This window comes from Ammospiza nelsoni, chromosome 32 (genome assembly GCF_027579445.1).
Source record: "Ammospiza nelsoni isolate bAmmNel1 chromosome 32, bAmmNel1.pri, whole genome shotgun sequence".
Classification (NCBI taxonomy): Eukaryota; Metazoa; Chordata; class Aves; order Passeriformes; family Passerellidae; genus Ammospiza; species Ammospiza nelsoni.
In genome coordinates, this window is record NC_080664.1 from 2072924 (window position 1) to 2206512 (window position 133589).

The 133589-nt window shown below is 51.9% G+C and overlaps 7 protein-coding genes and 1 pseudogene across 7 annotated transcripts; 1 reads left to right on the plus strand and 7 right to left on the minus strand.

The window, feature by feature from the left end:
• Window positions 1–6063: 6063 nt before the first annotated feature.
• Window positions 6064–76721, minus strand: LOC132085877 (keratin, type II cytoskeletal 80-like). The gene is made up of 10 exons (XM_059491356.1): window positions 76532–76721; window positions 22862–23500; window positions 19716–19930; window positions 13731–13791; window positions 12414–12509; window positions 9796–9960; window positions 9237–9362; window positions 7902–8122; window positions 7426–7481; window positions 6064–7351 (listed from the first exon to the last, which is right to left on the minus strand). Exons 2-10 carry the CDS (start codon window positions 23195–23197, stop codon window positions 7197–7199), a joined length of 1431 nt encoding a protein of 476 aa, XP_059347339.1. The 5' UTR covers window positions 23198–23500; window positions 76532–76721; the 3' UTR covers window positions 6064–7196.
• KRT7 (keratin 7) lies at window positions 43374–53899 on the plus strand. The gene is made up of 9 exons (XM_059491179.1): window positions 43374–43977; window positions 44692–44900; window positions 47524–47584; window positions 48209–48304; window positions 48958–49122; window positions 49583–49708; window positions 51086–51306; window positions 51827–51861; window positions 52728–53899. Exons 1-9 carry the CDS (start codon window positions 43594–43596, stop codon window positions 52910–52912), a joined length of 1482 nt encoding a protein of 493 aa, XP_059347162.1. The 5' UTR covers window positions 43374–43593; the 3' UTR covers window positions 52913–53899.
• LOC132085726 (keratin, type II cytoskeletal cochleal-like) lies at window positions 66386–74664 on the minus strand (annotated as a pseudogene).
• Window positions 76522–80392, minus strand: LOC132085876 (keratin, type II cytoskeletal 75-like). Its single transcript, XM_059491355.1, has 9 exons — window positions 79828–80392; window positions 79248–79462; window positions 78922–78982; window positions 78717–78812; window positions 78311–78475; window positions 77934–78059; window positions 77327–77547; window positions 77048–77082; window positions 76522–76928 (listed from the first exon to the last, which is right to left on the minus strand). The coding sequence occupies exons 1-9, from the start codon at window positions 80341–80343 to the stop codon at window positions 76720–76722; spliced, it is 1644 nt and encodes a 547-aa protein (XP_059347338.1). The 5' UTR covers window positions 80344–80392; the 3' UTR covers window positions 76522–76719.
• A 4430-nt stretch (window positions 80393–84822) lies between these two features.
• LOC132085744 (keratin, type II cytoskeletal 75-like) lies at window positions 84823–89470 on the minus strand. The gene is made up of 9 exons (XM_059491173.1): window positions 88884–89470; window positions 87731–87945; window positions 87161–87221; window positions 86872–86967; window positions 86496–86660; window positions 86190–86315; window positions 85728–85948; window positions 85459–85490; window positions 84823–85352 (listed from the first exon to the last, which is right to left on the minus strand). The coding sequence occupies exons 1-9, from the start codon at window positions 89376–89378 to the stop codon at window positions 85156–85158; spliced, it is 1608 nt and encodes a 535-aa protein (XP_059347156.1). The 5' UTR covers window positions 89379–89470; the 3' UTR covers window positions 84823–85155.
• A 6886-nt stretch (window positions 89471–96356) lies between these two features.
• On the minus strand, window positions 96357–102854 carry LOC132085875 (keratin, type II cytoskeletal 6A-like). Its single transcript, XM_059491354.1, has 9 exons — window positions 102205–102854; window positions 101439–101653; window positions 99766–99826; window positions 99059–99154; window positions 98661–98825; window positions 98160–98285; window positions 97738–97958; window positions 97408–97442; window positions 96357–97237 (listed from the first exon to the last, which is right to left on the minus strand). The coding sequence occupies exons 1-9, from the start codon at window positions 102766–102768 to the stop codon at window positions 96951–96953; spliced, it is 1770 nt and encodes a 589-aa protein (XP_059347337.1). The 5' UTR covers window positions 102769–102854; the 3' UTR covers window positions 96357–96950.
• Window positions 102855–108627: 5773 nt separating this feature from the next.
• LOC132085694 (keratin, type II cytoskeletal 5-like) lies at window positions 108628–114032 on the minus strand. Its single transcript, XM_059491131.1, is given in 9 exon segments — window positions 108628–109112; window positions 109523–109557; window positions 109670–109890; window positions 110191–110316; window positions 110438–110602; window positions 110709–110804; window positions 111341–111401; window positions 112168–112388; window positions 113211–114032. Coding segments are annotated over 9 exon segments (2232 nt in total).
• A 3994-nt stretch (window positions 114033–118026) lies between these two features.
• On the minus strand, window positions 118027–125214 carry LOC132085695 (keratin, type II cytoskeletal 4-like). The gene is made up of 9 exons (XM_059491132.1): window positions 124669–125214; window positions 123354–123568; window positions 122241–122301; window positions 121873–121968; window positions 120959–121123; window positions 120355–120480; window positions 119583–119803; window positions 119206–119234; window positions 118027–119091 (listed from the first exon to the last, which is right to left on the minus strand). The coding sequence occupies exons 1-9, from the start codon at window positions 125212–125214 to the stop codon at window positions 118679–118681; spliced, it is 1872 nt and encodes a 623-aa protein (XP_059347115.1). The 3' UTR covers window positions 118027–118678.
• Window positions 125215–133589: the final 8375 nt, after the last annotated feature.

Consider the following 133589-nt stretch of genomic DNA (forward strand, 5'->3'; position numbering starts at 1 on the left):
TCTTGCTTCTTGAACCCTCATTCTAAAACCTTAAAATTCGGGTTGTGGCACAGCCACTGCCCTTAGGGTGGTGTTACCTTTTTATACTAAAAACTACGTGTACTTTATTTACAATAATTCTCTACAGCTATCACCTATGTTAGACAGTTTGTGTCTAAACTAATTAAAAAGTGTCACCATCACAGCAGGAGATGGAGGACAAGAAGAAGGACAGGACACACTTAGATTCTTCTATCTTGCTTCTTGAACCATCATTCTAAAACCTTAAAATTCTACTTTTTCACTTCGTGACAAAATCACTATCATTCCACTCAAACTTTTGTGCCTTGTAAATTTTCACACAGAGTTGGTCATTGTTTCTATGGACTAAAATGGAAGGCCCAGCTGTTTTTGACTCTGTGCTAAGCTCTCTGAGCTCTTTGCTGGGGTCTCGAATCACTCACAGCAGCCAGAGGAATGTCTTGGGTCTCGACAGCAACTCTGCTTTTCCCAAATTCTGGGGCTGGCAAGGACAGGAACAGGGACAGGACAGACACAGGGACAGTGCCCAGCTGTGCCAGCACCCTGGGGTCCCTCCCGTGTCCCCCCAACCTGGTGGCACCTCAGGGCTGGGATCCAGCTGATGTCCCCGGATCCCAGAACCCCTGGGGCTGCGAGGGTCCTGTGGAGGTCACCTGGGCCAATCCCCCTGCCCAGACAGGGCCCCCAGACCCCGGTGTCATGGCTGGAGCCCCAGGGCTGGTGCTGGCACTTCCTGGGGCTGGCACATCCCGGGGCTGGCACATCCATCCCAGGGCTGCTGCAATTCCTGGTCCCGGAGCCCCCAGATCCTGCTGGGGTCAGAGAGTGGGGCTGGGGACACCAGGGAGGGGAATCCTGGTCCTGGATGGGCTCAGGGGGTGAATCCCAGTCCTGGCCGGGTACTGGGGATGAATCCTGGTCCCAGGCAGGTTTAGGGGGATGAACACCAAACCCTGGTGGGCACAGAGAGGGTGAATCACAATCCCAGCCAGGCTCAGGGGGTGAATCCCAATCCCAGGTGGGTTTAGTGGGATGAATCCCAATCCCAGGTGGGTTTATGGGGACAAATCCCTATCCCAGGTGGGTTTAGAGGGACGAGTCCCAATCCCAGATGGGTTTAGAGGGGTGAATCCCAATCCCAGGCGGGTTTAGGGGAATGAATCCCGATCCTAGCCGGGCACAGAGAGGGTGAATTGCAATCCCTGACACAGGGGGTGCATCTCGGTCCCAGCCGGGTTTAGGGGGCTGAATTGCGATCCCAGCCGGGCTCAGGGAGCACACAGGGAGAACTGTTCCACCTCCCGTGTGGGGAATGGCTGGCAATGGGGGAAGGAACCGTGCCACCCTGTCTTAAAACTGAGCCGGTGCGGCCACCCTGGGGCCTCGGGGCCGTCGTTGCCATTGTTCCCAGTGCGGAATTCCCAGCGGACCCAGCTGGGCAGGCAGGGAGGGGCTGCAGCTCGGCTCACCTGGGCAGGCTCGGCTCCCCGGGGTGGGGCCGGGCTCAGGTGTTCCCCATTCCTGCCCGGATTGGGCCGGGAGAGCCCAACCTGGCCTTATACGGGCACAGAGCAGCGCCAGCCGCTCCCCGGGATGGGCTGATGGGGCCGGGCTCCCTCCTCCTCCTCCTCCCCCCCTCCTGCACACAATGCAGGGATTTGTTTGCTGCCAGCCCGGGAATTTGGGGCTCCCGGAGGGGTTTGGGCACCCGGGGTGGGGCTGGTGATCCCCTCGAGCCTCGGGACAGGGACAAATCCCTGCTGAGCCCTTCCCCGCTTGCTGAATTCCCCGCTCTGTCCTGGAGCATTTCATCAGGAAAACAAAATTATCCCCCACCAAATCCTCCCCGATTTTTCACCAGGCTGCTGGTGAAAAAAGCCAGGGGAAACTGAGGCACGGTTTGGGCCAGGATGGTGCAGGAAAGAGAAATCCACCCCTGTCTTTTCCCCAAAGTGAGGGAGCTCCTTTTCCCAATGGCCGATTTCCTGGGGAGAGCCACTTCCATCCCTGCAAACAGCTGTGCCTGGCCAGGAGAGAGCCTGGAGCATCCATCTCCCTCCTCCTGTGCCACTGGAGTCACGCCAGGGGTTGGCTGGAACTGGGGGAGCAGCTGTGGGAGAACTGGGATGGGTGGATTAAACCAGGTTTGGAGCTGCAGTGGGAGCCCCAGGCCATCAGTTCCCTGTGCCAGGACATTTCCAGCTCCCTTCCCACACATTTAACCCCATGGCACATGTCGGGGAGGGGGGGGGTTGGCTCCCCTCTGGGGCTGAGCAGGACTCAGCTGGTGCTGGATTTCTCCACGCTCTGGGAAGGACTGGGACAAGGCCTGGCTGCTCCCAGACTGAGGGTGCCTCCCTAAACCCACTGGGGAAGGGAGGAGAGGTGGAAGAAAACCAGGAATGCTCCCCCCTGGAGCTGTTTCCTGGGGAGCAGAGGGGCTGTGAGCTGAGAGTCCAGATGGGAAAAGGGGTTTTTCCCTCATAAAGATGTTTTGGGTGTGTTCCTGGAGGATTTGGCCCTTAGAGGATAAAAAAGTGGAGTCAGAAAGGATCTGGGGATGTTTCAGCACAGCCAGAGACTGGAGCTACCCCAGCCCAGGGAGGGAAGGTGACAGATCCAGGTGGGATCAGATGCAGGGATGAGTTCCTCACCTTGGGAGCTGTTTCACCTTCCCAGAGTGATTCCAGGAGTGTGGGAGCAATGGAACAGCCAGGCTGGATCCCAGGAGTCATTCCCAGCTGGATGGGAGCTCCTGGTGGATCAGAAACACCCTTTTGGATCACAGAACCAGGGAATGGTTCAGGGGGAAGACACCCTAAAGCAGTGGGCAGGGACAGGTCCCACCATCCCAGGGTGCTCCAAGCCCCGTCCAGCCTGGCCAGGGATGGGGCAGCCACAGCTGCTCTGGGCAGTGGGGTCCCCTGTAGGATTCCCTGTAGGGTCCCCTTTAGGATCCCGTGTGGATTCCCCTGTAGGATTCCCTGTAGGATTCCTTGTAGGGTCCCCTGTAGCATCTCAGGTAGGGCCCCTGTAGGGTTCCATGTAGGATCCCCTGTAGGATCCTGTGTAGATTCTCTGTAGGATTGCCTGTAGGGCCTCCTTTGGATTCCGTGTAGGATTCCCTGTAGGAGGATCCCCTGTAGGATTCCCTGTAGGATTCCTTGTATGATTCCTGTAGGGTCTGCTTTAGGATCCCCTGTAGGATCCCCTGTTCCTCGCTCCTCAGGAGCCGTTTCCCTTTCTCTGCAGGCCGGGCCTGTGGAAGGAGGCCGGGGAGTTTTGGGGATTTGGGGAGGCGCTGCAGCGGCGTCACCTGCCCGGCAGAGGGAGCCCGGAGCTCGCTGCAGGTGTGCAGATCCCGGGATGCTCTCCCGGAGCCCGGAGCTCGCTCCTGACCCGCTCCAGGTGCGCCCATCCCGGGATGCTCTCCCGGAGCCCGGAGCTCGCTCCTGACCCGCTCCAGGTGCGCCCATCCCGGGATGCGCTCCCGGAGCCGCTTCCTCCCCGTGCTCCGGCCTCCGGGGCTCATTCCCTGCTACTCATCCCGACATCCCCGCAGCCCAGGATTCGCCCCTGGGATGTCTCACGTCCGAGACCTCCAGGACATCTGACGTGTCCGGTCCTGGAGAGGCTCCAGGCAGGGATGGGATCACCCTCGGGAGCGGCTGGAGCTGATACGGCACGGCCTGGAGGGGGCTGGGCCGTGGATTCCTGAGGGGCCTGGCAGATAAGAGGGAGAATTATCCCCTGATCCCGCAGATGCCCTCAGCAGCTCCCAAATCCCTGTGGGGAATGTGCCCTGGCACCGCAGGGGTGAGCGATTAAAGGGGATCACTGGAACTGGCCATAAAACAACATTATTGAGCCATAAAGGGGGGAATGCTGTTAATTATCCCATTTATTAGTTAATTACAATCCCTAACTCTGTTTTACCAGCAATCCTCAGGCCCTGATCCATTTTTTACATGGATCTGAGAAGATGAGCAATGCCTCCACCCCCCCAAGCACCCTCTAACCCTCACACAAGCATCCCTTTTTCCATAAAACCTGAGCTTTTCCATCAACTTCCCCCACCACCCCCCAACCAAATTCAGGATTCTTTCAGTCCTTAGGAATTTTTAGGAAGCAGCCAGGTGGGATTTTGTGGCATTTTGAGCCAAAAACAGGGACATGACAATGCTGGGGCTGCCCTTCGTCACTGCATCCTTCTGTGTTCCCCTTTTTTTCACATTCTATCCCTGAATAAAGGTAAATCCAGTGTGTATTATTCTGGATTGACAGCACTGATCTGGATAACACAGGGGTGCAGCCAGGACCTTTTTTGAAGGCTGGGTTGGGGATTTTTTGGGGAGTCCTGAGCTGATGGTGCTGCCTGGAGCCTGCAGCAATTCCCTGGGGAATTTACAGCTGGAATTGGGGCTGGTTGTGACTCTGGGATGAGAACAGCCACGGGAATTTGCCCTGAGGAAGAGGCTGGGTCCCAGTGAGGGGGGGGGGGGCAGGATGGGCCTCCCAAAGCCAAGGATCATCCCAGGCAGAGCTCAGCTCAGCTCCCCTTGATGGAGGGCAGGGATTCTGCTGCATGGAGCCATTCCCTGGTGCCCTCTGAGGGAGCTGGGGCTGGGAGCAGTGGGACAGGGCAATGCTGGGTTGGGTCTGTCCCAGAACGGGGACCTGAGCCCAGGAGTGCGGCCAAAATCCCAAATCTCCAGCCAACCCTTTAACCCCTGCTGTGGCCTCGGGGATCTCTCCCAATCCCGTGGGTGGAGAAGGCTCAGAAACAGCAAAAAGATCCCCAAAAATCCAAGGTCAGGGAGGAAAAGCAGCATTAAAGTCTCAGCTGAGCCCCAGCCCTCCCTGAGTTCCCCCAGCTGGGGTGTCCCAGGCTCCCATTCCAGCTTCATCCCAGATAGCCCCAGCCCTGTTCCTGCTCCTGTCCTGGCAATGGGGTTGCTCTGAACCCCATTTTTGTTCCTCTGCCTGGGAAGGGCTTTTCCCCAAGGGCTTTTCCCAAGGGCTCTGCAGGTTCCTGGCTCCAGAGGCAGCCCTGCACCAACCCTGCCCAACTGGGAGCTACTACAAACTGCTCAGAGCCCCCCATTCCCCATCCTGCCAGGCTGGGAAACTGCATTGAACTCTTTCCTGTGCTCTGGAAGTGTCCTTCCCATCCTCTGCCTCCCATCCCCTGCCCTGGACCTGGAGAGCAGCTCCCAAATTTGGGTTCTCTGGCACCTTGGGGGCCCTTTGGATCTCCCAGGGAAGTCCCCCAGGGGAACAGGGAGCACCTGTGATCCAAAAGGGCACCTCTGGAATGAAGGGCTGCAGGAAAATGTGGGTGCCCAGGATGGACCTGCCCAGGTGTGCAGGAATCCCCCTTTGGAGAGGGGCAGGAGGAGTTGGGAAGGGGAAGCTGACCCTGGAAGGGCAGAGGGTGCCCCAGGGGAGCAGCAAACAGCAAAGCTGCTCCCAGATTTGGGTCCTCCAGCACCCCAGGGAACCTGCTCTGGTTTGGATCTCCCTGGGAAATCCCTGTGGGGATAAAGGAGCGCCAAAAGGAATGAGGGGCTGCAGGGAAATGGGTGCCCAGGTGTGCAGGAATTTGGGAATTTGGGAATGCCCCTTTGGAGAGGGGCAGGAGGAATTTGAGAAGGGGAAGCCGAGCAGCGCTGAGTGTGTTCCCCTCATTCCCAAATTTGATCCCAAGGCCTCGGATCCCACCCCGTGTCTGCCCCTCTGGCCCCCTGCCCTTGAATGATGATTCACCACTTTCTAACTTTGTCTAGAGAGTCTTTGTCCATGATTTTGGGTTTTAAGGATTCACCCTCCTCCTGGAGCTGTGCCATTCACCATTCCAATCCCCGGGAGGCGATTCCAGCCTCACCTGGCTGCCAGGACCCAGCCAGGTGAGTCCTGCTGGGAAGGAGCTGCTGCTCCAGGTGCCTGTGGTGGGAGGCTGAGAGAAAACCAAGGACAGGACGGATTCTGAGTGACAGAACTTTATTGTGACAGCCAAACCCTGCGAGCCAGAGCTGTGCTTCCTATCCTACGGGAATGTGGGAATGGGGACCCAGAATCTGGGAATTTGGGGGGGCTGAGTGGCAGTGGCTGGGGCCAGGAAGGAAAATACTGCAGGATTGTGGGTGAGGTTGGGAAGAGGCCACAGCATCCCCCACCTGTGGCCACCTGGCCCTTCCAGGGCTGGCTCTGGGAGCTCTGGAGCATCAGGATTGGGATTGGCCCATGGGGGCAGCGGGGTCAGGTACAAGCTGAGGTCAATAAATACGAAGGCAAGGGAGTTTTCCAGCTCCGGGCTGAAAGAGGGAAGATTTGGATTTCATTTTAGGAAAGAAATTCTTCCCTGTGAGGGTGGTGAGATCCTGGAATGGATTTTCCAGAGCAGCTGTGGCTGCCTCTGGATCCCTGGAAGTGCCCACGGCCAGGATGGATGGAGCTTGGAGCAACCTGGGACAGTGGAAAGTGTCACTGCCCATGGCAGGGGTGGGATGGGATGAGCTTTGAGGTTCCTCCCAACCCCAACCAGGCTGTTCCCAGTGCAGTTTAATAGGAACCAACTTAAATACCCCAACTTTAGGAGCTGGAACTGCTGTGTGGAGCCTGGAGAGAGGGAGGGATTATGGGAATCAAGACTTTTGAGGCATTTTAGCTTTGGTGAAGGAATGAGGGGCCCCCTGAAGGCAGGGAATGCCTTGAGGTGGCCAAGGGTGCCCCAGGGTGCCACCAGATCTGTCAATCCTGGTGACAAATCCATCCCTGGGGTTGTTTTCCTCCCTCTGCCCCAGTGTGGAATTTGGATGGTGCTTTCCTTAGAATCCCTGTCAGAGCAAGGAAAGGGTTTGGCAACAGCAGTAAAGGGACCAATGGCAGCTGCTAAAGCTGGGGTAGGGACACTTCCCTCCTGCTGGGCACATTCCAAGGGGTGACTGCAAATCCCCTGGGAAGGGAGCCCTGGAGAGGAAGGAGAAGAGAATGGGAGAGTCCCTAAAGTGCTGGGGTGGTTCTTGCTGTAACTGGGAATGGAGCTGTGAACTGGGATGGTGGAAAGCCAAGGGACAGCCTGGACAGGACCCCCATCCTTCATCCCTTGCACGTGGGCTGGAGTTGAGGAGGAGGAGGAGCTTCCCAGGTGCTTGGGCTCCGTGTCCATCCATCTCCTAGGAGCACTCCCCGGGGGCCCCGGCACTGAGCTTGGGCCGGGTCCCGGTGTCCGCAGCCCCCGCAGTGTCCGGGTCCCTCCCGGGGCCGCCCCCGCTGGGCTCCCCCGAGCCCCGCGCAAAGAGCCGCGAGTTCCGCAGGGTGCTGGCAGAAACTGACACAGGGCAGAGGTTAAAACCCTCCCATGCATCCCCCCGTTCCCTGGAGCAGAGGGATCAGAGCACTTACGAGGCCTGGGCCGGGAGTGGACGGCGCTGATGATGGTGGGGATGGGCTGCTCCATGCTGGGAAGGGAAGGACACAGAGTGAGGACAGGGCTGGAGCTCTCCCAGAGGGGTGGGAAGGGCTGGGGTTTGGCCTGGGGGAGTTGGGATGGTGGTAGGACCAGGATGGGCTTCAAGAGCCCCTGGGAAAAGCACCTGGAGAGGGTCTGGACCCTCAGCCTGGGGAGTCTGAGGAAGACTTGGGAGCAAGAAATGGGATTGAACTGCTGGGAACCACCAGGATTTGCCCCTTCTTTGACCAAACCTTCAGTACCTGCCTCAGAACTTGGTATTTGGGCAAGCTGGGCTTTGGGAGGAGTCCCTGCCCATGGCAGGGGTAGGACTGGCTTCCAAAGCATTCCATGATTTCATGATGTCTCCATCCCCCCAGGTGTCCTGGTGCATCCCTTCCCCACCTGAGGCAGAGGAATCCTGGCTCACCTGTTCTCCTCCCCTTCCACGAGCTTCCTGTAGGTGAGGATCTCCACGTCCAGGGCCAGTTTGATGTTCATGAGCTCCTGGTACTCGCGGACCAGGTGAGCCATGTGCTCCCTGCTGCGCTGCAGGGCCTCCTCCAGCCCGGCCACCTTGGCCTTGGCGTCCCTCAGGGTCCCCTCCCCCTGCTCGCCAGCCTCGCGGATGTGCTCCTCCAGGTACAGGCACTGGGGAGTGGGAGAGGGAGTGAGGGGCCTTGGGAGAGGGAATTCCACCCTGTCCTGTTATCCCACCCAGCACGCACTTGTCCTGTTATCCCACCCAGCACACACCTGTCCCATTATTCCCACCCTAGGATACACCTGTCCCTTTATCCCACCCCAGCACACACCTGTCCCGTTATCCCAGCACACCCCTCTCCTGTTATCCCACCCTAGGACACACCTGTCCCTTTATCCACCCAGCAGACACCTGTCCCTTTATCCCACCTTAGGACACCCCTGTCCCGTTATCCCACCCAGGTCACACCTGTCCCATTATTCCCACCCCAGCACACACCTGTCCTGTTATCCCCCCCTGGACACGCCTGTCCCGTTATTCCATCCCAGAAGACACACCTGTCCCATTATCCCAGCACAAACCTGTCCCCTTATTCCCCCTCCAGGTCACACCTGTCCCATTATTCCCACCCCAGCACACACCTGTGCCATTATCCCATGACACGCCTGTTCCGTTATCCCCCCAGCACACACCTGTCCTGTTATCCCACCCAGGACACACCTGTCCCATTATCCCCCCCAGGACACACCTGTCCCATTATGCCCCCCAGGACTCACCTGTCCCATTATCCCAGGTCACACCTGTCCTGTTATACCACCCCACAACTGTCCCATTATCCCCCCCCAGCACACACCTGTGCCGTTATCCCCCCCAGCACACACCTGTCTGGTTGTTTCCCCCAGCACACACCTGTGCCGTTATCCCCCCCAGGTCACACCTGTCCCATTATCCCAGCACACACCTGTCCTGTTATCCCACCCCACACCTGTTCCATTATCCCACCCAGCACACACCTGTCCCATTATTTCCACCCCAGCATACACCTGTCCTGTTATCCCAGGTCACACCTGTCCTTTTATCCCACCCAGGTCACACCTGTCCCATTATCCCCCCCCAGCACACACCTGTCCCGTTTTCCCTCCCAGCACACACTTGTCCCATTATTTCCATCCCACACCTGTCCCATTATCCCACCCCACACATGTCCCATTATCCCCCCCAGGACTCACCTGTCCCATTATCCCAGGTCACACCTGTCTTTTTATCCCCCCCAGCACTCACCTGGCTCTTCTGGGACACGATGCAGGAGCGCAGTTTCTGGATGCGGATGTTCAGATCTGCGATTTCCCTCCGGCTGTCCAGGAGGTGCCCCCCGAAGGAGCCGGGCTGGGAGCTGCTGTCGGTGAGCTGTGGAGAGAGGGACAGGTGCCCTGGCATCACCTGGGTTACCTGGGCAATGCTCTGAGGCTCGTTCCCATCCCCTCTGGCTGTGCTCTGCATCTGGTGCCCTGGCATCACCTGGATTATCTGGGCAAAGGTCTGGGGCTCATTCCCATCCTCTCTGGCTGTGCCAGGCTCACCTGGCTCTGGGACCAGTCACATTCCTGCTCCTTGGAGAGCTGGAAGGACATTTCCATCTCCACTGGGAGATGTGCTAGGTTCCTCCAGTGTGGAAAGCCCAGAGTTAACAAAACTCCAGATTTACTGTCTGGACAGTGATCATGGATAGTGCCTTGTCCCTCCCTCCATTCCCAGCCCATCCCTGCCATCCCAGCTGTCTCCAGGCCAATCTCTCCTGTCCTCTCCCTGCCTCTCCTGGCACGGAGCAGGGATCTGGTACCTTCCTCCGGGTGAGTGCCTCGGCCTCCTCCCAGCTGCGCAGGGCCAGAGCCTCGTACTGGGCCCTGACGTCCTCCACGATCCTGCCCAGGTCCGGCCGGGAGCAGCTGTCGATCCCCAGCACCACGGAGATGTCCTTGATTTCCGTCAGCAGCTCCTCCAGCTCCTGCAGAGCCACGGGACAACAGGGGAGAGAACACAGAGCTGGAGATTCATGGAATGGTTTGGGTGGGAGGAACAGCAAAGCCCATCCCAGCCCTGCCATGGCAGGGACACCTCCCACTGTCCCAGGCTGCTCCAAACCCTGTTCAGCCTGGCCTGGGACACTGCCAGGGATGGGACAGCCACAGCTTCCCTGGGAAATCCATTCCAAGGCCTCCCCACCCTCACAGGGAAGGACTTCTTCCCAGGATCTGGTCATATCCAAGATTCCCAGCAGTCAGAGAGAGCTCCAGGTGGGCTGTGCTTGGCAGAACAGCTTCCATGTGGAGAGGGGGACAATTCCCAAGTTTTCACTCTCTGGAGTTGGGAACCTGGTATTATTTCGAAACTCCATAAGATCCAGACTCAGGGTAAGTTGGGGTTTGGGATCTTTGGATACAAACTGGCAAAATCTGACAAAACAGTGCCTTTGGACTAGTCCAGGAGCAGGGAGAATCCTGGGAACCTTAAGGCTGGAAAAGACCTGTAGGATCACTGGATTCCACCTGCTCCTCAGCAGTGCCAAGGCCACCCCTGACCGTGTCCCCAAGTGCCACATCCACACATTCCTTGGGCACTTCCAGGGACGGGCACTTCACCCCAGCTATGCCAGGGCTGGACAGCCCTTTCCAGGAAGGAATTTTCCCCAATATCCAACCTAAACCTCCCCTGGCATTTCCTCTTGTCCAGTCGGTCGTTCCCCGGGAGCAGGGCTGGAGCTGATGATCATGGATCAATACCCACTGATATCCAGGCTGAATGGGAGAGTTTTGGGAAAACAAAGGCAGTGTGGATCATTCCACAGCCTGGGGAGGCTGGAAAATGCCCTCTCCAAGCTCTGCTGTGGGATCCAGCAGGGCTGGGGCTGCTCCTTGTGATGCCAGAGCCTGATTTAGGGCTCCTCAGGGAACCAGGAGCCTTCCCTGTGCACAGCCAGGCTGGCAGAGCTGCCCCACTCCTCTGTCCTGGGAATGGCAGTGTGGAGGGAGGCAGGAGCACCCCTGGGATTACAGCCCACCAGGATATCTGCTCTGGGTAAAATACAGCTGCAAATTCCCCTCCCTGAGCCTGGAAGGGCCCCTGGATCCAGGTTTGGACCCAGGCTTGGATCCAGGTTTGGACCCAGATTTGGACCCTGGCTTGCTGCTCCCTTATCTCAGGCCCAGCTCCTGCTTTGCACCAGGAATTCCTTCTCCTCCTCCCTCTCCTTTGTTCTTCCCTTTGTGCTCAGGTCCCTTTGGAGCAGGAATTGTGTTCCTTGATCCCTTCCCTTCCCTGGCTGGGCTCACAAAGGGCTCTGTGGCTGAGGGATAACACAGACACACCCCAAAAACCAGGATGATTGGGAGATTTTATCCCACTGCTGTTTAATCCCTGAGTTTCTTTGTTAATCTTGGAGCAGGTCAGAAAATTTGTGTTTATTTGGAATATCGGATCATTTGGTGAATAAAACCCCCAAACTAGTCATTTATTAATGAGGATTAATAAATTATTTTCTCTTGATCCATCCCAACAAGCAAAGTTTACTTCATTTTCTCTCCCCCTGGGAATGTGCCTGTACCTGATGTCATCGAATCCACAGAGAAGGTGAGACAGAAGAGGTTGGGGATGAGATTTTTACATTAATTAAGGGTTAAAAAAATGCAGCTTTTTATGGGACCCATGGGAAATCAGGTGGAGACCCTGGAGCAGGGCCTGATTTCCAAAAAACTGGGCTAAAATTGCCTTGCATGAGGAATAATCTTGCATGAGGAATAATTTTAGAGCAGATCAGGCTCCCTGGGCAGTTTTGCTGGGAGGCAGCTCCAGCCTCTCCGTGCCTCAGTTTCCCACATGGAATGTTCATACTCCTCCACCAGGCACTGTAATTGTTTGGATTGCTGGAATTTAGATAAATCCTGAGTGTTCCCACACTGCTGATCCTGCTGGGTGACATTTTCCAGGCCTGAGTCAGTGTTCTGAAGGAGGCCCTTCCCCCTGGCTGCAGTCATTCCTGGCTGGGGACCCCTGGTTTTCCTGGGAAAGGAGGAGGCTGGAATGTGTTTCAGAGCACCCAGGTTCTCCAGGTGTCCTGGGGTTTGGGTTCTTCCTGGAGTCTGAACATTTGGCTCACCTGGGCCAAGGGTTCCAACCTCATCCTCATCTGGGGCAAACCCCATTGGAATTCCAACCTCATCCTAAACAGCCAGTTTGGGATGAGGCTGGAATTACAGGCCCCTGCAGAGGCTCTGGGGCAGAAGGAATGTTCTGGTCCCATTCCAATGTTGTTTTTAGGGGAGGGATCAACTCCTCAGGTCCTGCCTGAGCACTGGGATGGCTGTGACACCCTGGCCAGCCCCTGTGTGGGTGGAAATCCAGGATCTGTCCCCAAAATGCCATTTCCCATATTGTCCCAGCCCTCTCCAGGTGTGCTCCCACCTGCTCATAGATGGTTTTCTTCAGCTCCAGCAGCTCCTGGAGCCCTTTGAGCTTCACCTCCAGCTCCGTGCGGTGCAAGGTGCTCACATCCAAATCCTGCAGGGGTGGAAAGGGATTCCCCAGGGATGGAAAGGGATTCACCAGTCCACACCTGGATTTACATCCAGTCATTCCCACTGCTCCCCATCCCAGGGAGTTCCAGACACGCTGGACAGGGCTTAGAGCACCCTGGACAGGGAAGGAGTCTCTGCCCATGGGATGAGCTCCTTCCCACCCAACCCATTCCCAGATTTATTAACAGGGATGTCTGGAGCTGCTCTCCAGCTGGGGAGGCTCCTTTGAGAACCTCTTGCCTTTGTTTTGTGGGACTTGTTGGTGGAAGGCGGGGCTGGGCCATCCCCTCCCAACTTTTGTTCCCCACAAAAGGCTCCATTTATTGCAAACTTGGGAGCCACCCGTAGAAGTGTCTGGGAATGCCCTTCCTGGTGAGTGTGCAAAGGAAAACATGGAATAAGCCAGGAGGGATATTTGTGGGGAACATTCCCTCCCTCTAACACCCTTGTCCTGCCCCCAAATTGGGGGTTTTGATACAAAATCCCAATTCCAGCTGATTCCCACTGGCTCCTGCTGGAGTGGGAGCTTTGCCCGGGGTTTGCCCAGGGCGTGGCCCCTCCTCAGGGAACAAAGGAAATCCTTTAAATCCTTTATCAATTCCAGCCTTTCCCAACTCTAATGGTACCCGGAGGGAACACAGGGAGGAGGGGGCAGCCGGGCAAGGGCTTGGAACCCTCAGGCCAGGGAAATCCCAGGGTGCAGGGATGGGGACAGTGACCAGGAATTCCCAGGACAGGGGATGGGGACAGTGACCTGGAAATCCGAGGACAGGGGATGGGGATGCTCTGACCAGGAATTCCCAGGATAGGGGATGGGGACAGTGACCTGGAAATCCGAGGACAGGGGATGGGGATGCTCTGACCAGGAATTCCCAGGATAGGGGATGGGGACAGTGACCTGGAAATCCCAGGTGCAGGGATGAGGACAGTGACCAGGAAATCCCGGGATAGGGGATGGGGACAGTGACCAGGAAACCCCAGGTGAAGGGATGGGGATGCTCTGATCTCCAGGTGTGCCAGGGGATTTTCAGGAGCCCCTCCAGACTCACCCTCCTGCGGAATTGGGACTCATCCCCTCCCTGTCCTCCTCCAGACCTTGTTATCCCAAACCAGCTGAACCTGGATCACCTCCAGGCCCTCCCCTGGCTGTGCAGGGCTGGGTAGAGCCAATCCAGGGGGAAATTCCCCTTCCCCTCCTGCTGACCTTTTTGAGCTCCATGAAGGTGAATTCCATCCCGCTGCAGAGGCGAATTTCATCCTCGTACCTGCAGAGCACCCACAGCATGGCATCAACCACAGGGACACTCAGGGAGGGACACTCAGAGTTGTCTTCAGACCCCCAAAGTATCCCAACTTTCTGCTTTTCCTGCTTGTCCCCCCTCCCTGAGGCATTGAGTGAGAAGCTGCCCCATTCCAGCTGCCCTGGAACACCAGGAGCACTCTGGGGATGAAGAATCCCAGAGCAGAGAGGAGGGAGCTTTAACTGGGATTTCACCTGGGGGCTGGGCAGCCTCAGGTTCTTCACAAAGGGATGAGGGACAGGGGTGGGGATTGGGCTCTGCCCAAACTCCTCAGTTTCACCCCAAACCTTTTCCATGAGCAGAACAGAAAATATTTGGGGTGAAATTGAGGACTTCCTGTGTCGGAGTCTTCCCAAGGGAGAAAACTTTGGCTTGTGGCAATTCTGAGAATTCTAGACTGGTGTCATAACTCAGCCCAGGCACACAGGCAAAGGAATTAATGGAAAACTGCCCATGGAGTGGAAGGAAATCAAACCAGGATGGGGTGGAGTCCTGGGTGTCCCTGTGTTTGAATCCAGGTGGGACAGGGCAGGGCCAGAGCAAAGCCTCAGTCCAGGGGCAAATGGATGTGAGTGGGAATTGGGGAATGCTCCAACCCTTGCTGGCTCCTGGGACAGGGGCGTGGTGGTCCCAAACCCCAGGAGAGGCACAGGGTCCATTTTGGGCCCAGCAGAGCTGGGTCAGAGCAGAACCATGGGAGGGGGTGGGTGTCTCCCCCAGCAGCTGGACAGGGGTGGGAGCACTGGGAGTGATGGATCAGAGCAGGCTGAGCTCTCAGGGAGCTTCAGGCTCCCCTGCTCTTTCCTCAGGCTCCTCAGCCTAAGGGGCACATGACATTCCATGGAATCACTAAGATTGGAAAAGCCCTTGGAGAGCATCGAGTCCAACTGATCCCCCAGCACCACTAGGGCCAACCCTGACCATGTCCCCAAGTGCCACACAGCTCTGGTGGCTCCACCCCTGCCCTGAGCAGCTGTGCCAGTGCCTGGACACCTTTCCAGTGAGGACTTTCCCCCAATATCCAACTAAACCTCCCCCGGCACAGCCTGAGGCCACTTCCCTTGTCCTGTTGTTCCCTGGAAGCAGAGCCCGACCCCCCTGTCAGGAGTTGTGCAGAGCCACCAGGTCCCCCCTGAGCCTCCTTTGCTCCAGGCTGAGCCCCCCAGGGCCCTCAGGAGCTCTTCAGACCCTTCCCCAGCTCCATCCCCAGCTCGGGTCACACTCCAGCCCCTCGGGCTCCCTCTTGGTGGAAGGGGCCCCAAAGCGCCCCCCATTTCCAGCTGTGAGCTCAGACTTTCAGTGCTGCTGGGACACCAGCAAATGAACCTAATGCAAGTCACTAAATGGGCCTAAGGGGACCTGAGATCTTTGGGAACGAGATAAAATGGGAAAATGGGATCTCCCAAGAGACTGAGGAGAGGAACATCAGGAATGCAGCCCTGTGCTGCTGTTTGGGGTCTGGAGCATCGAGTCAGAGGTTCTCAGCAGCCCAGAAGGGTTTTGGGAGCCTTCTCTGCAGTGTACAGAGTGTGGGAATGGGGAGCAGATGTTGGGAAAGGGGGAAAGCTGTGCTCAGGAGCTGAGCTGGGATTACCCAGAGCAGATAATCTGTGTGTGACAGTCACGGCTTTGGGCACTCCTGGGGCTCCTCCTGAGTCCTCCTTGGTGCTGAACTTGCCCTCTCCTTCCCTGCCTTTCCAAAGCTGGGCAGCAGGGGCTGATGGGATTTATCTGTCTGGGCTGCGCTCCTCACCTGGGATGTCAGCCTGGAATGCTGGAATGGCCATGCTCAGTGTCTTTCTGCAGCCCCCCTTCCTCCTCCTCACACTCAGCTCAGGCCCAGTGCACCCCACGCTGTCCCAGTCTGCCTCAGGCTGTCCCAGTGTGTCCCAGTCTCTCCCAGTGTATCCCAATCTCTCCCAGTCTGTTCCAGTCTCTCCCACTCTGCCCCAGTGTGCTCCAGTCTGTCCCAGTGCATCCCAGTGTGCCCTGCTCTGTCCCAGGCTGTGCCAGTGTATCCCAGTGAGCCCCAGTCTCTCCTACTCTGTCCCAGTGTGCCCCAGCGTGCCCCAGTCTCTCCCAATGTATCCCACTCTGTCCCAGTCTGTCCCAGCGTGCCCCAGTCTCTCCCAGTCTATCCAAGTCTCTCCCAGTGTGTCCCAGTCTCTCCCAGGCTGTCCCACTCTGTCCCAGTCTCTCCCCACCCCAGGCCCTGGCAGAACCCCGCTCCCAGCAGAGCAGAGCTGCCCCAGAGCCGCCCCAGCCGGCCCAACGCGCTCCTGCCACGCTCCAGGCCCGTGACTCACCCCAGGCTGGGGCTGGAGCATTCCACAGGCACATCCCAGCCTTTATTTGTGGGAGATGATCCCGGGGCACTGTGGGAGGGCAAACCCAGCCCTTGCTGCACTTGGCACACTTGAGACGGTGTCTGCTTGCCCCAGGCTCCTTCCATGGAGCAAAATCCAGGGAAGCAGCTCTCAGGCAGGCTGTGCTCCCTCCTGGATGTGCCTGTCCCCTCTCCATCCATCCATCCATCCATCCATCCATCCATCCATCCATCCATCCATCCATCCATCCATCCATCGCAGACATCTTTTATGAAAAATCCTTTCCTTAGGATTTTTCCTCCTGAGAAGCTGAGAGGCCTCAGGAACAATATGTAAACATTGATTATCTGTGGAATGCAACAGGTGGATCTGTGATTGGTCTCATGTGGTTGTTTCTAATTAATGGCCAATCACAGCCCAGCTGGCTTGGACTCTGTCCGAGACAGAGCCTTTGTTATCATTCTTTGCTTTTCTATTCTTAGCTTGCCTTCTGATGAAATCCTTTCTTCTATTCTTTCAGTACAGTTTTAATATAATATATATAATAAAATAATAAATCAAGCCTTCTGAAACATGGAGTCAAATCCTCATCTCTTCCCTCATCCTTAGACTCCTGTGAACACGGTCACAATCCATCCATCCGTCCATCCCTCTGGAATTGCTGCTCCATGGCAGACTCCTTTGACGAGAAGGTGGGAGTGTTCCAGGGGGTCCCATCCAGGTGGGTTTGGAAAGCAGCCCCTGACTCAGGGTGAATTCAGAGCCTCATGGGGGGACTCCCCCAGGCACATTTCCCATCCTGGAGGATTTGGGGTATTCCATCCAGAATGCCACAGCCTGGCTGAGGGCACCACTCCGGGGGAAATCCAACTCATTCTGTGTTTTTCCTCCCCCAGAATTCCCTGGGGAAAAGAAACCTCCTGGATTTGTCTGGTTTGTGCAGAGATTTGCTCCAGAAATGCCCCTGGGCTGGGCCAGGGCTGGATGGGGCCTGGGAATTCTCTCCCTGTGAATCAGTTCCGAGGGATGAAGCACCCCAATTGTGTCCTATCCCATTGTCCAAGTAACTGGGAAAGTCACAAGAAATCCGACAGGGAGAACCCTTGGGCAGCACCTTCATCCCTAAGAAATCAGGTTGGAAAACCCTGGAGTGTCAGGAGCTGGGAATTCTGCAATTCCTGAGTGCAGATCTGAGCACAGACTGGGGCTGCCCCATCCCTGAAGTGTCCTAGGGCTGGGGACACCCCGGGAGAGTGGAAGTGTCCCTGTTTGTGCCAGGGTCCCTTCCCACCCAAAATCCCATCCCAGGGATTCTGCCTCCTCAGGGAAGGGCCAGGTGCTCCCTGCAGGGATGGCAGCCCCTGACCTTTGCATTCCCTAAATGAACAGCAGGCAGGCACCTCCCATGAGGAATTTAGGACTTTTTAGGCAATTCAGGGTGTCATTTGAAGAACTCCTGGGAGGATGATTTCAGTGTAAGGTGAAGAATCAAACTCCTGTCAAATTCCTCACAACACTCCCTGTCCTTGGCACTGCTGAGGCCCGTGGAATCCTGGGCTTTGGGTACCTCACAAGAAAGACCCTGAGGGTCTGGAGAGAGTCCAGGGATGGGAATGGAGCTGGGGAAGGGCTGGAGCAGCAGGGAAGGGTCTGGAGAACTCCTGAGGGACCTGGGAGGGCTGAGCCTGGAGAACAGGAGGCTCAGGGGGACCTTCTGGCTCTGCACAAGTCCCTGACAGGAGGGGACAGCCAGGTGGGATTCAGGATCCACTCCCAGGGAACAAGGGAAAAACAGCTTCAAATTCCATCAGAGGAGTTTTAAGTTGGATATTTGGAAAAAATTTCCATGGAAAGGGTTGTCCAGCCCTGGCACAGCTGCCCAGGGAGTCCCCACCCCTGGAAGTGCCCAAAACCCTGTGGATGTGACACCTGGGGACATGGGGTCAGTAGTGACCACAGCGGTAGGGGGTTGATGGATGGACCTGGTGATCTCCAAGGGCTTTTCCAAGCTGAGTGATCCCACGATTCTGACCTGCTCTGAGCTGATTAAGGCATTTCACTGCTGGGTCTCTGTTAGAAGGAGCCGACAGCCCTTCCCTAATTTGCAGCCACCTGGAGCAGGGTTTAAGGAGCTGGAGAATCCTTGGACTGAACATCTTGGGGAGTTTGTGCCTCACCTCAGGAGTGGGTTTGGATCCCAGCAGGGATTTCTGCCCCCCCGAGTCCCTGGGCACCACTTTGGGTTGGACAGTCCCTGCACAGCCCAGATCCCCATGGGAGCCTCCAGAGCTCCAGGAAGGTGCTGGGTGTCAGTGGGAGGGAAAGGAGCTCATTTGGCATTCTCCTGTGGGATGCAAATGAGCCCCATAATGAGGAAGGCATTGTCTGCTCCCCTGTGACCGGGCATGGCCCAGCTGCTCTCTCTTATCTGCTCATATCCAGAGATAAGAGGAGCTCCCCAGAGATAAGAGGCAGCTGCAGCTCCCCAACCTTTGGCTGCCTCCCTATTCCTGGTCAGGACCATTTGGGGCACAATTTTGACCTTTTAGTCAAAGCAGAGTTTGGCAGAAGGGGGAAAGGAGGAGATCCCACAGTCATGGAATAGAATATTCCTTCTTTACGAAAGAATCCCTCCCTGTGAAGATGGGGAATGGAATGGATTTCCTCATGGCTGCCCCATCCCTGGAAGTGTCCAAGGCCAGGCTGGATGGGGCTTGGAGCAGCCTGGGACAGTGGGAGTGGGATGGGTGTGTGTGAGCCTGGAGAGGAAAGAGCTCCAGGAAGAACTTTGAGCCCCTTCCAGTGTCTCAAGGGACACCAGGGCAGCTGGAGAGGAACCTGGGACAAGGGATGGAGGCAGAGGACAAGGGGAAATGGCTTCCCAGAAGGCAGGGATAGGTGGGATACTGGGAAGGAATTTCTCCCTGTGAGGGTGGGGAGGCCCTGGAATGGAATTCCCCGTGGCTGCCCCTGGATCCCTGGAAGTGCCCAAGGCTGGACAGGGCTTTGAGTGGAAGGTGTCCCTGCCCATGGCAAGGGTAGCACTGGGTCATTCTAAAGGTCCCTCCTAACCCATTGAACATGGGTTATGAACATGAATATCCTGAGTTGGAAGACACCACAGGGATCATCAAATCCAACTCCTGGCCCTGCCCAGAACACCCCAAAATTCCCACCATGTAGCCAGGAGCGTTGTTTTTTGTACAGAGCAGCCTGATCCAGAAATCACTTTGGGGACAAAGTTCTGGCTTGTGCTAATTTTGTGGAGAATAAACATTCTCTGTTTTCATGGCTGTCACTCCAGCAATGCCATTCCCCGAGTTGTTCTCTGGCAGAGGCTCCTCTCGGACCCTGCTCTCCTTGGAATTTCACTATTCCAGCTTTCCTTTCACCTCTCATTACCAGCTGTGATCCTAAATTCCCAAATCCATCCTTCTGTGCACACCAAAGCAGGAATATATTCCTGGGCCTCTCAGGCTGGCTGAGTTAACTCAATCCCACAGGGCTGCTCCCAGCTGAATCCCCCCGGCTATGGACAGACAGAGGGACAGGGACACCTACTTGCTCCGGAAGGCGTCCATGGTGCTCAGCACCTTCGCCAGCTCTGACTCCAGGTTCTCCTGCTCGAAGTTGAGCGCCTTCATCTCCTGGTTCATTTTGCTCACATACTGCTCATAGATGGCCTTGATGTCCGAGTCAGAGTGGGAATTGTCCTGGTCCTTCAGGAAGTTCCACCTGGTTGTCAGGATCTTGTTCTGCTGCTCCAAGCTCTGGACCTACGGCAGAGGTTTCAGAGGCGTCAGTGACACTGAGGGCCACAATCAAAGCATGGCAGGGCAGGAGATGTTGGAGACCTTCAGAACCAGCAGATTTCCAGGGAAGAATGAGAAATCCCTTCATACTAGGCCTGAGGATGGAGGGTTATGGAATCATGGAATGGTTTGGGTTTGGAAGGGACTTTAAAGATCATCCAGGTCCATCCCTTGGCATAGGCAGGGACACCTTCCTCTTTTAGGGGGCTTCTAGGGGTTTTACACAGGACCCACTAATTATTTCTCAATAGAACACGGTGACATCAAAATAAACCCATTCACATTGGGCTAAACACAGTGACATCAGAATAAAGGAGTCACTGACAATAGGAACGGTCAGTTCTGTCCCTTTTGTGTGTGACAATGGGCTACTTTAAGCACCTCCAGCATCACCAGATCAGGTGTTGAGTCCAGCTTGGTGAAGCCAAGGCTGCAGATCCACCCCAGGTCATGCAGGGATGTCCAGGGTCAGGGAAGGGCAGATTTCCTACTCCAGAGAGCACAAAGAGAGGGAACCCTCTGAACTGCCAGGGATTACAGCATGGAGAGGTTCAGGGAAATGAATCAGGTTTATTGCAGAGCAGCTCAGACAAAGCTCTGGAGAACATCCCAGGTAATTACAGACTCCAGGTGAGCTCTCTGTGCTGGCTCTGAGAGGACAACGCTGCCCTTCCACCACCCGCCTTTGAGGAACCTGCTCCTCTTTCCCAATATTCCCAATCTCACCAGTAACACTCCAAGTTTAACAGTTCTCATCTTCAAAGCTCTTGGCCAACTCCAATTAATTGGCTAATTGCTACCTCTGGGAGCAGCCCAAGTCACGTTTTGGCTGGAGATGCCAGAGTTGCCTCCAAGTTTCCTGTGTTGCATTCCGGGATGACTCAGGGCCAATGCCATAGTGGGAGCACTGGGAGCAGGAGCCATCAGACCTCCAGCCTTGGCCTGGGGTCCAAAGAACAGGCAGAATTCCAGCTGCTGACCCAGATGTGGCACCATCTTTCTCCAAATGCTTCCTGTCTGAACAGAGAGAGCAGCCAAGCAAAGCAGAACCATTCCAGTGCTTGGGAGCTTCCAGCAGAAGAGATGGGAGTGTGGGGATGTTCCAGGTCTCACTCTTAGAGACTTCATCATTCCCTCCTGGGATGAGAATGGGTTGCTCCAGGTCCATCTTCGACCTTTAATTAATTCCTGACCTCCTTCCTAATCCTCAGCTGTTCCTTTTATCTCTCACATTCCTGTTAGCAAATCATCCCTGCACTCAACTGGTTCCCTCTTGGCTTCCAACATCTGCTTGGAACTGGACGATCCTAAAGGTTCCTCCTGACCCAAACCATTCCATGATTCTGTGACTCCTGCAATGTCCCCCTCAGTGGAAATCCCCCCTTGCTGAGCCTTTGCAGGAGCTTTGCAGAGGGATCACCCAGATTTGGCCTCATTCCCTGGAATTTCATGCCTGAACACACAAGTGGCCAAAGTTTGGTCCCCACAGACCCTCCCCTCTGGGGCTCAAACAGGGGCTCCAGGGCTTGGCTTTTCCATCTGTCTGGAAAATAAAAACCAGCAGATCTGTAACAGCTGGAAAAGCTCCAGCATCAGACTCCTGTAGCTGTGTGGTCAATTATCCCTGGAATCACCTGCTGGGGATCGAGAGCATCTGAATCCCTGATTATAAAGCCAGGTTCTCTTTGACAAGGAAGTGCCATTCCCTTCCTCTGGAATGAGGGCCTGGGGCAGGTGCCTGAAGCTGCCACTTGATGCAGCTCTTGAAGCCTTGATGCAGCTCTTGAAGCCTTCAAAGGAGCTCAGGAGCTACAGTCAGAGACCTGGGCCCAAGGGGTGTTTGTGTCCCTGAGCCCCTGGCCCAGGGGGTGTCCCTATGCCAGGATCCACATGGATCAGGAGGCCGCTGGGTTGGCTTTGTTGGGAAACCTAGAACTCTCAGCTCTTCCCTCCCTGGTGCCAGGGAACAGGCCTGGCTCAGGCACGTAGGGTTTTGTGCCTTTCCCTTCCTCCCATCCCTGCTCTGAGGGCCCAGCAGACCCCAACCTCTCCACCTGGACAGTCCAAGTTCCAGCCTCTACTGTCTGGGTGCTTCCCAATGCTCTCCAAATTCCCAATGCCACAGTCTTGGAAAGGCTCACAGGAGGAGGCTGTGCCCATCCACCAGAGCCAGGCTGGGCCCTGCTGACCCTGCCAGGTGTGACTGGCCACAACTGTCCCTCTGCAGATGTTCCTATGGCCTTCTCCATCCCAGTGTGAATTCAGGTCCTCGCAGAGCTGAAATGAATCAATCCCAGGCTGCTGGAGGCTGGCAGGGAGAGCTGCATGAAGCAATCCCAGAGATTACATCTGTTTACGGAGCAGGGCTCTGCAGGAACCTGCCTGCTCTGGGAGTTGTTTTCCTTGGAGAAACTTCTGCTTCTCCCAGCTCTGCAGAGATGAAAGCAGCTCTTTCTTGGCCTCTCTCCTCAGAAACTCTGAGGCAGTGGCTGGGGGGTCCCCCGGCTCCCCGCACTGCCCAGGTGGAGGTGGGGATGAGTTTGCAGGGATGAGTTCCCAGCTCTCTTCAGCAGCCAGAATTGGAGCTGCTGCCATACTCAGTGTCACTGCCCGTGGCTGTTTGGCCACTCCGGGAGCCAAGGCCTCCCGTCCATGGTGTCTCCTGCCCACGGTGCCCCCAGGACCCTGCCGGGGCTGCTCTGGGGGTCCCCAGGAGCTGTCCGGGGTGACAGCACAGACTCGGCCGTGCCTCCCCCAGGGATGCTCCCTAACCCCCATCAGACAGAGAGCTCGGAAGGAATAACTAATTGGGCTAATAACTAATTGGCCGGATGTGCCAGCCTCGCCGCCGTGGTCCCCGAGCCCCTCCCCACCCCAGCCAACAGCTGTCCCTACCTTCTCAATGAGGGTCACGAACTGGTTGTTGAGCACTTTGATGTCCTCCTTCTCCTGCTGCCGCACGGCTTGGAACTCGGTGTCGATGTCCAGGCGCACGGGGGGCGGCAGCCGGCCCAGGCCGGGGAAGGGCGAGCAGCGCAGGCTGCCCGGGGAGCCGCTGCCCAGGGAGCCGTGCCCGTCGCTGCCCAGCGAGCCGGGCCCGTCGCTGGTGCCGCCGTCGGGGCTGCGGCGCTCCGGGCTCGGGCTCCCGGCGGCCCGGCCCCGGCTCATCCTCGCCGCCGCCTCCCCGGAGCACAGCGAGCCGCTGGAGAAGGCAGAGCTGGGGTTGGTCATGGCCGGGCTGGCTCCGGGGGAGGGAGAGGCGGGGAAGGGCTCAAGGTTTGTGGCTGCTGCTGCCTCCGAGAGAGGAGCGGCGGGGCCGCCGCGGTTCCGTCTGCTGCGCTTGTGGCTGCTAATGAATTCCAAGCACCTGTTCTGCGATGTTCATTAAACGGAGGAGGGTGGAACCCTTGATGGAAATCCAGATCAACCTGTTGGCTTTTTTTTTTTTCTTTCTATGTTGTTGTTGTTGTTGTTTTTTTTTTTTTTTTTTTTTTTTTTTTTTTTTTTTTTTTTTCTTATTCCCTCCTCTGTCAGCTCCCTCTTTTCTTCAGGAGCTTGTTTGTGTGAGGAGGACTCAGGCCCTGACAGCAAAAACAAACCCTCCCAGGTAATGCCAGCCCCCAGCAGCTGCCTCCCTCATCCTTAAAAGGTGAGGAAAGGAATTGGAGGTGCCGGGCTTGGGAAGGACTGCTCCAGGCACAGCTCTGTACAGAGACTTGGCACACGGAGCCGGCATCAGCCCCTGGCTGCTTTCCAGCCCAAATTTTTAGAAAGGAGCAGTGATACTTTCTTTTTCTTTTTCTTTTTCTTTTTCTTTTTCTTTTTCTTTTTCTTTTTCTTTTTCTTTTTCTTTTTCTTTTTCTTTTTCTTTTTCTTTTCTTCCATAAAGAGTCTGAACAGGCTAAAGAAGAACTTGGGAAATGCATCCCAGGCTTGGTGTGGCTGGAGCTGCTCTTGCTCCACATGGGCAGAGCAGGGAAGAGTCTGGTGCTTGGGTGCTTTAGAGAGGATAGGTCTGGTTTTAGGGATGCTAGGTCTAGTTTATGGATAATAGTTCTGGTTTTAGGGATGCTAGGTCTAGTTTATGGATAATAGTTCTGGTTTTAGGGATGTCAGGTCTCGTTTATGGATAATAGGTCTGGGTTCGGGGAGGATAAATCTGTTTTTAGAAATGGTAGGTCTGGCTTTAAGCAAGATAGGTCTGGTTTAGGGAGGATAGGCCTGGTTTTGAGACCCCTGGGAGTGGGCCAAGAATGCTGAGGTTATTCATTCATCTGCTCTGGCAGCACCAGAGACTCTCTAAACCTCTGGACCCGAGGCAGGTCCCCATTCCCATTGCTCAAAAGCCCTATAAAATCTGGAGATACAAAACTCCTCTGAATTTCAATGAGCTCTGGTGTCCCACCCTTAAATCCCTGTTTGGTACAAACCCTGGACGTGGTTTCCTGCTTTGGCTCCGTTTCTCCTGCAAAGCCTGGGAAAGAAGAGCTCCCATCTGTGCCTTGCTTTGTGGCATCCTTGGGAAGGGAGACTGGGATGTTCTTCTCTGGCCATCCCAATTTCCATTCTGTGGGAAAGCTGCTGCTCCATGCTGGAGTTTCCCTTCCAAGGGAGGTGAGGGAAGGAGAGGTTGGATCTGTGCTCTGACAAGAACCTTCTGCTGAGGAGCAGCTCTAGTTTGGGAAGGATTCCCAGGGAAGGGGACCTGCTCCAGTGGGGCTGACCTTTCCTTCAGGTGAAATTGCAATATATTGCCAGGAACGGGGTGTTTTCCCCTGTCCACCTTCCCCAAACATCCTCTCCAGGGAAAACGCATTTGAACACCAGGTCACTCACTCAGTGGGTCCTTGGCAGAACTTCTCACAGTAATCCTGATGGTTTATTTTAATGATTAAGCCCAAATTCCCAGCGGAGAGCAGCCATAGCTCGTGGCTCCTGCTCTGTGGGTGATATGATCCCTTCCTGGTGGGTTTCTGTGGTGGCTCTGTGGCTGCAGGCATGGATGGGATCCCAACGGGCACCAGGTCAGGGTCACCTTGCCCTTGGGGCTGCTGGAGGCGCTGAAGGCACTCAGGGCAGCCCTGGGAAGGCTCAGTCCCTCTAAGGGAAGCAGGGGCAGGTGGAGTGAGGGCACTTTGGTGCAGCAGAGCCTGGGAGCAGTGTCTGCTCTGATCCTGGTGGGATCTCTCATGGTCCCAGCTCATCCCACCTCTCTGAGCACCAATCCCTGCTCCTTTCTCCTCCAAGGATCAATTCTTTCCCTCCTTTTTCTTCCATGAAATGAAGTTTCCAAGCCTAGGTCCAGCCCATGGGAACAACAAGTTTGGCTCCAAGAGCATCTCCCAGTGCACAGTGGCCCAGGAAGCCTCTCCAGGTGATGGGATCCAAATGGATCTGAATGATTCCTGCACAGCATCGTGTCCCGTGTCCCACATCCTCCCCATCCCTGCAAGTGTCCAAGGATAGGGCTTGGAGCACCATGAATAGTGGAAGGGTGTGGAATGGGATGAGCTTTGAGGTCCCTTCCCAGCCAAACCCTTCCATAATTCCATGATTAGATGCCGGAGATGGGCCCAAACTCCCTCTGCCACAGAAAGGTGCAGCAGGATGATGGTTCAGGATGAAAACTGCCTTTCATTCTTGGGACAAGCAGCATGGAACCCTTTTTTCACTGGGATCACTGGAGCCACTCTGCTCTGAGATGGATGAGGGTTTTCCAAGTGCTGTGTCCTTCCAGCAGGATGGGTTTGACTTGCAGGTGACATGGGATGTGTTGGAAGAGGATTCAGCCTCTCCTTTCAAGGCTGAAGCTGCTGTTGGCCCACGGGGTGAGCAGAGGGCCCAGGTGGAAGGGGGATACTCTGGGGGACCCTGGTTTCAGTGCCCGTGTTGCTGCTCCTGGGCATTCTGGTGTTTGTAGGGAAGGATCCTGTGGCTCCCAAAGAAGGGGGGACCTGTCCCCAGCTCAGCATCTGCCCCTCGTTCCTGCCCCTGCCCCGGGAGAGGCTGAGCTGACTCAGGCAGGTCCTGCCCTTCCTGATGTTCTCGATGCTCCTCCTCGGCCAGATATTTGGTTCCGTTTGGGATGGGCTGCTCCCCAAACCAGGAAGCCTTCCTGGCTGCACAGAAATCCTGCTGGAAAGGTGTCGGAACTCAGTTCATCCCTCTGAGTGTCCAGTGTTGCCAGGACCCCTCCACAGGGCTTGGAGACTCTGGCACACAGCCCAGAGCACCTGGGGATTTGATTTTGACTCCTGGAGCAAGTTACCAGCTTTGTATGAGGACCTGAAAGTCACAGAGGGTTGAATAGTATAATAATAAAATGATCACAGGGTGAAAATGTAGATTTTAGGATTTTTGGTGTGGGGGTTATGGGGACAAGATGGAGGAATCCAGGCGTGTCCAGCCTTTCTTCTTCTTCTTCTTGGTCTCCATTTTCTGCTGTGATGGTGGCACTTTGGGATTGGTTTAGAGTAGAAGTGCACTGTCTAACATAGGTGATAGGTATTGGGAATTAAGTGTAAATATTGTACACGTAGCTTTTAGTATAAAAAACTGACACCACCTCAAGGGCTGGAAACAATCACCAGCTTTGTGTGAGGAGTTACAAGCCACGAGAGTTTGAGTAGAATGATAGTGAATTTGTCACAGGGTGAAAATGTAGAATTTTGGGGGTTCAGGAGGCAAGATGGAGGAATGTGGGCATGTCCTGTCCTTCTTCTCCTTCTTCTTCTTGGTCTCCATTTTCTGATGTTGGCACTTTGGGATTGGTTTAGAGTAGAAGTGCACTGTCTAACACAGGTGATAGGTATTGGGCATTAAGTGTAAATATGTTATACGTAGTTTGTAGTATAAAAGGACAACACCATATCAGGGGCGGTCAGAGTTCCTGTGGCTGCCCTGCTGAGCAGATCTCAGCTGGGCAGAAAGAAAATTTTATAGATAAGAATTAATAAACAACCTCAAGACCGAAAAGAGTCCAGACTCGTTGTTCAGTTCCGAAACAGAGACATCCTGCACATCTCGGGGCAGCAATTACCAAAGAGAAAGGGACAGGGACAAGGAAGGTGGGGAGAAGGTGGAGAAGGGGATGAAGGATCCAGTCACATCCAGCTGAGCTGCTGTGTGCCCCCTGTGCCATTGGGAGTGTTCACAGCCTGGTGGGTGAATCCTGAATCCTGCTGTAGCTGGGTGCAGAGTGAGCCCAGGATCTCCCATCCACATGTGTCCAGATGTGTGTGTGGCTTTTTGGGGAGCTGAGGCTCGGGGCTGGGCACAGGGAGATTTAAACCATCACAGGGAGCCCTGAAGGTGCTTCAACCCCCTTGGACAAACCTGGGAAATCTGCAACCCTTCCCTGGACACTGCTGGGGATTATTGCCAGCACCTGGAGCTCCCAGGGTTATTGGCTCAATGTGTTCAGGCAGAGTAGAATAATTTCTTAATCAAGGCTCCCCAAGTAATTTGGTGTTTATTAATGAGGAGTAAACTGGGAATCAGCCCCAAGGGATGTGAGTGAGGAGGGAAAGCAGGACTGAAGCAGCTCTGGAGGGAATGAGAGGGTGAGAGGGAGCCAGGTAAGGGAGCTGCCCCTGGAATGGGAATTGCCCCTGGAGTGGGGCTGGGTCAGGCTGGTCACACAGGGCTGGGAATGGTCAGTGCTGTGGCCATGGGTAGGACAGGGAATGGCCAGTGCTGTGGTCACAACAGCACAGGGAATGGTCAGTGCTGTGGTCACACATGGGACAGGGAATGGTCAGAGCTGTGGCCACAACAGGACAGGGCAGAGCAGCTCCTGGTTCTGCTGCTGGAGCCTCCCCGAGGTCAGCTCAGGTTTAAAGAAACAGAAGGAGGAGAGGATTTATTTTGTGAAATGTGTGGTTTGGTTTGTTTTATTCAGTTTGGCTGGGCAGGGCAGGTGTTTCCTGCTCTGCCAGGGGCTGGGCTTGGAGGTTCCAGTTTGGGACTGGGCACTGCCCAGTTTGGGCTGGGGGCTTTGAGAGCCCCTTCCTCCAGCTCTGCTCTGTTCCCTCTGTGCAGGTCCCTCTGGGGAAGGGCAGGGGCCAGGCTAGGGACATGTCCAGGCCATGCCAGGGTGGGACAGAGGGGCTGAGGGAGCTCCATGGCCCTCGAAGGACAGGGCCCAGCCCCAGGCGGGCACAGAGGGGGAACACTGCAGGGACAGGAGTGGGGGACACTGCAGGGACAGGGGTGGGCACGGAGGGGACATTGCAGGGACAGGAGGTGGGCATGGAGGGGACATTGCAGGGACAGGGGTGGGGGACACTGCGGGGACAGGAGTGGGCACGGAGGGGACACTGCGGGGACAGGAGGTGGGCATGGAGGGGACACTGCAGGGACAGGGGTGGGCATGGAGGGGACACTGCAGGGACAGGAGGTGGGCATGGAGGGGACACTGCAGGGACACTGCAGGGACAGGGGTGGGCACGGACGGACACTGCAGGGACACTGCAGGGACAGGGGTGGGGGACACTGCAGGGACAGGGGTGGGCATGCAGGGGACACTGCAGGGACACTGCAGGGACAGGGGTGGGCACGGAGCGGACACTGCAGCCCTGCCTCCCCTTCTCCCGCACCCCGTGCTGGGATCGGGCTCTGGGGGCTGGGAAGGGGAGAATTCGATGCCAGACTGGGGGTATTTGTGTACCCTGGTTTGGGGGATGCCTGGGGGAGCTCTGCCACCTTCCCAGGCTCCTTTCCATCCCTGCTCCTTCTCTCGCTTCGTTATTCCTTCTCTTACCTTCACTCCTCTCTTCTCCTCTCCCTTCCCGTGTCCCATTCCCACTCCCACCTCCCCTTTTCCTTGCTTTCTGCACCAGCCTAGAGCCGTCCACATCTCTTCCCTGCCTTCTCCTGGAATCCCAAGCCCGGCTCTTTCTGATTTCTGGGTGAAACTGAGCCCCAAGCAGGCGTCAGAGCGCAGGAATGTCCCCGGGGGCCGGGCCGGGCCGGCCGGGACCTGCCCAGGGCAGCAGCAGCAGCAGCAGCGTTTGGTTCCTCTCAGCCGAGCTCCGGCTCACGGGGCTTCCAGGAAATGTCAGGGATTGAAAGAAAAATCACTGAACAGGGCTAAAGGCGGGGTGTGACATCCCCCGTTCCTGCTGGATGCTGGTTTGGGTGGTCCTGGCTGTGCTGTGGGGTGGGGAGTGGATCCAGCTCTGGGTGCTGGGGGTGCCCCAGCAGCGTCTCCTGATGGGATCTAACAGTGGAGTCCTGGGATAGGAAGGGACATTAAAGCCCATCCAGTGCCACCCCTGCCCTGGGAGCAGCTCTGCAGGTGGGGCCTCCCCTGAGCAGCAGGGGCAGAACCCCCCTCCTCTGCTGCTGGGGGTGCCGAGGGGGCTCTGCTTCATCTCCAAACCCTGAAATGACCCCAAAGTCCAGGAATGGTCTTCCCAGAGCACCTGGGGCTGCCCCTGGATCCCTGGCAGTGCACAAGGCCAGGCTGGACAGGGCTTGGGGCAGCCTGGCACAGTAGACGTGTCCCTGCCCATGGCAAGGGTGGCACTGGATGAGTTTTAATGTCCCTTCCCACCCAAACCATTCCATGAATCTCCAGCTTTTTCTGGTGCCTATCCTCTTCACTCTGGGCTGTGCTGGGAGCCTGGAGGTTCCCAGTTCCCCCTGCAACAACCAGTCCTGTTACTTTGGCAAATGGCTTCTCCTTTCCCAAGATCCCGCCAATAAAACAGCAGGAATGAGAGGCACAGGGAGCATTTCCAGCTCGGTGTTTCCCAATCCCTACCGGAGTCAATGACTTCATTCTCTTCAACAGCAGCCAGATCCAGCCCCCGTCTCGATGGGCTCTTGTGTCACCTTAATGAGGCTTTTGTTTGCTCTGGGTGTCACTCCCAGGTGCTGCAGCACAAAGAAGGAGCTGCTGCTGTGGCTTCTGGCTCCTCTGGAGCTGTGGGAGGTCTAGGAGCCAGCTCCCTGTTTTGCAACAGGTTCTGTGCATTAAATACACTGTGATCAGGTGTTTATTTGGGATTTAAAAGGGCCTGTGACATCCCAGTGACAGCTAGAGGAGGATGTTTGCAGCTGGGATTGCAGGAACATCCTTTTGCCCCAGTTTGGGGATTTGTGGTCAGAGAAATCCCAGCCTGCAGTGGCTCATCTCCCAAAATCTGTGTAGCAGCAGGAACTTTAGGGGTGGAATATCTCTGGGTATGTTTTTATTTTTCCCCTGTGAGGATTTGGGCTCACCCACAAGCTGGGATGGTGGGAGTGGGAGAGGGGATGGTGCCACTGTTGGAGACAGGAGCTGTGTGGGGACAAACTGAGGGACAATTTCTGGTGAGCTCATGGTGGCAGCACCTCAGCTGCAGAACCAGGGCCTTGTGCTTGCAGTTTCCAGGGCCACATGCCCAAATAACCAGGAAAAAAGTCTATTTTTTCCAATTTTTTCCTGGCCACTTCTGGGAATTGGATCCATCTCCCACTTTTCTCCTTTCTGGTTGTGTAAACCGGGTGTTTGGCCATGGCCAAAGCTCACCACAGCATCCCTGCCTTGCGCTGCTTCCTAAATCATGGACTCATGGAATTGTTGTGGTTGGAAAGATCAGTCTTGAACCCAGAGCCCACAAACTGTGTCCCCAAGTGCCACATCACCTCTCTCTTTGAATAGTGCCCAGGATGGGGCCTCCCCCACTGCCCTGGGCAGCTGTGCCAGGCCTGGAGAGCTTTTCCATGGAGACATTTCCCCAAATCTCCAGTGCTGTGGTGCTGAGCAGAGAGAGGCTGTGCTGGGGTGATGTTGTACCCCATTCCTGTGTTCTGTTTATGCTGGATAACATGTTCTGTGCCTTCAACACTGGCTCTGAAGAGCGAATGGTTTGTTTTGGTTTTGCTATCAGCCGCTCCCCTGCAGCTGGCAGGACACAGACAGGGCAGTACATGGTGCTGCTCTTGCTCCTGCTTTGCTCTTACTTTTGCTCATTAATTAGTTTAGCTAAGTAGTCCAAATTTTCCCTGGACTGTTTTTCTTTCCCTTTCTTGGAACCACTCGAGCCTGCTCCAGACTGGGACCTGGGAAACACCGAGAGTTTGCGCTTTGTGGCCTAGTGGGGCCTGCTCTGGGCCGCAGCCTTTCCCAGTGCCTGAGGGATTGATAACAGAGTGAGCATCCACAGGAGAGACTTTCTGAATTTGTCATCTTTTTCAGAGTGGTGACAGAGTGGTGTCACCTGGTATTGTTCATTTTGTGTGCTGGGGGGTGTTTTGCCTGTTAAATAAACAGGTTCTTTCCACCTGTGTCCAAGGAATCCTTCCCAAACTGGTTGAGGGGAGTGGCCGTGTGGGTTTGCTTGCTGGAGGGGCCCCTTTTCTCCCAAATTTGCCCTGAACGAGGATGTCACAGACGTCTTTTATGAAAAATCCTTTCTTTAGGATTTTTCTTCTTGAGAAGCTGAGAGGCTTCAAGGAAAAAAAAAAAAAAAGTAAACATTTACTATCTGCTGCTGTAGAATGCAGCAGGTGGATCTTTGATTAGCCCATGTTGGTTGTTTCTAATTAATGGCCAATCACAGTCCAGCTGGCTCAGACAGTCCAAGACAGCTGCCTTTGTTATAATTCTTTCCTATTCTATTCTTAGCTAGCCTTCTGATGAAATCCTTTCTTCTATTCTTTTAGTACAGTTTTAATATAATATATATAATAAAATAATAAATCAAGCCTTCTGAAACATGGAGTCAGATCCTCGTCTCTTCCCTCAGCCTGAGACCACTGTGAACACGGTCACACCAGGACAGGGGCCGAGCCCCAGCTCTGGGATCCCTGCAGAGGGGCACTCGTGGGGTTGGGGCATTCCTGGAGCTGCCACCCATCCCAGAGGGGAATGTGGCACTGATCTGTGCCCTCGGTGGGTCTGGAGCCCGGGATGGGGGCTCAGGGCCTGGCCAGCACCAGCGGCAGAGGCAGGAGCCTCCTCTGCTCCTGGCCCAGAGCTGGGCTGACGTGGCCCCGGGCCTGTGGCTGTCCCCACGTGTGTGACGTGTGCCAAGGCCACCCTGTAATCCCTGTAAAGTCAGAGACCAGCGCTGAGTCACCCTGAGTTTTCACTCCTGGGCTCAGATTCTGAGGAGCTGAGTCACAGCCAGAGCACTCAGGGAGCTCGTCCTGCCTTGGAGGGGATGTTTTGCCCCGGGTTTTGGGTGGCAGGAGATCTTCCCTGCACTGAGGAGCTCTGGAGCCCACGGAGTGCAGGAAGGAAACATGCTCAGTGTGATAAATGCATCCATTTTATGATTGGCTTTTTGTAAATATTAAAATGAGTATTATATGTGTTGTGTAATGCTGGATTAATTCTCTTAAGTACTGTGTTAAATATAGTTTTAGGTTATAAAAATTGTTAAAATAGAAACGATGCCATGTAGGATACTTTTTTTAAAGAAAGGGCTTGCAGCGAGATAGCAGCCACAGGACACCTAAATCTTTCAAAGAAAAATAGTTTATTGCTCTCTTATCAGAAGAAATTAATTTCTTCCCGCCTCGAAGATGCTGTCAGGATTCAGAGGAAGAAGCTGGCACTGCCCAGACAGAATCCTGTGTTTGAATGGAATTTATGCATCATGTATGAGGTGTATGAATATGCAATGGGCTGTTGCTTTTAAGGGTTAATCCTTTGTTAACGTGGGTCCTTTTTCAGGCTCGTGCTGCCCAGAAAAAGGTACCCGGACATCCGTAACTCTTTGAATTTGTTGTCTCATATTGTCTTAATTCAAATTGTCCAAATTGTTATTACTCTAATTGTATTACTATTTTTATAACCATTTTATTACTATTAAACTTTATAAATTTTTTTAAAAAGTGATTGGCGTTTTTCACACCGAGCATGGAATTATGGAGAGGTTCAGGTGGGAAGAACACTAAAGTGTTATAGTAACCTCCATGTATTATAATAACCTCCTCAAGCCAAATTTAATAAACTCTAAAAAGCCTATAACACACCCAAAATAGCTCAACTACCTTTAAAGACATAAAAATCAACAAAATAGCTTCTGTTACAGTGTTAGAAACAAAAAAGTTTAATAAAAAACAAAATAACAAACAAAATACCAAGCTAAGTGCTAAACATTCTTACTCCTAATAAAAACACTTTACAAAAACAATTACTTTTTTTGTTTTCTTCTTTCTCTACTAAATTGCCCAAACAAAACTTTTTAACTTCTGTCCAATTAACTATCCTTAAATTTAAAGTTCTTTAAATCCTATAAAATATCTTTTCACTTAATCAAAAAAAGAAAACCAACTTCTAAACTTCTTTCCTTTTAAAGAGACAAAAAATAATTTTGTCACTCCATCAACAAGAAACACACTCCTACACTAACGTCCACCCAGTGCCACCTGTGCCATGGCAGGGACACCTCCCACTGTCCCAGGCTGCTCCAAGCCCTGTCCAGCCTGGCCTGGGCACTGCCAGGGATCCAGGGGCGTCATGGAGAGCTGTTCTTTTACCTGGCACTTTTTCCCTGTCTCCTTTTCCCTGTTCTTTTTCCCTCTCTCCTTTCCCCTGTTCTTTTTCCCGGTGCCCTTTTCCCTTGTCTCCTTTTTCCTGGCGCCGTTTTTCCCTGTCTCCTTTTCTCTATCTCCTTTCCCAGTTCTTTTTCCTAGCACCATTTTTCCCTGTCTCCTTTTCCCTGTTCTTTTTCCTGCCACTTTTCCCCTGTCTCCTTTTCCCTGTTCTTTTTCCTGGCGCCATTTTTCCCTGTCTCCTTTTCCCTGTTCTCTTTCCTAGCACTGTTTTTCCCTGTCTCCTTTTCCTGGCACCATTTTTCCCTGTCTCCTTTCCCGGTTCTTTTTCCTGGCACCATTTTTCCCTGTCTCCTTTTCCCTGTTCTTTTGCCCTGTTCTCTTTCCTAGCACTCTTTTTCCCCATCTCCTTTCCCAGTTCTTTTTCCTGGCACTTTTCCCCTGTCTCCTTTTCCCTGTCTCCTTTTCCCCGTTCTTTTTCCTGGCACCGTTTTTCCCTGTCTCCTTTTCCTGCTGATCCTCTCTCCTCCCGTGGAGGTGGGAAGTGCCGCAGGTGGAGCTGGAGGCTGGGGCTGGCTTTGGGGTGCAGGTGGCTGTGGGTGTGAGAGGCTGGGGCTGGAGGAGGGTTCCAGGTGTGGCTCCATGGAATGCCGGACCTGCTCATCCCTCCCCTCCCAGGGCGGCATCGATGTCCTCGGCAGTGTGGGCGGCTCCAGGACAATTATCGTTACAATTATAATTGTAATTATTGTTGTCAGCGCTGAGTACATTGATTAGGAGGGGCCTGAGACAGACAGACAGACAGACAGACAGACAGACAGACGGGCCCCACCCTCTGCTCCATCAGCACCAGGGCTGGGCTGCAGCAGCTCCAAGACTGCAATCCTGCCCTTTGCTCCCACTGTCCTTCCTGCTCCCAGGGCTCCACCCCGGAGAACACCAAAGCAGAGGAGGGAATGGCACCTTCCTTCTGGAAGCTTCTGTCATCTCTTCTCGGGTTTTGGTTGTTAATTGCTGCTCCGAGATGTGCAGGATGTCTCTGTTTCGGAACTGAAGAACAAGTCTGGACTCTTCACTTTTCGGTCTTGAGGTTGTTTATTAATTCTTATCTATAAAATTTTCTTTCTGCCCAGCCGAGATCTGCTCAGCAGGGCAGCCAAAGGCACTCTGTGTTGTCCTTTTATATTGCAAACTACGTATAACACATTTACACTTAATTCCCAATATCTATCACCTATGTTAGACAGTGCACTTCTACTCTAAACCAATCCCAAAGTGCCACCATCACAGCAGAAAATGGAGAACAAGAAGAAGAGGGAGAAGAAGGACAGGACAAGCCCAGATTCCTCCATCTTGCCTCCTGAACCCCCATTCTAAAAACCCCAAAATTCTACATTTTCACCCTGTGACTAATTCACTATCATTCTACTCAAACTCTTGTGGCTTTTAACTCCTCACACAAAGCTGGTAATTGTTTCCAGCCCTTGAGGTGGTGTTAGTTTTTTATGCTAAAAGATATGTGGACAATATTTACACTTAATTCCCAGTACTCATCATCTATGTTAGACAGTGCATTTCTGTTCTAAACCAATCCCAAAGTGCTAACATCACTGCAGAAAATGGAGACCAAGAAGAAGAAGAAGAAAGGCTGGACACGCCCAAGTTTCCATCTTGTCCTCATAACCCCCACACCAAAAATCCTAAAATCTACATTTTCACCTTGTGATAATTTTATTATTATACTATTTTAACTTCTGTGACTTTCAGATCCTCATACAAAGCTGGTAACTTGCTCCAGGGGTCAAAATCAAATCCGCAGGTGTTCTGGGCTGTGTGCCAGGGTCTCTGAGCCCCCCAGAATTCTGGACACCCGGAGGGATGTGCTGAGTTCCGACAATCTCTGGGCTCAATCTGGCCCTGGAGCAGCTCCTGCTGCTGAGATTAAAATGCTGAGATAAAATCCCTGACTGCGGTGACAGGTGGGAAGGCCAAAATCCCAGATTTGGGAGCTCGGTTCTCCCTAGCTGGGAGAACGCCCTGGGAGCTGGGTTGGCCCCTCGGAGGCAGGGATAACTCAGGGGTTACAGCAGCTGTAAAACCCTTGTAAAATGTTCTTTGTTTGCTCTGTCCCATCCCTCCAGTGCAGCCAGTGACTCACGGGGTGGAGGCGTCGCTCCTTCCCCCAGCCCCTCTGCCCTCCCGCTCCTTCTCCTGCCCCAAAGTGGGCTCTGGGTTCTCAGCTTGGGGCTGCTTTGGGAAGGTCCTTCAGCCTCCCGTCGTGACCAGTCAAATCTCCTAAATTCCTGAGGTGCTTAAGAAATACATAGAAATACAAGAAAGACATGGAAATCATCTGAGGCGAACAAACCCTTGGTTATCCCTCATCCCTATGGAGATGGGGGTGCCACCTATGGCATTCTGGCTGATCCTGTCCACCCTCTGGAGCAGGAGGACAGTTTGCCATGAAAATGATGGAGTTTTTCCAAGATTCCAAGGAATTTTCAGAGCCACATGTTGGACACATGTCCCTTGGTGTTTGGGGAGTGAGGGAGATGACACCAGTTCTACTCCTGCCTTTCCCATGTCCTTCCTGAAGCACAGTTTACCTCTGAGTTCCTTTTCCACGGGCAACAAGACCTGTTTCATTTTGCCAAAGACCCTGGAATTCCCTCCAGGTGGCAGAGGGGGAGGAGCAGCTCCATCCATGGCACTGGACTCTGTGGGAGATGTTGAGACCCCAGGTCCTTGCCCCCATCCCCTTTGCCAAAGGCTGCACAAAGGGAATTGGGATGGCTGCTGATGGGAACTGAACGATCTGGGGGTAGTGAAACCCTTCCAGGATCCTTCCTGGATTCAGACATGGGATCTGCTGGTGGAAGGTGGCCTTGTGTCATTGACTCTGCCCAAGGAGAGGAAAGAGGGCTTTGATAAGAGCATTTTCTCTTTCTTGGACCATTCCCTCCGACCTGGGCATGACTCAGGCCCCAGACACTGCAATAACCCTGAGCTCTGTCATGCTGGCTTTATTCAAGCTCCCATGAGCTGTGCTCCCTCAGAGTGACCTCACAGTTTCATCTGCTCAGGAAAGGCCCCCTGAACTTGGAGCTGATGGGAGCAGGGACATGGGAGGAGCTGCTGGGGCCATGTGGGATCCCAGGAGGGGCAAATCCAGCCAGGGATCCTCAGTGGGGACGCGGGACCATCAGGGGTGCTCCAGGAGCATCCTCACCTTGGGAAGGTTACCTGGGGAAATGTGGATGGAGAAAGGAGAATTTCCTAATGATTCTGTGGTTTGGGGCAGATCAGCCTGAATTGTGTCACTTCACAAAGACCCTGAGGGGCTGGGGTGAATTCAGAGAGGGGAACAGGTCTGGAGAAGGGGCTGGGGTGAATTCAGAGGGGGAAACAGGGCTGGGGAAGGGCTGGGCAGCAGGGAAGGGTCTGGAGAACCCCCGAGGGACCTGGGGGGCTCAGCCTGGAGCAAAGGAGGCTCAAGGGGGACCTTGTGGCTCTGCACAGCTCCTGCCAGGAGGGGACAGCCGGGGCAGAGTCAGGCTCTGCTCCCAGGAACAGGGACAGGAGCAGAGGGAACGGCCACAGGCTGGGCCAGGGCAGCTCAGGGTGGGCATCAGGAGGGATTTTCCCATGGGAACGGTGGTTGCCCATTGTCAGGGGCTGCCCTGGGAGGTTTGGGGTGCCCATCCCTGCAGGTGCCCAAGGAAGGACTGGATGTGGCACTCAGGGCTCTGGGCTGGGGACAAGGTGGGGATTGGGCACAGCATGGAGTCAATGGTCTGGGAGGGCTTTTGCCACCCCAGGGATTCTGTGCTTGGAGCTCAGGGTGTCTGGAATCTGCTCTGTCCCTGGGAGGATTCACAGTTTCCACCAGATCAGCCCCTGCAACCTGAGCAGACCAAAGTCAGATGGAATTTTGTGGGGAGAGAACAGGAGTTTTCCATCGTTTCCTGAGATGTGTGTTTTCCAGAAAAACCAAGCCCAGCATTCCCAGCGCTGGCAGTTTCACCCAGCACTGAGAATTGAAGTTTTAATTTGTTTGTTTGTTTTTCCTTAAGGTTTTGGCTGTGGGAGGGACTCTCAACTTTCATGTCAAAATTATCCAGGTGATGATGATTATCCATAATTATAACTATATTTATCCGTATTCCTTCAGGTTTTCTTGTAATCACAAGGTCTTATAATTTGGGGGAAAGGGGAAAAAACAGCTTTTGGCTCTTGTCCAGTGAGCTGGAGAGGGGGAAAGTGCATAGCTGGGATATTGGTGTTGCTGGCTGGGGGTCTGTGTACAAATCACAAACAGGATGGGATTGCTGAGTAAAGCATCTCCAGCTGTTTAGTTTTATTTCTTTCATCAGTCTCATTACATGGTGATGGCAATGGGAAGCTGCCAGCAGCTCACATCCCCACCAATGAACTCAATGTTACAACTTCCTTTAAAAGTTTTTTGACCAATCACACAAAGCAAAAGCACACTGACAGCAGTTCTATCCAATCACCATAAGCACACGTACCTTTGGTTAAAACAATGCTTGCTTATTTCCAATACAATACCTGCTTGTGAGCCTTAAAACACAACGCACAGAGCTCCATTATTAAGCTGAGAACTTCCTAATATCTCACTAGATAAACTTTTCTGTAGCTTGAGGAGTTATTCTAGCCAAGGGTTAATACACAGACCATTGTTCTATTTCTCCTCACTTTTCTAATTCTTATATAATTTTTTGTGGACAAATCTCATGGCTACTGCTTTGCTCTAATCACAGTTCCGCTATCTCTGAGCCTGCCTTTTGCAGCTTTCCCAAAATCCCTCTGATTTTAAGGATTCCCACACCTGGGACACTTTCCCCATGTGTCAGGCCAGGTTCCCTGTCCCTGGGAGGGATCCCGGTCTGGGCTGGGTTCCCTGGGGTGTCCAGGAGCTCCTGGCAGTGAGCAGAGCCGTGTGGGTGGAAAAGCTCCTCTGTCACAGACATCTTTCGTGAAAAATCCTTTCTTGGGATTTTTCTCCTTTCTGAGAAGCTGTGGCCTCAGCAACAAAATGTAAACAATGGTTATCTGCTGCTGTGGAATGCAACAGGTGGATCGGTGACTGGTCTCCTGGGGATGTTTGGATTTACTGACCACTCACGGCAGAGCTGGGTCTCGCTCTCTGCTGAGACACAGATCTTTGTTATTCATTCTTTTCTATTCTTAGCTTATCTAGCCTTCTGAGAACTTTTCCTTCTATTTCTTTTTATTATAATCATAATGTAATATATATCACAAAATAATAAATCAAGCCTTCTGAACACGAAGTCAACATTCTCGCCTCTCTCTTCATCCTGCAGCCCTTGTGATCACTGTCATACTCCTCTGCAAAGAGGGCAGGAGGAATGTGGGGCTCCATCCATAGGGGAAGGGCAGCCCCATGGCTGCACTGAGCACCTGGAAGGGGCTGGAGGGAGGAACTCCTTGGGGGGGTCCAAGTTGTTCATGGAATCATGGAAAAAAGGAAAAACCGGAGATAGAAGAGACCCATGAGGATCACAGATTCCAACTCCTGGCTCTGCACAGGGCGCCCCAAAATCACCCCAGTCCCAAAATCCCAATGCTGAGCACGTTGTCCAAAGGCTCCTGGAGCTCTGGCAGCCTCGGGGCCGCGACCATTCCTGGGGAGCCTGGGCAGTGCTCAGCCCCTCTGGGTGAGGAACCTTCCCCAATACCCAACCTGGCCCTCCTTGGCACAGCTCCAGCTGCCCCCTGGGTCCTGTCCCTGGTCCCAGTTCATAGTGGTGCTGGTGACTGGTTTTGTGCTATATCCAAACATTTAAGATTTTGGCTGATAGCCCTTTTGGGTTGCAGCAAACAGGACAAGGGTGGGCAACTCTGAGCTTCAAGAGCTGTTTCCCAGGGATGGATTTCATGTGGCCAGCAGCTTCCAGGAGTGGCCAAGAGCCGAGCCAAGAACTTCCCAGCCTCAGCAGGGTGGGCAGAGCCAGAGGAGAGGCGAAATGCAGCTCCTACAGGGAATTAGGAGCTTGTGGGAAGCCTTGGGAACACAGAGCTGGATCTGTCCCCCTGGGCAAGCTGAGACGTTGCCCTGGGCACCCTGAGGGGCCTTGGGATGCATGGAAATTGATGATTTAGGAAAATTTCCTCCCTATGAGGGTGGAGAGGCCTTGGAATGGATTCCCCAGAGCAGCTGTGACTGTCCCATCCCTAGCAGTGCCCAAGGCCAGGCTGGACAGGGCTTGGAGCAGCCTGGGACAGTGGGAGGTGTCCCTGCCCATGGCAGGGGTGTCACTGGATGAGCTTTAAGGACCCTTCTCACCTGAACCATTCTATGATTCCACGATCCCATGATTCTGTTCCTACTGGTCCCTGTGATAATTCATATTTGGGTTTTGCTGTGTTGCAGCAGGAGGAATGCCTGGATGAGTTCCTGGATGAGGAGTTCCTGGACAAGGAAAGCCTGGATGAGGAGTTCCTGGATGAGGAATGCCTGGATGAGGAGTGCCTGGATGAGGAGTTCCTGGATGAGGAGCTCCTGGAAGCCTTGGAGCTGTTTGGGTGAGCCCAGACCTGGCCACCTCTGGCAAAGCCCTGATTCCTGTCCCGGTGCAGGGCTGGAAAAATGGGGAGGAAAATGCACTCTCTGTGTGAAAATCCATGTGAAGTTGCAGCCTGAACAATCCACTGGCCTCTGCCAAAGGCTCTGGAGCAGGGAGAGGCCATGGCAGGGAATTCGGGTCCTTGGAAAAGCCACTTCATGGAATGTGAGGATTTTGGCCCATTCCATCTGTGTGGGATAAAGCTGGTGGAGGCTGTAACTGGGATGGTGGAAGGTGTCCCTGTCCAGGCCAGGAGATTGCACTGGATAAACCCTGGGGAAATTCCACCCCAAACCATTCCCTGATTCCCATCAATGGGGGAATCCCATTGGGCTCACAGGAATCCCTGCAGTGCTTGGGCAGGGGCAGAAAGCGAAAGCAGGCAGTGCTTAAGGGACATCCAATGGGACACAGGGCCCCAATGCTGCCGGGAGGGAGGCACCAACCTTCGGAACAGACCATCCCTGTGGATCAGCAGCTCTTGCTGGAAAGGGCACTCCCTGTCACCGGGCTCTGCGCTGGAGCTGCGTCATTCCATTGATTTTATGGTCCAGTGACACAGGAAATGAGCCTGGAATCCATAAAATCCTGATAAACCCGATGAACCTCATCCTGATAATCCTCCAGCTGTGGCACATCCTGAGCTGGATCCCCAGGATCATCTAGGCCAAATCCTGCCTGGTGACATCCAACACCTGCCTTTGGGATGCAGGAGAACAAGTTCCCTCTGACCTGCTCACAGGAATTATGATCAGCTGGAAATTTTGGTTAATGAGGCTGCTTTGATCCTGGAAGGGGATCTGGGTTCGCAGTGTGGGGAGATCTTGGAAAAGGTGGTGCTGTGTTCCCATTGATTTTGGGTGGGTTTAGGAGGAATAGGAACTTGGCAGTGCCATTGGACGTCAGGAGAATTTCTTGTGATGTCATGAGGAATTTTTCCAGGGAGACGCTGGTCAGGCACTCCTGTCGTGCAGTCCCCATCCCTCGAGGTATCCAAAGAATGTGGCACTCAGGGCTCTGGTGGGGATTGGTCACAGCTTGGACTCCGTGATCTGGGAGGGCATTTCCAGCCTCAGTGATCCTGGAATTCTGACAGCCCCATCCTGGGATTCTGACAGCCCCATCCTGGAGGTTTCCATCCCCCAGAGCCTCCGGCTCCCTGAGCCTGGAGATTGATCCCAATATCCCAAATCCATCCCCCAGCCACGAGCCCATGCAGGCACTGGGAGGTGTTGGAGCAATAGATTTGGGATCCAGGGCCAGAGCCGAGCCCTTTGGATCAGGAACCACCAGCAGGGCCTGTGCAAACAGAACATATGGATGCTCCTGCTCCCAAAATCTTTCAATCCAAACACAGAAATCCAGACAAGCAGCAGGAGGGATCCCCTGGGATAACACAGGAGGTGAACCCACCAGAATACACTCCCAACATATAATTTCACTCACCTGCAAAGGTTTTCCTCTTCCATTACAATATTTGAGTTTGGTTTTTTGATTTTTTGGGTTTTTTGGGTTTGTTTGTTTTTTGGTTTTTTTTTAGCACTTTTCAGCTGGAATTGCAGCCTGGCTTGTTTTCCCAAGGGTTCATGGATGGGTTGGTTGTTTGTGGGGGTTTTGCTGCTCTAGGAGTGTCAGAGCCAGCCCTAGGTGTGCAGGGCCAGGGTGAATGTGACTCCCAGCATGATAGGCAGGGAAATCATTTCCCCAAAAAGGCAAAAGTGAGCTCGGTGTCGCCAAACCGCAGTCCCTGGGGTCACTCACTGGGGCTGCAGGAATTTACCGGTCGGAGCAGTTGTGGAACAGCCCCGGGTTGCCATGGAACAACAACACAACAAACCCTGGGACACCTCTGGTGGCCACGTGGCTTCAACCTGGCTCAGACGGGGAATATCGACCTGGCAGGGGGGAAGGGAGCAAACCTGGGCACAGCAAGCAGGGGATGAGGCTCCTGCTCCCACCTGGATTGCTCGTGGTGCAGGGAACGAGGGTGGGAGCTGGGCTGAAGATGGGCTCACCCTCACCCAAATCCAGGGTGAAGTCCAGGTCCCCAGTGCCAAACTGGGATTCCTGGAGGCCGCTGGGAGCAGCTTTGCCTTTGTGGCCAAAGGTTGGGATTCACCTGCCTGTGTTGCTCCTCCTGTGCCTCTCGTGTTGTGTAGAAGTCCCTGTGTGGTGATCCAGGCTGGAATCCAGCCTGCTAACAGCCAGAGCTGGGTGGGAATTGCTGCCTGACTGTCAATCCCACACTCAGCTTCCAGCCCTGCCCTCTCAGGACATGCCAGCACTGTTCCAGCCTGGCTGTGTGAGGCTGGCACTGCCCTGCTCCCAGCTGTGCATGGATGGATGCACGGAGGGATCCCTGTCCTGGGCTCCAGCCCCAGCGGAGCTGCAGGGCATGTCTGTCACACTCCACTTCGTTCACACACAATGGATTTTTTTTATAATCCCAGGATCAATTAGGCTGGAAAAGACCTCTGAGATCATCGAGTCCAACCTGTGATGGTGGGAGCCCAGCCAGGTGCAGGGCTGGCAGGAATCCTGCAGGAATCGTGCCCCATCTCTCTCTTCCTGCATCGAATTCCCCCTTTTCTCTCTTTAAAAAGAGACTTTCCCTGCAGCAGCCAGGCTTCTCCTCTGCCCCCAGAGCAGGATGGGTGGATTTTGAGTAGGCTGAGTTTGCAACCAGCCTTATCTCCCTTATCTGTCCTGGGGACAGAAAAGCTGAAGGGTGACGCTTTCAGGCCAGACTTTGAAATCTCCTGGGGAATTTACGACCTGATAGTGAAGGGTTGAGGCCCTCTGGGACTATTTGGAAATGGTGAAAACCCTGAAACCCATTTTTTTTTCTCTGTTTTTTCTTTGTAGAACTCCAAAAACTCAAGCGGGGACCCAGAATGTTCAGCCAGGATTTTAATCCTGTCGCCTTTTGAGTGTGGACTAAATGTTGGGTGGGATGCAACCCTCCTAGCCCACCTCGGTTTTAAGTATTTATTTGAGGGATTAGCAGGAAAGGGAAGGGCAAACACGTCCCCCTGGGCAGCAGGCTCTGGGTGCTGCTGGCAGTGCCCTGGTTTACATTAAACAGCCAGGACCTGGCACAGCGGCCCCTTTATCAGCTTTGCGCCGTGCCCAGGGGAGAACCCGCCTGCAGCACTTCCAAATCCTCCCCAATGCGTATTCCCTGTGTCCCTCCCGGGGCACAGGATCGGGGGATCCTCCCAGCAGGATCGGGGAGCAGGGCTGGGCTCGGCGCACACACAGGTGCCGCAGGAGCGCAGCGGGGACAGCGCCAGGTGTGTCCTGTCCCTTCCCCGGGCCCTTCCCTGCCGCCGGAGGGTGGGAATGCAGCCAGGCACACCCAGCTCCGAGCCGTAAAACGATCCCCGCGGTGCCCTTGGGCCAAGCCCAGCTTTTCTAACGGATAAAAGGGGAAGGCAGCGGTAGCGCTCTCACTCCGCTGGCCTCCAGCGCAGCCTCTCGAGCTTCGCAGGATCAAAGAGGCACCCCCGGAGCGTCGCTCGCAGCAGCATGTCCCGCTCGGTGACCTTCAGCTCCCGCTCGGCCGCCGGGCCCGCGCTCAGCCAGGTGCGGGTCAGCTCCGTGTCCTCCGGCCGCAGCTCCGGGCTCGGCCGCGCCGGCGGCTTCGGCAGCGCCAGCCTCTACAGCCTGGGCTCGGCCGGCAAGAGGGTCAGCCTGGCCGGGGGCAGCTCCTTCAGCGTCCGCTCGGGCTACGGCTATGGGGGAGCCGCCTTGGGCAGCCTCAGCCCCGGCGGCATCCAGGAGGTCACCGTCAACCAGAGCCTCCTGACGCCCCTCAACCTGGAGATCGACCCCACTATCCAGAGGGTCCGCAAGGAGGAGAAGGAGCAGATCAAGACCCTCAACAACAAATTCGCCTCCTTCATTGACAAGGTGAGGGCTTGGGCTGGCTTGGAGCTCTGGGGGTGCTGAACGGTTGGTGGGACCCAGAATTGGTTTGCTCACAAATGGGGTGAGGATCAGTCCTGGAGAACGTGGTGGGATTTGCCCACTGCAATCAAATAATTCTTATTATTCGATGTAAAGTCCTGCTGGCATTGCCAGCAGAACAGGTTGCCTTGCTCGGGCTGCCTTTGCAGCCCTGATTTACCTGGGATTGCTCAAATGGGGGTGCAGGCTGTGCACCCCCACCCCAGCACCAAATCTGGGGAGGGAGAGGCTCCTGGAGGGAGCTGTCCCAGGAGTGCAGATGGAACCAGAGCCTTCCCTGGGTGTTCATGCTGCCCTGCACATCTTGGCTCTCTTGCACTAACTAACCTTGTGTAAATCCCGCTCTGGAATTCCCGAAATGAGAGGAATCCAGCCCTGGAGTTGGAGCAGTTGGAGGGTTTGATGTCTGGAGCAGGTTTCTGTCAAGTGTCAGCCCAGCAGAATCTGCTTTTCTTTCATTCCTCAAAGTCACAAACCAGGTCCCAGAGCAGCCAAGCTCCTCAGCGTGGTCTCCATGACCCTCCTCTGGTGCTTCCATAAACACCCAAATTCCTGGGTGCTACCCAAATTCCCACCTGCAGCCCAGCCCTTCCATGCCCTGCAGTGTCAGCTCCCCTCTCTCCCACCATCCCGAGTGACCCCTGTGCTCCCTCCCAGGTGCGGTTCCTGGAGCAGCAGAACAAGATGCTGGAGACCAAGTGGAGCCTGCTCCAGGAGCAGAAGACGACGCGGAGCAACATCGCTCCCATGTTCGAGACCTACATCAGCAACCTGCGGCGGCAGCTGGACGGGCTCCTGGCCGACAAGGGGCGCCTCGAGGGAGAGCTCAAGAACATGCAGGACCTCGTGGAGGACTTCAAGACCAAGTAAAGTATCAGTGTCCCCCTGATAACGGGGTGGTGGAGCTGCTGGCTGGGCCAGTGGCTGGGCACGGATGTCCCCGGCTCCCCTGCTAGGGAGATGTTTTCTGGCCAGGAATGAGGTGTTTAGTTGGGCACAGATGTCCCCAGCTCTCCTGACAAGGAGAAGATATTTTCTGGCCTAGAATGAGGTGTTCAGTCCAGGTGTTTAGCTGGGCTCAATGTCCCCCAGCTCTCCTGCTAGGGAGGAGATGTTTTCTGGCCTGCAATGAGGTGTTTAGTCCAGGAAAGCTGCCTGGATTCTTCCTGCTCCTTTCTGGCACGTTGTTCCTACATGGGCTGGTGCCTCCATCCTCTTGGCTTTGCTTTGGGGCCTCCTCAGGCTTGGACGTGGCATTCTGGGGCCTCCCTGGGTTGGAGGTGGTGCTTTGGGGCCTCCTCAGGGTCAGAAGTGGCTCTTTGGGGTGGCTGGAGCCCCGAGAGTTCCACAGGAGCTCCAGGCTGATTCCCTGGTCAGGGAATGGAGCAGCTGCCCTGCAGTTCTTCAGTGACTTTTCAGTGTCATCTGGGAGGAGCCCCAGAAGAAAGGTGGCCTTTGTCTCAGCCCGGCCCAGCCCAGCTGGGAAATGCCTCTGAAAAGGGAAGAATAGGACGGAGCTGGCAAACTGGATCAGGCAGGAACTGCAAACAAACAGAGCTGATAATCCCCAGGGTGTGTTTAGGGAGGGTCAATACCCAGAGATTCCTAAAGAGCTGCCTGGGAATGATGCTGCCCCCAGCCCTGCCTGGTTATTCCATCCACAGCTGGCCTTGGAATCTCTGCAAGGAGCTGGTTTGCAGCCAGAGGGATTAAACCCCAAAGTTTAGTTACATTTCCCATGGATTCAGTCCTAATCTCATGGATTTATTCCTTTAGGCTACAGATCCATGGAAAGCCAAACTCTGTGTGCTAATGGAAGGGAAGCAGGAATTAGGAGCTGAGTGATGAGGATGCAGAAACTGGAATGCAGCACCTGCTGCTCCCCGTTTGTATGGAGAAAATCTCAGTTATAGATGGAAAACCTAAACCATTATGTGCTCTGGGGGTGCCTGTGGCCTTTTTTCCATAGATTTGGTTTCCACAGGAATTCCCAGGTGATGTTTAGGGGAGGAAAGGCTCCAGGGATGACACCAGCCCCTAACTCAGGAATTGCAGTGGGAGAGGGTGTGGGGCCAGCTGGGGCCATGCTGCCCACAGGGCTCAGTTCCAAGGAGTGTCCTGGCCTTTCAGAGGGATGTTGGGACAGTATCGGACGATTTAGGGAGAAATTCTTCCCTGTGGGGGTGGGCAGGCCCTGGAATGGATTTCCCAAAGCAGCTGTGGCTGCCCCTGGGTCCCTGGCAGTGCCCAGGGCCAGGCTGGACAGGGCTGGAGCAGCCTGGGATAGCAGAAGGTGTCTCTGTCGTGGCAGGGGTAGGAATGGGATGGGCTTTATGGTCTCTACAAACCCAGATCATTCTAAGATTCCATGCTTTACCAGCTCATTGACCAGCTTGGTGGAGCTGCCCCAAGGAGAGGAGGAATTTGGTGATCCATTCTGGAGGAATTCACTGTTTTTATACCTCTCTCTGCTGATCCCATGTGTGCAGAGGTGGTGCCTCTGCGTCACTTCCCAGGATTTATTCCTCTGGAATTGCGCTGGCAGCTCAGTGACCTCCAGAGGGGCAACGTCCATTGATCCTGGTGTGAATGGGCAGCATTCCAGGTCGGAGCAGGAGGGGGAGGCTGGGCAGGTGAAGCAGCTCCTGCTTTGGAAGGCAAATTCCAGCTCTGGCCATGCAGGGCCCATGTAAATAAAGAGCCTTAACCTGGCAACAGTTCCCAAACAGCCAAAGTGCTTCCTGCTCTGTTCCTTGGATGGCTTTCAGGATTCCCAGATGCCCAGAGCAGGTTGGGGCTGGATGTTTGGGCAGGTTGGGAGTGCACAAACCGGTCCAGGTGGGCTCCAAGATCTGGGTTTGCAAATCAGTGGTGGTCCTGTACAATCTGTGGAGAGGGATTTTTATCTGCTGGAGACCTTTAGGAGAACCCCTGGAGATTTCCAGGTGAGCCCCTCATCTGAGGGTGAACACCTAAAGAACGGCAGTCACCAAGACTGGAATTTAGTGAGGCTTTGGAAGAGAATGAGGGTAATTAATTACCTTTGGCTCTTCCCAGAACAGTGCCACGTGTTCAACACCTGCAAAGTGTTGCCAACAGTCTGGAGTAGGGAAGTGCAGAGTGGAAGCAGCTCCAGCAAGTGCTGGGATCAGCCCAGAGGAGTTTGTGGGATCTGTTTGTGTCTCTCCCTGAAGGGTTGGTGACAAAGTGGGGGCACAGCCTGGGTCCTCCCCAGAGGAGGAGCAGGAATCTTCTGGAGCACGGGGAATTTTAAGGATTCTGGGGGAGCAGGGAGGGGACAGTTTCAGGTGGTGGTGATGGAGCAGCTCATCCAGAGCAGACACCACTGGTGCACCAGCCCTGGGGAGGTGCTGGGCTGGCTCCCAAGAAATGGAGGGATAGAGAAGAGAACTGGGACAACCTTTCACTGAGATGTTTTTCCTTTAATACAGGCTCTAATTTCACAGAAATCCCTTTTTCTTTTGGCAGGTATGAAGATGAGATCAACAAGCGCACGGCGGCCGAGAATGAGTTTGTGGTGCTCAAGAAGGTGAATATCCTCGTAGGTCAGAGAATCCACATGGGTTGGGTGGGAAGGGACCTTACAGTCCATCCCATTCCCACCCCTGCCATGGGCAGGGACACCTTCCATGGGCCCAGGGTGCTCCGAGCCCCATCCAGCTCTGCACACTTCCAGGCATGGGGCAGGCACGGCTCTTGCCTGGGACTGATCAGCAGTGTGGGCAGCCCTTCCCTGTGTTTGCCCCTACTCACAGTTTACTCTCTGCCCCACTCACAGTGTACTCCAGCTCTGATGAAGCTCTGAGGGGCAGAATTCCAGCCAAAGGCAGCTCAGAGGAGGCCTTGAGGTCTCCACACATGCAGGGGAGAGCTGCTGGGTTCCAGGGGCATTGGAGATGATGCCGGATCTTTCCTGAGCTCTCTGTGTCCAGCCTGACACTGAACTTCCAAACAGGGATCCAAGGGATCCCCAGGACTCTCAGGATCTGCACTCCAGCAGCGTTCAGTGCCCTGGGAGATGATTTGCAGGCCCTGGGGTGCCACTGGGACACCTGGAGCTGGTTTGGGGAACTCTTTTGGAAGCCACCAGAGGCTGGTTGGGCTCAGACATCAAAGCTCCACAATCTCCATGGTTTATTCCACGTTTTTCCAGGATGTGGATGCTGCCTACATGAACAAAGTGGAGCTGGAGGCCAAGGTGGATGCTCTGACAGATGAGATCAACTTCTTGAGGGCTTTCCATGAGGCGGTGAGGATCCTTCTGTCCTTCAGAGGGGGAGAACAAGGAATGCTGGCTGGGAAATGAATGTGGGGAAGGTGATGGATTCATGGAGTCATTCCTTCCATAAGCAAAACTGTGCCTGCAAGTGAAGTGATTCCTCTGAATTCTGTGGGATGTCACACAGATTTCTCCCTGTGTGGGATGTGGGATGGATGGATTGCAGGCATTGTATTTGGGATGCTGTTTGTATGAAAACAAGGAAAATGAGTGGCTGGGGGAGGTGGTGCTGTGTGACAGAAATGAAGGAAAGCTGCTTGTTCCAGGCTCCTTCCTCCTCCCCATTGTTTGCAAGAGGAGGGATTACCTGAGCTGGACACAAATCCTTGAGAGAGGTGCTGGAATTTGGCCCCTGCAGGTTCTGCAGCTAGCTGGGTTGTTGTCTAAGGAATGGGATAACAGTGAAACAAGCGGCCCTGCTGCCAAAGTAGGGATAAACAGTTCCAGCTCTGCTGTTGGTTGTTGCTCTGTGCTTTGCAAGGTTGTTTCCCTCCTCATTAATAATTATTTTAATGGAATCCTTACCCACCTCCCTCTCCCTTCTCTCCTTGGATTCTCTTCAATTGGCTTCCAAAAGAGGGACCCTGAAACCTCACTAATGAACGGGCTTGGTTTTCCTGCAGGAGCTGAACGAGCTGCAGGCCCAGATCTCGGACACCTCGGTGATTCTGTCCATGGACAACAGCCGGAACCTGGACCTGGACAGCATCATCGCCGAGGTGAAGGCGCAGTACGAGGAGATCGCCAACCGCAGCCGCGCCGAGGCCGAGTCCTGGTACCAGAGCAAGGTGAGCTCTGCCAGGGGAGGAGGACCCAGGGACACCTTGGAGCCCTTCCAGTGCCCAAAGGGGCTCCAGGAGAGCTGGAGAGGGCCTGAAGTGATGGGACACAGGGAATGGCTTCCCTGTGCACAAAGGGCAGGGATGGGTGGGATATTGGGAAGGAATTCCTCCCTGTGAGGGTGGGGGGGCCCTGGAATGGATTTCCCAGGGAAGCTGTGGCTGCCCCATCCCTGGAAGGGTCCAAGGCCAGGTGGGATGGGGCTTGGAGTGCCCTGGCACAGTGGAAGGTGTCCCTGCCCATGGCACTGAATGGGCTCTAATGTCCCTTCCAAGCCAAATCATTCCATGATTCCATGATCTCCAGCTCTGTCAGCACCTGTATCCCCTGTGCCATGAGCGGGGGGCTCTATCCTGCTCATTCCCTGCCATCCTCACCCCATCACTCTGTCCCACTGCTCTGTCCCAGTATGAGGCGCTGCAGGTGACAGCTGGGAAACACGGGGATGACCTGAGGAACACCAAGAATGAGATCACGGAGATCAACAGGGTCATCCAGAGGATCCAGGGCGAGATCGAGAATGCCAAGGCCCAGGTGAGGAGCTGCCCCTCTCCTGTCCTTCTCTGGCCTCGGAGCTGGGATGTGGCTCTGAGCCCTCTGGGGAAAGCATTGAGGGAGTGGCTGGAGCTGGGTCTGGGGAGGGTCACTTTGGACATTGGGAAAAGCTTCTTCCCCCAGAGGATGTCTGGCACGGAACAGGGGCTCCCCAGGGAATGGTCACAGCCCCAAGGCTGCCAGAGCTCCAGGAATCTTTGGACCACACTCTCGAGTGTTGAATTTCAGGGTTAGTGGGAGTTTTAGGGTTGTCATGTGCTGAGCCATGATGGTCCTTGTGGGTCCCTTCCAGCTCTGGCCAAGAGGGAATGTTCGCTCTCCCCTAACATTCTGTGATGGTAGGGATGTTTCAGGGGTCTGGGTGTCACACAACCCCTTGAACTTGGTGATTTTGGAGATCTTTTCCAACCTTCACAACTCCGTGGTCTGTAAGAACCATTCTGGGGGGCCTACACTGCTCATCCTGAAGGATTTTAGTTCTGCAGGCAGAGGGAGAGCACTGGGAGCAGGGTGATCCTGCCAGAAAGGTTGGCTTTGGGAGAAGACGAGTGAAAATCACTCCTGGGACACAGAGGGGCCCCCACACAACCCTCGTGGCCTCCTGTTCCTGGGATCATTGCCCACTCCCTTTCACAGCAGGGAACACCATGTTTGGGCACACACACAGATTTGGGGAGCTCTGTTTGCTTTCACTGAGGTCTTATCGCTTTATCAGGGCCGTGGCTTAGGCCTGGCCTGGAGCTCCCAAGGCTCCAGATAAAACCTAGTGATTCATCCCGGATTATTTGGTTTCAGGGCAGGGAGGCTCTGGCACCAGCCAAGAGCTGTTCTGGTGGGGTTCCCTTGGACAAAGGATGGGAGCACAAAGCCTCTAGGGAGCCCGTCATGCCAAACATGGGGTTTTGGGAGGTGTGGGGGCACAGCTGAGGGTTCCTGGGGCCCCACAGGACTGGTCTTGGGGTGGGTGTGGGTGTTTGGAGCACCAGGTGTGCTCCAGTCCTGCCCACATCTCAGCCAGAGCCTGCCCAGCTCTGAAATAACTGGGGAAATTAGCAGAGAAAACCTGAGCTTTCCTGAACCCCAAGGGATCTGTGGGATGTGGGGGACTGGGAAGCTGAGGATCACCTGAAAAAAGTGTAGCCAGAGAGAAACTTGGTCTTCTTCTGGGAGACCTTGGAAGGAGATGAGTTTCCATCTCCATCCAGTGCCCAAGAAACCACGTAGGGATGAAGTCACAGGGATCCAGTTGAGCTCCAGATCCACAAAAGGGTCTGGGCAGCAGAGCCTGAGGTTTGGAGCCCAGGATCCTCCCCTGGGGATCAGGAGCCCCCTGATGTGGCCGCTCTGTCCTTGCAGCGAGCGAAGCTGGAGGCGGCCGTGGCCGAGGCTGAGGAGCGCGGGGAGATGGCCCTCAAGGACGCCAGGGCCAAGCTGGCCGAGCTGGAGGATGCCCTGCAGAAAGCCAAGGCTGACATGGCCCGGCAGCTCCGGGAGTACCAGGAGCTCATGAATGTCAAGCTGGCCCTGGACATCGAGATTGCGACCTACAGGAAGCTGCTGGAGGGCGAGGAGAGCAGGTGAGCACACCTGGGGGGATTGGTGAGCAAAGACTCCCTGGGTTCCCTCTGGGAAGGGTCCTGGGAGCCCTTTGCTCCCTTTGCCTGGGAACGCTGTGAGAGCCCAATTCTGATTTCCACAAGGAAATGCAGACAGGGAAACCTTTGAAAAACTGCGTTCTGGTCCTGGAAGTGCTTTGGCTGAAGAGCCAAACTGGCAGATTCTGGGGGAGAAAAAATCCTGGGGAAAATAAGCGAAGAATGAAAAAATTGGTTTCCATCATGTTTGATGCTGTGGCAGAACATTTCCAAGTGGAAATCCCTGTGGGATTAGGACAGAACCTCTGTGCTCTGTCCTCCCCCCAATGGTGATAACAGAGCTGGGAAAGGCAGGGCTGGAACAAAGCCCTGGAGGGCCCAGGGATCCTCCCTGGATCAGGTACAGCTGGAGCAGTAACTCCCTGCCTCTGTCCTCCTCCTCCTCGAGCCCAGGGCCAAGGAAAGCTGAGTTTAATCCCTCCCCTTGCCTTTGTCTTTTCAGGCTGGCTGGCGATGGAGTTGGAAACGTCAACATCTGTGAGTGGATTTTGTTGTTTATTGCGGTTCCACCTCACTCTAAACCCTTGGAAAAGGGAGCCCAGAGTGTCCCAGTTCAGCCCCTCCTTAGTGGGAGCACCCTGAGGCTGGGGGTGGTGCTGGGGCTCCATCCCGAGCTCAGCTCCAACTCACCCGGATGCAATTGGACTTGGGGCCAAGTGATCTTCCTTTCCTCCCATTTTTGTGTGGATAGAAAAGCTCTAATGGGAAATGCATTCCCTGGGTTGGGAATTGCTGCACAGGTGATGGCAGAGGGTGTTTTTCCAGCTTGGGAAGTGTTGGATCCTCACCTGGCCCGGACCTTGGGCAGGAGCTGCTCTCTGAGGGATGCTCCAAACCAGTGGCTCTGATTTTCAGCCACTTCATTCCTGCTGGGAATTGGGGAACCACATTCCCACAACTTTGGGGCACCGGGAGATGAGCTGAGTGTGTTTTGAAATGGGATTCTCCATGGATTTTCTCATGGGTTCTCCATGAGTTCTCCAAGCTCAGGGAATCCTGAGCCAGGTTGGGTGATGGAGTGACAGGACAAGAAGGAAGGACTTCAAACTGAAAAAGGGGAGGTTTAGATGGGATATCGGGAAGGGAATAGATGGGATTTAGATGGGAATATTGGGATATTCCCCACCTGTGAGGGTGGGGAGGGCCTGGAATGGATTTCCAAGAAGATGCCCCATCCCTGGCAGTGCCCAAGGCCAGGCTGGACAGGGCTTGGAGCAGCCTGGGACAGTGGGAGGTGTCCCTGCCATGGCAGGAGGGGCACTGGGTGTGATTTAATGTTCTTCCCACCCAATGGATTCCATGGCTGGGGGTTCCAGGTGCTCACGCTGCTCCTCTCCCCGCAGCCGTGGTCAGCTCCAGCGGTGGCGGTGGATATTCCAGCTCCAGCGGGCTCCTGGCAGCAGGGATCGGAGGCCTCAGCCTGGGATCAGGAATGGGCAGCGGAGCCCTTGGCTTCTCCTCTGGGGGCTCCTCCAAGTCCTACACCATCACCACCACCTCGTCCACCCGGAGAAGCGTCAGGAAGTAACTCCAGGAATGGAGCTCGGCATTCCCAGCACCTGAGGGAAACCATGGAAAGAAAAGCCTTGGAGCCTTTTGCAGGATGAATTGGCTGCAAAACGCCTGCAGTGCTGAGGCCCTGCCCGTGCCCTGCCGGGGCTTGATCCTGCACTCTTGGAGTTCAGCCATTCCTCTGGGAGCAGGATCAAGCCTGAGGGGTGAAATTTACCCCGGGATGCAGGTGGGGTATCCCTGCTGTTACCCTTGTGCTTGGTACCCCCTGCTCCGAGCTGGGTTTCGCCCTTAGAAAGGCAAATCCCACATTTCTGCTGTGCTTCTGCAAAAGACCAGAAGATTCTAAATCCCTTCTAACAGGATTTGGAAGACTCCAATCCCTCAAGCTACTCGGCCCCTGCTGAGGGCTCACCCTGGGTTTGGTTTTTTAAATATACCAGGAAGAAAACAGGCTTTGGTCTCCCCTTATTTTCTTTGGAAATGGGCTCAGGGTTGGGGTTCAACATTCTTCTGTGACTGAAGCTGTTTCTCACCAAAGGCAGCACTGACAAATTGATTTCAGGCTCCTTGTAGCAAAATAACTCCTCAAGAACCTCCTAAACCCTTTCCCTCTCTTTAAATGAAGCCCAAAGCTTGAGGGATCTAAAGCTACTTCAAATTCCATGGGTCACACTGAATTGGGAGAAAAATTCCCTATTTTTGGGTGTCTCTGTTTACCACTCCCTATTTAAGGGTATTTAGTGATATCTGGAGTCTCCTGCAGTGAGGATTCAGTTGATGCCCCATTCCAAAAACTCCTTGTTCCTGCCAAAATGGGTCTTCAACATACCAGGGAAATTGTTACTGCAGTAGGAAGAGTTTTTAGGGACCTAACTCCAAGGACCTGCTCCCAGTTCTTGTGCTGATGTTCAGCCCTGCCTTGGCATTATGGTTTGGGTTGGATTTTTATGCTTTTTATGTCTTTCATGAGTCATTTATTAAAGTTTCCCTTTTAGCTGCATGTCCGGTCTCAGCCTAGTTCTTTGTGCTGCCCTGGGTGCTCAGGAGCTCTGGGAAATACGCAGGAATCACCTTCCTGCCAGGTCTGAAGCCTGCCCTGGCTCTGGGGGCAGGCTTTGGGGTTTGCTGCCTGCACAGCTCCGTCCTGGCTGGATTTTGCCAGCCTGGAGTCTGGGCAGAGGGATGGGGGAACTTTGTTCAGAGTCATGGTTTGAGCTCAGGACTGAAATGGAATCTGGCTTTAATGGGAGGGATGAGTGGGATTTTAGCCCTTCTTCCTCCTGGATTACAAGTTGCTCCAGTATCAGGAAGGGTGGCTGTGGAATTCTCAGGAGCAGCAAATCCGCCCTCCCTACAGCAATTCCCACTCATGGCTGTGCTCACGGGGCCCATTGTGTTCCCAACTTCTCACGTGGTCCTTGGTGCTCACAATTTCTCACCTGGCCCTGGTGATCCTGATTTCTCCCTCCAGCCTCTGGACCATCTGTGCCAGCCCAGCTGTCCTGGGTTGCTGCCTGCAGTGACTCTCATCTCCTCCAAATAAAATCACAGCCATGGAATAGTTTGGGTTGGAAGCCCATCCAATCCCACCCCTGCCATGGCAGGGACACCTCCCACTGTCCCAGGTGCTCCAAGCCCTGTCCAGCCTGGCCTTGGGCACTGCCAGGGATCCAGGAGCAGCCACAGCTGCTCTGGGAAATCCATCCCAGCCCCTCCCCACCCTCACAGGAAGGAATTTCATCCCAATATCCCATCTGAACCTTTCCTCCTTCTACTTAAGGCAGTTCCGTATCCCATAGACAGCTCAAAAGGTGTTGTTGCACATCCCCAAACACATCTTGAGTTACACCAGAGCAGATCAGGGAGTGGGGGGTGTTTCTGTGCAGTTGAAGTTGGCCTGAAGAGAGCTGGGCCCCACCCCACCCTTTCCAGGTGCTCTCACTTTGCTTTGCTGCCAGGGCTGGGCTCGTGCCCATCTCCTGCAGACAATGTCCCTGTGCCAGGCCCTGATGCCCACAATGGCTCCATCCAGGTGTGAATTTGGCTGCTGACCCTCACAGAAGTGTCTGGGGCTGCAGCCAATGGAGCTCTGGTGGGGACAGGGGCTGTGCCTGCTGTGCTGCCAGTCCAGCCCCAGACTGGTGCCACCCTCGATGTCCAGCTGGGTCCCCTTTGTGGTGACCATTTCACAATGAAACACCATGAGCCCTGGGCCACCCCCTGCTCCCCCAGGATAACCAGCTTCTGAATCCAGCTGGGAAATGGGAATAACTGCTGGAACCCTGAGGAAAACCTCTCACCTCTCTGTAGAACGTTCTCAGGAACTGGGGAAACTCTGCCGGGTGTGCCAAGAGCAGGAACACATCCCGCTGCCAGGGCATCAGCACCTTGCCATGGGATACCTGAGAAAAAACCCACAGGGATCATCCAGTCAAACCCCTGGTGAGGGGTTTGGGAAAGCTGCAAAAGGCAGGCTCAGAGACAGCAGAACTGTGATTAGAGCTGAGCAATAGCCATGAGATAGGTCAGCAGAAAAGTTATGTAAAAAGTAGAAAAGTAAGGACAAATAGAACAATGGTCTGTGTATTAATGCTTGGCTAGAATAACTCCCCAAGCTACCGAAAAGAATATCTAGCGAGATATTAGGAAGTTTGAAGCTTAATAATGGAGATCTGTGCATTGTGTTTTAAGGCTTGCAAGCAGGTATTGTATTTGAAATAAGCAAGCATTGTTTTAACCACAGGTACATGTGCCTACAGTGATTGGATAGAACTGCTGTCAATGTGCTTTTGCTTTGTGTGATTGGTCAAAAAACTTTTAAAGGAAGTTGTAAAATTGAGTTCTTTGTCTGCTGCTGAGGATGTGAGCTGCTGGCAGCTTCCCATTGCCATCACCCTGTAATGGGACTGATGCTGGAAAATAAAACAGCTTGAGACGCGTTCCTCAGCAACCCTGTCCTGTTTGTGATTTGTACAGAGATCCCAGCCAGCGATACCCTGGCACTGCACAGGCTCCTCAAAATCCCACCCCGTGCCCAAAAGCATTGTCCGAACATTCCTGGAGCTCTGGCAGCCTTGGGGCTGTGACCATTCCCTGGGGAGCCTGTTCAGAGCCCCCCCTCCCTCTGGGGAAGAGCTTTTCCTGATATCCAGCTTGATACCCACCCTCTTCTTTCAGCCCTTCCACCTTGGCTTCCAGCTCGGCTTTGGCCAAGAGAACTCTCTCCGTGTTCTGGAGAAGCTTTGGGGATGGAAAGAGGAATTTGAGGAGGGGGAGCAAACTCGGGGCTGCCCTCAGGGTTGGTGCCATGACCGTGCTCTGGCTCCTGGGATCTGGGGTCTGACTGGAGCTTGAACAAACCCAGCTTCTGCTTGTACTTGTTTCCTGTGCTGCCTTGGGGAAAGAAGCCACCACAACCACCCAAAAACCCAAACCAGGTGGGGAAAGTTCAGTTGGTGAGTCCCTTGCTCACCTTCCTTAGGACAAGTAGCTCCTTCTGGGCATGTGTCTGCAGGCCCTACTCATCCCTGGACCTGTGTGGGAAAATGGGAGGTTTTGCTGGATTTCAGCACAATTCCCTCATTCTTTGAGTTCCTTCAGGCCACAAGTGAAACAAATGAAACTCTGATTTCTTTCCCTCTCCCCAGACAGTGTTTTGGGATACCTTACTCTTGTTTTGTAGCCCGTGGGAAAACAAATGTGTTTTCAGAGAGGTTTCTGCTGCAGAACTGCTTTTGTGTGACCTTAAATAGCTGCTGAACACTTGGAAAACTGAATTTCTGAGTCAGGAAGAAGGGAAAGAAAATGTGGAATAGGGATATTCTGCTTCGTCCATCTGTCTGTAAATGTGGATGTTACTTTCTGTACTGAGATCTTTCCATCTTCTTCACCTCCACCATGGGGATCTACTGGAGGTGTATCTCTTTAATCTTCACCTATGAGTTTTCTGGGAACCATTTGCTACCCCAAAAGGTCCAGTGTTTCTGTCTGTTCACTAATTTCAAGCAACATTTTGATCTCTGAAGTTGCATTTCTTTGTTTTTTACTCACATTTTCCTGTTGGTTTCCCAATCCTGCTTTGCTGCTCTCAGGCCTGTTTGTAACTGGGCTCTGCTGCTGCTGAAGGCTCCCAATTTCTCCCTCAAATTCCAGATAAATGCCCTGAGCATGGCTTTGATGCTGCTCTGTCATTCTGCAGGAAGCTCCACTCGGTCTCCAGCACCTTCTCCTGCTGCTCCAGGATCCAAACCTGAATGCCAGAAAGGAAAATGGGAAATGGGATGAGGATTGTCACGATGGTGGTGAAGGGTCTGGAGGGCCCCCATGAGGAGCAGCTGAGGTCATTTGGTTGGTCTGGCTGGGGAAAATGAAACTGAGGTGAGACTCCTCAGGGGCTGCAGCTTCATCCTGAGGGACAGCTCCAATCTCTGCTCTGGGGACCAGGACAGGACCCAGGGAATGGCTGGAGCTGTGGCAGGGGAGGGTCAAGCTGGATATCAGGAAAAGCTCTTCCCCAGAGGGTGGTGGGGCTCTGAACAGGCTCCCCAGGAATGGTCACAGCCCCAAGGCTGCCAGAGCTCCAGGAATGTTTGGACAATGCTTTTGGGCACGGGGTGGGATTTTGAGGAGCCTGTGCAGTGACAGGGGTTGGACTGGATGATCCCTGTGGGTTTTTTTCCCAGGTATCCCATGGCAAAGTGCTGATGGCCTGGCAGTGGGATGTGTTCCTGCTCTTGGCACACCCGGCAGAGTTTCCCAATCCACAGCTTTTGTTTGGGGGCACCCGTGTGGAAATGCACAAAAAAGCAAAGACATTCTCAAAACCAGCTCTGCAACAAATGTGGGCTGTGCAGAGAGGCCTGAGAGGGGACTGGAGGGCAGCTGGAGCTGGTTTCAGCTTGTTCCCTGCCCCAGTCAGGCCCAGAAGTCAGAGCAGCAGTACCTGGGCACCGAGGTCTCGTAAATCCCAAGATTCTCCTCTGACAGCTTGTGCAAGTTCCCTTGATGTCTCTTATGAGTTGTCCTGACAGGATTCTGTGCCCTTTCAGTGCCCTTTCCGTGCCCTTTCCATGCCCTGTCCATGCCCAACACCTCCCTTGGGCTCCAGACCCTGGGAACTGGAGCTGGGGGAGGTTCTCAGCTCACCTGGTCAGTGAGTGAAGCAAATTCCTTGTTGAGGGTCTTGAGCTGCTCCTTCTCCTGGTACTTCACCATCTGCACACTGGGATGGAGCTCTGGGCAGAGCAGCAGCTCTGGGGTGCTGATGGGGGTGATGGTGGTGATGGTGATGGGGGTGATAATTCAGGGTGTTATGGTTCAGGGTGTGATGATGGTGGTGATGGTGGTGATGGTTCAGGGGGTGATGGTTCAGGGGGTGATGATGATAGGGTGATGGTGATGGGGGTGGTGGTGATGGAGGTGATGGTTCAGGGTGTGATGGTGATGAAGGTGATGGTGGTGATGCTGATGGTTCAGTGTGTGATGGTTCGGGTGTGATGGTGATGGGAGTGATGATGATGGTTCAGGATGTGATGGTTCAGGGGGTGATGGTGGTGGGGGTGGTGGTGATGAGGGTGGTGGTTCAGCCTTTTGATGGCCGGTCACGGGTCTGACTGCTTGACCCAGACACTGCAACCTTCCCACAGAGAGGTCCCACAGGAGACAACTTTCTAGGGGTGTCAGGCAGCCTCAGCAAGGGGCAGCCAGCTCAGCTTTGAGCAGGGATTTCAGCTCTGCCTTGTGAGGTGTCCCCAGGCCAACACAGGGACAAAGAGACAGGAGCACTGTGGGGTTATTCACAGAGTTCCTTTATTCCACCACCCTGTAAATGAGGCCAGGGATGGCAGCTCCCTCCTGAACAGGGCAGAAGCAGAGGTCTAATGGGGAAAAGCAGGGGTGGTACAAAGTGGGTTACAAAGAATCTACGTGGGGCTCCAAAGCATGCTGAGAACTCACCATGACCAAGAGGATTTCTCAGTCCAGGAGGGTTGAGATGATCTTATCACAGCTCATTCAAGAGACATCTCCCCAAAGGAGAGGTCTGGCATGCCCATCTGTCTCCACAGTTCAGGGTGTGATGGCTCACAGGCTGATGGTGCAGGGGGTGATGGTGCAGGGGGTGATGGTGATGGGGGTGATGGTGATGATGGGGGTGATAGTGCAGGGGGTGATGGTTCAGGGTGTGATGGTGCAGGGGGTCATGGTGATGGGGGCGATGGTGCAGGGCTAGGAGGCTCTGCCCAGCCTGGAACCAAAGTTGGCACCGCTGTAACCGAACTCTGCTTTGGCCGCACCAAAACTGTGCCACGTCTTGCAGGACAACTTCCACCGGCCCTTCTGGGCCCTGACCATGAACCATCACAGCTTCTGCTGCTGGAGCAGCCCAGAGCACCCCAGGGACACAGGGCAGTGCTGAAACCACACCAGTTCCTTGGAAGAGCTATGGAGGAAGAGACAGAATTCCCTTCAGCACGGCCGCAGCCGAGGCAGTGGGAGCAGCAGGACACGGTAAGCGCTGAAACAGGAGTTGGTGCTGGAAGCAGATTCCTGGGTGCAGTTCCCTCTGCAGAGCACCTTTTCCTTTTATTTGTGTGGAACACAGGGTGAGGCTGCACGAAACTTCCACAAAATGCTTGTGATGTGAAGAATGGGGACTAATTAACATTTCTTGTGCTTGGCCAGAGCAGCACCTGGTCTGTCCTATTCAGGTTTGAGGAATGATTTAAAGTCACAGGGGCCATAGTCAGGCCTTGTGTAAGGACAAAAAGAGTTAGGGAATTTGGGTCTGGTGAATTATTTTCAGATGAAAATTCCCCCTTTTTACTGATTGGGTGAACTGAAATTGAGACTTCAAATGTGTAAAATGCTTTTTATCCAAGGAGATCTTAAATTTTTGCTAGTGTCTCTGCTTTCAAGCTAGAAATTTGAAGGAAAGAGTGACTCAACCTGCTGATAAATAAAACTCTTAGCAATAAATGGGAATTTACTGGGAATTAATAAAGTCTGGCTGGCAGGTTAAGGGTAAATGACCATTTTGTTGTTGGTTCTACCTAGAAAAAGGTAGAATGCTGCATTTTAATGCCAGGAAACCTCTGCAGGGCCAAATCTATTTCTCAGGGGGATTTTCCTACAGATTGCTGATCTGGGTGTTTTCCAACACATTCATTAATTTGGGGAAATTGCTGATTAGTTTAAACTGAAGCCAATGCCTGGAACGTGGTGGCTTTTTCTAGACACTCATTGGCCAAATCCTTGGAAAAGCAGCATCTCCTTGATCCTCACTTGAAGGTTGGTCCCACCTGGTTTGGGGCAGGTCTTTCCCCTCTTACACTGTGCCCTCGTGGTGTTGGGATTGGGTTCTTCCTGCTGCTCCTGCATGTGCTGAATCCCTGGAAGGACCAGATCGTTGGAATCATGTCCCTGCATGGAAGGGTGGTGTATGGTAGTGAAAAGATGGACATTTCAGATGAAGGGCTTGGTTTTGTTCCAGGTGTTTCTTTCCTCTTCCCTGTCCCGTGGTTGGTTTGGATTAGAGCCACAATCCCCAGCTTTGCTGGAGGTATTTGGGAGCTCTTGGATGCTCTGGCTCTGGGGCTCTTGGACATCCTGAGGGGACCTGGGCAGGAGAAGAGCCTGAGTTAACCTCATGGTTGTCCTCAGTCCTTGTGTTGCCCCAGACCTTGGTTGTGTTTTGGGGCTCTCTGGCTACAGCTCCTTTCTCCATGTTTTCTGTGGAAATTGGGAATTCCTTCTGCTTTGGATGAGCCAACCAACACAGACAGGCCTGGGAGTGCTGTGGGGCAGGAATCTGAGGGAGGGGTTGTGGCAGGAGGGGTCTGCAGGGGTGTCCTGGTTTACAAAACAGGTGTCTGCTAGGGAAGGTAGAAAAGCCTCCCTTGTTCCAGTTTACCTTGGCTGGAGTGGCAAAGGTGCCCAATGCAGCCGTGGCTGAGACTGTAATTGGATGAGACCTGAGGCTGCACAAACCTCATCTTCATTCATGGGAGGTCTCCCACTTGGGGAAAACCCTGGGGGTTTAGGATCTTTTGATTGGATTAAATGCTGGGAAGCGCTTTGGAAAATGCTTTGGAAGGTGTCACACAGTGGGAGGTGGGGTCTCCGTGGGATTTGCTGCAGTTCCAGAGGTGATGGTCTCTGCTGTGTCCCCACAGATGTTACAACTGGTGGCAGCTCGGTCACTGGCTGTACCAGACCCCTCACTGCTCAGGTTACTGCGAGCCTGAGAGGTGCATTCATCCAATTCCCATCAGAACTGCCTTTATTGTTCCCATGCTCTGTAAGAGGTTTGGAAAGCCACAACTTGGGATTGCAATGGACACTTCGGTGTCTTGAGTCATCCTTCCCTGGGCTTTGGTGGTTCCCTGTTCCAGGGATCACCTCCACAAATGCAGTCTTTGTGTCCAAAGAGCTGCTGTCATTCCAGTGGTTCCTCTCAGTTCCTCATGTTGAGGAGAGCAAGAACATGAGGAATACAGACAGAGTGAGGAGATGAGTTACTGATTAAACCCTTGGTGGGATTTTGGGGCTGCAGTCCCAGATCTGGAGCTTTAAGGCCAAACCTTTGTTTCTGGGGACATGAGTGACTCAGCAGCAGCAAGAGGTGGGCAGAGGATGTGTCACAGATAGGAAAACCCAGCAGGGGCTGTGAATATCGACTTTTAAAAAGCCTTTTTAATACAAATTTGGAAATCTGAAGAATGAAGCCCTTGGCATCTCTCTTCCCCATGAGGTTGGAACAGATTTCTTGGGATACTGCCCAAATAGAGCAGGAGTAACACCTTTGAAATGCGGAGCAATTGACTGACATACACGTGAAACACCAAAAATCTCTGGGATTTAGTGATGGGTTGTGGGAGCCCAATTTCACAGAGCCCCTGAAGGGACATAGCAGGGAGGAAAAGCAAAGGAAAAGTTGTTACCACTTTACAGAGGCTCTTCAGTGCCCTTGGAAGAGGCACTCCACCTTGGCTTTCAGCTCAGTTTTGCTCAATCTGTGTGTCCTGGAGCACTTAAAGGGTTTGGGGAATGAAAAAGAAAGGTGTTTAATGCCAGCAGATAATGAGGTTGCAAATTCCCAGGGCTGCTCTCTTCAAGCCTTTCATTCCTCTCAGGAAGATGACGAATGTCACTGGACATAGAGAGGAGAAGGAAGGTTTGGGCCAGTTGGGGTTTCCAAATACCCTAAATGAACACACTCAGCTAAAGGTGATCCACTTAAGGTGGAATTCTACTCTTTTAAATTAAAATCTCCCCAAAAGTTGACCTTTAGGTCCCTCTAGAGAGGGACCTCCAGAGAGGGAGAGGCCTCGCCTTCCTACTGCCAACACTGGCTGCTATTCTCCCTAAAAGCCTGGAATAAATGTTGTATTTGGTTGCAGGAGCTGTGAGCCCAACAAACTCGGCCTCTGCACAGGTGTGGGGGGAGTTTGCTCCTCATCCCTGCAGGGGGGAGGAAAAAACATCACTTTGCTCCTCATTATTCAAGTTAAACACATGGTGGGATCCTTGGGATTGCCCTGGGCAGGGCCAGGAGTTGGACTTGATGATTGAGCTCAGCATATTCCCTGATTAAACAGGAACATTAATCTAATCCCCCTCTTCCACCTCCAAATGCCCAACCCAGCAGCTGCTGATGGGAGTCAGCCACGAGCACCTGGAGCAGATCCTGATCCCTGTGCAGCCTTTGCCATCCCAAAGATCCATGGAGTGACACCTCTCACCACTTGCAGGAGTGTCTTCCATGGGGAATTGCTGCCAGGAAAACCAGACCTGGGCATTCCTTTCTGCTGGAATTGTTGGGCAAATCCCTGTGAGTTTGGACTGTACATCTGTTTATTTTTCAGTGAAAGATGTGGGTTCAGAGTGAGAAAACTGCAGGAAAGGTGAGTAAATCTTTCCTGGAGACATGAAATAGGTGATTTTCAGTCCTATTCTTACTGGAATATCAACAGGGCTCTGTGCTATGGGTGGGAACACTTAATTTCTTTGGCTGCAATGGGATAAGGCTTAGCCCTGGAAATCCCTCTTTTAGAGGTGCTTTTATGTGATTTTCTTGGCATTCCCATGGCCTGGGAACATGTTCTGCTCCATGGAGAAGTTCCTGCACGTAATCCCGAAAGCCACTCAGTGTTTCAGGGTGAAGCTGTGTGGGAGCTCTGGCAGTTGAGCACTTTCTTTGGGATACAGCCTAGAAGGAGCTCAGAGGATTCAGCATTTTCCTGGTCGGGCCCTGGGTGGGTTGGCATCGCCTGGGAGGTGGAAGAGCAAGGTTGGCTCATTGTCTCCAGATGTTTAATTGTTGAGCTGGGCTGATCCAGCCTGCGATGACTGACTCTCACAATTAAAAGGCAAATGTCATGTATGTATGTTAAGAGAAGTTTTATAGATTTATGGTTCTGTTTTACCCCCCTTGCATTGTTATCAGGGGATAGCCTGGGTTTGGGACATTTGGGATGGTTGGCTCATTACCATGGCAATACATGACCTCCAATCAAGATTTAAGGAAGTGAATTCCACCACTGCACAGTGAAGAAGGAGTCAAGGGACAGCACTTTGGGAGGGGCTAAAGGGTTAAAAAGTGAAGCCTCCATTGTGGGGGTGAGCACATGCTGGGATCCTCTGCACTGCTCCCGGCACTGTAATATTTTCTCTATTCAGTCTTTGTTGTATTTTTGATAAGGTTTAATAAACCTTTCTAAAGTTTTGGAAGTGAGTAGCATCTCTCACATCTGTGATGCAGCTCCTCCCCAACTCTCTTCTACATCTCAGCTCAGGACAAACAATCAGTGAAACATTTGGGACAGAAAATGAATTTGTTTGACTTCCAGCAGCTGTCCCAGATGCAGACCCAGATCTCTGACCCCTCGGTGGTGCCATCCATGGAGAACAGCCAGAACCTGGACAGCATCATCAGTGAGGTCAAGGCACAGGATGAGGACATCACCAGCTGGAGCCGTGCTGAGGCTGAGTCCTGGTACCAGAGCAGGGTGAGGAGGTGCAAACAAACAGGGAGATTTTTGTTGAGCATTTCCCAAAGGCTGAGTTATACTGGAGAGAACAAGCAGCAAGGACAGGGGAGAAAGGTGTAAAATGAAGTGGATTTGGAGAGGAGTTCAGATAGTTCCTTGGAGATGTTTGGCAGTTGCACTTGATGATTTGAAGGTCTTTTCCAGCCTTCCATGATTCTTCACAACTCTCTGGGAAAATGCTGCTTTGATAATGAGAGATGGAGGAGCAGAAGGACACAGAAGGAGGAAGCTGAAGGGGATGAGTGTGGCAAGTGCTGGTGAAGAGAGGATCAGAGCAGGGTCAGTCTCTGCCTGTGCCCCGTGTCACCTCCCTGCCCACCCAGCACGAGGAGCTGCAGCTCTCGGCCGGCTGGCACGGGGATGGCCTCCAGAACACCAGGCTGGGGATCTCAGAGATGAACCATATAGTAGGAGTCCTAGTAAAATATATGTATTGTGTAAGTGGCCTTGCCCCAGTCCTAGTTGTTCTAAATGGGCTGCAGATGTGATGTCCTTAATTGGGTGTCAGCTGTGGCTAATGAAGATAACTGGGATAAAAGGGGGTGGGTTGGCCAGTCAGGCAGGGCCTTGGAGGGGCCCTGATGAAGAAGCAGGGACAATACTGCTGTGAAGAGCTGCTTGTGGGAAAACCAGCCAGAAGGTATGGGACTCTGGAAATATGATAACAACAATATGATAACAACAAGTGGTGACTCTGATGTGATAGAAGATAGGGCAGCTGAGAGCTGGGACTCTAGAGATATAACAACAACAGAGCCACCTGCTCCAGCAGCTCCACGCAGACACGGACAGTGAGAAGGTGCAGGCACAGGACCTCCCCAAACATAGGGCACCCCTGTCTCTTAGGCTGACCCGGCCCAAAACTTGGCTTGGGAGCTTCTTCAATCACATCCTTGGTAACTCCTGGCCTGGTGGCTCTGCCAGCTGCTGCAGACAGGGGATGGAGATAAAGCCTGACTGCTTTTCCTCATCTGGAATGAGCCTTTCCAAAAGTTTGGTTCTGATCCTTGGGATGCATCTTCCTTGGTTTTCAAAACCTCTTGGAGCATTCCTGCTCTTCTGGCATCTCCAGGGACTGCCCAAATTGCTCCCAGTCCATGGAGGGGGGAAGATGCTCCAGGGGAACAACTTTTCACCCTAAATTGTCTTTCTGCTCTTTGGCTGGTTGGGATGGTGGTGTTCATGGCCAGATGAAACCAGCCCCACCTTCTGGTCTCTGTTGGCTGCTAATCCTGGAAAACCTTCCAAGCTGCTGCTTTGGGATCTGTCCCAATGCTCCAGTGCTCCCCCTCTTCACAAACTGAGACAGGAGGAGTGGGAGATGGGAAGGCTCTGAGCAGCAGCCAGTGACAAGGCCAAATCTTCTAAAATTGCTCTAAAATGACTCTTGCAGGGGGATTTCATGGTGGCACGGAAATCCTGCACTGCTCATTGTTTGATTGCAGTTTGTTGAAGAAATTTCATAAAATTCATATAAAAAGTTCAGCAGGAGCAGAAAATGGGAGGAACGAGCTGGTTTACATTTTGGCACAGGAAAAAAAAACCAAACCCAAACAAAACAACAAGAACAACAGCAAAAAAAAAACCCAAAGCAAACAAAAAAAACCAAACCTAAAAAAACTCCAAAAGCTATACCTGAAGGTATTTAACCTGAGATGATTTTCCAAGTTATGTAAAATTTAAAATTTATGGCTTGTGTTCAACAATTGTTGTTCCTTTTTTTTTTTTTTTTTTTTTTTTTTTTCCCCTTCTAACCCCCTTTTTCCCCTGTTTCTAACCTGTCTCCAGCTTCTGAGAAGGGGAATGATTTTCTGCTGGGACACCTGTGCATTATGTGGGCTTTGAGTTTAAAATGATCCCTTCGGGGTGGGTGAGGAATTAATTGGACATTAGAGAGAGCCCTCTCACCTATGGAATATTAAGTTTGAATTTTGGGATGTAGGAAAGCCCTGGAGTGAGCCAGCAATGCCAGAGGAACTGGGGAATGGAGAAACTGCCTGTGGGAAGATGTTTTGTTTTCCATTTCATAAGAATTTGGGGAGTGAGGGAGGAGTAGGTGGGAGGGAGCAGCATGGGCTCAACTCCCCTGGATTCCTGGGCAGGTGAAAGAACAGGCTCTGCTTGCAGAGGTAAACATAATTCTTGCCCCTCCTCTGGATTGGCACCGCGGCACTGGGAAGGTGCTCGCTGAGCTCTGACGTTAATGAGACTCGTTAATGAGACTCGTTAATGAGACAGCTGATTATTCACTGACAAGCTGCACTGCCAGCTGGGGGAGGGATACGCAGGGGAATTGTTTGGACGGGGAGAGGGAGCGCTCCCAAGCTGAGAAACAGCGCTGGGAAGGTTTTCCCTCAATGGCAAAGCAGGGATTCTGGGATGATTCCAAGGCTTTGTCTGGCAGGGGAAGGTGCTGCACCGTGCTCCAGGTGAGTGGCTCAGCTCCGGGGGCTTTCCTGGGTGGTGCTTTTAGACACAAACCCCACGCTGGAGCTGCTTGCTACTCCGGAGCCGAGCCCCCCCATTCCAAGCCTGCTGTTGAAACCCACTCCCAGCCCCAGAATGTTCCCACCTCTGTAGCTGCTCCCAGGTAAGACCACGACTGCCACGGGAAAGCAGGGGCACAGGGTTTGTTTGAGGAGTACAAAGGAATTTCAAGCTTTAGTTTCACACATCCAGTTATTTCTTGGACAGTCTATCACTGACTGGATTTCACACATCTTGTTCTCCAGCTTTTCTTCCTGGCCTGACGCATCTGAGTCTCCCAAGGGAAAATCTCAATGTACAAAGCCCTTCAAATTAAAATCTGGTTGAGGAAAATGTGTCTCAGGCTCTTTGGCCTCCCACCTAAAGGGCTGGTAAAATTATATTCATTTTTATGCAGATAACTACAAGCTGCATCCTTCCTTCCTTGTCTTATCCTCAATTCCAGGTACAATCATGTAATGACTTAATATATTGTTTGTGAGATGGATTACTTAAAATTATTGATGGCACCAACACCTTCTCCAGACAGCCTGGAAGAAAGAGAGGATGGAAAAGTCAGGGTTCCTTTTAAGGATAATTTTAAGCAATATTTTTCCACCAAGAAACTTGGAAAACAGACCCAGTGGGGGCTGGGTCTGATGGGGAGTATTGAAGAGGATTTGGAATGACAACTGTTACTGTGTAGGATGGGGCAGAATTTCCTCTGCAAAATTTTGTGAGACCTTTCACCTCCTTGCAGGGCAAAGGTGAGAACGTTTCTGCATTTGGATGGGATTTGGTTTGCAGGGGGAGTTCCCAGGTGCTCTCCTCACTCTTCATGTTAGTCCCGATCTCAATGTCCAGGGCCAGCTTGATGTTCATGAGCTCCTGGTATTCCTGGAGCTGCCGGGCCAGGTCAGCCTTGGCTTTCTGCAGAGTGGCCTCCAGCTTCTCCAGCCTGGCCCTGGCATCCTTGAGAGCGATGTCCCCTTGCTGCTCTGCCTCAGCAATGGCCATCTGCAGCCCAGCCACCTGCGGGCAGCAAGTCCAGCGATCTTGTGATGGTTCTGGATCCTGATTTCCAGGCCCCTTACTGCCAGGGGTGGAGATGGGAGTGCCCCACGTTTGTGGAGGTCCTGTGCCTGCACCTTCACACTGTCCATGTCTGAGTGGAGCTGCTGGAGCAGGTGGTTCATCTCTGAGATCCCCAGCCTGGTGTTCTGGAGGCCATCCCCGTGCCAGCCGGCCGAGAGCTGCAGCTCCTCGTGCTGGGTGGGCAGGGAGGTGACACGGGGCACAGGCAGAGACTGACCCTGCTCTGATCCTCTCTTCACCAGCACTTGCCACACTCATCCCCTTCAGCTTCCTCCTTCTGTGTCCTTCTGCTCCTCCATCTCTCATTATCAAAGCAGCATTTTCCCAGAGAGTTGTGAAGAATCATGGAAGGCTGGAAAAGACCTTCAAATCATCAAGTGCAACTGCCAAACATCTCCAAGGAACTATCTGAACTCCTCTCCAAATCCACTCCATTTTACACCTTTCTCCCCTTGTTCTCTCCAGTATAACTCGGCCTTTGGGAAATGCTCAACAAAAATCTCCCTGTTTGTTTGCACCTCCTCACCCTGCTCTGGTACCAGGACTCAGCCTCAGCACGGCTCCAGCTGGTGATGTCCTCATCCTGTGCCTTGACCTCACTGATGATGCTGTCCAGGTTCTGGCTGTTCTCCATGGATGGCACCACCGAGGGGTCAGAGATCTGGGTCTGCATCTGGGACAGCTGCTGGAAGTCAAACAAATTCATTTTCTGTCCCAAATGTTTCACTGATTGTTTGTCCTGAGCTGAGATGTAGAAGAGAGTTGGGGAGGAGCTGCATCACAGATGTGAGAGATGCTACTCGCTTCCAAAACTTTAGAAAGGTTTATTAAACCTTATCAAAAATACAACAAAGACTGAATAGAGAAAATATTACAGTGCCGGGAGCAGTGCAGAGGATCCCAGCATGTGCTCACCCCCACAATGGAGGCTTCACTTTTTAACCCTTTAGCCCCTCCCAAAGTGCTGTCCCTTGACTCCTTCTTCACTGTGCAGTGGTGGAATTCACTTCCTTAAATCTTGATTGGAGGTCATGTATTGCCATGGTAATGAGCCAACCATCCCAAATGTCCCAAACCCAGGCTATCCCCTGATAACAATGCAAGGGGGGTAAAACAGAACCATAAATCTATAAAACTTCTCTTAACATACATACATGACATTTGCCTTTTAATTGTGAGGGTCAACCATCGCATTACTCATCTACCACACTGACCAGCTCTTGGGCTCTTTGAGCCTCTGGAGACTGGGAAATTTGGGATACTCTTACTGATTCGTAGAGGGCTTGCAGGAAGTTTATCTCATCTTCGCGGCATCCACTTTGGTCCCCTGATCCACCTTGCTCCCTCAGGCAGCATCCACATCCTGGAACGATGACAAAGGAACTTGGACCAGACCTTCGCTGGGTGAAGTCTTTGTATCTAACGCAAACCTTTGATTAAATTTAATTAATTTAATTGAACTAAGTTAAGATTAAATTAAGAACTGAAATTTCATATTAAACCAGAAATGGAGGATTTCTTTATCCCTGCACCTTTAAGCAGTGCCAAAAGTTAAGTGATTTCTCACCTCCACCTTTTTTTGGGAGGGGAGGAGGGAGGATGTCCATGGATCCAAACAATGCCACACCACTGAATTTCCCTTTTTCTGCCAGACAGATATTTTGTACAATACTTGAAACAGCAGAAGCTTCTTACTGTGTCTCCTGCAGGTGAGACCAGGGGGCTGTGGATGCTGGGATTGGACACAGAAAAGCTGAGGACTGACAGAGCATCTGGTGAAGGGAGAAGGTCGGGATGACCCAGAGCTGATCTGGGGCACACTCCTGAATTTAGGATGAGGGACCTGAAACAAGGAGCAATTACAGCCCAGCACTGCTCCACTGGCACAACCAGGTGTTTCTGCTTCCTGGGATGACTCCACCTGTGCTCTGGGCCTGGCAGTGCTGGATACCAAGGGTGATTTGAATGTGCTTTGCCTTTCCAAAGCTGTCCCTGCTTTGGTGGTGGTGCCTCCTCACCTTGACAACGAAAAAGTTGTTCTCTGCTGTCCTGTGCTTGTTGATCTTCTGGTACCTCTGGGGAGGGAGAGCTCAGAATCCCTTCAGAGCCTCCACCCTGTGCAAACTCTCTCTTCACACGAGGAGAGACCAAAGGGTCTCCTTCTGTGGGCGTTTACCAACAATCCACAGATTTTTGGAGGGAGCAGTGCTGGAACAGAGTCCTTGATGGAGCTTTATTGTTTCTACTTCTACGTCACTGATTATGATGGAAAAGGCAGCACCCCTGGGCTGGAGGGTGGGAGGGGCCGTCTAGAAAAGCTGCAGGCCTTCATCAAAGGCACCTTTTGTGCCATGAATGGGAGCCTTGTGCTCCCGAAATGTTCTGGGCGGAGCTGGGTGTGAGCTCATCGCAGCACCTGGTTAGTCAGGAGAGGTGGGATGGCCGGGGCTGGGAGAGTCCAGGCCACGCTCTTGGGAAAGGTCAAAACCCAGCGGGAGCCTGGACCCATGCCCGGCTCCCATGGAATGCTTAAATGGGGGAGATGAAAGAGAGAAAGAGGAGTTCAAAGGAAGGAGGCCATGCAGGTAATAAACCATTGGCCTCTCCTGGCCCTTTCATGGGGGAAGATTTATTCCCATCAGGAATATCCATCCCTGAAAACAATTTCCATTAAGCAGAGCCCCAGCTTTGCATCCATTTGTGGGTCTCGAAGCTCTTGGCTATGTAGAAGAGAAAATTTAATGTCTGTTTTCCAGTTGCTGGATTAATGTTTGGCACAGAGGAATCAGAGGTTTGGGTTGGAAGGGACCTTAAAGATCATGTCGTTCCAATTCCATATTAGGAAGAAAATTTGGGATCCAAATGTTTAAAATAATTAAAGGTGGGAAGAACAAATTCCTAGGAATTGGGGCAGGAGCCCAAAGTCCTTTTGTAGGTGTAGATGCAAGAGGATGGTCCCTGCCCAGCAACATGTGTGATGTCATTGAGCTTCATCCCAGAATCCACTGATCCCAAAGGAATATTTACCACTTTGTCAGACACAAGCAGAGCTCTAAATTCTAAACTGCATCTCTGATGTGACCATTGACTGGCCAAGGATTTCATGTGCGTGCTGATTTCCTTCCCCAGGGCAGTCTAGGATGTTTCAATGCTGCTTTGGGGCTGGAAAGAACCTTTCCTGCTGGGAAAGGTGGCAGAAGAGTGGCAGGCATGTGATCTCCTGGGAAAGGAGATCAGAGGGTTCAGGCAGGATGCATGTGCCCTTATTGGGAGCTGGGATGAGCACCTCACTCCCACATCTCATATTTCTGGTTCCACACTGACAATTTAAGTTCCTCATTTATTCACATCAATGCCCAACAGATCCCTCATGCCCATGGAAGCAGACACAAATACTGGATGGATGTTTTCCTGAAGTGCAAAGAGTGGAGGAGAGAGGGAACTCCTGCTCCCAAGAGCCTAAAGAATTGCTGAGCCGAGGATCCTTACAACTTTCCATGGGGTGGGAGGTAACTCCTCACTTCCCAAATGCTCAAACTATCCAATATATTGAACAAATTCTGATTTAGTTTTAGACTAAAGAGGAGAGATTTAAATGGGACATTGGGAAGAAATTTCTTCCTCTGAGGGTGGGGAGGCCCTGGAAATAGGTTTCCAGGGAAGCTGTGGCTGCCTCTGAATCCCTGGAAGTGTCCAAGGCCAGTTGGATGGGGCTTAGAGCAGCCTGGGAGAGTGGAAGGTGTCCCTGCCCACAGCAGGGTTGGGATGGGATGAGCTTTGAGGTCCCTTCAACCCAAACCATTCTGGGATCCTGTGATTCCAAGGATGCTGCTGGCTGGGGTGGCTCCACACTGATCTTCTCATCTGACAAGCACTGAGATGCAGCTCCAAGCAATTCAAGCAAAACACAGAGCTCCAGGGAGAGCTTGGAGCCCCTTCCAGTGCCTAAAGGGGCTCCAGGAGAGCTGGAGAAGGACTTGGGACAAGGGATAGGGAGACAGGACACAGGGAATGGCTTCCCACTGCTAGAGGGAGGGATAAATGGGATATTGGGAAGGAATTCCTCCCTGTGAGGGTGAGGAGGCTCTGGAATGGATTTCCCTGGAAGCTGTTGCTGCCCCATCCTTGTTACTGCCCAAGGCCGGGTTGGATGGGGCTTGGAGAAGCCTGGGATAGTTGAGGTGTCCCTGCCCATGGCAGGGGGTGGGATGAGATGACCTTTAATATCCCTTCCCATCCAAACCTTTCCATGATTCTGAGGTCACTTTTTGGGCTGTCTTGGGCCTTTTCACTGACACAGGAAGAAGAGAGTGAAGTAAAACTGGACAGATCTTGCTGTGGGTGTTGCCTACCTGATCTTGAAGTGCTCCACCACATCCTGCATGGCCTTGTGCTTGGAGCTGAGCTGCAGCCTCTCCTCTCCCAGAGCATCCAGCTGCTGCCTCGAACTGCTGATGTACAACTCAAACATGGACTCCGATTATTCTACACAATTTTCTGGCCTTTTAAGAGGCTCCGTTTGGTCTCCAGAACTTTGTTCTGTTGCTCCAGGAACTGCACCTGAAAGCCATCAGAACAATATAAATCAGGATCCTTAACTCAAAACCTGCCTTGCTTTTCATGAAATGGAAGTTTAATATGGTGGGGGTTGTAAATGTTTTCTGTAATTTAAAGCATGATTAGATGGGCCTGTTACCAAAAGATCATTGGTGAGAAGATCTGGGAGCCAGGAGAAATACTCAGCTGCATGGAAACCTGGAGAAATAATTTCCTCTGTGCTTGGATTGTCAAAAAGATGTGTATGGATAGTCTGCATATGGAACAAAGTCCTGCACAAAATCCTTAACTCTGATTTAATGACTTAGAATTAAATTTATAATGTTGAGAACTTCCTGACTCCATCTCCAGGTAATGCCAGAGCTGGAGGAGGACAACATGCCTCACCTTGTTGATGAAGGAGGCAAATTAGCTGTTGAAGGATTTAATTTGGTCCTTGTCCTCCTGCTGCACATTGGGGTCAATCTTGGTTCAGGGGTACCAAGAGGCACTGGTTGACCACTGTAGCCACATTTCTCTTCACAGAGAAAAGCAAGGCACAGTTCTTCCCAAGAATACTTCTGGGTTTCACATTCTCTGAACCTCAGAGAAAGGAAAAAAAAATTCTTATAATTTGCTGTGCCTGTATTTGTGCAAAAGTAGAATGCAATATGGAGGTTGTTTGCCCAAAGTGATGGTGTTTTGTTTCCTTGGCCGCTCAGGGCCAAGTGTGTGTGTGTCAGGACTCTTGGATGACAGTCACGAAATTCAGTGCATATGTGCAGTTGGGTGCAGAGTTAAGTGCTTGGCAGATTCAGTTTTAGATGTATAGAATAATATAGTATAATAAAGTAATTAATTAGCCTTCTGATAAAATGGAGTCCTCCTCATCATTCCTCCTTTGTCAGGGTTCCCAACACAGCTATAGACCATGACCTTCTGGATCCCTCCAGGACCACATCCAAGCCCATATTTTCTAAGCTGTTTTTCAAAGAGGAGATTACTGGTGGGCCAAAAAAAAATCCATTTCCATCCACAAGTTGCCTTTGGGCTTGGTTTTAGCTTGGTTAAAATGGTTCCTGTTTAGTTTAAAGCTCATAAGACCAAAGTTGCCGGAAGAGGGAATCCAGTGATTGGGAAAATGCCAGTTTGATGTGCTTTGCTAAAGAAAAATCCTGACTCTGCCCCCTGATTTCCAACCATTGTGGGGTAGTGACAACCTTGATCCAGGCAAGAAGTTCCTGTCTTGGTCTGCACTCCTGAGCTTTCCAGGCAGAACTTCACCTGCACTGAAGTGCTGCTGGTAAAGGCAGGATCTGGGAGATGGCAGTGCCTTTCTGGGAGCCCAGAATTCTGAAATAAGAATTCTCAAAGTCCAGGGTCCCCTGAGAGGAAACAGCCTGAGGTGTGAAAGTCCTGTTCATCAGATGAGTCACAGAATGTCCAGGGCTGGAAGGCACCCACAGACACTCCAAAATCCCACCCTATGCTGAAGGGCATTGTCTAAATACTTGTGGAGCTCTAGCAGCCTTGGAGCTGTGACCATTTGTAGTGGTTTTGGTTCACCAATTTGAGATTTCCTGGCCAATGCACCAATTAATGTGGTGGGTCTAGCATTGGCCAGTGGACCCACTAGAACATACTCACTCATTTCCTGCTGTGAGATAGATTAGGAGGAAGGCAAAGCAAGCTCATAACTTTAAAAGGGTATAAAGAAAGCTTTATTAACAGTAATTAAAAGAAAGAATAATAAGAATCAGAATAAAATCTTTAGAACACTTCTCCTCCCCCCTACAACTTTTCTTTCCTACTAATAATGCACAGAAACAATTTAGTCAGTTTATCACTTCTAGAACAGGATTTATCACTTCTAGAACAGTCTTTCTTCAGTTCACTTAGGGAGAGAAGTTCCTCTTGTTAATGCTGTGGAGATTTCTGCACAAGGAAACAGTTCCCTCATGGCTTTTAATTTCCACAAAGAGCAGCCCTCTGGGAATCTGTGATGGTAAAGTCCCTCCCATCTTTTGCAGCTTTCCCACTCTGTGTTTATTGGTCATGTCAACTTATGGGGTGCTATTTTAAGGATGAGCTGTTCAACAGCAAAGATTATCTATCTCTGAGATCATCCTCATCACTGAGAACAGAGGTCTTCTTCTTTCCACGGGGTAGAGGGTCTTCATCACTCTTCCCTCTCTCTGTTCAGATTTCTCATGGAGTCACAGCTACTTCAACATCTGCTTACTTTAGCATGGAGGCCTTTGCTCATATCTACAATTTGAACACTTTATCTCATCATACTTTTTCAATGAGTTACAGGGAAAAAGAGTCTGATGTATCAATTACATCTTTCTCCATAGGTTTACAAAAGGATTTCAGCCCCAAGATCAAGGCATCTCCTCATCCCTCCCATCTGGGACTTGACTCTTTCTTCACTGACCTTAGTGTCTTCATGTTGTTCTATGTGTTCTCACTCTGTTCTTTTCTCTCACCCAAGGGAGGACTGATGTCTGTAGGTCTCATCTGTGTACTGAAAGAGTTAATATCTCACCCAGACCTGCTGTGTGATTTCTGATGGATAGTGGTAGAGCTGGTTTTGGTAGAGGATTTCTTTGGTAGCCATGCTGGAGGGAGGGCCAGGATCTCAGCAGCCAGGTCAGAACCCTGCAGCAGCATGACCGGGGGCCAAGGGCTTCTCCTCCACGTGCCCAGGGGTTGCAGATAAACCCCAGTGATGGTAGAATCCTGGTTGAGCCGGCCCAGCCCGGGGCTGCTCCCAGGGACCCCAGCTCAGCCTGGGCTGGTGGCAGGGCAGAGCTTAGTAGCGGCCAGATGTCAGCAACCGCAGCCATGGCCTGGCCTCAGCCCTGCGGCCTCCACTCCCCTGCCCGGGAGTTGAAGGTGAACTGCAACAGTGGTAGAATCTTGGCCAAGCCGCCCAGCCTGGGGCTGCTCCTGGGGCCTGGTGGACCCAGCTCAGCCTGGACTGGTGAGAGGGCAGGGATTAGTAGTGGCCAGATGTCAGCAGCCATGGCCTGGCCTAAGCCCCGGCGCTTGCAGGTGAACCTCAATGGCAGCAGAGTCTTGGCCGAGCGGCCCGGCCCAGGGCTGCTCCTGGGGCTCAGGGACCCCAGCTCAGCCTGGGCTGGTGGCAGGGCAGGGATTAGTAGTGGCAAGATGTTTACAACCACAGCCATGGCCTAGCCTTGGCCCTGCAGCCTCCCCTCCCTGCCCAGCCCCATGGGCTCCCCAGAAAGGGGTCCAGCCCCATGGCAGAGCCCGCTCAGCCTGGCCCAGTCAGGACAAGGATCAGGGCTGGCCATGTTACCTGTTCTCAGGCTGGAAGAGAAAAGAGACTTCTCAGGATTTTTCATTTTCAACTTGTGTGTTTACAGAGGCGTGGTCAGCTTTCTAGTGGTTTAACGAAGTGTCAATATCCAAAACGACTCGCTGATTGGTTTTAATCAGGCACAGAGGAAGCTCTCAACAGCTCTTCTCTAAAAACCCCACTTCTGTAGTAGTTCCAATGGTAAAACCAGCACACCATTCTCTGGGGAGCCTGTTCAGTGCCCCACCACCCTCTGGGGATGAACCTTTCCTGATATCCAACCTAAACCTCCACTGGGGCAGCTCCAGCCATTCCCTGGGTCCTGTCTCTAGTCCCCAGAGCAGAGGCTGGAGCTGTCCCTGGGCATGAAGCTGCAGCCCCCGAGGAGTCTCACCTCAGTCTCCTCTTTTCCAAGGCAGACAAGCCAACCATCAGCTGCTCCTTGTGTTGCCCCTGCAGACCCTTCCCCATTCATGTAGCTCTGGATGGAGCTTTGATGCTGGACAGTGCTTAAATAACAAACCAAACTCCAGCTCTGCTGCTGCCAGTGGGATGTGGACTAGAGAGCCTGGAAAAAGATGGGCAGGTACTGAAGAGGACAAGCCACTTCCTGTCCAGTGCCCTGAGAGTCTTTCGCTGTCTCAAAACCTCCTCTGGGGATATTATTCCTCCCAAAAAGGGTTGCTTTGGAGGTTTAATGGGTGTTTTCCATTTCTAATTATGGTAATGGCAGTGGAGGTGTTTTATCAGTCCCTGCAGATGTGTGTGCAGATCAGATGAGCTGCAGCACTCATCTTCTTGGGAAAACCAGATTTATATCCCTCCATGAGTCATCCTATTCAATTACAGAGGTTTGGGCACAACTACTGTGGCATAAAAGGCTGAGATGTCATAATGTAGGAATTAAGGCAGAAGAACTTTGTTTTGTGCCAAGTAGGAAGGGCACATATCTTCCCATCCTCATGGAAATAGAACATCCAAGTGTTTTATTCCTGTTGGATATGAGGTCCATGGACTTGGAGAGGAAGGAGGTGTCTCAACTTCCATGTGCCTTTTTTACCTTCAAAGCAGCAAAGTTACTGTACTGCACCAGCCAACCTTTGCCACAAGGTAAGAGAAAAGAATTGGAATTGAAAAGAGGATGCGACATAGTTAATTCCACATGCCTTTTATTAGACAAACACTGGGAAATGAGGAATGTTGAGGGTCATAGGACAAACAGGAGCACAGCATCTTTTATATAACTAATGACACATGGGTTTGATTTCTAAATCTTTTGAAGGAGCCAGATAAGGATTGGACCCAAGAGAAGCCTCAGCACTGGTGGCACTAGGGCCTGGAGTCAGTTCCTCAGTAACATCCCCTCATGGAAGAGCCGGTGGAGATGGACTTGAAGCTGGAGCTGCTGCCTCCGACCATGCAAGAGCCACCTGTGCCGTATCCACTTCCAGAGATGGAGCCCATTCCCATTCCAGCACAGATCACACCTCCGGGCCCACCACTGGAGCTCAGGTAGTTCGTGCCTCCATATCCTGTTCCTGAAGTGCTTCTGGTCACAGCTGCCAGGGAAAAACAACATCATGAGAGGAATCCACAGGCAGTGGATGAGTGGGATAGGCTCTGAGCAGGGGTGGGAGGTAGATATAGAAAGTGCCAAATGTCTCTAAAAGTTACTTACAGATGTTCACTGAGGCAGCACCTTCCCCAGAGAGCCTGTCAGGGAGCAAAAGAGAGCCAGTGAGACTTCAAAGGGAACCTCACAAAGGCAGGAAAATTTCCTTTGAATATTTTTGAAAGGTGCAAAGTTTGTATGAAAGGCTGCTATTCCCAAACAGCTCCTCTTCACAGGCACTTACTGGTCTTTAAACAGCTTTCAGGTCTGAATGTGGATCTAAACCTGACCAGGGTCTTTAACTCCATTGCACCTCTGAAAACTGGGATATAAAATCTCACTCACCTGCACTCCTCGCCCTCCAGCAGCTTCTTATAAGTCACGATCTCAATGTCCAGGGCCAGCTTGACATTCATGAGCTCCTGGTATTCCCGGAGCTGCCGGGCCAGGTCAGCCTTGGCTTTCTGCAGAGCTGTCTCCAAGTCCTCCAGTTTGTCCCTGGCGTCCTTGAGAGCCATCTCCCCACGATGTTCTGCATCATTGATGGAATTCTGCAATCCATTGACCTGCAGGAGAAAATCCGGATTTTCTTTCCTTATCAAGAGCATAATCCAGCTCTTTGTATCCTGAGGTCCCAATCCCACGTCTGATCTTTGGGTTAACATCAATAGGGTGTGATCTTAACCGTCACTGATCCATGAATTTAATTCAGTTCATTGAACTGATCCATGTTCTGAGTCAGGTCCCAGTCTGGATTTACCTCCACAACTCTCAGAATCTCCTTGCGGTGATTGACACTACACTGAGTAACTCTTGGTGATGTCACTGCTCTCATATAAATCCAGTCACGTTCATTCCTGATCCAGCAGAACTCCCTTGGTTGATTTTATTTTTATTCCCTGGGCAACTCAGAGGTGGGGTCACAGCAAGGGTTATGTTTGCTGCACTTTACCTGTTTTTTCACGCTGTCGATTTCGGATCGAACCCGCTGGATGTGGCGGTTGAGCTCTGAGATCTCCTGCTTGGTGTTCCGGAGGTCGTCCCCATGCCTGCCAGCCGTGGCCTGCAGCTCCTCGTACTGTCACAAAGAGGGACAACCAGTCAAAGGAAAATAAGCTGGATTTAGAGCCCAACAGTGCAGGTTTGGGGCTGTTTGCGTGTTCAAAAATGTGTGTGTTCTCAATCCCAAATTAACACTTCTGAATTTCACAGGGTTATTAAATCTGGAGACATTCTGTGTTTCAAAATCACAGTGGGAACCACCTCCCTTGGGGAATTTGGGGATGGGAGGATGGTTTTCCCTTTGCAGAAGCCTCCCGAGACACTTACCCTGGACTGGTACCAGGACTCGGCCTCGGCGCGGCTCCGGTTGGCGATGTCCTCGTACTGCGCCTTCACCTCGGCAATGATGCCCTCCATGTCAAGGCTCCGGTTGTTGTCCATGGTCAGGATAACAGAGGTGTCAGAGATCTGGCTCTGTATCTGGGACAGCTCCTGCAAAAGCAGAAAATACTCCTGAGAGTCACAACACAAATGTTGCTTGGAGGATGGAAAGCCCCAGGGTTAGAGGGGAGAGCTGGGTGAACAAAAGGATTTTTCCAAGACAGCTGCATGCAAAAATGTGAAATGGAAAAACCATTGAATTATTTAGTGCAACAGAGGGGGAAATAATCAGCCCTGAGGCTCTGGAATGGGAGAGGAAGGCAAGGAGAAAGGTATAAGCTCTGGTGCTCACAGTTTCGTAGAGGGCTCTAAGGAAGTCAATCTCCTCTGTGAGCGAATCCAGCGTGGCCTGCAGCTCTGCCTTGCCCAGGTAGGCAGTGTCCACTTTCTAGGAGAGGAAGCACATCATCAGAATGAGGTGAGTTTCAGAGAAGCAGAGGAAAAGCTGGAGAAGGGGTTTCTTGCAGGGCTGGGAGGCCATGTGGGCAGGCACTCACCTTCTTCAGGGTCACAAACTCATTTTCGACATCCGCGTGCTTGTTGAGCTCATCTTCATATCTGTGGAATGGAGGTGGAGGGGTGGTCTAGGTTTGTTTTAAAATTATTTCATGTTTCCAGGACCAGTCTCTAATTTTTTTTTGTATGTACAGCTCTGCACCTTGGTTTTTTTGCTCTGTAATTTTCTATCTGTTACTTTTCAGCCATATCTTGTATTAAACTCGGGCTTTTCTCAGAGGATTGAGTTAGCAAAAAGGCTTTTTTCCCTCATTTTCTGCATCTGTTGCAGCCCACCCAGGCCCAGGCAGACCACGAACAGACTCACTTGTTCCTGAAGTCCTCAGCAATGGTCTGCATCTTGCTCAGCTCCCCTCTCAGGTTCTCCTTGTCTGTCGTTAGGCTGCTCAGGTGCCTCCTGAGGTTGTTCAGGTAGGTCTCAAAGAGGGGCTCAATGTTCTTTTTCACTGTTTTGTTTCCCTGTTCTTGCAGAAGGGCCCACTTGGTCTCCAGGACCTTGTTTTGTTGCTCAAGGAATCGGACCTGGAGAGAGAAGGATGTTTTAGAATGGTTTTCCTTGGAGATGTGAGGCACATCCTGCAAGGATTTACTTGCTAGAAGGTGGGAGGTCTCAGCCCTTCAGTTGACAAATTAAACACTCCTGCTCTCTCTCCCAACTCTGCTTCCTTACATCCAGTACCACCACTTTGTCCCTGTTTTCTGGTCTCACTGCTGCATTCCTGAAACATGTAAATGGTCTCAAAGCTGGAAACCCTCAGGATTTGTTCCCAGGCTGCTGGGATTTCAGAATGCTGGCAGTACAGGAGCAGCAAAATTGTGGCTAAAGATATAATTCACCCTTGTTTGTGCTTCCCCACCAAAGTATAACCAGGAATCTCAGTTCTCACCTTGTCAATGAAGGAGGCAAATTTATTGTTGAGGGTTTGAATCTGATCCTTCTCATTCTTGCGGATATTCTGGATGTGGGGGTCAATCTGCAGGTTGAGTGGCTTCAGAAGGCTCTGGTTGATTGACACTTCATGAATGCCCCCAACTGGGACAGCAGGGAATCCAGGGCCACCACCAAACCCAAAAGGACCAGCAGCTGCCCCACCAAACCCAAAAGGACCAGCAGCTGCCCCACCAAACCCACAGGAGATCCCAGTGCCAGCACCAAAACCTGCGGGTCCATAGGGGACACCACCTCTTCCAGCTATGGAGATCCTCTGGCATTCACCGAGGTTGTAGAGGCTCCTGCTTCCAAAGCCTCCAGTGAGCCTTCCATAGGCAGTGGTGGCCCCACAGCTCCCAGCTTGGAGTGCAGGGCGCAGGCAGAGGCTGGAGCTGCTGGCGTTTGGCATGAAGGCAGAAGCAGCGCTGAAGTTCCTTCTGGCCTGGCTCCTCACAGTGCACTGGCGGGACATGGCTGCCAGGAGTGATCCAAGGAATAAAGGAATGAGAGGAAGTGGCTGGAGGTGAAGCTGTGCTCCCCCAGCCTAGGACTGGCCCTTTATACCCTCCTGAGGTGGGGATGGCTCCAGTGTGATGCTTATCCCACTGATTAACCGGGCCCGGCACACCCACAGTGAGTTCACCATGAGCATCTATGGAGCTTTCAAAAAAGGGCAGAGGTTGCATTTTTTTTTTTGTGTTGAAATATCTGAGAAAATCTCAATAGTGGCTTCTCAGCTCCTGTTTGCAACCACCCCTTTCCCACTCCCTCCTTCCACAGCTGCAGGAGATGGTTCCTTGTATGGCAAATGCTTGCTCATCTCCAGTCCATGGATGAATCAACTCAGGTTGTGTGAGATTAATTTGTTTGATTTTGGAACACTGGTTCCTGGTGGAGGGTCTGAGCTCTGAGAAGTGTCTGATCATGGGTTGTGGTTCTGAGCAAACTCCAGTTCCCAACCTGATGGGAGCTGTTCTCTTGTTCTCGTGCCTAAACAAGAATTCTTTAAAGCACAACCGGTACAGGAGAGGGAAAGAGGTGATGGAGGGAGGGCCAGGAGGGTGATGGAGGAGTCTTGGAGAACCCACCCCCAAAAAACAGCTGGGGAATGGGAAGGATGTGGAGGGAATTTTATGAACGGTGTTCTCAGACCTTTTCTTTCTGTGAAAACTGTCCACATTCCACAGAATCATCAGGGTTGGAAGAGACCTTCAGGAGGACCCAGTCCAGCTGCCAGCCCAGCACTACCATGATCACCCTAAGCCATGTGCCCAAATGTGCCAAATCACCCTGATTTAGACCGACAATAGATGGTGACATATCAGAACCTGCTCCAGAAGGGAGTTTCCATCATCTGTGATGCCACAAACCCTGACTCAGCAATTTCTCAGGGCTTCACCTGTGCAGATTTTTGATCTGTTTCCTGACTCATAGGACGATCTTTTCTCTACATGGAGCCACCAGGCTGCCCTCCCCATGCCTGTTGTTTTCCCCTCTTACTCACCAGGAAATTCAGTGTTTAGGACATTGCTCACAGAGGCCTCTCTTCACTCCTACCCCCTGTGGCTTCCAGGAAAAGCCAAACAGGACATTTCCCTGGTGAAGGACACAGCATCTCAGCTCTGGCACACAGGGGATTGTCCTAGAGCAGGCGAGATGCTCCCAAGAATCTGCAGCCTTGTCTGGAGGACATTGCTCCTTCCCTGGTGCCTTGTCTGGGTGCCCAGAGGTGGGCATGCTTTTCCCAGCCCCTGCAGCCCCTGGGGTTTGTCAGGGGCTCAGCTGAGCACCCACTCCTTGGAGGAGGTGGCAGTGCTCCCACAGAGCATTTCTGGGAATCCATTGTGGATGTGACAGCCTGGTCAGAGAGTGAGAAAACTGAATAAAGTTTCCCAGAATCAGCCAGAAAGACTTCAGAAAGCTGAAAATAAACACATGATGACTTATTATTATAAATAACCTGCAGGTTGTTTTTCTACTCTCTGTTTTCTTGTTTTTCTCAAAGATTATGTATAAGAAGGGCATCTTGTTAATTAACTAGCCAAGTGAAATATATTAATTAAATAACCAATCAAGTCCACCTAAATCAAAACTTATTTTAAAAAGCAGTCCAAAATAAACCACACGTTATACCAATCAGCCTTCTGGTGAGCCTGTGTCATTTCTTACTCAACAGTGACAATCCATAGCTTTGCCCAGCCATGTCCAGGCACAGGGATGTGCCACAGGTGTTTGCAGGTGCATCTTTCAGGAGCTTGTCCTGGCACATGTGGCAGCTGAACAAAAGAGTCAATGTGACCAGAAGGTCTCAGGAGGGAAATGGGAAGTTTTCCATCATCTCTTTTTGCCTTCAGCCAAGCTTTTTTATTTTTATTTCTATTTTTCTCTCTGTTCTTGTAACATTTGCATTACACACCCTGGAATGACAATAACTGTCTTGGGAGTGTTTCAGCTCTTGTGTGTTACAACAAGCAGCCCTTTTTAAGAGAGAGGAGCTCCTGTGACTGAGCCTCAGGCCGTCCTAAAGAACTCTGTAAAATCCTTATGGGCACCAACCTGCAATCAGCTCCCTCCACACACTGCAAATCCAGGCCCCTGAGTGCCAGCACCATCCATGTCATTATGACTAAGGCTTTAATCTGGGCTGGGCTGGAATTACTGGGGATCATCTTCTCCTGCTGGAATACCAGCCCCAGGTCATGGCTGCAACCCGATGGGATGCAGGAGGTGACAGCCTGGAGACCAGGGCCCTGCTCTTCAGCAAGGACAGCTGGAGGTTGGTTGAGCATCCAAACAAATATTCTGGCCCTGGCATTTCCTGGGCTGGAGGACAGGCTTTGTACTCTCTGTGCTGTGACCCAGGTGTGGATGCAGTGGGCAGCACCTTCTGATGTCCCTGTTGGACGTGAGAACAAGTGTTGGTGTCACAGGTGATGGAAACTCCCTCCTGGGCCAGATTCTGATATTTCCTGGTCAGGGTGATTTGGCACATTTGGATTTAGGGTGGTCATGGTAGTGCTGGGCTGGCAGCTGGACTGGGTCCTCCTGAAGGACCTTCAACCTCTTCCAACCTTGATGATGCTGTGGAATGTGGACAGTTTTCACAGAAATACAAGGTCTGGGAAATTCCCTCCACATCCTTCCCAATCCCCAGCTGTTTTGTGGTGGTGGGCTCTCCAAGACTCCTGCTAATGCCCCGTGTAGTGACCCCTCAAAACATGAGGCAGAGATGGGAATGGAGCTGGGGCTGGAGCACCAGGGAACGGTCTGGAGAGCTCCTGGGGGAGCTGAGGGGGCTCAGCCTGGAGAAAGGGAGGGTCAGGGGGGACCTTCTGGCTCTGCACAACTCCCTGAGGAGGGGGCAGTCAGGGCAGAGTTAGGCTGTGCTCCAGGGGAACAACAGGACAAGAGCAAGCAGCCTCAGACTGTGCCAGGGGGGGTTTAGGTTGGACATCAGGGGAATTTCTTCATGGGCATTGTCAGGGGCTGCCCAGGGAGGTTTGGAGTCCCCATCCTGGAGGTGTCCAAGGAAGGACTGGATGTGGCACGTGGTGCTCTGGGCTGGGTTACAAGGTGGGGGTTGCACAGGTTGGATTCCATTGTCTGGGAGGGCTTTTCCAGCCTCAGGGATTCTGGGATTATACAGTCCTACATCCTCGTGGTTAGAGAGGGTGTGTTTGGGCAGCAGAAGGAAAGCCATTGGCTGAGCTGGCCCAGGCTGCTGTTCTGATGGAGGGAGGATATTGCTCCTTCCCTGGAGGCTGCTGAGGGAGGTGGTGGGGCGGGAGTGGGGACCCACAACCAAGCCTGCAAGATTTCAGGAAGGAGACTTCCTCAGGGACACACACACAGAGTACAGGGCATCCTAGAAAATTATGGGAAACTACTGGTCGTGAAGGAAACCCTGAATCAGTCTGTCATTCCAGCACTGCCAGTTCCCTTCCATTTCCCCAAATCCATGAGCATTTTCTTAAGAGGGCCCCTCTACTCATTACTTGAACCTATTAAAATCCAGGGAGTGAGGGCTGGCATGTTTTTTCCAGTCACAACTGTTAATTCAAGTGACCTTCCAGCAGTGAGATTTGTCACTGCAGATGTTTCTCTGCTTTTACTTCTCCATTAATTTCTCCCAATTAGTCAGAACCACATCTGAAAGCCCTACACCTCCTCTGTTTTTCTTCCACCTTCTCAAAACAAGACCAACATATCCTATGAACGTGAAGAAACACTGGATCTTGAAGACTTTCCCTTTTCAACAGTGAAACAAATCCCTTTCTTGGTTTTTTTAATAGCAACTGGATTAGTGATATTTAATTCAGTGTAGGGCCACAGCTGGTTCATAATTCTTACTGACCAGAGTGTGGACCTGACCCTGCCCCTCTGTGTGGTTAGAGGGGAAGGAACATCAGCACCAGGACCCTGAGCCAGGGAGGGCTCTCAGCCTGCTCAGGCAGATGTTGGCACTGCTGGCTCCAAGGCGTGGGTGACACCAGGGGTTTGGGATGGATGATTCACCTGAACAGGCCAGGGGTTTCTCTGGCTCCCCTGGGAGTTAATTCCCTCTTGTTTGAGGTTTGTACAAGTACATCACACACCTGGCACTGGGATCTCACCCCCAGGATCCAGGCTCTTGGGTGCTCGATGGCCTGGGAGCTGGAAGTAAATGAAGCTCAGACCTTTTCCCCTGTGCCTGACTCCTGCCTTGGCGTGTCCTGGTGTTTGGCTTCCAGGTGTTTTCCTTGCACAGTGGGGAGGGAATGTCGAAATCAGCACCAAACCTCCCTCTGAGGTTCTGCTGGGCTGGGGTGTTCTGGCTGCTGACAGTGAAATTCAGTAAATCTGAGTGAGAAGCAAAAATCTGAGCCTTTAACTGGTCAGGGCCTGAGGGAAAGTTCTTGGTACCTGTGTTTGCATGTGCTCTTACACCTCTTTAATTAAAAGGACTACAAAATAGAATAAATTACATGTGCATTTTTATTAGACAAACTCCAGAAAGTGAAGAGAGACGAACAGTCATGGGACACATTTTATATACAAAATCCGGCCAAAAAATTGCAGAGCTGGAGCAAGCGAGCTGCAAATTTAACCCAGTGAGACTCAGGTTCAGGGCTGAGCCCAACAGGATGTGTGCAAGACAACACAGCTGAGAGAGAGTTCCTAAAGTAAGGCTCCTGTGGGAAGGACTTGGGGTGCAGGTGGCCCTGGTTGTGCTCACCCCACCACGCTCCAGTAAAGGACCAGTTTTGGTGTTTTATGGTGCGTGGCGGTGACTGGAGGGAGGATTTTAGCTCCTGTAACTTCTTCTGGTGGAGGAGCTGGAGACAAACTTCATGCTGGAGCTGCTGCCAGCTCCGAGGGTGGTGCTGCTCACCCCGGGAACGCCCCCACAGTTGAAGCTGTTCCCCAAATTGCAGATCCCCCCTCCCATGCTGAGGTTGCTGCCTCCTCCGTATCCCGATCCCACTGTTGTTCTGGTGACGGCTGCAAAGAGGAGAAGGAAATGTTTCAGTATCTCCAGGCATTGGCTTCTTGGTGTAGAGACACAGGAATGTTTAAATAAGGTAATTCTTATATTTTAGAGACTTACAGATATTCACTGGGACCCCATCTCCAGCCAGCCTGTTTGGGGATGGAACATAAGGAAGAGGATTAAAAGTCTGTTGATATTGGAGGGGGAACAATAAGATATGTTTCCCAGAGGCCTTTGGGGTGAAAAATAAAATCACAGCATAATTCACAGATTTTTGTTATTTCCATTATCTGGGAAAGTCCCCCCACTCTGTGCCCCCTGTTTAGCATTCCAGAAATGCTGAGCTTCTCCTGTGCCAGCCTCAGGGCTGGATGTTTCCCACCCACCTGCACTCCTCGCCCTCCAGCAGCTTCCTGTAGGTCGCAATCTCAATGTCCAGGGCCAGCTTGACGTTCATGAGCTCCTGGTACTCCCGGAGCTGCCGGGCCAGGTCAGCCTTGGCCTGTTGCAGAGCATCCTCCAGCTCGGCCAGTTTGGCCCTGGCGTCCTTGAGGGTCAGCTCCCCGCGCTCCTCAGCATCGGCGATGGCAGCTTTCAGGTTTGCACACTATGGAACACAAAGTTCTGCTCAAAGTCCCCACCCCAGACCCAGGTTTTTCTTTACCTCCCCTGAAATCACAAGGTTTTATCCCAGCACCATCAGCTCCACCAGTTTTAGTGACAGTTTTCTTTTTGAATGAAAAAGAGTCAAACTGAGCAGAACTGCTCAGGTTGCTCCAACCTTTTCTTTCCTCTCCCTTGCAAGTCCAGAGGTAAATTGGTTAAAGGTGGGGTTTGCTGCCCTTTACCTGCTTTTTCACGCTGTCAATCTCTGATCGGAGCCTCTGGACGTGGCGGTTGAGCTCTGAGATCTCCTGCTTGGTGTTCCGGAGGTCGTCCCCATGCCTGCCAGCCGTGGCCTGCAGCTCCTCGTACTGTCATAGAGAGGAACAACCAATCAAAGGAAAATCCCCCATTTTTGGAGTTACCAGGAGCCTGGAGAGTCCCTCCTCCACCCCAGATCAACAGCTGGGAAGGTTTTCTTGGAAGAGTCGGTCTTAATCTGTTCCAGACAAGATATGAAGATAAGAGCATGGAAACCCCAGATCCTTCACCTTGGTCTGGTACCAGGACTCGGCCTCGGCACGGCTCCGGTTGGCGATGTCCTCGTACTGAGCCTTGACCTCAGAGATGATGCTGTCCAGGTCCAGGTTCCGGTTGTTGTCCATGGTGAGAACCACAGAGGTATCAGAGATCTGGGTCTGCATCTGGGACAGCTCCTGCAAAGAGCACAGAGAATGAGGTAATCCCCTTGGGAGATGCCTTTTCACCCTTCCAGGTGAGCTGCAGACCTGGGAGAGGCTGTTACAGATCGTTATCTGAACAGCTCAGGTGTTGGTGCAACTCAACAGAGGGGAAGGATTTAGCATCTCCCGGAGGGAGAGAAGTCTTCACTGAGGGCTGGAATATTTTGGAGCTGGTTGTACTCACTGCTTCATAAAGTGCTCTCAGGAAATTAATTTCTTCACTCAGCGCATCTGCCCTGGCTTGGAGTTCCACCTTGTTCATGTAGGAAGCATCTACATCCTGGGGGATGAGAGATTCTTGGGTGGTTCACACCCCTATCAGTAGATCAGGAACATGCATTGTGATAACAGTCCAGGGAAGAAACCATAATAAAACTGAAGAGGTTGGAATTGTAATAGGTGGATTTGTGACTGAGTGGGTGATCAGAGCTCTACAGTGAGCCATCTCACAGTGCCCTGGAATTTGCTCTCACCTTCTTGAGCGTCACAAATTCGTTCTCTGCAATGGTCCTTCTGTTGATCTCATCTTCGTACCTAAAGGAGGATGGCACAGGGAGTTTTTGTTTGGGCAGGTAACTGAAAGATTTGAGTTTGCTGAAATGAATTTCCTTCAGAGCATTTTGCATACAATGCTCTTTTCCCTCAATGAGACACCAGGAGCTGAACCAGTTAAAACAAGTACATCAAAACAATTCTAACAAATCCATTATTTTTTTATTTATTTCTGGCCATTAGTCATCCTCCTTCTGCTGTTTTAAGCAAATGAAATGTGCTGCTCTGAAACTTTCAGACCTACTGTGTAATTTTTCCCTCTCAGTAGGTAATTTAGTTAATAAGTCTTTGATCATGCTCCAAATTATTCCCCAAATCTTGGCATACTCAAATCTGTTACTCCGTTACTGACAAAATTTCTCTTTGAGAAAATGTCATTGCCCAGAATTCCAGGATCCCAAACTCTCCTGGATCCCCCAGCTGGTTTAAGGATGTTGAGAGGAGAAAGGCTGCATCTGCCCAGGTGAGTAGAGCATTAGCTCAAGACTTACTTCTTCTTGAAGTCCTCAACCAGGTACTGGGTGTTGACGAGTTCTCCCTCCAGCCTCCCCTTGTCGCTCAGCAAGGAGTTCAGCTGCACCCGCAGATTGTTAATGTAGGTCTCGAAAAGCGGCTCCAGGTTGTTCCTCACTGTTTTCATTCCCTGCTCCTGCAGCAAACTCCATTTCGTTTCCAGCACTTTGTTTTGTTGCTCAAGGAATCGGACCTGGAAGGAAAAATATCCTGAAGGGGCTTTGAAAAAACAGAGACTGGGGAGAATTTCCCTGCAAATGAGAGGGTCTCAGAACTGGCTGAGAGGGTAAAATGCTCCTTCCAGCTGGTTTTCAGAGCCAAATTCTCATCTCTTGGGAGATTTGGCTACAGGGACCCTGTTAAGTGCTAGAAACTCTGGAACAACCCTTGATTTTCTGGCTTCTCATTCATTGTTTAAATTGAGACCAGGTACAGGGATTTTGTGTGAAAAATGTGAGCAAAATCAAATAAGGAACAAAGCAGGGCTTGCTCTTTAATTAAAATAACATTGTTAAGGTGCTGCTTCTCCTTCCCTTCTGTAGAGCTCCCCTACCCCACTAAACATCCAAAATATTGCAGTGTTTTCCTTGCAACCACAGAGGAGCAGCTTGACCAGAATAGGAGCTGAGCAGATGTTCTTGTGCATTAGTGAAATGTGGTGGACAGAGAGATTTGGATGAGATTTTGATATTTTGAACTAAAAATCCAAACATTTTGGTGACGGATTTAAATGCCTTTGAGAGAATTCAAGCATTGAGAAGCTGCTTCTCCCTTGTGCCAATTACTTGGTCATTTTAGGTGGGTTTCTGGAATTCATTTGATCATCTACAAAGCTGTTCCCAAGGCTCCTGAAATGCTCAGCCTAAAGTCTACAGAAGGGTGGGATTCTCCTCTGGAGATTTCTTTCCCCACTGCCTGTGAGATGTGGGAGCAGCAAATGAGGAGGAACTCAAACACTGGATGATTAATTCATAGCAACCGCTATGGAACAGGTGCCATTCCCTGGAGCTTCCAGGGCATCTTCCAGTCTTATTTCTCACTTGTATTCCTCCTTGATCAGCTTTTCTCCTCATCAAGCAGGAAAGTGTCCCTGTCAAAAAAATCAGATATTTAGGAAAGCTCAGATCTCACCTTGTCAATGAAGGAGGCAAATTTGTTGTTGAGGGTTTTGATTTGTTCCTTCTCCTCTTTTCGGATCCTTTGGATGTTAGGGTCAATCTCCAAGTTGAGCGGTTTCAGAAGGCTCTGATTGATGGAGACTTCGTGGATGCCCCCAGCAGGGAATCCAGGGCCACCCCCAAAGGCCCCGTATCCGTAACCAAGGTTGGCTGGAACACCAAAGCCGCCCCCGTACACGCTCCCGGCTCCACCACCAAACCCTGCCGAGCCATAGAAGCTGCCACCCCTTCCAGCCACGGAGATCTTCTTGCAGCCACCAACATTGTAGAGGCTTTTGCTTCCAAAGCCCCCCCCGACCCTGGCAAAGCCACTGCCAGCATTGCAGCTGCCCAGGCGGGTGACGGAGCAGGAGCTGAAGCTGGTCCGGCACGTGTTGGGGACCATGGCCGAAGCAGCGCTGAAGCCGCTTCTCCCCCTCTGAATCCTCACGGTGGACTGGCGAGACATTGCTGGGGCTTTTTGGATTGGGGTGGATGCTGCAGCTAGAATAAAGGAGCAAAGGTGCTGGCCTGGAGCAAGGAGTAGGAGGGAAAGGAGAGAGGTGAACCTGTGCTCTGCAAGGGCTGGGGAGAGCCCTTTTATGCATGTATGAGCCTGGGATGGGTTGGATGAGGTGGATCATCTTTCTGATGAATTAGGCTTGGCATGTCCAACAGCATTCTGGAGAGTGAACTCACTCTGCACACACGCCCTGCTGAAATAATACAGCCCAGGTTCTCAGCAACAGGGAATTGTTTGGGAATAACTGTCGCCGGTCTTTGTAGACAGCCAGACTCGTCCCCATTTCAAAGCTGGAAAGTGGCGATGAGTCACACTGGGCACTGGCAGCAAAACACCACTCAAGTGCCTGTCACTCAACACCTCTGTCATTGGAAAACTTCATCCCTCGGGATTGCTTTCACCCCTTTTGTTCACAAGCAGGGCTTGGGAAAGTTTCAATCCTTGTGCTTTAGGAGTGGGACTGGTGCCAGTTCCACAGCCAGCCCTGCAGTCAGCTGTTATATCCTGGAGTTTTTGGGATATCTTTGTGATAAGATTCTTGTGAAATTTGCCCAGAGAGGTTGTGGACTCCCCATCCTGGGAAGTGTCCAAGGCTGGGTTAGATAGTATTTGGAACAACCTGGGCTATGGAAGGTGTCCCTGTCCATAGGACTAGATGATGGCTAGATGATCTTTAAGGTCATCCCATCCAAACCATCCTGTGATTCCATGGACCACATGCAGCCACCACAGAAATCAGCAGAGTTTTGCTCCCATCCCTAAAAAGCTCAGGTCCCTCTGGAAATCCTGCGGGAAATCCTGCTTCTCCAGGCTTATTCCACTTGTCTTAAAAAAGATAATTACGTGATTTAAAATGGAATATTTTGACAAGAACTATTTGTTCCTGTGTGGATTTTGACAGCTGCCACTGAGCTCTGTCACAAACATGTGCTGCCACCTCAGGTTTGTGGATTTAGACTTTATTTTAGCAGGATGAAAACAAACAAGCAAACAACTCAGAAATATATACATAGGAGGAAAGATTGTGGGAATGGGAACTGCCTTGACTCCGCTGGCTCTGTGGAAATGGAGCGCTCCAGGGCTGTTCCCAATGCACACTTAATAAACACAATGTCATTTCCCAAGGATTTAATCAGCTCTTTCAGCACATCTGGAAGTGTGATCCTGCCTGCTGAAATTCACTAGAAAGCGCAAGATTCCCTCTGCCCAGGACCACTTTAGGACATCCTGGGTCTTTCCCACCACAGGTACCAGCACAGCCCTTTGCATTTAACAGGTGGTTTGAGTAAAAATAAAAGGTAAAAATGTAAAAAATAATTAATTTTGAGGGACAAAAAGTGCTTGTGGTGTTTTGTGTCGTTCAGGAAAATAGGATTTGTATACAATTTATTTAAACAAAAGGCTGAAATGGTAAATGGATACCCCTGAGCAGCTTCCCCTTGTGCTGGCTGCAGGCCAGAGCAGTAGCTGCTGCAGCACAGGAAGAATGGAATAATGAGAAATCAATGGAATAATGAGGAATCACCATGGTGGGGGTAGTTGTGCTTCCATCTCCCCCTGCTTGGTCACATATCCAGGTACAGGAAACTCCCAGAATTTTTTTGTGTCCCCATTGTTTCCCAACTGTCTGAGAGGTGATGTTTGCAATGGAAGTTTTAAATTCAATGTTCTTCTTAGCCAGGGTTTGTCAGGTTGGTTTTGTGTTTATTGTCAGACTGAGATTTTATTGCAAGGAAGGGCTGAATCCTGCAGGTTTTGCACAGTGAGGCCGCATCACTGTGTGTGACTCCGCAGCCCTGGGAGCTGGAGGCAAGCACATTAGAAGCAAAGTCTGTGTCCAAAGGGCATTTTTGAAAGGATTATTGATCAGTCTGGGGGCTTTGCCCACCAACAGACAGATATCAGGACTTGAGGTCATGCGATTCATTCCCACATGCTGGATTCCAGTCCCAGGCAGAAAGATCTCCAACAGAAAGAGGGGAAAATTAGGTTGGATATTGGGAAGAAATTCCTCCTCGTGAGGGTGCCGAGGCCCGGGCACAGGGTGCCCAAAGAGGCTGTGCCTGCCCCACTCCTGGAAGTGTCCAAGGCCAGGCTGGAGCAGGCTGGGATAGTGGAAGGTGTCCCTGCCCGTGGCAGGGGTGGGATGGGGTTTAAAGTCCCTTCGCACCCAAACCACTCCATGACCATAAGACATTCAAAAGCAGCTGGAAGTTGCCAGCCCATGGTTCCTTCGGGAATACTGTCTCAGCTCTCTCCATCTCCCCTAGCTCTGAGTACCTGAAAGGAGTTTTATTCCAGTTTTTCCAGTGGAGATCAGCACCAAAGGGCAGATCCTCCCTCCCCAGGGAGAGACACAACGTGGGGAGTCCGGGTGTGCAGGGCAGAGCTCCCCCAGTTCTCCCAGTGGGATGTATCAGTGCTTTCCTTTGTCCCCTCAGGCTCCCTTTGCATCTGAAACTTGTCTTTTTTTGGCTAAGGAATCCACCGAGTGCGTTGGAGCCCATGGTTAATAACAGCAGTAATAATGCAGCTCCTCCAAGCAACTGAGAAGGAATTAATTTCTTTCCATTCCATGTTCTGCTAGGGTGGAGGTGATGTGGTCGTCACTCATCCGGAAGGAATTTCAGAGGTAATTACAAAAGGCAGAACTGGGAGCACAAGGAGCTGTAGCTACAGGTTTGGGGTATGGGCTGATGGAAAGGGGGGTCCCCACCCTGCTCTGTTGATGAAACACAGAGTTTCCAGGTAGCTCCTGGGGGTGTGTCTCCCATGCTTCTGCAGCTCCAGACATGGAATGGATTTGCTGCTCTGGTGCAGGGACCTCCTGATACAGAGGTTCCAGGGGATGGTGCTGGAGCTCGCGCACTGCTCGGGAGCTTTTCCTCCTGATCCCACCTCAGGAGCTGTGTCTGGGCAGGTCCCTCTGGCCCAGGGTCCCTCTGGTGTGAGAGAGGCTGGGCAGGCTCTGGAGCTCCCTTCCCTCATTTCCTTCCACCAGGATGAGCAGTCGCTGCAGGCCCAGAGCAAGAGGCAGGAGAACACTTTACAAACGCTGTAAACCTGGGAGTAAAGTCATGGCTGAATTTGCATCTGGCACCATGCTGCTGTCAAGGTAAAAACTTCTCCTTTGAGATTAGGGAGTTCTGCCTGTGTCAGGGCAATAAATGCAACTCCAGCCCCTTTAGTGAGAAATCTGAGCCATTTGCCTGTGGTTTAGTGAGGAGGGATGTCTCCAACAGCTTTTCATCACCTCCTCTCCATCCCTCTACTCTGCTGCTCCTGTCCAGAATACACCTCAGAATCCTTCATCTTCTCAGGCTGAAATTTTTGGATGCTCCTCTCTGTTTTGTTTGCAAAAAAACCTATATTTGTAAAACAAGAGTGTGTCAAAGTACCTTGCATTGGTTCACCTGTGCTACCTAATCTCAGTTTAATTATCAGCAGAGTCAAGGCTGTAATTTAGGTTAATTTCTTAAATTAAAGCCTTTGGGTTAAACTTGGGCTTCCAAGCTAAATTCAAACCCGACTCATTTCGGGCGTAATTTACTATTTCATCCCACGTTAATGAAGACCAGCAAGACTGAGGTTTTTCCACGGGAGACCACTGAACTCACAGCATCTCTGTGCTGTGAGCTGGGCCCTCTGAGACCTCCTGGGTGGGAGGTGTCCATGAATCCCATTTCCCGAAGGGATGAATTAGGACTAGCTCCTCAGAAGTTTTCCCATAGGTGTTTCCCCGTGCTGGGTCCTTTGAGCCTGTTCCCAGCAGTATCTGGAGGCCAGTCAGCTCCAACTCCTGGGTGACTTTGAAGTGTAGGTGTGACCTGCTTTCCCCAGATAATTGTTTTCTGTGCCAGCACGGAGACTCTGGGTGCACTCCAGGCTTTGCAGAGAACTTCAGCTCCACCACTGCTTCCTGGCACACGCCTGGGAGGGCTTGTTCTCCATGGGTCTGCTGCATCTTGAAGGACCCTCAGACTTTTGGAGGGGTCTGGAACCTCCTTTATCCTGTTCTGGTGCCTGGCTAGTGGCCCCTGAAGGAACCTGGATCCTCCACATCTCCTTGTAATGCCTTTGGAGAGTTCCCTGCCCTGGGCTGGGCTGCTGGGGCTGTGACCCCACATGAAAATATGAACTCCAAAGGCTGATGGTGGTCCCAGGGTATTTGTCCTATCCCATCCTTTCTCCTGGCCCTGGGGCACATCTTCTCTCTCAGTAAAGAACACAGAGCCCTGGAAATGGTGTTACTGGGGAGTCCCACAGTTTTGGCAAGCTCTGTGCACATTCCACGTCCCTCAGCTCCATCCTGCTCCTGGCTTGGTTTTCCTTCTGAAGATCCACAGTGCTGGCGTGGAGTTTAATTTCTCCCTGCTAAAACCAACCTGGATCAGCACAAGGAGCTGGGAAGACAAACAAGGATTGTCCATGTATCCTGTAAAGTGGATCCAATCACAGGGCAACGATCCCAGGGGCCTTGTGTTTATTTACCACTCAGTTGTCCCAAGGTATTTGTTCCATTCCTGGCCTCCAAGTGCTTTGGGCAGTGGGATATTGCTCCGACTGAGCAGATGGCAGCTGGGAATATTGTTCCACTCTGGATTTGCTGCACCCTGTGTTGCCTTCCCGGCAGGCATTTCGTGTCTTGTTTCATTTACAGCCTGTGCAAATAAACAATTTGCAAATTAAAATAATTTTCTTTGATGGAAATTCTGCTTTTGAGTCAAAGAGCTGCAAAGTTTCATTTTGGAATTGTTAAGGGGAGTTGGTTCAGTGTTTTGGGACAGAATCATTCCCATAGGAAACGTTGAAATTAAATGCTGGGTTTAAGAAAATGTTTCACCCGGTGTTTTGGTGGCAGTTTAAATCACGTGTCACATTTGACTTGAGCGTGTCAAATTTTTCAGGTCTCTGCAAATCAGGAGGATGGAAGATGAATACAGATTTTTGCATCTTCTCTGCAAATTCACTAGGAAGATGTGCTGGGATGGGCTCTTAGAACACTTCACTGGAAACAGAAAACACACAGAGCTGCTCAGGGCTTTTTTGGCTGCATCCTCACCCTCAGCATGCAGGAGAGAGACCCAGCACTGGCTCACGGAGGCTCAGGAGCTGTCCTGGTGCCATGGGCATGGGTAAGGATTTGGCAAAGATGTTTCATGGAGGGTTCATTGGTGGTGGACCCATGCGTTGACATGGCCAATGGTCCAACGTGTTGTGCAACTTGGGTTAAAAAACAGAAACCATCAGATTTGACATTTTCAATAATAAAACCCAACAAATTGGGCTGCTCTGCCTCCAACCACCGCCTCAGCTCTGGGAGCTTGTCCCCATTCCCTCAAATCAGTCTAAGGAACAAGGCCAGATGATTGAAAAGTGGGTAAAACTCTTCAGTTCATGGAGCCCAACCATTCACCCACCATAAAACCTCCTCTGGTGTAAATGGGGTGTCCCAGCTTTCCCAAGACATCATTCCATGACCCTTCCCAGCTGCTGGAGTGGAGCCCCGGGATGTTCATCCCACCATGGGACCATTGGGCGGGACCATCCCTTTCCCTGCTCTGGGTCCCCACCTGCTGGAGATGCTGGGCTGGCTTGGCCAGGACTCTCACACCTGCACCAGGTGATGGATGAGGGGGTCCCATTGGTGTGGGAGCTTGGAGGCTTTTCCCTGGAAAACTGCTCTGGAATGTTGCATGAGGGGATTTTTCTGGCAGACCCAGCTTACGGCCCCTCTCCTCTTCACCCCTGGCTGGAGGTTGCAGGGATGAGGGATGGCTGGATGGGCACTGACCATCTCCTTTTGGGACCAGCATTCCCAAAGGGCTCTGGGTCCTTCCTCATCTGCCCCCCTTCTGCCCTGGCTCTTTCCTTGCCCAAGGTTCTTGTCCTGCTGTTGGGGCTGGATTCCCACCTTGCCTGGTGCTGCCCCATTCCTGCCAGGATCCACACCTGGCACTGGCAGGGAGCGGGATCAGGATATGCCTGTGAAGCCACAGGAGGGAGCCTGGGGCTGGTATGAGATCTCAGCTGAAACCCCCCAACCAGGCAGGTCATGGAAACCTCCTGGGCAGCTGGGTGGGAACTGGGAGACTGAAGTGCTGTGGGCACCTTGGCAGACCTTGGGTTCACTCCAAATGAACCTGAGGCCCTGAAACTGCCCTTGCAGAGGAGCAGCCAGGATATTTCATGGGATATTTGCACATCCCAGAGAAACCTCAGTGTGCAAACAGTGTGTGTGTGTGTGTGTGTGTGTGTGTGCGCGCAGATTTTGGGTACCTTGCCCTGTGCCTGCCCCTGCAGCTGCTCTTCCCAACCAGGGCAATGCCCACCTGCTCCAAGCCCTTCCTGCTGTGTGCCAGTCTCGCTGCATCCTTGCCATAGTGCTGATGCCAGAGGTGGGCTCCTCTGATGTACAATTTATTCCCGCTTGTACAAACTAATGGCTGAGCCATGCCCTGCATGAACCAGCCCATGAATCCCAAATAAACCCCTGGGAATCACCTTCCTTTTCCCCAATTCCCTGCACTTCCTTCCTCCTGCAGTGACAGGCAGAAAGGGCAACTTTGCAGGTAACCACTGCAGGGGGCTTCATCCAGCTTTTGGCTCTGTTCTGAGGCAGCTTTTCCTTCCTGTGCCTCAGTTCTCCATCCATAGAATCATGGAATAGCTTGGGTTGGACCTTAAAACCCATCCAGTTCCACCCACATGCCATGGGCAGGGGCCCCTTCCATAGACCAGGTTGCTCATCTCACCCTCCTTTCTATTTGCCCCGACGGGCAAGTCCTAAAACTGAGTTTTGTTTCCTCAAGGAGCCAATCCTGTCTCAGGAGCTGCCCTCAGGGTGTCCCCAGTGCAGCAGGGACAGGGCACAGACCAACACCCACAGCAGGAGGAGGGAAGAAAAGCCAAAACCCAGCCGAGTTTAAAAATGACAAATGCTCTTTTATTTGACCTTACAGTAGGTTAGGCAGGGAAGTGAGGAGGCTGCAGCCACCAGGACGAGTAGTTAGAAATCTTATACACACAAAGCAAAAACCTTTCCCACAAGTGCCGGAGAAAACAGAAGGGGCTGGAAGAAACCTTGAATTGCAGACAAAGCCTTTGGAGGTTGTAACATGTTTTAGGGGGCAGAGGCTTTTAGAGCCTTTTGGAGATGTTTTCACTGCTGAGAACCTGGGACTGTGGTTCCACAAGGCTGTGATTCACCCTTGGAACGGGATGAACGAAATGGTTGTCCCTGTTCCATAGCGCTTCCATTTCCCTTTGAACGCCTGACTTTGAGCAGAGACCAAGGGCTTGCTGACAGAGGGGCACCACGGGGTCCGTGCCAGCCAGTGACCTGTTACAACCTGAGCTTCAGCCAAAGGCGCTCCAGATTCTCACAGAGGGCTCCTGGTCCCCCCGCTGCCCCAGAGGTGAAGGACGGAGGAAGGAGAGGCTCTAGCGCAGCTATTTACACCATGACCTGCAGGGCAGGAGGCCGGAATCGCTGACGGCCGTGTTTGCTTGCCAGCCTTATCTGATGGTCTTCTTGCTGGTGGTGGTCTTGGAAACGATCCTGACGCTGCCTCCCGTGCTGGAGCTGACGCCCCGGCTGCTCCCGGAGCTGAAGGAGCTGCCCCCGCCGTAGCTGAGCCCCCCGCCGAAGCCGCCGCTGCCGCCGAAGCCGCCGCTGCCGCCCCCGAAGCCGCTGCTGCTGATGGTGTAGCTGCCGCCGCCGCCGCCGCCCATGCCGAGCCCCCCGCCCATGCCCAGGCAGCTGCCGCCGCCGTAGCCCATCCCGCTGGAGCTGCTGACCACGGCTGGAAGGAGGCAGGAACAGCCGTGTGAGGGCACAGCTGGGTCCCCGAGGTGGGGAGATCTGCGGTGTCACCGCCGTGGGGAGGGCTGGGTGGGAAGAGGTGGAAGGGACACAGATACGAGGAGGTGGAAGGAGGGGGATAGGAAGAGGTGGAAGGGAGGTGATACTCACAGACACTGACAGCTCCGACTCCTTCTCCAGCCAGCCTGTTGGGAAAGGGAAAAGTAAGCAATAATGACAAAACCTCGTCCATGGGACCATCTAATTAGGAGTGCATGTCCTTCAGTGGGGTGGGGTATGTCTGTGTCACAGGTGAAAGGTGACAGTGCTCATTTTTATCGTTATCAGGCACCAATAGCTGGAGAAACAAAACTCTGCCTACAAAGTTCACAATTTCAACCACCTGTCTGTCTGCCCTGATGCTCCAGCCCCTTGGGAAGAGCTGTTTGACGCCAAGGAGATGGTCCCTGGTCAGCCCACAGCAGGTCCACGTGTCCTCACCTGCTCTCCTCGCCCTCCAGCAGCTTCCTGTAGGTCGCAATCTCGATGTCCAGGGCCAGCTTGACGTTCATGAGCTCCTGGTACTCCCGGAGCTGCCGGGCCAGGTCAGCCTTGGCTTTCTGCAGGGCATCCTCCAGCTCGGTCAGCTTGGCCTTGGCGTCCTTGAGGGCCATCTCCCCGCGCTCCTCAGCCTCAGCAATGGCTGCTTGGAGATTGGCGCACTGGGAGTGAGGAGAACAGGCAGTTGTTTCATTTGGGCTCCCCAAACCACTCTCTCTGTTGCTGGGGGGTTGTGGGCAGTGGCTGGCGGCTCCCAGGATGGCACTGAGGGCTCCTGATGGGACCTGGCTCTTCCTGCTGAGCCTGGCCACCATCACCTCCCACCCACCTCCTCCTGCTCTGCAGGACCATCCCTCTCCCACCTGTTTCTTCACACTGTCGATCTCGTTCCGCAGCCTCTGGACCATCCGGTTGATCTCTGAAATCTCAATCTTGGTGTTCCTCAGGTCATCCCCATGTCTCCCAGCAGAGACCTGGAGTTCCTCGTACTGGTGCGGGGAAAGGAGGAGACCACTGGTGAGCACTCGGAGATCAAGGAAGGGTGAGGGGACTTCAGGGGACAAAGTGCAAGTCTGGATGAGGCTTAAGGGGACAAGATTCCTCTGAAATCTGCTCATGGAATGTCACTTGCCCTTAACTCTCAATATCTGCTCAGAAGGCAGTGCCTCACGGCACAGGGGACCTAGGTGTTGTCACCTACAAGAACCTGGAAGGGGAAGTGTTTAAGGCCAGTTCTGCCAGTGACTCTGTGAGCCCAAAGTCAAAACTTTTGAACATCTCATCCCTGTCTCCCCTCAGCTGATGGGAAATAATTTCTGATCATTTCTGACCACAGAAATCAGTCTGTCAGCCCGGTGACCCACCTTGTTCTGGTACCAAGCCTCGGCCTCGGCGCGGCTACGGTTGGCAATGTCCTCGTACTGCGCCTTGACCTCGGCGATGATGCTGTTGAGGTCTAGGTTCCGGTTGTTGTCCATGGAGAGAACCACGGAGGTGTCGGACACTTGCTGCTGCATCTGGGACAGCTCCTGCAGGAGATGCAAAATATTAATTTAATGGTCTGGTGTCCGCGGTGGAAACCACAGGGATGAGGTGATTTGGGAGTCCTCCCTGCTAAGATATTTTCTTGCATTTCCCTTGCTCTGTCTCCATTTTGTAACTTATTTCTGCATTATCATTTCCAAAAGGCTGGGTCCCGTACAGCCCTGGGTCTGCGACCCACGGGGCAGGAGCTGGGGGATGCTCTCCAGGAGCCACTCACCGCCTCATACAGAGCTCTCAGGAAGTTGATTTCCTCTGCCAGCGCATCAGCCTTGCCCTGGAGCTCAACCTTGTTCATGTAGGCACCATCCACATCCTAAAGAGAAGATACCAATGGTTTCTGATGAAACCAGAACACACAGGGGCTTCAGGACACCAATGGGACTCTGTCTGCTTCAAGGTCTATTATTCACAGAATTGTGGGATCATGGAATGATTTGGGTTGGAAGGGACCTGAAAGCTCATCCAATTCCCACCCCTGCCATGGGCAGAGACACCTTCCACAGCCCATACTGCCTTGGACTCTTTCAAGCATGGGGCAGCCACAGCTTCCCTGGGCAACCTGTGCCACTGCCAGCAGTTCCTTCGGCTCATTTTTATGTCCCTGTGATCAAGGTATTTTTTAAATGTAATGTTGGACATTGACAGAACAAGGCTCTTGGGCAGAAGGCAAAGCTCTGACTCACAAGGATGTGACCAGAGACTGAGTTGAGCTGAGCCACAAGAGACCAGAAAACAGGGCAGCTCTGTTGGCACAGAGAAGGTTGTGCCCATTCCTGGCCTCAGGAGAACCCAACCCAGGATGTGCTGATCTCCCAGCTTGACCCAGCCATGAGGGTGCAGGACCCCAACTCCCACCAAGTCTTGCTTGAACTCTGCAAGTTGAGTTAATTCCCTTTTCTGGCCCATAATTCCTAACTCAGTCACCTTCTTGAGGACCACGAACTCGTTCTCAGCACCTGTGCGCCGGTTGATCTCATCTTCATATCTGCCGGGATAAAAGAGCGAGGTGGGTTGGATGGAATGAAGAGATGGGAGCATCTCATTCCCAAATCATCTGTTGTGGCTCATGGGTATATTCCCTACTCCCACATGTTTACCCAGAGCAGACGCAGAGCAAATATTACTGTCTTTGAACTGTGGGACTCCATGGTGTGAGTAGTCCCAGTTAAATTAATATATTTTAATCACTGCCCATAAAGTCAAGCTCATACACAAATGTGCAGATTCAGAGCCCGTTTTGGCAAGAAGCAGGAGCAGCCATTCCTGGTGACCTTCACTCCAAGCAAAGTTATGCAAAAGACTTTCAACAAAGCTGCACTGCAATGCCTACAAATGTATAATAAAGCAATCATTTGGTATTTGATATTATAATAATGCTAATGGCTCTGAAGAACCCACTGCAGCATTTAATTAAAACAAAAAACTCCATGGTTGTGCAAGAGGGGATCATTACAGCTCTGACAGTGGTTCTGTGGAACTTTCTATGGCTCTGAGCAACATTCTCTCATCAGATAATCAGGGCAGGGCTTGGCTAGAAAGTAGACAAAACATGCAGGCTATTGAGGCAAAACCTGGCTTTCAAAGGCAGACTTGTGCCAGTCCTCTCACCAATATTGGCAGAGTTTTCCCTGCAGCCAGATCTGTTAGTGGACAAGGGAAAAGGTGGGAACAAGCCAGTGGACTGGGAACAAACTCTAGACTTAAACTGTGTTCTCTTTTCAAGAGGTAGCTCTAAAATCCAGACTGTAGAATTGATCATTTGGGGCCTAACCAGTATTTCCAAAAATCCTAGAACACATTTCAAGACCTCAAAAGCACCCAAAACCACACCAGCAGCTCTGCCAGTCCCTCCTGTTGGATCTAAGTGTTGTCTTCCCAGCTCCCCTCCCAAAAAAATCTGTCTCTTCCCATGCTTAACTACCTAATATTAACATATTCCAGCCCTGCAGGGCGATTCTCAAATTTGCAGCCAGGACTGGTTGAAGAAGGGACATATTGTTCTCAGCCAAATAAAAGTCAATGGCCTCACCTAAAAATCCCCCCCAAAAAATCCCTTCCAGGCAGCAGGTGCTGACTGCTGTGTCCTGAGAATGATCCATCCCCCTGCACTGGATCCCAGCACGGGGTTAATGCTCTCCCTAGGGAAATTTTTGGCAAAGGGCTGATCATCTTCCAGGTGATGGGAGCTGAGTGAGCCTGAGCACTCCCAGGTCACCTGGAACCTCTAGAAAGGCTGGAATTTCCTTCACAGAAGGGGAAATGGGGGATTTTGGAGCTGGAAGTTTATTGGCTACATTTCATTCTGGTTTTGCCTGTCTATTATCCTCACAATTTACTAATTTTTCTGTCTCCTGGTATATTATGTCAGGAGACTCCAGGGATCAGACTATGACCTCTGTTATACTGGAGCACAGTTCCCCAGGAATTCTGCGCTAAACACTGACCTTGCCTGTGATAAATGTAAAGTAACGCGGGATAATCCTGGGAACCTGTTTTATGCTGGGAAGAGGAAGCCGGATCAAACACCAGCGGGAATGGGCAAACGGCCCAGATTTTCCTGGCTGGGACGACTCGCTCTGCTGAGCAGAATCCCTTACTTGTTCTTGAAGTCTTCCACCATGTCCTGCATGCTGCGGAGCTCGGAGTCCAGCCGGCCCCTCTCTCCCACCAGGCTGTCGAGCTGCCGCCGGAGGTTGTTGATGTAGGCTTCGAAAATGGGCTCCAGGGACTTCCTGGTGACAGTGTGACCCTGCTCTTGGAGGAGGGTCCACTTAGTCTCCAGCACCTTGTTCTGCTGCTCCAAAAAGCGCACCTGGGGAGAAACAAAACCAGGGACACGTGTGGAAAAACCTCACAACTGCCAGGAAAAAGTGGGATCACCAACAGAAAAGGTCCAGAGATGTTGGGACAATCAGAAGGGAATTATTAGGAGTTTAGGGCATTGGATTCTTAAAAGTATTAGAAGCTTCTGGAGATGTTTAGCAAGATTTTTTTCAGGAGTTTTAATCAGACCAAACACCTATACTTGCAAGTTTAATGTTTCTGCCCCCAGTAGATGTTCAGCCCACCTTACTGGTTTAAACTGGTTGTATCCCATTGTAAAGGAGAAGAGTCATCCACCCCAGGATTGTTTTTACAGGCAAGAGAAAGAATTACTTTGTCAATAATATAAAGGCGCTGAAAAACTCATCCTTGCTAAGAGGAAACATAAAACAGTTCTTAGTTTTCAGCCAAGCCCGTGCTGTTTGTCGGCTGGGATCAGTTCAGGCAAGTCCCTAAATCCAAATGAAGTTTCTTCCTGAAGGTTTTTTCCCGAGGCAACTGATAGCATGCGTGGCTTGATGGTTCAGACCAAACTCTCACCTTGTCAATGAAGGAGGCAAATTTGTTGTTGAGGGTCTTGATCTGCTCCCTCTCATGTGTTCGCACTTTCTGGATTTCCGGATCGATATCCAGCTTGAGGGGTGCCAGGAGGCTCTGGTTGACAGTCACTTCATGGATGCCACCAGGTGGGCAAACGGGGAACCCGGGGCCACCTCGGCCACCAAATCCGGGCCCTCCCAGCCCAAATCCACTTCCCAGCCCATAGCTACCACCACCACCGGCTCCTCCTAAGCCAAAGCCAGCGCCTGCTCCGCCACCATAGCCAAGACCGAAGCCGTATCCGCCCCCGGCTCCGCTCCGTAGACCTCCACCAACCGAGCTGTAGGAAATTCTTTTGCTTCCACCCAAGTTATAGAGACTTCTGCTGCCGAAGCCACCGCCAGCTCCAAAGCCTCCTCCACCTCCAGCTCTTCCTCCTCCAACTCTGGAGACAGAGACAGAGCTAAAACTGCTTCTGGTCCCACCACCTCCTACGATAGCAGAGCCTGAGCTAAAGCCCCTCATGCCCCCTCCAGTAGATGATCTGAAAGAAATACGGCTCATGGCTGGTTCAGTTGGGAAGACAAAGAGTAGGAGAGAGGAAAACAAAAAAAGGCTGCGCAGCAGGAAAAGAGCAGAGGGCAATGGAGACAGAAACCCCTGTAATGGGAGAGCTTGGGAGCCTCCTCTTTTATCTGCTTGGAAAACTTGGCACGGGAATTCAGAACTTGACGTGCCTTGCAGCAACTTGCCTTGTCAAACACACCTCGGCTACGGCGAGGCGCTGAAAAATGCATTGTTTGCAGGCAGGAAAGTAACGGCGAGAGGGAGCTCCCCCCTCCACCAAAGCCGCCGCTCTGAGTCATGGAATTAGCATTGAATGGGACGAGGTCTGCGCTCAGGGCAGGATGCAACATGATTCCCGAGACCCTGGGAGCCGCTTTCCCTCAGGCGAGACATGGACTCGCTCGCTTGAGCAAAGCCAAGATTTTGCAAGTCGCATTTTCAGGTTTAGCACGTTGCATAGGCAAGAAAAATAGGGGCTTTTCCAAGATTTCCAGCTCTGCAACTGGCCATGCGTGTCCTGTTGTCGGCTTGGGAAAGTTGGGTCTGAAGGTGGTTTTAATGATCACTGCTGACCTTGTGGTTTTTTAACATTCAAGTTTGATTTTTTTTTTTTTTTTCTGGATCTAAATGGTCATGGGCTTGAGGAGAGGAGCTGAATGGAAGTTGTGTCATGGCAGTATTTCCTGGGATCTTTCCAAAAATCATCTCCCCTCACTCCAGGGGAGAACTGAGGAATTAGTTAACACAATTTTGAAAGACAGCTAGTAAATGCTTTTTCCAAAATCGTGTCAAAATAGATTAAATAGTCCTTTCCTTAATATAGACTTATAAAATACTACTAAAAATCTGCTCAAAATTATTGTGGTTCTATAGTACCTCCTTCTCAGGCTCAGGATTCAAAAGCTCCGTCTGAAGTGATATTTTTATCACTTTTTCTGCCTCCCTCCGCTCCCCTGCTTATATTTATCCAACAGTCTCCACATCATTGCTGGCTCTAAAAGATGTTCTGTGGAGGGGAATTCACCCACTTTCCTCCCCAGCCCCTCCTTCACTCCACTGAGATCACACACTTGGAAAAGCTTTCTAAAATAGCTTTTGCCTCTTGATGTTGCTACTGGGTGAATCCTTGTGCAGGAGTTTCAACCCCCGCAAATGAGTCTGGGTTGTGTAAAGGCTTGAGAGCCAGGGATCCTTCTCTTGTGCCCATGGAGAGCTGGACATGAGATACAGGAGAGGAAATCCCCTAATTCCCACTCAAAATACATCCCCAAATACTCTCATGTACTGGATTCTGCCCACTGGCTAAGGCTGCCCACCTTGGCCAGGTGAAGTAATAGTGAAAGACAGAGAGATGAGATCCTGAGCAGCTCAACCAAAAAAAATTCCCAGATTCATCTACGTGAGCAAAAAGTGCAGGAGCTCAATCCAAAAGGAGGAGTTTAAGCGGATCGGCTGCGTCTCAGAGCTTGTTTGTGTTGATGTGTTTCCAACCACTGCTTTTTTTCTGTCTGGGAACTTGAAAGAGCCTGAGCAGGAGGAGTTTGGTTTGGTTTGGTTTGGTTGGGTTGGGTTTTGTCTCCTCGCAATCAGAAAGCAGCAGCGCTACCAACTCCCATCTCCTTGGAGCGCTCCCGATTCCGATAGTGAGTCACCGCGGACGCGATGGGAGCCGAGCCCCAATGGGCTGATCCAAAATCCCTCCCGCGACTGGGAGGCGGCTGGGCTGTAGCAAGGGGGTGCTCTCACCCTGGGAGTGGAGATGTGGGAATATCCTGCTGGAAACGCAGCGTTTTGCTGGGAAAACTTCACCCCTCACTCCACCAAAACCCAGCGGCTCCCGATTTCACAGCGGCAACAACCTCAGCCATGAGACCTCTGGGTGCTGAAAATAACGCAGTGTTACTGAAAATAGATAAACTCTGCTCCAAGCATGGCAGATCCATGGAGATTTGCTTTCCTATGCCTGCCCATGTGAACTGGCACAACTGTGCCAGGAGCCTGCGGATGGGGGCCAGGCACGGAACTTGCCTTTGACTCCCAAATTGCTTATGCAAAGTCACACCTGGGAACAGGAGCACAGGTTTTAATTAAAGCAGAGAGAAAGGATTCATGTGGAAGGGAATCATTACTTCCCTAGCTCTTCTAGGAAAGCCTGTTGCTGCAGACAATGGCAATTAAGTTGACTATTACAAAGGATTTGGAAGAGCAAAGCAAAGGATGGCTTAGGCACCAAAACAAGGAAAATTCTTATGGAACCTCTCGGTCCCTCACACTTTCCTTTTTCGGTTGGTGTCACTCACATGCAGCGGTGTCCCACTGAAGGTGCTCAGGGCTGCAGGGGGGCTGTGCTGTCCTCTTGGGTGGGACAGTTCCCTGTGGAGAGGCAGGACATGTCATGGGGGGTTGTCTGGGGGGTGAGGGCACTGCAGAGAAAGGGGAGGAGGAACAGGGCTCCTGTCTGCCTCTGAGCTCTGATTTGCTCTTTTTTTCAGAAGGAACTAGAAAAAAGATGTTAAAAACTCTCCTTGGTTAAGGTTGGGTTGTCAAGAGCTGTGTTAAATCCTCGCACCCAACCTGGGCAATTTGGCAAGGTCAGAATCAAGGTGACTCAGAGTTTATTTTTAACCTTCACTGGTTTTTTGGCCTGTCTGCAACATCCTCTGGACAGAAGAGACTGAGGAGTCTTGGTGGATGACAGGCAAGGATGACATGAGCCAGCTGTGCTCATGATCAGAAGGAATGGAATTCCCAACGAAATCCTGGGATGCCTCAGGAAAGGCATGGACAGTGGGTCAGGGAGGGGATCCTGCCCCTCTGCTTGGCCCTGGTGGGGCCATGTCTGGAGCTCTGTGTTCTGCTCTGGACTCTGAAGCTCCAGAAGGACAAGGAACTCCTGGAGAGGGTCCAGTGGAAGCCACAAAGGTGATGAGAGGTCTGGAGCATCTCTTTGATGAGGCAAAATGGCAGGAGCTGGGCGTGGTCAGTCTGGAGAAGAGGAGGCTGAGAGGGGATCCCAACAATCATAAGAATACCCAAATATCCATTAAAATATCTCATTTGAGACGGTTTCTCATCAATCCATGTGAACATCTCCAAGGGGTGGAAAGAGGATGGTGTCAGACTGTTCAGTGGTGCCCAGCAACAGGACAAGGATCCCAGAATCCCCGAGGTGGGAAAAGACCTCTAGGGTCATCAAATCCCATCTGTGCCCAATCCCCACCTCATCACCAGCCCAGAGCACTGCGTGCCACATCCAGTCATCCCCTGGACACCTTTGGGAATGGCAATTCTACCACCTCCCTGGGCAGCGAGGAATCATGGCCATAAACCAGAACACAAGAAATTCCACCCCAACGTGAAGAAGAACTTATTTCCATGGAGGTGGCAGAGTCCTGGAAGGGCTGCCCTGGGAGGGCATGGATTGTCCCTCTCTGGAGACATTCCAAGCCCACCTGGACGCCCTCCAGTGTCACCTGCTCCAGGTATCTGTGCCTTGGCAGGGGTTTGGACTGTGTGAGCTCCAGAGGGCCCTTCCAACCCCAACTATTCTGGGGTTCTGGGACTCTGAGTCTGGTTTTGTGTCCCTGGATTTAATCTTTCACTGAGGCTCCTTTGATTTCCTGGGCAAAGGGGATGAGATGTTGCTGCGTTTTGGTGCACCTGGGTTTGAGCAAGGTTTTGCTGAAGCATCTCCTTTGAACTTGCCAGGACACGCTGGCATGTCTGCTCCTGCTCCTTCCCCTGCTCCTGCTCCTTCCCAAGTTCTGCCCGGAGTTATGCAGGGCCAGGATGTTGCAAGGTCAGGGCAGAGCAAAGCATCTGAACCTTTGTAATTCAATAAGGCCTTTGCAATAATGTTTGGCTGAGGGTTTTTTCTCCACTTTGTTTTACTCTCCTTTTGCAATGACTGACTGAAATATCTGCATCAGTGGTGGTGTTGTGCTCCAGCACCCATCCCCAACCCAGATCTTCCAGATAAGGCCTCCCCAAGAGCCCTGCAGACACTTGGGCTTGCCCTGGCTTTTTAAGAAAGGAAAAATTGAATCCTGAGGTTTTGCCTGGATGCCCCAAACCCTCCCTTCCATGGAAGAAAATATTTTGGATTAACCCAAGGAAGTTAATAAATGAATGGTGATTAATTATCTTGTCACTTATGGATAAAACTCCACCCTCTTTCTTTTCCTCCTCTTCCTCCCCCAGTTTTCTCCAATTCTTGAATTTATTTTGGGACAACCGATTTCAAGATTTTCATTATAATTTAATCAGAATTTCAAAGCTTTTCCCTGGAAGTAAGAAAATATGCCTTCAGCTCATTCTGATGAAGGTTGGAAATACTTTCTATTGCTGGTTCTGGTTTAGAATGAAAAGATAAATAAAAAGAACAAATAAATTACAATCTGGTTTTATTGGACACATTCCAAACAGAGAGAGGAAGGGAAACACGGAGTCGCATCACTACTATGGAAGTATAAAAAGCTGCAATTTTCTTTTTTAATGGTGCTTTCCAAAAATAAAAAGACACAGTGGAAGGCTAGAGGAGTAAATTCCACCAGAAAAGGGGAAAATAGATTTGGGATGCTGGAGTTCCTTTGGGATCCTTGTTTCCCACACACTGGGCTGGAACCAGCTGCACTTCCCAGTTTCCCAAAGGTCTTTCTTGAGGCAGAGGAGCCCACACAGAGAAGAGATGCTGGAATTCCCCCAGGAGCTGTGAACGTGGCCCTTCAGGCAGCTTTTCCTGCATGATTTTTACAGTCTCAGACTTTCCCCACCTGCTGTGACCAAGGCCACGGGGAAAGACAACAAGACTTGGATGCTGGAGGATTTGGGAATTTTTGAAGACATTCCAGCAACACCTTGCATGGGACAGGACAGAAACCCCATTTAACAGCAAGCACTGCTCTTGCTTTAGAAGAACTCATTGTGTCAGACATTATTTAGAATTTTTAAATCCTATAATTTAGAAAACAAGCCCTTTTTCATAGGTTCTGGATCAATCACTGGTCAATCCTCTGACAAAAACCACCCCCGAAGTTACATGTAAGGGCCACTGTGGGCAAACTCATTTAAGAAGAGAAAGGGCAGGAAGGGGAGAGTGATTTGGGAAAAGCTTTTTGATAAGGTTGTGGCACACTGAATTCTCATTTGTGGGTGGAGGGATCTCAGGTTGCTACTCCAACATTAGTGCTCCAAATCCCTGGTCAGGCTCAAATGCCTGAGCTGACTCAGCAGCAAAACTTCACAATATCTGGAAGAATCATATCTTTCAAAACTTGCCTGTGAATGGAGGAAAGAGGGATTTTCCATCTCACCAGAGTGACTCAGATTGAAGAAAATTTTAAGAGGGACATTACAAGCCACTGCCTGGGATCTTTGAGTAGCCTCCAGGGGTATTTCTAGACAGCAGAAAAATAACCCAGACCTCTGATGCAGACGAGCTTGTCTTGTGAAGGAGTGAGTTGGGCTCATTCCAGCAGTGAAGGCAAAGCAGGGTGAGCTAAACACACATTCCCAGCCCATCCCTGGGCTTCTGGGAGGAAGAAGCCAGAACTGAGCTAAAACTTTCCCTGCTGTTTGGTCTGTTTCAGCTGATGGCTGTGGGTGGCCACAATCACAAGTTTTTTGGCCTTATTAAACCAATTCCCCATTCAGAACAATCACTTAGGCCCATGTTTTCCTTTAACTCCTGTTCCAGGGACTTGGAGAGCTCTGATTTCTGTGTGTTCCACTGCTTTTCTTGACCCAAGATCCAAATGCGTGAGAGCTACAGAGCAGGAGCAGGGCAGGGGCAGCTGGAAGGGTGGAGGTGGGGGAGAACGGTGGTCAGGAGGAACAGAGGAGGGTCTGGGCTTGGCTTTACTCAGGCTCTGTGGCATTCTTCAGGCTCTGGCTTTTTATGCTCTTTTTGCTGGAGGAGGTTTTGGAGACAATTTTCACACCTGGGTTGGTGCCTTTTGCACTTCCAGAGCTGAAATTCCCTCCGCTGGTGCTCAGGACGCTGCTGCCACCCCCGGCATGGCTGTAGCTGCCAGCAGTGCCCAGACCACTCCCTCCTCCAAATCCACCTCCAAGACCACCTCCAGCCCCAAGTCCGAGTCCTCCTCCACTTCCAAAACTGTAGCTTCCTCCTCCTCCTCCTCCACCACCAGCTCCAAGACCGAAACTGCTCCCGCCGCCTCCTCCAAGGCCAAAACCATTTCCAACACCTCCTCCGAGACCAAAGCTGCTTCCACCACCTCCTCCAAGGCCAAAACCACTTCCACTGCCTCCTCCACTCAGGCTCAGTCCACCAAATCCTCCTCCAGCTCCACCAGAAATGCCGGAGGTGGAGCTGATGACCGCTGCAAGGAGAAGCAATCAGAGGGTTGGACATCTGCTTGGCAGCCATGGAATCATGGGATGGGCTGGGCCAGAAGGGGCCATAAAAGTCATCCCATCCCTGCCCCTGCCATGTGCAGGGACTCCTTCCATTATCCCAGGTTGCTCCCCCACGCCCCTCCAACCTGGCCTTGTACACTTCCAGGGAAGGGGCAGCTACAGCTTCTCTGGGAAGTCACCCAGTTCCAGGAAGCACCACCATCAGGACCTTGACCCACAAGACTTGAACCCAACTTCCATCCCCTGCACAAGCCCATAATGACAGGGGAGGGCTCCAAAAGTCTTATGTGGGGCAAAATTTCCCTTTCCCCACGGTTTCTCCCAGGCCTTGCTCCCAAAGCCAGACTTTGGGATCCAGAACTGTGATACTTACAGTAGCTGATGGGGTTCAGTCCCTCCCCACTGAGCCTGTTGGGGGATTAGAGAAGATTAGAGCAAAATTATGGATACAGGCAGAGAAACCAATCTCTGATGGGAAAAGTGACAGTCACTATTATCCCCACAAGGATTTTGCTCCCACCTGCTCTCCTCGCCCTCCAGCAGCTTCCTGTAGGTCGCTATCTCAATGTCCAGGGCCAGCTTGACGTTCATGAGCTCCTGGTACTCCCGGAGCTGCCGGGCCATGTCAGCCTTGGCTTTCTGCAGGGCGTCTTCCAGGTCAATCATCTTTGCCTTGGCGTCCTTGAGGGCCATCTCCCCACGCTCCTCTGAGTCTCCAATGGCCGTCTGCAGGGTGGCACACTGCAAGGGATGGGGGGCCTTGGAAAGCTGCTCTTGGCTTTGGGTGAGAGTCACCCAAGGAAGAAATCCATTCTGGCTGTGATGTTCTTGGAAAATGTTCCAGCTGAGCTAACATGGCTGGAGTTGAAATGCCAGGCTGGCAAGAACAACTCAATAGTTAAATTTTACAGAGTGAAGCCCTTCTCAGGCAGGAATTAAACACCTTTAACGAGCCTGGAAAAGTCCCTGATCAGCAAACCTGAGTTGTGGTGTTGAAGGACAACAGAATGGGGCTCTGTTGGCTCCTTTTGCCATTCCTACCTGGTTCCTCGTGTTCTCTATCTCAGAGCGGATCCTCTGGATGAGCCGGTTGAGCTCTGAGATTTCACCCTTCGTGTTGCGCAGGTCATCACCGTGTTTCCCAGCCGTGGCCTGCAGCTCCTCAAACTGAGGTGAGAAGGAAGATGTAACCTGAACCATCTGAGGAGTCTGGCTGGAGGAGACAAGGCTCAAACAGCCCGTCTTAGGGGCAGCAGGGATTTCGTGTGGCAATGATGGGTCAGCTCACCTTGGTTTGGTACCAAGCCTCGGCCTCGGCGCGGCTGCGGTTGGCGATGTCCTCGTACTGAGCTTTGACTTCGGCAATGATGCTGCTCAGGTCCAGGTCCCGGTTGTTGTCCATGGACAGGATGACAGCAGTGTCGGACACTTGGGCGCTGAGCTGGGCCAGCTCCTGTGGGAAGCACGTGGGAGCTGCACTTACCTCTCCCAACCCTCAGAGTGGTGGCATTCCGCAGCCAAGGACAACAGCATGGCAGGAATCGGGGATTTGTCTGTACCGCCTCGTAGAGGGCTCGAAGGAAGTTCAGTTCATCACTCAGGGCGTCCACCTTGGCCTCCAGCTCCACCTTGTTCATGTAAGCAGCATCCACATCCTGGAAAAGAGCAGCTGTGGGGACACCTGTGGCACCTGGATCCTCTTCTCAGCCAGGAAGAAATTCCTACCCACAGTCAAGAAACAGCCAAGCCTGGACACAAGGCTGCCCCTTTCCCTGCTGCCTGGTAGAGAAGCTGTGCTTGGCACATCCCACTGGAAGAGCACCAAGACGGCATCTCTTGCCCCAAAAAAGTGCTGTGTGTAATTTGGAAGTGGATAAGGAGGGAAGGCCTGGCTCTTTGGCCTTGGTACCTGGTATTCCCAGGCATGACCAACCCCCTTTGTCCCTACATGGTCTGTTTTGCACCTCTGTGTGTTGTGGGACCAGAGTGGGAGGAGATTTTGCTTCCTTCCTACATTTTTGCTTCCTTCCACTCCATTCCTTTCCCGCAATACTATGAACAAATGGTGAATTAAAACCCTTCTAAAGGATAAGGATGCAGCTCCATGAGATGTCCCATCCTTCAGGATATTCCCAGTTTGTGCAACGGTTGGGGCTGGCTCAGCATCTGCAGCACCTCCTGTCTCACCCACCTTCTTGAGCACCACAAATTCGTTCTCTGCTGCCGTGCGCCGGTTGATTTCCTCTTCATATCTACAGAGATAAGGGGAAAGAGGTGCTGGATCAGACCTTGAGAAGTAGAACTGGTGTCCAGGTAGGACTGCAAAGTGATCTGGACTGAGGGTGGCATCTCCAAATCAGCCTCCTGGGAACTGTCCAGCTCCAATGTGTGAGATTCCCCTTTCTCAGAAGGCTGAAAGGGTATTTTTTACTTTATGCAGATGTAGCAAGGAAGGTAAAGCTGGTTTAGAGGATTTTTATTTGCAAGAGCCATCCCAAGGTGCTGTGTCCTGGCTGAATCTCCATTTTTTGATGGGAAAAAGGTCGATGGATCCTTTTTGGTGCTGTTGAGGAAAATGGGTCCTGCAGGGAGAGATAGGGGGTATTGGAGGTGATTAGAGATGTTTTATGTTATGGGTTAGAGCACAAACTGGAGACACTTTTTCCCCTTTCCTAGAGAAATTTCCATTAATACTTCAGTCTGGATGTTTGACTTTCAGAAACTGAAATTTTTGACATGAGTCATAAAATCATGGAATTACAGAATCATAGAACCATAGAATCAGCTGAGTTGGAAGGGACCCATGAGGATCCTTGAGTCCAACTCCTGCCCCTGCACAGGACACCTCACCAACCCCACCCCATGCCTGAGAGCATTGTCCAAACCCTTCTGGAGCTCTGGTAGCCATGGGACTTTGACCATCCCCTGGGGAGCCTGTTCAGTGCCTGGCTACCCTCTGGGTGAAAACTCCTGCTGCTCAATGCTCAGCTAACCATTTACAGCCCATTTCACACTCACTTGTTTTTGAAGTCCTCCACGAGGTCCTGCATGTTCTTCAGCTCCCCGTCCATGCGTCCCCGCTCATTGAGCAGGTTGGCCAGCTGCCGCCGCAGGTTGTTGATGTAGGCCTCGAACAGCGGGTCCAGGTTGCTCTTGCCAGAATTGTTTTTTTGTCCCTGCTCCTGCAGAAGGGTCCATTTGGTCTCCAGCACCTTGTTCTGCTGCTCCAGGAAGCGAACCTGAGCGTTGGGAGGCAGAAGAGGCTTAGGCAGAAGATATCTGTGAGCTGATAGCCAATATTCAACACTGGCAGTGATGCATGGCAGGAGCCAAGGGAGTCCCGAACTAAGAGTTTCCAAACTGAGAATATCCTCTAGATTATCCAGGGCTATGTTAGCCCAACCTGTAGCTGAGAAAATCCACCCTTAGTGGACAGTTCTCTTCAGAGGCAATTTGGTTTAGGAAGTCAACAAGCAATGGTAAGAAAATTTGGGTTCAGGTCTTTCTTCATCAGACAGTGAAGTTCTTCTTTCACACCCTCTGGGGTTTCTTTCTTTGTAAGATACATATCTTTCTTAAAGCCAAGGTCTGAGTACTAATGCTAAAATTGCTTAATTGCCTTTCCTTTTGCTCACACTTACAACATATTTATCCAATTAAAAGCTGAGGAAGGACTTGAGTGGTTGAGTCAATTGAGTCAATACAAAAAGGATTTTATCTTGCAGGCAATAAACAACAAAGAGTGAGACAACTGCTGTGATTGCCCAGAGAGTGAGTGGTGTTGAGCCACTAGACCTGGACCCAAAAGTGACTTATGCCATTTCAACTAATCTGTGTTGTTTCTCAGGCACAAAACCTGGATCTAATCCCCTTACTACAATTTTCTTGTCTTATTTTCTGCCCTGTCAATGTTCAGAAGGACATTATTGTTTGAGAGACTTAACCAAGACATGTAGGGAGAAAATGTGTGAAAGACTGTAGATTTCTAAAGTCCTATTTTGGTGCCTACTAGATCGTCACTCCCCCTCTACCACAGATCCACAGCACCCAACAAGTCTCACCTTGTCAATGAAAGAAGCAAATTTGTTGTTGAGGGTCTTGATCTGCTCCTTCTCATCTTTCCGCACCTGTTGGATGTTTGGATCTATCTCCAGGTTCAGCGGTGCCAGGAGGCTCTGGTTTACAGTCACTTCTTGGATTGTACCCACTCCAGGTGGGCCCCCAGAAAACCCTGGGGGGTTCCTGCCACCTCCCAGCCCTGCAGGGAATCCTCCCAGCCCCCCCAGCCCACCAAAGCCAAACCCTCCACCACCTCCATGACCACCACCATAGCCAAGCCCACCAGCACCTCCACCAAAGCCAAGTCCACCACCTCCACCACCAAGCCCCAACCCAAGGCCACTACCAGCCCCACCACCACCAAACCCACCTCCTCCACCACCAAGCCCCAGGCCAAAGCCACCCCCACCTCCCAGGCCAGAGCCACCAGCAGCTCCACTTCCAAAAGCAGCTCGGAAGCTGCTTCCAACCCCGATGGAAATCCTCTTGCTACCACCAAGGTTGTAGAGGCTCCTGCTGCCAAAACCTCCACCACCGCCAAAACTGCCGCCACCACCTCCTCCAACGAGCTTCCCAAAGCCTCCTCCTCCTCCTCCTCCTCCCCGTGCCACAGACACAGAGCTAAAGCCAGCCCTGTTGCTGCTTGGAATTATGGCCGAGGCAGCGCTGTAGGATCGGCCTCCCCCTCCTGCCCTCATGCTGAGCGCCCGGTTCATCGCGGCGGCACAGAAGGGCCCCACACAGCCAGAGAGACTCTGCAGCTCTCTGAGGAGAGGGAGTCAGGGTGCCCCTTTTATCCCCCGGGGATCTGGGCTTGGCTGCATGGAAGTCCAGTGATCAATTTAGTGCCTTCATGGTTTTGACGTGCCAGGAGGCAGCTGTCTCCCTGAGACTTGTTAAACCCTGATTGCGCCCAAACACGCCTCCTGGGGCTGGATCTGCTCAGCTGGAAGAGTTATCTAACACCCAGATTTCTATCTCCTCACAGAGAAGGGTTATTGCATTTTGTATTATTTTGCTTAACCCTGGAGGTGTCCAAGGCCAGGTTGTGAGGGCTTGGAGCAACCTGGGTTAATGCAAGGTGTCCCTGCCTGTGGGAGGATGGAATGAGATGGTCTTTGAGATTCCTTCCAACCCAAACCATTCTGGGATTCCATGATTCTATAATTTCCTTACTGTGAAAAAAAAAAAATGTTATAAAGCCAGAAATAATGTCTTTGATTCACAATTCTGCTTAAAGGATGCAGCACATCAACACAGAGATCAGTGCAGAGTCCTCTGGACTAACTCAAGTGAAAGACAGTGAGAACAAAATGGTTAAATCTGAACAAAAATAATTCATGGGGTTTCTTCACCTGAAGGCAGAAGGCGGCTTGATGTTCATGAAACCTGACACCCCTTTTGGGGCTCTAATTTATCCAGTTTGCTGTTCCTACTCCCTGGGCAGGGACCATCTCTTTGGGATGAATTGACAAAGAGGTCCTGATCAAGTTTTCCTCTTTCTCCTTTCCAGATGTAAATACCACCTCGAATTTGGCCCATTTATATTCATTATTTAGCCTATGGCGGGCTTTCTAGGCAATTCCGTTGGACATTTGCATTTCCAGAGGACAACTCCATCCCATGCAGAGGCTGTGTTGTGATTTCTCCAGCTAGCTGATGATGTGATTGATGCATTTTCATCTTGACTAAAAACCATTTCAAAAAAAAAGAGGCAGATTTTCTGAAAATCTCTCTGCCCATCTCTGTGGAATGATGTCATTTTCCCACTTTAGGATGTAGTCAGTCCTGAGTTTCTGGCTCTCTCTAGCTCTGATTTCTTTTAAGGACCTTTGAACATTCCATCAAAAATGCTGCCAGAAGCAGATTTAACCAGCATGAAAAATACTCCCACAAATCCTCCTTATTTTACTTCCCGGAGTCCTTGGGAAAAAAGATACATTCAACAGGGTGTGGTGACATTTTCTGGTATCTCAGACTTTGTGGAACTGCAGTGTTGAGAGTATTTTATCCCTTGCATGTCAGAGCTCAGCTGTTCTTTGGCATGAGGCTGCCCTGGTGGCTTTACCTGAATTCTGCAGGACTGGAGCTTAAATATATTTTCAGGACAGGACTCTACTTGCCTTTCAAAACACATCCCTGTGCCCCAGAGCTATAAAACCATTAAGGAGCTAAAATCCCACTGGCATCTCTGGAAGAACACTTAAACAGGTGCTACTGAATACAGAAGACCAAATATCTGATTATCCCTGGAGAAATGCTGCTGGGCAGGCTGAAATAGAGAGCCGGGGCACTGAAAGAGAATTTCCCTTTGCAGTGAGAAATTATTTCAAGATGGTGCAGGTCAGCTTGTTTCTTTTTGGAAAATGTGGGTCTGAACCTGGAACGTCACTTGAAATTCATGAGCATCCATTGCCTCCGTGATTTGCATAAAATTCAAAGCCAGGGTGCGATGGGAAAATGAGATTTTGTCTTCATGGTTCCTTGACCCCAGTAAAGGCAGCTTGTCCTGAAGCTGAAGAACGGGTTCAGATCAGATGTTGGAGCTGAATGAATGTAATGGGATTAAAGGTGGGGCTGCCAAGAAGAAAGAAGGAATTGTCACTTCAGGCTCCCACACTCTTCTCCCCGCGGCTCGTTATCCACAGGGTATGTGAGAGATGCAAAGGCCACGTGAAAAATGCTCCTTTCCCTCCTGGGCTGCTTGGTGGTGTGGAGGAGCCAAGGGCTGGCGCTCCAAACCCAGAGGCAGATGTGGCATTTTCATGTCTGTTTGCATCAACTCTGCCAGGCGCTGGGCTCAAGCTGAAAGAGGGGAAGTCAAAGCTAAATATAGGGAAGAAATTTCTCCCTGTGAGGGTGGGGAGACCCTGCAGTGGATTCCCCAGAGAAGCTGTGGTTGCCCCATCCCTCAAAGGGTCCAAGGCCAGGCTGAATGGGGCTTGGAGCAACCTGGGATAGTGGAAGTTGTCCCTGGACATGGCAGGGGGTGGAAGAAGATGTTTTATAAGATCCTTCTAACCCAACCATTCCATGAATCTATAGTTTTGGACTCTATCAATTTACAAAAGGGTCCGTCCAGATTTACACTGTGCAGGATTTGACCTCCACCTACCCTGATCTACGTGAACATCTTCAAGCAGGCAGCAGCAAACATGGCTTTTGCAATAGCTGGAGTTGAGGACAGGGATGATTAAAGGTTTTTTCCCAGAAATGCAAGAGCTGCCAGACTGCTTTTGCCCCCTGGGGAGCTGGCTGGTGTTTGGTGTTCAGGTATTGCTTTGCAGGGAGATGATCAACATAAATTATGAGCTGCTGGGGCACTGGAAGCTTCTTGTTTTGGGTGTTTCTGCTTGGTATTTACATAGAAATGAGATGGAGCCTGAGTTGTGTTCACGGAGCAGAAAAGCTGAAGACAACATTTCCAAAAACATCTTCAGCAGGGTAAGTTTTGCTTTCTCACCAAGGGCTGACCCACTTGGCTTTCACCACCCCCCAGCCAACTGTGGCATTTATTAAAACAGAATTAGTGCTCTGCTCCCTGTTGATCACATCCAATATACCACGAGGGGAGCCAGAATGCCCCATGGTGGGAGAGCAGCAGAGGCCAGAGCTCATCCCACACTGGGTTCATCCCCGTCCCATGCACGAGGACAGAGTCTGGCATGGGGGCTGAGCTCATCCTCCAGCCCTGCAGAGGTCAAGGGGAAGAAGCTGTGAGTCAGCAGGGAGGTCTTGGAAGCAGGGTGGGACATGGGGGGATAAATTCCAGCCCCTGTTTCTTGGTGAGCCTTTCATGGGCACATGAACCTGCCCACGCCCTGTGCTGCCCCGGGCTGGACGCAGGGATTTCTCCAAGGGTGATGCAGAGCTGGCTCAGGGGCTATTGGCTCTGCCATGGGGAGCTGTGGGAAGGGAGGAGCTGCGGGGCTGGTTTGTTTTCCTGTGATTCCAGATGTCCATCCAGCTGGGCTGAGTTGCCACCATGGCAAGGTCCTCCCAGCCAAGTTATAGAGACCCATCAGGGATCCAGGGGAACTGGGAGCCCTGCAGAAGTCCAGGAGCATTGGGACAACAATCAAGCATCTGGTGGGACTTTTGGGGTGTCCTGTGCAGGGCCAGGACTGGGATTTGATGATCCTTGTGGGTCCCTTCCCAGCCAGGATATTCCATGATTCTATGAACCTCACAGAGAAAAAGGAGAGGATGATGTGATTTCTCCTAAATCCCAGTTTCCTAAAATTGTGAGAGAGGGTTTTCCCTCCCTGGAAGGGATGATGGAGGAGCATGTCTAGCCACATCTCCAGACCCTGCTCTTTGTGTGAGCTCACATATTTTAAGGAAGGTGGCAGTTGAGGAAGGACTGATGCTGCATTTTGGGAAACTGCACTTTGCTCTTACCTTCTTCTAAAATCAACCCACTCTTGTGAGAGGGTTTCACAGGTGTGGTATGGGATTATTTTCCTGCTCCTCCCTGAGCTGCTTCTCACTGATTTCCTTAAAGAAGGGCCTGGCTGCCTTTTTGTTCCATCTCCAGAGATCCCAGACACTGTGAGAGATCCCAAGCAAACTGCATACCCACAGTTGGTAAATAGCCTCCTTTCCAGACATCCGTGTGGCCACACTAATCAGTGGATGGAATAAAGGTATGCAAAGGTGCTTCAGGAAAAAGAGCAGACAAAACCTTCTTGAAGCTCCAAACTCCACCCATGTGGACACTCAGGTTTGAGGAAATTTCTATGATTTGCAATATGAGGGAGGGAAACAAAGCCCAGGCAGTGCAGCATGAATTATGCATGGAGTTTATTGAAGGTACAGCTGAAAGTCTGGAGTAAGCGAAGGGTAATAACTCTGTTCACTTACACATGAAAAGCTTTAACTCCGTCTATTGCACACAGGAAAAACAACACATGCATTTAACTACAGAAATATAAGGTGCTCATTGGGGTGTAATTAAAATCTGCTCTACCAAACACAGTGTAGCAACCTGGACCAATTTGCATAAGCATTCCCAACCCTCTTGTAAACAGGAAAAGTTGGATTTTCTGCTGTCATTAAAGAAGTAAATTACAGCCGCAGCTTTGTCTTGGACAATTAAATTGTGGCTTCTCTCTCTGAAGTTGGGATGACCAGATTTTTCATCCTTTTGCAATAGCTGCATTAAAAGTCTCTGCTGGAAAGGGGTCAAGCAGGGCAGGGTGACTGAAAAGCCAAGATGATGAGTGGAGACAGGGGTGGTCTCTGAAATTAAAATCTCACCTGGCTGGGGGGGGACAGGCGGGGCAGGGGGGAGTTTCCCCCAAGAAAGACATCAGGGAGAGGGTGGGTGTTATCAGGCTAAGGGTTCAGGCAGAGCGATGTCCTAGCACATGGTTGTGTGATCCCTGTGGCTGTCAGAGGGAGGGGGAATACTGTTTTATTGCAGAAATGCTGATTATTATAAAATCTGCCGTCTCGGGCCGGCCGCTCTCTACCGGCTCGTCCTGACGACGCGCACGGCTGTGCTGAACCTGTTCCCGCAGACCCCCGGTGCCCCGGGGATCAGCACGGCGCCGGGCCCGCACTGCTCCACGCCCGCGCACACCACGCTGCCCAGGTTGCCCAGGTTGCCCAGGTTGCCCAGGTTGCCCATCCCGGCGGCGCACTGCCCCCCGTCCACGCCGGTGAGCACCTCCCTCCCCACGCAGCTGACCGCGCTGCGGGCCCCGAATCCCGCCCCGACCTTGGGCACACAATCCACGCTGCGGGTGCTGAACCCGGCGTTGCCGAAGGACGAGACCATGCCCAGCCCCGCGCCGGCCCCTCCGCTCTTCACGGTGCATTTGCCTCCGATTCCAGACAGGGACCGGCACTCCCCGACCGTGCCCCCGCCGCTGACCACGGCTGCGGGAGAGAAACAAGCTCGGTCACGCCCGGAGCGGCCAAAACCCGGCTCAAAAGGAGCGCTGCGAACTTAAAAAGCTTGTAAGGAAATCAAGACGGGGCTCATTAACTCACCTACGCTCACAGGGTTGCCGGTGCATATCCTGTCAAGGAAAGAAACGTGTCAGACATGTATTTAGGGACATATTCCTCAAATTCACAAGCAAACAGAGCCCAGCTACTGCCTCCTTAGAAACCTGACGTCCTTCAGCTCGTTAGGGGCAGCCTGCTGAGAGATGCTTGCCCACCAAAGCACTGCAGGGTTGAGTCCCTAATTCCATGGTCTTACTAATATCCCATCCTCTTTTTGGATGGGAATGTGATCCCCTCTGCACCGAGTGGGAGGGAAAAGGGGTCCTGCTCCCCTCTGCAGCCCTGGGTGCAGCATTTGTTTCTCCTCCACCTGTCTTTTGCTGATCATCCTTACAAGGTGCATCCAGGGCTGCTCCTACCTGCTCTCTTCTCCCTCCAGCAGCGTCCTGTATGTGGCAATCTCAATGTCCAGGGCCAGCTTGACATTGAGCAGCTCCTGGTAGTCCCTGAGCAGACAGGCCATCTTGTCCTTGGCCTGCTGCAGGGCTGTCTGCAGGTCAACCAGCTTCTGCCGGGCATCCTTGAGGGCGCAGTCTCCTCGTTGCTCGGCATCACAGATTGCTGTCTGCAGGGCTGAGATCTGGGGACAGCCACAGGAGGACATCCCCACAAAGCTTCAGTCAAGTAAGGTAAAGCCCATCCAGTCCCATCTCCTGCCATGGGCAGGGACATCCTCCACTAGCCTGGGCTGCTCCAAACCACATCTAGCCTGGCCTTGGACACTTCCAGGCACAATTCCTCTGGGCAAGAGGGCAGCCAAGGATGATATTAAGGGGTATCTCCACAGTGTTGCTCATACATTCCTCAGCCAAGAAATGCCAGAGAGACAAGATTTAGGCTGGATTTGGGGTGGCCAAGCTATTTGGGATGAAGGGAATGGGATCTGTTGGCTACAGCCTGGTGGGAGCTCACAGCAAACACTTATTCTGGTACTGCCAAACCCATGAACTTCTTATTTGCAAAGTGAGAAATAAATCTGCTTTTTTGTGTGCATGAGCAGCAGATGAGAAGTTACAATAGACCTAATCTGGGGCAGGGGGTTCTCTGCAGCCCCACAGGGTGGGAGCTGGTAGGACAATGCCCTTTGATGGAGGAGCTGCACTCCCAGGTGGATCCATCCCTTGGTCCTACCTGTTTCTTCACATTGTCCGACTCACACTGCAGCTTCTGGATCATCCTGTTGAGCTCAGCAATCTCACTCTGGTTGTTCTTCAGGTCATCACAGAACTTGCCCCGGCTGCTGTGGAGTTCCTCCAGCTGTTGCACGGGAAGGGGATGATGTCAATGCACCCAAATCCCCCTTCCCAGGCCCCCCAACTCCCCGGAAAGTTGGAAATCTCTGAAGCTGCACCAGGGTCAGTGTTTCCTGGGCACCACCCAGACACGGCCTCAGCCCGGATAAGGTGAGGGTCTCAGGGGGTCCTGGACTTGCTGATCTTGGAGCTCTTTTCCAGCCTTAGGGTTCTATGGTTTTCCCTTTGGGAAGTAATGATGCTCCTCAGAGTGCATGAAGGGGACATCTCTAAACACTCTGATCTGCTCTGTGTGTACCAAAATGTCTCAAACCACACTTTTAAGGTTGGTTTGCGTTTGGGGTTTTTTTTGGTACAACTTTCTTAAGCAAACTGAAGCCACTACACAGCGTGAGGTGGTTAAAGCTGCATCATGGAGGATGGGAATGGTCTCAGGAATGGTCTCAGGAATGGTCTGTCAAAGAAATTTGTGGAATACTCACCCTGGTTTGGTAGAAAGCCTCCACCTCGGCCTTGCTCTTCTGAGCAATCTCCTCATAGCAGCACTCCACGCTTTTGATGATGCCCTCCATGTCCAGGTCCCGGCTGTTGTCCATTTGCACGATGACAGAGGTGTCACACAGCTGACAGTCAAGCTGAGCCCTCTCCTGCAGGACCAGAGCATCAGTTCCATTCCCTCACCCAGCCCCAGCCAGGCCAGCAGCAACCCCAGCAAGGGGGGTCTGGTTGGAGGAGGTTCTCCTCTGAACTCCCAGCATGGGGTTTTCCTCTTGGGCAACTTGTGTCCAGCAACACCTGGCAGCTGGGACCTGTTTTGGTGGCACAACAAGGGATGGCTGCATGCAGTTCCCTAAGGGAGGGTGGGGAGTTCTGGTGAAACAAGCCACTTCTGCATTCCTGGCTGTGCCAGTGCTTTCCTGGATTGGGAATCCTCACGTTCTTTGAGCCCCACTGACCCCTGCTGAGGGGGTTTAGCTCAAAAAGGTGTCCATGCAAAGTGTCCCCTGTGTGTTTTGTTTAAAATTGTGGAATTTTAAACAGAAGTGTTATTTTCATGAAAATATTTTGACATTTTGACTACTGTAAAAAAAAAAAAAAAAGGCTAGAAACATTTGGCCAGCCCAGGGATGGTTTGGATTAGAATTTGAGAGGTTTTCAAGCAAAAGATCCCTCCCCTTGTCAGCAGCAATGTAGCAACCAAGACTAAATAATGCCTTCCCAAAGTAGGTGTGATAGCGTTGTTGTCAAATACATCAAAAAGAAAACGAGTTTCGGGCTGCAATTCTGGGATTTTCAGAAAAGACACTTTCCCTTGCACTCTTGGTGTAGGACTCAGGTGGGGAGGGCAGGAGATGATGCCTCAGCCCAGGGAGCAGATTGGGCCAGGAGCTCTTACCTCGGCATAGATGCACTTCAGGAACTCAAGCTGCTGTCTCAGGAGGCCCACCCTCACCTCCAGCTCCTCCTTGGTCAGGTAGAGACAATCCACATCCTGGAGAGATACCAGAATTTGGTGAAAAGAGGTGAAGGAAAGACTGTGGCAAATCCCAGGTTTTCTTTAGATTAGGAGAAAACTCCACCATTTCCAGCCCTTAGCACTATGTGGGTTTGGGCTTCACGTGCTGAATAACTCAGGGAGGCCCTCCAGATTCCTTGGGTTGCCTCAATTTTGGGGCATCACGCTGTGCCATGGTGTCAGGACTCCCCACTTCTCCCACTGACCCCAACCCAGGGTTTGCCCACCCTTATCTGGCCCTGGCTCACCTTCTTGAGCACCACGAACTCGTTCTCTGCCGCCGTGCGCTTGTTGATCTCATCTTCATACCTGCAGGAAAGCAGAGCAGGGGGGTGCTGAGCCCTGGGGGTCCCATCTCCATCACCCAACCATCCACTGCAGACTGTGGGGAAATGAGATTTCACTTTGCACCTCGTTTTTAATCTTTTTTTTTTTTTTTTTTTTTTTTTTTTTTTTTTTTTTTTTTTTGCTTCATTGCTGTTTTTTACCCCCTCACTGGGTTTTACTCAGCAGTTTTAGCCATGCCAGTGCTTTGGGGGCTGGAGTCAGAGAAAATCCAGCCAAACCACCAGAAATGCAAAGCTGGAGGCTTGGGTTGCTGCTTCCAGCCCTTCTGCTTTGTGAGATGTTTTTCCAGAGCATCCAGGACTGTGCTCAGAGTGTCTATGGAGAGACTGGCCAAAATGCTCCAGGGGAAGTTCAGGAGCTTGAGCAAACTGTGAAACTCCAGGGTGCAGTGGGGAGCAAAGTCAGGGCATAATGAGTCAGTAATTGGGACCTGCAAGAACTTTCACAAGATGCTGATTCTGTGAGTTGGACCTGCTCAGTAGTGGCTCAGCAAGAAAAAACACCTCAGATGGTGAACTCTGGGGAAAGTTGATCCAGTGACCTTGTTTGTGGCTTAGCAGAGCACATGGGGAGATATTAAGGAGCATCTACAGCTTAGATTAAAAAAAAAAAAAAATTCCCACATTCCCTCTGGGAAGAGAGAATGAATCCCAGCATGATGTGGGTAAAAGAGTGGGGTGGAGAAAATTGGCTGAGGGTTTTGTTTGTTTTGTGGGAATGGATGGCACTGGGGAAAACACAGGAACAGGTGGTGGGGGAGATTTGATATGGCAAACCACATGGGTTTGCAGGAAGCAGAGAAAGAGTGGTTTCCAATCCTGCTCCCTAAGGAAACTGGGCTTCAAAACATCTCCCAGTCCATCTCCAACGCAGGAAATTCACCCACTACTGCAGTGCCTTGCCCTGTGCCCCAGTTTGTTGATCCATCCAGTGCAATTTCCTTAGATTCACACTCAGGGACACCACCCAGGCCAGCAACATCCTCCTCTGCAGCTTCCCTGTGTGTGACTTACTTGCACTTGAACTCCTGCACCAGGTCCCGCAGGCACCGCTCCTCATTCTCCAACCGCTCTCGCTCCCCCATCACACACTCCAGCTGCTTCCTCAGGTTGCAGATGAAGTTTTCAAACACAGGCTCCAAGTTTCTCCGGGATGCTGGGAGCACATACTGCTGCAGCAGCTCCCACTTGGTGGTCAGCACCTTGTTCTGCTGCTCCAGCAGCCGCACCTGGGCAGGGAAGAGATGGGAGGGTCAGGCTCTCCTGTCCCAGGGTTTCTGTACTTCCCAAGGGGAAAAGTGAAAATCAAATCAGAATTGCAAATGGTCAGGTGCTGCTGTCTCAGGGGGTTGAGTGGCACCAGCATCTTCTCTGAGTTAAATTGGTCCCACCCAGGACTCGAATCTCAGGCTGAGCAACATCAGTGCCTTCATTCTGTGTGGGGGCCAAGCCTGGGTTCAGCCAACGCTTGCTCAGCCAGACACCTCCACTCCTGCCCCAGAACTGGATCCTTGGCCCAGGGCAGTAACAAGTCTTTCTCAGCACTAAAAGCTCCATCCAGGACCTCATTTGGATGTATCTGATTTAAACTCCAATCGTGGATACTTATCATGCCTTTACACTTCTAGATTAAAGGGCTCTCTAGGAGTTTGATGGGTCATGAATAAGTCATTTTACAAATGGGAAGAAGCAGGAGTTGCTGCTCCTGAGTGGGTTCAGTTTTTCCGGTTGCAGAACAACTCTCCAGGAAAATCAAGATCAGATCAGACACAGCAGATTTTCTTTGCTGTTTGAAAAATTCTTTCCCATAACAGCTCTCTAAACAGCCATGAAAACTCTTACATGTAGCCAAGAAAACAATGATAAATTACATCTTTTTAGGAAATCACCAAATAATTTTGTTCATAGAGTGGAGGGACAAAGAAATTAAAATAGTTCCTCCCATTTTAACTAAATTCATCCTTCCACATCACCTTCATGAAACACAAATTATTTTAAGAATGCAGAAGTCCTTTGGAGTTTATAGACTTGTGAGAACAACATCAGATTATACACTTGAAATAAAATTTCCTATCCTTCAGAGCTTCATCTCATCACTCACAGGTTTGGATTTACTATATCCCTGGAGCTGGTCCTGACCCCTTTAGCAGGTTAGTGACCATCCAAAGGTACAACACTAGTGGTGTTGTCTTGGTGAAAGGCTAAAATCCAGAGGGTGCCCAGGCCAGGACCACCATGGCTCATAAGAAAGGTTAAATACCAGGGCACCAGGAGAAATAGCTCCCCATGTTGTCTCTGGGGACACAGGGTGGGGAAAGCGGGGTCTCACCTTGTCAATGAAACAGGCAAACTGGTTGTTGAGGTTCTTGATCTGCTCCTTCTCGTGGGTCCGCACTTGGCACTCCTCGGGGTCCACGCCCACGCACAGGGGCTTGAGGAGCTCCGGGTGGATGCTGACGCCGCGAATGCCCTCGGACCTCCCTCCGCCGAGGCCGATGCCGATGCCGCCGCCGTAGCTCCCCATGGCCACGCCATCCCCCAGGCCTCTGTAGCTGCCCAGGCCCCCGAAGCTCGCACAGTTCCCAAAGCCCACGACGGTGCCGAAGCGGCCCCCGCCGTACGCGACGCCGCAGCGCCCGACGCCAGCCCCGCCGTAGACGCCGCTGCGGCAGCTGCCACCGAAGGAAATCCTCTGGCCTCGGCCCAGGTCACAGACGCTGCGGCTGCTGAAGCCACCGATCCCACACCTCCGTCCCACGGGCTGGCAGACGGAGGCCGAGCTGCTGTTGGCCCTGCCCAGGCCGCAGACGGCGGAGGCCGAGGAAAAGCCTCGTCTTCCCAGGATGGAGCCGGAGGTGTAGCACTGTCGGCTCATGGTGGCTGGGGTGGGTGGGCAGTGACGGCGACGCGGAGGAGCAAGAGAGGAGCAGGGCCTGGAAGAAGGAGATCTCCTTTAGCTCCTCTGAGGCAGAGCCCTTCTCCTTATATACATTTCAGGAGGTGCCTCAGATGCAAAAATTTAATTTATCCACTGGGTTTGGTCTGCCTGGCAGCAAGGAATGGCTTCCAACATTTTAAACCCACAGCAAACACTTCTATCTCATATGAAATAATGTGGAAATTAAAATAAACTGCTTTGCTTGCAAGCTTCTGTTTCAGGACTTATATTTTACTTAATTAATCTGCTTCCTTATTGTGTAATTATAGTTTAGCAAAATAATTCAAGGGGGTTTTATTCATGGCTTGTTTACGGTTTGGTTTCACCACAGCGTTTAATTACATTTCAGGACCTCCTGCAGAATGTCGTGGAGATGCCGCCCCTTTCACGGTCCACGGCCAGCTCCGGGCGGGCTCTTGAGCAATGACCGCTGCTGACAGGGACAGGGAAGGCGGATCCAGCCCGGCTCAGCACTGACGTTGTTGGGAGCGCTCTCGTAAGCATTTATTCCTTCCTCTTGTGGGGATGGCTGTGGCTCTGGGAGGGAATTCGGGTGCTGACCGTCAGGATGGGGCTGGTGGCTTCCATACGGATGGAGCAGGAGCCGCGTGAGGTGGTGCCGAGGATGAGTTTGGTCATGGGGAGGATGCTCTGGGAGACTGGGGGTTCACAGAATCGTGGAGTTATGGAATGATTTGGCTCGGGAGGGACCTTAAACCTCATTTCGTTCCACCCTCTGCCCTGAGTAGGGACGCCTTCCACTGCCCCAGCTTGTTCCAAGCCTCATCCAGCTTGGCCTTGGTCGCTTCCAGGGAAGGGGCAGCCACAGCTTCTCTGGACAGCCTTTGCCGCAGCCCAATGGGGCTTCCACTGCCCCTTAGCATACCTGAAATTGAAGATAAGGCATTTCTGGGAAATGAGAGTGATTTATTACTGAGTTATGTGCCCAGGGAAAGTGCTGAATTTCAAACATGGGACTGGGGCACGCAGCAGATTCACTGGAACAGGAGAAGTAACAAAGAAGGGAAGTGTTACAAGCGGGTTGAGAAATGTCAGGTGGAGTGAAGGTTTTGCCTGGTCATCCTTTGACGCACCTTTTTGACTTTAAATCCATCCAGTAGTATCTGGTAATGAGAAGGCATCGTCCCATCTTAATTAAAATTCTTAAAAAGATTTTTGAATTTGCTTGGAAACAAAGTTCCTTTTTTGCCTTAAAAAGGGGGCGTAATAACAGAAACAAGAGGAATTGCAGAGCTTGCCCTGAGAAATCTTGGCATCTTTGCTGGGGCAAAATTAACTGGTTCTGAGAGGATTCGGTGCTATTGTCAATATGAAATGCACAGGAAGTCAGGAAGAAGAATCAGGATATTTAGAATATTTTTGGAGTATTTCCTGGAAGGATCTTCCCTTTTTTTTTTTTTTTTAACAGATCTCATAATGGGTTGAAATGAAAAAATTACTATATTTAATTATAATCATGTAGTGGTTCTGTTATAGCTATGTTGGTCTGAGTATACACAGATGCACATCTTGCAATGAGATGTACTTTCATAGAGTCGTGGAATCATGGGATGGTTTGGGTTGGAAGGGACCATAAAACTGATCTCATTCCAACTCCCTGTTGTGGCCAGAAACACCCTTCACTATCCCAGACTACTCTCATTCACAGAGAACTGGAGAAATCAAATGAGCTTTTGGGCACCACATCCTTCATGTCCCTTCAAGGTAACCCAGGCACTGGGACCTCTTGCATGCCAGTGAAAAGAGAATAAATATTTTGGAGATGAGTTTTATTTTGAGCCAAAGCATTGGTGCAATACCTGGAGAAGACTCTGGGTGTGTGAAGCCAAACATGGAGCACTGCCTGGGGACAGGGCGTTCACGGGTAGGACAAAGCATCACCAAGCCCTTAGGGAGTCCAGACATGACCTTCATGAACTTTTTTAGGCTGCCACAACCACGAGCAAGCTGAAAAGAGAGAGAAGCCAGGCTCCAGTCCTGCTTTCCATGTGGCTCAGCCCTGCACAGCTGCAGGATCTGGAGCAGCTGCTGCTCCGAGCTCTGCTGCCCAGCAGAACCGCAGAGAGACTGCATCTGCTCCTCATGGCCAGAAAGACGTGGCCCTTTTCCCTTGAGGACAACAACTTTCCAGTTTTTCCAGCTGTGAGAAATCTGCATCTGGCTGGGGTCAGGTCCCAGTTATCCCCCATGTCTCTGCTCAGCCACCGTGGAGTGCCTTGTTCCACATGAGTGACACACATTTCAGGACTCTAGACCCTCCAAACCCCTGGTTTTGTTGGAAAACAGGGAAAACGCTGCTCATGGGACAATCACCCTCCACCAGCTGCAAGCCCTGAGATCCCTTCTTGTGTATGAAGAGTTGTTGGGCTGTTCCTCCACAAAAAACCTGATCTTCAACCTCTGGCTCCTGCTCCTGTCCCTAAGAAGTGGCTTTTCCAGGTGCCCAGCCTTGCACATCAGAGGAAGTCAGTCCAGGGCAGCACCTGTGGTTTGCAGCTGCTGAGCTTTCACAAAGCCGGTTCAGAGTCAGTTCCACCAACTTCAAAGCAGGAAGGACTCCGATGGGATTTGGGCTTCCCAAGAGAAGGTTTGCAATGGTTTTCATGCACGGGTCATCTTCCTTGAGACCTTTTCATGTGTCCTCACTTTGTCCTGGCTGGTTGTGGGTGAGATGGTGTTGGACCCAACCTTCCAAGGAGGACATGAAACTGCTTCTCTCAGGGATTCGTCTTGGATTTAAACCTACAGCTTCCATCCAGGTTTACAGGGGAAACCCCTGAGCTGCTTGGCCCTAAACATTCCTTGAGCTGTGGTGGCTTTCATGAGACTTTAGAACCTTTGAGATTTACATGTGCCCAGATAAATTCATTCTGCTTAAGCACCTACTAAACTGGGACCTGCTAAGCTACCCCTGCAGACAGGGAGAGCCTGGGGACATTTCCAACCTATTGTTGGGATTTTGGATGAAAAAAACATCCAACAGCCTCCCGAGTCTGCTTTGTCCCAGTGAGAAAAGCTCTTTTTAAGATCCTCTCATTGAAAAACAGGGCTGTCAGGGCTGGTGCTGGTGGTGTGCTCCCTCCCGCCCTGCAGGCTCAGCAGTTTTTGTGGCTCCCTGCAGAAGGGACACAAAGTCACCATTAAAAGGGTTAATGAGGCTCCCAGGACACCTCCCACTGGTTTTGCTGGTCCTGCTCTCCAAATCTGGCTGTTCCATCTCGTAAGTGCAGCTTGATTCGGTTCCCACATCAAAGCAGACAGGGATTAGTGGGGACAGGGGTAGAGATGATGGTCTGAAACTGGGAACCAGTAACCTTGCTCCACAGCCGCTCCTCACCCTCAGCCTGGGTCATCCCCGTCCATTTATGCTGCTTTGGGCAAAGAGATGGAAAAGAATTCCTGAGGTTCCTTCCAGGCTGTTCTGTGACTCCTGCCCATATGCACCGCTTGCATTTGAGGTGTTTCCAGGCACAGCCTTACCAGAACTTCACCCTTCCCTCTGCTGGACTGTGGGTGACCCCTGTGGTGCCATCACCAGTGTTGGGGTGTTGTGACAGTCTGCTCAGAGAGCAAACTGAGGGAATAGGATGCACCTGCCCTCCTGGCAGCCCGGAGGGACTCCAGCTCCTGGTGGCACCAGGCCCAGCCTAGCCTGGCCAGGGAGGAGGATTGTCCTGCTTTGCTCTGGGCTGAGGCAGCCTCACCTCCATTTGGGGGGCAGATTTGGGTGCCACAATATAAGGACGACCTAAAGATGTTGGAGAGGGTCAAAAGGAGGGACATGGGGATGGGGAAGGGTCTGGAGGGGCCACATGAAGTCAGCCTGGAGGAGGCTGAAGGAAGACTCGTCAGGGGCTGCATCTTCATCTCAAGGGGCAACTCTAATCTCTGCTCTCTGTGAGCAGGGACAGGACCCAGGGAACAGCTGGAGCTGTGTCAGGAGGGTCAGGCTGGATGCTGGGAAAAGGTTCTGCCTGCAGAGGGTGGTCAGGCACTGAGCAAGTTCCCTAGGAAATGGTCATGGGCACAAGTCTGCCAGAGCTCCAGGAGCCTTTGGACAGTGCTCTCAGGCACACGATTTTTGGGATTTTTGGCATGTCTTGTACAGGGTCAGGGGCTGGACTGATGATTTGGGTGTGTCCTTTCCAACTCAGGATATTCCATGGTTCTATAAAATGTCCCCACGAAGATGGTGTCTCACAGGAGGACCACATGGAGCCACCTTTTGGAAGAGACAAAGAGGTTTCATACCAACCACCACAAGTGTCCACACCTTTCTTTGTAACATTCCTCCTTTGCACAGGAATTTGTGAGGCATTTTGACATCATTCAGGCAGCTTTGTGCCAGTGCTCAGGGCTGAGGGAACACAAGGGCTCTAAGTAATGGGGTGGGACCAGAGTGGTGGTGTCAGGATGAAAGAAAAACAGCCAGAAAGGAGCCCTGGAGAGAAGGAGCCCCCCAAAGGCAGAGGGTGCCCACTGGAAGAGTTTTTTGCGGAGAGGTTGGCAAAAAATCTCCTATGGGGAGTGCATCAGATGTGGAAGTGGGAAATAGGGCTGTGCGGTTTCACAGGATAGCTGTCTTGTCTCTTCTGTGGTACAGGTGGTTTTATTCAGGAAAGGTGTTCCTTCATGCACAGAGCCAACTGGGGATTCTGGAGGTGCCTTCCAGCAGCTGAGTGAAAGGGGGTGTGGGAGGAGGGAAATTCAGCCTCAGAATTTCAACTAGTTCCCATCGATATGTGTGGAAATCTGTCTGTGTGTCACGTCAGTATCTGCAGCACCACAGGGAGGAGCTGCTCAGTGCTTGAGGTAACAGAGTTAATTTTGCAAACTTTTGTTGTAGAGTTTTCTTTAAAGCAAAAGTGAAGTGGAGACAATGCACAAACATTTCATGCTGTTTGCTGGCAGCAGAGCAGAGAAGGCTGAGAATTTATCAGCAAAATTATCTCTGTGCTGAATTTAAAAGTGAAGAAGGACAAGGAGAGGTATTGGTTAGAGAACAAAGCTTCTCACAGGCCATACAAAAACTCCACAGGTGAGATCACCAATAAATAAAAACAATCCCCGCGTGGGAGTCCTTTACCTAAATTCATATGACTGAAAAACAGGCACCAAGTTGAAGAGAGACACCGTGAATCGCCAATGGGAGAGCTTGGGATCATCAAGGAAAATATTGTTTTCTAAAGCCACCATTGCAGGAGAACCTGGAGACAGCAGGGCCCATGGAGGGTGATCCCAGAGCAGAAATTCTTATCTTCCACAGCTGCCTCAGCAAAATAAAGGAGCAAATTCGAAGCAGGAGAACTAACAATGGTGTGGTGAGCACCTATTCATTAAACTTCCCAGATGGACACTCAGATTAAGGAGATGACAGAAAGCTGAGCTTCTGGAGGATGTACCTATTACCTTAATGAATGGTTGGAGTCACTTTTGTGATTCATTTTGTCACCAACATGCAGAAAACCTCAGTGTGTCACCCCAGCTCAGTGTGTGTGCTGTGTGTGATGGTTTCTCCAATGAAATAAGTGGAGATAAAGGCAGGATTTGTCCTGGAGAGGTTGGCAACCACCTCCATCGCAGCCCTAATACTCAGGAACACCTGCTCCAATGTTCCCTAGAGCCCCAGTGCCCTGGAGCAGCCAGATGGAGCTTTGGGCTCTGCACTCTTTATTTCCCTGGCTCAGCAAAGCCTGCAGGGTTCAAACCTTCATTCCCAGAGATTAACACCCTGAATTGCCACAAAACCACACGTTCCTGGAGATGCAGCAAAGCAGCAGTCCCGGCACCTCTGGGGTGATGATGGAGTGATGATCCCTCCCCTCACTGAGCAAGGTCATGGAATCACAGACCCACGGGATGGTTTGGCTGGAGGAGCCCTCAAAGCTCATTTTGTTCTGCCCCCTGCCATAGGCAGGGACACCTTCCACCATCCCAGATTCCTCCAAGCCTCACCCAGCCTGCCCTGGGACACCTCCAGGGAAGGGACAGCCACAGCTTCCTTTGGAGGTGCCAAGGCACACTTTGATTTCATTGCTTCTGATGGAGATTCCTTTACTGCTTGACCCAGTCTCCTGTTTTGGGAAACTCTTCCATTCATCCCCATGCTAGCTTTGAAATCCAGCTGGGCCCCATCTGTTGGCACCAGGCTTGGGAACCTGGGCTGCAGGAAAACCCAGCACTGAGTGACTGGAAAAGAAAGCCAAGAAACTGCAGAGAGAAATGGGAATGGAAAATCCTCCTGTGAATCCTGCCCTGGGCTGAGACCCCATCGTGGGCAGCAGGCAAAGGGGGGCAGTTCTGCCACTGTGCCCTGCTCAGGTGAGACCCCACCTGCAGAGCCTCACGGGCAGGACATGGAGCTGCTGGAGAGAGGCCACGGAGATGATTAAAGGGATGGAGCAGCTGCTGTGAGGAAAGGCTGAGAGAATTGGGATTGTTCAGCCTGGAGAAGAGAAGGCTCTGGGGTGACCTAATTGTAGCCTTCCAGTGCCTGAAGGAGTCAACAATGAACATACAGAGAGAATATGTGGAGTGCCAGGTCAAGGGGGAATGGCTTCCCACTGAAAGAAAGTGGAGATTAGGTATCAGGAAAAAAGTCTTCCTTGTGAGGGTGGGCAGGCCCTGGCACAGGGTGCCCAGAGCAGCTGTGGCTGCCCCTGGATCCCTGGCAGTGCCCAAGGCCAGGCTGGACACGGCTGGGAGCAGCCTGGGACAGTGGGAGGTGTCCCTGCCATGGCAGGGGTGGCACTGGATGCATGTGTGGGTCAGACTGGAGAAGAAAAGAATCCAGGGAGACCTTGGAGCTCCTTCCAGTACCCAAATGGGCTCCGAGAGAGCAGGAGATGGACTTTGGACAAGGGCCTGGAATGCCAGGACAGGGGGCAATGCCTTCCCACTGGCAGAGGGCAAGGTTTGGGAAGAAATTTCTCCTTGTGAGAGTCCAAGGCCAGGTTGGACAGAGTATGGAGCAGCCTGGCAGAGTGGAAGGTGCCCCTGCCTATGGCAGGGGTAGCATTAGATGATCTTTCAGGTTCCTTCCAACCCAAACCATTCCATGAATCTCTATTTCCTGCCAACAAGACTCTCTGGCCATGCTCTGTTGGAGGATCAAAGAAAGCACTTTAGGTAAACCTACACTTTTGTGGGCAAACTGTGCTGAGTGGGATCTTAGAAATTCACATTTTCATTTCCAGCTCAGCACCTGGGTGATCCCAAGCTCCCTCTTCTCCCTCAGCTTGGCAGGATAGACACACTGGGGGCATTCACTGGGGGAACTCCAGGGCAATTTCTCAGAGCAGCAAACACACATCAGTGTTTGGCCTTGTTATTCCCTTTGTTCTTGTTATTATGTGGTTGATTTTTCTCCCTTAATATCCCATGGGGAAATCCACCTGCTAGGCACTGCGTGTGATCCCAGGGAGGGTGAAGCACCTGCGTCTCTTGTTCCCCATGCAGAGTGGTTTGCATGTGGAAATCCCAATGATCCAATGCCAGCTTGGTGTTCAAGGCATCCCAATAATTGCACCCCTGGTATTCCAAGCTCCTCCTTGGCTTCACCTGGAAATCATTCCATGTTTTTTTTCCTCCCGGGAGTTTTTGCAATGCTGTCACTGCTCAGCTCGGCCTCCCTGATCCTGTCTGCAGCCAGGCTGCTCCTGAAGCACAGACAGGAGGCTTTACTTTCCCTTTAATTACTGAGCACGACAGCTGTGGCTTCCTCATCCTCGTTTCATTAAGGGCTGACAAACACCTTGGGCTGTGACCAAAACATCACTGCCACTTTGAGCAGCTCCTTTCAAGTCACTCCAAGAGCTCATGATAAAGGGGACTCGTTACTTCTGAGATTGCTGCTGGGTTTCGCATAAGTGCCTGTTCCCCTTTGGTGTTTAGCACCTTCCTCCCACCCAAACCCTTGTCACTGCCACACACAGAGCTCTGCAGGGCAGCCTGTTGGCCACCACTCTGAATCCAGAGGTCTTGGATGCACAGTTCACTCCTTTACCCTGAATCCTCATTCTTTGACCCCAAAACTGAACAAGAACCTTGAAATCTGAAAGGTTTTTATCCTTTCCCTTCTTTCCCCTTACTTTGTTCACATAGCAATTGCCAATTTAATTTTTTTCGTACAAAACCACCCATTCAGGGCAGCTGTCAGAGGTCCTGTTTAATTCCTTATCCCAGATCAACATCTGGGCTCCTCCAGAACTGGAAGTGCTCTTGTGCAATAATATTCAGTAGCTGATTCCTCCTTCCTTCAAGGTTCCAAGTCTCAAAGCCTGCTCTGGGCT

What these genes read in the sequence shown, in the direction of transcription:
- LOC132085877 (XM_059491356.1), bottom strand. Translation starts at nt 23,197, where the DNA reads ATGACCAACCCCAGCTCTGCCTTCTCCAGCGGCTCGCTGTGCTCCGGG. An exon ending in TCGTGACCCTCATTGAGAAG is followed by an intron (nt 19,931 to 22,861) that starts GTAGGGACAGCT and finishes CCTCTGCCGTAG; the next exon opens with GTCCAGAGCTTGGAGCAGCA. An exon ending in ATGGACGCCTTCCGGAGCAA is followed by an intron (nt 13,792 to 19,715) that starts GTAGGTGTCCCT and finishes GGTGCTCTGCAG; the next exon opens with GTACGAGGATGAAATTCGCC.
- KRT7 (XM_059491179.1), top strand. Translation starts at nt 43,594, where the DNA reads ATGTCCCGCTCGGTGACCTTCAGCTCCCGCTCGGCCGCCGGGCCCGCG. An exon ending in TCGAGAATGCCAAGGCCCAG is followed by an intron (nt 49,709 to 51,085) that starts GTGAGGAGCTGC and finishes CTGTCCTTGCAG; the next exon opens with CGAGCGAAGCTGGAGGCGGC. An exon ending in CTGGAGGGCGAGGAGAGCAG is followed by an intron (nt 51,307 to 51,826) that starts GTGAGCACACCT and finishes TTGTCTTTTCAG; the next exon opens with GCTGGCTGGCGATGGAGTTG.
- LOC132085876 (XM_059491355.1), bottom strand. Translation starts at nt 80,343, where the DNA reads ATGTCCCGCCAGTGCACTGTGAGGAGCCAGGCCAGAAGGAACTTCAGC. An exon ending in GCTGAGGACTTCAGGAACAA is followed by an intron (nt 78,983 to 79,247) that starts GTGAGTCTGTTC and finishes TCCATTCCACAG; the next exon opens with ATATGAAGATGAGCTCAACA. An exon ending in AGTTTGTGACCCTGAAGAAG is followed by an intron (nt 78,813 to 78,921) that starts GTGAGTGCCTGC and finishes TTCCTCTCCTAG; the next exon opens with AAAGTGGACACTGCCTACCT.
- LOC132085744 (XM_059491173.1), bottom strand. Translation starts at nt 89,378, where the DNA reads ATGTCTCGCCAGTCCACCGTGAGGATTCAGAGGGGGAGAAGCGGCTTC. An exon ending in AATTTGTGACGCTCAAGAAG is followed by an intron (nt 86,968 to 87,160) that starts GTGAGAGCAAAT and finishes CTCATCCCCCAG; the next exon opens with GATGTAGATGCTTCCTACAT. An exon ending in TGGGGTCCCAGTGAATATCT is followed by an intron (nt 85,353 to 85,458) that starts GTAAGTCTCTAA and finishes TCCTCTTTGCAG; the next exon opens with CCGTCACCAGAACAACAGTG.
- LOC132085875 (XM_059491354.1), bottom strand. Translation starts at nt 102,768, where the DNA reads ATGAGCCGTATTTCTTTCAGATCATCTACTGGAGGGGGCATGAGGGGC. An exon ending in TTGCCTCCTTCATTGACAAG is followed by an intron (nt 101,654 to 102,204) that starts GTGAGAGTTTGG and finishes GTTTCTCCCCAG; the next exon opens with GTGCGCTTTTTGGAGCAGCA. An exon ending in AGTTCGTGGTCCTCAAGAAG is followed by an intron (nt 99,155 to 99,765) that starts GTGACTGAGTTA and finishes TCTTCTCTTTAG; the next exon opens with GATGTGGATGGTGCCTACAT.
- LOC132085695 (XM_059491132.1), bottom strand. Translation starts at nt 125,214, where the DNA reads ATGAGCCGACAGTGCTACACCTCCGGCTCCATCCTGGGAAGACGAGGC. An exon ending in CGGACAATGTGAAGAAACAG is followed by an intron (nt 119,804 to 120,354) that starts GTAGGACCAAGG and finishes GGCTGTCCCCAG; the next exon opens with ATCTCAGCCCTGCAGACAGC. An exon ending in CGGCAACCCTGTGAGCGTAG is followed by an intron (nt 119,092 to 119,205) that starts GTGAGTTAATGA and finishes TCTCTCCCGCAG; the next exon opens with CCGTGGTCAGCGGCGGGGGC.